Genomic DNA, 126,741 nt, shown 5'->3' on the forward strand with positions numbered 1-126,741 from the left:
CCGTCCGGCCGCCGCCGCTCGCCAGCCGCCGCTCCCCGTCCACCGCTCGCCAGCCGGCGCTCGCCAGCTGCCGCTCCCCGTCAACCTCCCGCCACCGCCCGACGACGCGCAGGTAATCACTTCTTCTTCTTCTTCTTCTTCTTCTTCTTCTTCTTCTTCACGCTGTACGCCCCGGCGATGGCCGATGAGGTTGAGCCCGGGCTATCGGCGGCGAACCTCGCCTGAGCTTGCCTTGCCTCAAGCTCATGGCCTGAGGTGAGGCTTCGCCTGAGCCGGGCTTGCCTCAGGCTTATAGCCTGAGGTGAGTCCTCGCTTGAGCCCATTTGAGGTGAGATGGGCCCCTGGGGTAGGAGAACCTGCATGCAAGTTGCTCCTGCAGAGATGAGGTGATGCAGGGGGTTCAGCGATGTGGGACGGCAAGGGACGAGGTGGGGCTCCAACAAGGTGGGATGGTAGGGGGGCAAGGTGGGGGTGGCAGGGTGCGAGGTAGGGCTGCTCCGACAAGGTGGGATAGCTCTGGCAGCAGAGAGAGAGAGAGAGAGAGAGATAGAGAGTCCTGTGAGCAAAGGGCTCCCGAGAGAGAGAGAAAGGGGTAGCTGATATATATATATATATATAGTGAATGACAGTGCAAAATGACATGAATTGATAAATTTGTTGTGTGAATCATTGAGAAGATTACACTTGAGCAGTGAATCAGAACAAGAAAATAAAATAGAATGGAGACAAGGAGTTTACAGGAATTAGTAGAACTAACATGCAAAACTGGGATTTCCAAAATAAGGAGCTAGAAGGTTTAACACTCTCGGTTTGGTATGCATTCCATGTTCAATGAATGTAACTTGTGGAAGAGGAGAGGATAGCACTCTGAGCAATATTTCCACAAAAGACAACATGAAAAGATCTACCAGTGAAGCTATTCCACAAAAGTGGATAGTTTATTTTTTCTTCAATAAAAAGCAAACCTTGGCATATTTTAAAAATTCCAGAAACCGTGGTTAGATATTATTGTTTCTTTTCTTTTCTCTATCTTGTTTTTTGGGTAGTCAAGCTGGTGATAGCCTTTGCAGGATTTGTACCTGAGTGCCCACCATTGCAGATAGTGCAACCTCGACATCTTCGGCCCTAATGAATACAGTTAACAATAAAATGACTATTAAAAAGAAAAAGCTAACAATGAAAAAGTATAGCAGGCTCCAGGCAACACTGGAAGACTGTGTATTGTCATCTAACAACCTGACTTCATCGCATTTCACCATTAGATATATCATCAACAGTTTAGTTGTTTTTTGCATTGCATAAGTGTTTGTGTTTCCCTAATTAGCTTCAATATTCATTTTAACACAGTGTTTTTTGCAGATTTTTCAACGGAACTCGCTTGTGCCCCGCCACCCGTGGTAAGTAAGTGACAAAAAAAATGCAAATCAGGTAAATACCCGTGGTGAGTAAGTGATGCAAGCGCATCACATGTTATTTAATTTATTGAATGTAACACTTTATTGTTCACACACTCACTTAGTTGTTGATATCTAGGACTGCTTTGTTGGAGTTCGGAGATCATGCTGAGCATGATTTTAATGTATGAGAATAGAAGTGTTCTTATTTTTGGAGTACGGAGTCCATGCTATGCATGGTAGTAGTTAGTGGGATATTGAAGTGTGTTTGCTGCAGGTACATGTTTGACATTTGTTTGATATGAATTATTTCGATGTATTGCAATGTTTGATGTGATTGTATCCATGCTTACATGTAGTTACTTTCAATTTGATTATGTCTTCCATGTGAAATTGTATACTGAAAGCATGCCTCAAATGAATGTATCGTGTCATGAATAGTTTGCACATGAAAATATTAAGTTATCAATGCATGCATCATAATTCTTGTGATTGTATGACATCATATATTGCATGATAAATTTGATATTTTCTTCATCATACCATACTGATGGTTATCTTTTAACTGGTTAGGATACTATTCGTAACATCATACGACAGAATGACTGCAAACCGTGAATGGATGTACCGTAGGATAGTGGACAATGAGTTATCACATGAATATATGGATGGTGTCGATAGTTTTATTGAATTTGCAACGGCAAGTGTCAGTACGGTAGATCCCACAGGTCGGATTAGGTGTCCCTGCAAGATTTGTAAAAATAATCGATTTGTAGAACCTCATGGCGTTAGACATCACCTATACAGGAAGGGTTTTATGAGTGATTATCAGAACTGGACGTTTCATGGAGAAGAATTTAGAAACGATTTTGATGCACGGGTGAATGTGGTGCACGATAATCCATATACGAATTTGATATTTGATGCTGCAGGAACAGAACTGGGTTCTGCTATGAGTTCTAGTGATGTAAGAACTGTCGTAGATGAAGAATCACCAAACGATGCAGCTAGTAGATTTTATGATTTACTTAAAGATGCTGATGAGCCACTTTACTGCCTTAGCACACATATGAGCATGATAGAACCATATATATATATATATATATATATATATATATATATATATATATATATATATATATATATATATATATATCACTTTTTGTCTGCCTTAGAGCACATATGAGCATGATAGAATCACATATAAAGTTTTTTTGACTGCATTATAACACATATGAGCATGCTATAATCACATATTCAGTTTTTTGACTGCCTAAGAACACATATGAGCATATTATAATCACATATTCAGTTTTTTGACTGCCTTAGCACACATATGAGCATGCTATAATAACATATAGAGTTTTTTTACTGCCTTAGAACATATATGAACATGTTATATATAATTTATGATAGAATCACATATAAAAATTTTGGCTTTGCCTGCTTTAGAGCACATTTGAGCATGCTATATTCACATATTCAATTTTTTTACTGCCTTAGCACACATACGAGCATGATCGAATCACATATATAGTTTTTTGCCTGCCTTAAAGCACATCTGAGCATGGTAGAATCACATATAGAGTTTTTTTAGATGCCTTAGAACACATATGAACATGCTATAATCACATATTCAATTTTTTGACTGCCTTAGAGCACATATGAGCATGATAGAATCACATATAGAGTTTTTTTATTGCCTTAGATCACACATGAGTACATGATAGAATCACATATAGTGTGTAATTTATTTCATTATATTTTGTTTATCAATACTGACTGTTCTTTTCTTATGTAGGCTGCTAGCGATAATCAGGGTAGTGGAGCTGAAGGGACAGATAAAGACAATGAACAAGAAGACGCACAAAATCTTGGCGATGATTAGAGGACTGTGTTGAAGAAGTTCTATTTTTTTTATTTTTCTTAATTGTAATTGTTGAATTGTAAATAATTAAACTTCTTAATTTTAAGGTGGAACGATTAATTGTTGTAGATTCTTGTTATATGAATTTTTTTGTGTGGTTTGTTTTTTATTTACAGGAAATATAAATTGTACAGGAAATAGAAATTGTACAGTTCCCGGTAATTAATTTTCAAAAAAAAAAAATTTAATTTTTTTTCGTGTTTGCGACGGATTAGCGACGGAACCATCCGTCGCTATTCATATTAATCTAGCGACGGCGTAGCGACGGAATTAAATCCGTCTCCAAGCGGTGGTCGACGTTGAGTACCGGCGGATTGGCGACGGAATATAGCGCTCGTTATTCCGTCGCAATTAGCGACGGACCTGGCGACGGAATAATTCCGTCGCCAGTTAGCGTCGAAATATTCGCGACGTAAGCATATTGTCGCCTCGTTGTCGCTAATCCGTCGCTAACCATGTTAGCGACGGATTAGCGACGGAATGTGGTCGTCGCTAATCTACTGCTTTGTTGTAGTGGTGTGTGTGTGTACTGTATAAGTGAAACTTGACCAAAGCATGTCTGTGTGGACTGCATAAGCTTAGATATTTGTCAGATTCGGTAGCAAAAAATCAAAACCATATCCACATCTATTACAATCTGATATGGTTTTGACTTACCAAATTCAACTAATCAAAATTGAATTCAATCAGATATTGAAAAAAATCCAATCTTTTGCAATCGATATGCCTAAGTTTGGACTCATAGTCTGCCTATCCCAAACTCCTTGTGTGCTCTTCAGTTTTCTTTGAGAACCTGGGCCAGCCCGACAATGGAAAATATCATGATAATTATTTTTTTTTAGAAATTTTAGAAAAGTGTTACTGTTAGCTTATAAAACATTTAACACACTTTAAATATTTGAAAACATAAAAAAATTAAGAAATATAGAAAAATAAAAATATTCATCAAAACATAATGAGCTTGTCATGGAAGGAACTCGGAGAAAAAGGAGGGCCAATGAAAACTTAGAAGGATTATAAAGACATAAACGGGTTGGACTCAGATGGAATCTAGGCATTACGGAATCTGACTTTAGCGAATTCGGATCTGAAGCTAGATGGGGAAAAGTTAACGCTGGATCTGAATCCAACTAGCTAATCGGACGTATTTTATGTCATAGAGTTGGATAATCTGGTAGATTCAGATTTGGTTCAGACTTAGTTTCAGATACATATATAAATCTGGATATGAGTCAAAATATGCTTGTTAATCAGTTAGGATTTCTTTTAGCAGATCTGATTTTGAATGTGTTCGGTCAGGTTTTAGTGCCAAAATGCCATCTTATTTGCTTTACCAAATCTGATTAATCGAGTTCAGATTTAATCAGTTATGAGATGAAAATCTAAAGATGTAATGTTTAGGATTCTTGTCAAGTACGTAACTGACCAAACCTGAATATGTCTAGTTAGATTTTGCAGCCAAACCGGGATCCGAGTAATAACCAGTTCCCGATAGAGTATCAAGTTTTGCATCCAAATCCGAAACCAAGAAAAATCCAAATCCAATCAAGGTAAATGTTGGACTTCAGGTAAGTTGAATTTGAATTCGGTTTTTGTTGATTCCAATTCTACTGTAAATCCAAATCAAAATCCGATTCAGACTCAGTAATGCCTAGATCTAACCTGAGTCCACCATATACATATACATCCCTATCTAAATCCGACTTGTTGACATCCTAAGAAGGAGAGAGCGAGGGTGATATGAAGTATTATAAGGTGACCGAGCTTGTAGTGATGCAGGAGTGTAGTAGAAGACCCAGGCTCCTAAGGATCGATTTGCATCAGATTCGTATTTTAGATATTTTTATCATTTGAATCTTTTATATATTTTGATCATTTTGGCATTTGGTTCATTTTATAATAGATATTGGATTTATGTATTAAATCCAAATCTATATTTTATTAGATTAGAATAAGTAGAATAAGGTTATTAGATTGGAAAGTTTCTCATTTATTTATAGATAAGGGATTTCTATAGATGGGTGTGAAAAAACCAAGTCGCTTTGAGATATTGAATTTAGTTATTTTCTTATTTCCAAGTTATTTTACTGTGTTGTTCTAGTTATTTCTTTATTTTCATAATTGATTATCGTAGTAGTTGGGTATCAAAATCCTTGAGAGCTCAGTAAAGACACTCGCATAAAATAGGGAAGAACATAGAAACATGACTTATAACTTGAGCCCACATGGTTGGGACAAGGCTTGATGATAATGATGACCATGACATAATGAGCTGGCTATAGGTGCACTGGATAACTCATCTGGTCGAGCTCGAGTCCAAGTCACTAACAACCTAACCCTTATCCCATATGAAAGTTGAAGCAGGGACGCAAGTTCTTATTTGCTCAACCATCTATATCCATACCATTATCATTTGGCATAACTGATCAATGTTAGTGATTCATGAGTGATGCCAAAATACGGATATGCATGATTTGTCATGTAATTTTTATACATACTGCTTAACCTCATGAACTCCCATATATCTTTTGAGGATGAGCAAGAAGTTGGGAAAAGATCAGTTTTGGATAACTCACATGTCAAGGAGAGTATGAAATTTGGGATTCCTCTAAGTTTTGATAAAAAAAAAACTATACAAGAATGTATGAAAATAATACCAATCCATCAACTCGCCATGAATAAAAAAACTATACAAGATTGTGATGTGGTGTAGCCCAACAAGAAATAACTAATCTAACTTATGCCTTCTTGAGCTTATTCAGCATCACTATCATAACGTCTGGTAGGCGCCTGCACACCCGACGAGAGTCGATCCCGTGACGAAGGGGTCAGCACCTTCTCCTCAAGCCCACTACCACTCAAGTGGCCCGGGCGAGACTTGAAGTTTGGCCAACTTAATATGACACATAAACATAGTCCCAATCCTATTTATTTTGGCTTCTCGCATTTCATGTGCTTATCATAATCCTCATCAACCGGCGCACAAGATACACAAGTATAAACTACAAAGAATGTTAAGCCAGGCTGAACAAAAAAAAAATTAAGAAAAAAAATCAACCGCGTGGTTGGTAGGGGTTATTAGTGCGCACCTCCTTGTGGTTGTGGTGGAACGTTGCAGGTTCAAAACCCAGTGGTACGTTAAATAGTAACTGGTGGGGTCTGCCAAATCCCAGCTTGTCTTTCAAAAATAAAAAATAAAAATAAAATTAAGAAACGAAGGAAAAAAGATAGATGATGATGTTGGTGATCATGACATGCATATGAATAAGTCCCCTGCATAAGCCGAAGCTTGGGGACTCCATGGGGTCGAAGGGTAAGCCCTCGGAGTTTTATGCTGACATGGACAGAGACAGTAAGTATGGCGGGCTGAGCCAGTCCGGCTAGGTCTCTGCAACTGGAACAGTTTCTCAGAGTAAAAAATAATAATAATATTAATAATAAATGGTTGACAATGAAATTTTACGCAACTTTTGCTGAATAAATAGCACGATGCACCATTTCTTTTCTCATCTAGTCTAATTAACCAAATCCAGGGTGACCTTCACCTAGGGGTGGCAAAACCTGACACGACCCGCCAACCCGCCTCTTAGGCGGGTTCGGGTTTGGAAAAAACAAACCCGTTTAATAAACAGGTCGACCCGCCTAACCCGTTTATTAAACGGGTCGGGTTCGTGTTAGGGGTATGCCAACCCGCCAACCCGGCTGACCCGTTTAATAAACAGGTTAGGCGGGTGGGTCAACCCGCCAACCCGACCCGACAACCTGTCTGCCAACCCGCCAACCCGACCCCGTCAACCCGACCCGCGAACCTGAGAACCCATTTACCCGACCCAACCCATTTATTAAATGGGTTGGTGGGTCGTGTGGGGTTACTCGTTTATTAAACGGGCCGGGTTCGTGTTTGCCACAGCCGACCCGTTTAATAAACGGGTCGGGTTCGGGTTGAGCTATACTGACCCGCCAACCCGACCCACCAACCTGAGAACCCGTTTACCCGACCCAACCCATTTATTAAATGGGTTGGCGGGTTGTGTCGGGTTACTCGTTTATTAAACGGGCCGGGTTCGTGTTTGCCACAGCCGACCCGTTTAATAAACGGGTCGGGTTCGGGTTGAGCTATGCTGACCCGCCAACCCATCGGGTGGACCCGCCAACCCGACACGATTGCCACCCCTACCTTCACCCAGTCACTCCCTATCATCACATGCAGCAGGATCCATATATAACAAAGTAGTAAGACAACGAAACACGTTGGCAAGGGCCCAGTTCGCTGTGATCCCTCTAAGCGGTGCAGGCCCAACCCAACCTTATTTGCCCTAATAAAGGGCCCTGCAGTAGGTTCCTTTTTTTCAAGGAAGCCTGCAATTAATACCGTTAATTAAGGACAGTCACAGCCACGCGTCATTTATGACCAAGTATTTATGGGCACGGCACGACATGACACGACACATAAAAAATTGCCACATGTCATGTTATTACACACGTGGTATTATTTTAATTTTTTTGTAGTTGTTTAATGGGTTTTAATTACATTTTCAATAACAAATATATCTTTGTCTATTAAAGCATCAAGAATATATTTTTTTCATCATTAATTCAAAACAAATGAATTTGTGTCATCAAGTTCTAGCTACATTTCAAAAGATTTGCAAATTCGTGTCCGTGCTTGTTTTGCATAGACCAAGGGCAAGGAGAAAGAACTTAATGGCATATTTCCTTTGGTCATAAATGGGATGAGCCATCGCACTTGATCGCAGGCAGGTTATATGTTCTTTCAGGGACACTCACTGTAGCTACAGTGCGTGTTTTTGGGCTCCGCGTGATTCTCAGTGGAGTGTATGAGAGAGCAGTACACCGTTGTAGATCCTGCAGGCTGATGTACAATGGTGTTCTCCTGTACACTCCACTGAGCGACACGCGATGCTCAGTGGGACAACGGAACATGCATTGTAGCTACAGTGCATATTCTGGAGGTGCACACGCAACGCTCTCTCCACTTGATCAGTCTTCTGACCAACTTTCATACGATTCAAGGTAGAAGCATCCCACTTGTGCATGGGTGTGTTTGTAGCTTTCAGTGGTGGGTTACGCAAGGCAGGGTTGTCGTGGGCCTCGTCGGGGGGATTTATCGTTTCGGCGAACATAGTCACAACTTATACTTTCTCTTTATTGTGATTTGCATTCATAGGATCTTGTGAAAAAAACTAATTTTCAAAGGAGTTGCAAACATGTCTTAAGATTATAAAATTGGCACATGTAAGACTCAGCTTCCATTAGCAAACCTGTGAAAAGAAAAAGAAAAAGTAAACCCCCACTTTTACATATCATTTATGAATTTCATGCACACTCTTGACTTTGAAGCAAAGCCACACTTATGTGGGGCTGGTAAACGAACCAAGCAGCTTGTGACTCGGCTTTGCTTGGCATAAACTTGTTCTAGATTGGTTCTTATAGCTGGCAAACCGAACCATGAGCAGCTCGTTTAGCTTAAACGAGTCGAGCATAAATGCAAGGTGTTTGGCTCGAAAGAGCGTGTATGGATAATATATATAATATATATTTTAAGTGTAATATATATATATATATATAATCTAAACTATTAAGTGTAATATATAACAAATATATATTTTAAGTGCAATATATGAAAATATATATGTTCCATGCATAAATAACATGCAATGTTTTTACACTAGCCAGCTCGTGTTTGCCTAATCTCATTTAAGGGAGAGCTGAGCTCAAACTCGACTCAGCTGAACACAAACTCGAGCCGAGTGGACTGGAAAACTAACCGAGCCCGAACATGCTAGTTTACCAGCTCTACATGTATATCAACATCATTTATTAAAAAAATTCATGGTTTAAGGGCATAAGATAACTAATTATAGCACTAAGAAAATACGTCACGCCATCTCTAACCTAGCCAATCTATATTGTTCCTTAAGCCCTATTACATACAAACCTTAAATGTGCAGATAAGCATAGACCCTATTACTTAGAGACATGGGACCCACACATGTAGAGTGGGATTGGCATCCTGTAGGACCCACACAATGTATATATATGTGTGCATGTCTGCATGTACGAGTGAGTCATTAAAAGACAAATGAGTCCTACTCATTAGCATGTGCCCGTTAAAGGTGGGGCACACCCACAAGATAAGCTAGGAGGGGTATGGGTGAGAGCGCTGAGTGCAGCCTGATCCATCCATCTAGCACCATCGAAGGTTAGTCTTGGACCCGGCCACTTTGTATATATGCCTGATAAGCTGTGATTAAGCTTCACAAATCAGGTTTTTTGATACCAAAATGAGATTAGAGCAGGTTGGGCTTGGATCACGTTTGGCTTGTCAAGGGCTCGTTCGAACAAGTGAAAAAGGCTCGACATCCTTTTATGGAATCATAAGCTGTTCTAAAAAAAAAAAGATAGCAAAAACGATTATCCCTAAAGTAGAGATCAGCAAACCCAAACACAAACAAGTGTTTGGTTTTGATGTTGGGGGTTGCAAAAACTTTTGTCAGATATTGTGTTTGGTCTTGCAAGCAATATAAGTTTAGAGTTCAAATCCTGCAACTTACTACTTTGAACCAGTTGCATTTAATTTGCAGATGAGCTAATTTCAACTTAGACTCATTATGTTGAGAGTCCAATTTTTATTTTTTTAAATTTAAAAATGTTTTTTTTTGTTAGTGAGCTAACTCGAGCTCATTTAACTCGAGCACTGAGCTTGACTTGGCTCACTATAAGAATGCTCACAGCTTGAGCACCCTCTGTTAGGTTTGTTTGGTTTGTCTACCAGCCCTAAGATCAGAGCCTTGTATGGGGTATTTGTGTAACTTAGACCTGGATCAGACTTTGAGATCTAACACATAAAACAGCCAAATTAACCTTAATTAACATAATTGGCTTCTGGTTGTGTTAAATGCATGGATTAAAAATTAAAAAAAAAAAATTGCAAAAACTTTTGTCAGATAGGAGAATTTTGGGAATAGCGTCTAATTTTTTTTACTTTAACAAAAAACTCACTAAATCTTTAAGAAATTACAAAAGTGACCTCATGTTTTGGAAAGTTAACCAACATTAGACTTATGCCAAAATAACACATAAAACAGCCAAATTAACCTTAATTAACATACAAAAGTACCCTTTTAACCTTAAAAAGTTGTGAAACCATCCAGCACTCTTCGTCTCCCCCCATTTGGATCCATCCACCTTCCATCTTAACTCAAATAACTGCATTTCACCATTAATGACACGTGGAGATGATGAGATGAGTAGGGTATCAATACCCCACCTATACCAAGCCCTATGGTGATAAATAAGAAGGCCTGATTAAGATCTGAGTCTGACTTGAAGGTCCGATTAATACATGGACCCCAGTATAGTTTGTAAAATTTTATATCAAACTTGGGCCCGAACCAAGTTCCGACTAAGACCCATAATTTTTTAATGTAAAAATGCTAAAAAATATTGTTTTACATAGTATGGCCCGAGTCCGGTTCATGTAGTTCTTATCGGGATTGGGTATGATTTCTCTTATGGTGGGTTCGGTTAGACTCGGGTTCGGACCCAATACCATACCCAAAAATTAAGGTCAGGTCTAGTTTCACCTAGCCTTGAACCAAACCCGACCCATTGACACAGCTAGAGATGAGGGATCTCTCTCTCTCTCTCTCTCTCTCTCTCTCTCTCTCTATATATATATATATATATATATATATAACCTTTAATTTAAAAAATGTTATTATTATAAATATATATTAGTCATTTTCATATGATTAAATCCATTTAATGTTATATTAATATTATATATATAGGATTAATTTAATATTAAATTAATTATATTTAACATTAGATGAATTTAACTTTATAAAAATGACTAAAACAAGGTTGTTAAATGCGATGAGGCGAAGCGAGGCGTTGAGCCTGCGCTTCGCCTCTGAGGCGTACGCCTCTCACAACTGGAATGGAAGTGAAGCGGTGGGAGGGTAGGCAGTAAGAGAAGGACCACCTGCCCAGCTGGTACGGAAGCGAGGGATATGCCGGTCGTCCGGTGGTCGGAGAATACTGAGCAGCAGCTGCAGCACAGCAACTCCGGTGGTCACAACTGGTCGGAGCTTGATGAGGGGCGCATCACAGCAACGCCTCAGTACCTTGAGCGTGCGCCTCGCCTCTGAGGTGTACGCTTCAGGTACTGAGGCGTACGCCTCTCACAACACTGGACTAAAACACTCTTAATATATATATATATATATATATATATATATATATATATATATATATATATATATATATATATATATAATGCTCCCAACCTCCCAATAACAAATGCTTCACTTTTGAGAATTCAATTAAACTCTGAAATAATTCCACTTTTTATTAACTCAAAACAAGTAAGGTGTGGGTCCCGTAAACATTTTCAATGCCCAGCATTCTCACCTGGGATGTCCAAACGCACACTGAGGGCCTGTTTGTTTCGATGCTATCAATGCTAAATCGGCCTATTTGTACCGATTTGTATAATTTTATTGTATCTGCAGAAAATCAATATGAAACTGACCTGAACCGGCTTATTTTCAAGTAAATTTAAAAAATAGTCAAAATAATATTTATTATTTTTATGACACGTGTTTTTTTTTTTTGTGGTTGAAAATTGCCAATTCAGGCCTGAATCTATATCGACCGATTCAGGGTCCGAGAAGATTCTTGAAACATTGGTTTGTTTAATTCATTTTTGGGTGAAACAAAAGTTCGTATTAATTCCCTACAAGATTTCTCGCTATGCTAGAAAAGTTAATCGCTCCCTCTAATGAGAAAGAATTTTGCCACCAAACTTAGGAAAAGGATCAGGTAACCTGACCCCCCAACGGGTCGGGTTTGGTTCAGACCCAGGTGAAACCAGACTTGGACCAGATTTTCGGGTATGACATCAGATCTAGTCTTGGGACTAATTGGGTCCATTATAAAAGAAACCATACCTAAACCCGATAAGAACTACATGAACCAAACCGGGACCATACCCGGTAAAACCATATTTTTATCATTTTTACATTAAAAAATTGTAGGTCTTAATTGAAACTCAGGTCGGGTCAAGGTCTGGCATAAAATTTCACAAACTATACCCAGGTCTATGTATTAGTTGAACCTTCGGGTCTAGACCCAGGTCTTCTTATTTATCACCGTACCCGGACCCTATAGGGTTTTGTTCGGGGGTAAACAAGGCCCGTTAACACCCCTAATCCTCACCATCTTTCCCATGCAGTCCGTCAGGTGTGGAGTCCAACAGCAGATGGAGGTGGAGGTGGAGGTAGCCAAAATAAGTACAGTAGGCGGAGCCAGTGTGACTGGATCTATGATCCTAAGGAAAAAAATACCTCATTTAACTCAAGCTCACCGTAAGCTCAAGCATGGCTCAACTCGCCACACTGTGCAATCGCATTGCACCTTAGGGGATCGGGCCAGAGACCCTCAGTTCTGTAAACCAACGCCCTCAAATGCAACTTACGAGCCTTTGGTCCATTCTGGTCAACACAATATTACTCAACTAAAGAACACCCAAACACGGATCACTTGGTTCGAGCCCATATGGAACTCACTAATAAGTTCCAATTACATGCCCATCGTCGTCGATCGGATCGGAAACGGGTTAGCTTGTCAATGAGAGTACCATATTCGTAATTTAACAATAATGTCTGAGCATTCTCGGTACTCCCCAATAGTATCGCGCTGACTGCCAATTGATTGTGGCCCACAATTTGTAGGGATGCAGAAATGGTTCACGTGAGGAAAGATTCGGAAAGGAATTGTCCGAACTATCCCCCATAATCTTGAAAATCACAAATATGTTCATTCACTTGCGAACTCGGGGGTTGAAAATCAGGCGTGTCAACGGGTCGGGTTTGGTTCGGACCCATGCGGAACCAAATTTTTGGGTATGGTACAGGGTCCGCACCCGGGTATAATAGAGTCTACTCTAAGAAAAACCATGCTCAGACCGGATTATACATAAACCATACCCAGAACATACCTGGTAAAATAATAATTTTTTTATCATTTTTACATTGAAAATTTGCGGGTCTTAATCAGAACTCGGGTTGGGCCCGAGTCTGGTATAAAATTTCACAAACTATACCCGGATCCATGTATTAATCAAACTTTTGGGTCTGGACCTGGGTCCTAATCGGGTCTTCTTATTTGTCACCATACCGGACCCTATAGGGTTTGGTCCAGGTAAACTGGACCCATTGACACCTCTACTGAAAATGGGTAATATGGGTTGGTTAGCCATCAAGACCATCTCCGTTTTCCAAAGTATGGGTCGTCAGAACATATCCATATCCACAATGCCATACCCAACTGGGTATAGATACATGTAAACAAATTGGATAAGAGTTGGAAAATATAAAAGGGTAGCATATAGACCGATCTAATCAGAAATGAAAGCAAATATCTGTCGAAGTATGCATATTTTGTATCCTCTCAAATAGATTTAAGAGGTACATGAACCCATGGTTACCGAAAAAAACAAAATGGATACAAGAAGTCATGTGTAAAGCAGGAGAGGGATGCAAGCCTTAACAAAGTTGTATGAAGCAGGAAGTAGGATACGGTTGTGAAACTATTATGCAAACACCTGACAAAAAAAACAACAAAAAATGCAATGACTAGAATGGAAAGCTAATAGAAAATGACTACCACACACACGTGCACGCTCGCCCACCGCACCGTGCCGGGCCGGTTTGGTTCGGGTAATTGACACTTTAGGGCCATATCTATTTTAAGTTCAATGTTCTTTTTGTCTCGCATTTATTGTTTTTATTTGGATTAAATATTAGAAAAATAGAAATGGATAAAGGATCGTTCCGTTAACGAGTCACATTACTTCGTAAATAGTAACGGGTTTGTTCCACGTTTTGGTATCTTTTCAGGGGTTATAAAATGTGGCTAGAGGGCTGTGGTTACACATATACACAGACTGAAGCAAGTAACTCTCGGTTTTCTCTCTCCCTACTCTCTCTATTTTGCTCCTTTGTAGGTGTTTACCGGAAATGGAAGTTCTGCATCAGTCGTTCGTTGAGGTTGTCTTCAAAGGGCGATCTATCATCGGAGTGCACTGACTCAGATCACCGAGGTTGTTGTATCCTGGGGAAAGGACGCCAGACCCTTTTTGTACAATATATGGGGGTGAATCTTCTTTAAGGGGAGTATTTGTATACGCTTTAGCCTTTCACAGAATAATAACATGTTTTATTTGTTGTTCTTATTCTATTTCGTGCATATATTTGATTTGTTGCCTTTGTCTGGATTTTGGTTTCAAACCAAACATGACATGCTTGAACCCTGTTACGATTTGAATCAAATGTTTTATTTGTATATCATGTTATATGAAAATCCGATTTATATCATGATTTTGTTTTCTATTCTAACAGTTTTAGAGAAGATTTTAAGCATATCGATTTCATCCGATTTTATATCGAAAGTAGACATGTCTGGTATGCCTGAAAAATTTGTCAGGCAAAATTTCAAGCGTTGGCAATAACACATGAAAATCTGGTTCACGACAATAGGCTTGTTATCTATTCTAGAGTTTGAATGCCCTTCGGTTTCTAAGACTGATCCTGATCTCACCGCTGTCAATGCGGCTATAGAGTGAAAAGAAAAGGATGGTATATGTCGTGGTTGCATTTTGTTGGCTCTATCCAACACCTTGTTCGATGTATACAATTCATCTTCTACCACTGCTAAAGCCTTATGAGATTAACTTGACAAAAAGTACAATACCGAAGACCAAGACCTTGAAAAGTATTCGGTTGCCAAGTTTCTGAAATATCAGATGGTTAAGGGCAAGTCGGTCACTGAACATGCACATGAGTTTCTGCTATTGTTTCATAGTTTGGTTGAGGTTGATATGAAACTTCTTGAGAAGTTTCAAGTAATGACCATCGTGAAAAAATTTCCTAAGTCTTGGGTAGACTTTGGCATGTCTCTCAAGTACCATAGAGGAAAGATCTCCCTGGATGATCTTATAGTAGCCATAGCCATTGAGAAAGAGCATAGGAGTCAGAAATAAGTTGTGATATCAACTAAACTACCTAAAGTCAATACGGTGACCGGATCTTTTAAAGGTAAGGGACAAAAAGCGAAACTTGCAATGAAAAACCAATTTAAACCTAACGCCAAAATCAAGAAGAAGCCAAAGAACAAACCTTGCTGGAACCGTGGACATGTTGGGCACTGGGCTAAGGAATATCCTTCCAAGAAGACCAAGGCTCATGGGACCATAGATGGTATGCCTCAAGTCAATATGGTGACTGAGGTCGTTGGGGCCAGTGCTGGTATGTTTCTATTAACTCTCAAATCTATCGTGTTTATGAGCCAACTGAGTGGTTGGTTGGCACTGGGGTTAATGTGCATGTTTGTGCTGATAAGTTTGTCTTTGTCTCATACCAGGTTGCTGTAGGCAGATCCGTGACTATGGGCAACTTCATGACTGCAAATGTGTTGGGAGATTGGATGCGTGGACCTAAAGTTTCCTTCAGGACGAGTTCTTTCTTTGCACAAAGTGCACCATGTGCCTGTAGTTAGAAAAAATATTTTAAGTGGTTCATGTCTAGTTAGAGAGGGTTATAAATTTAATTTTAAATGTAATAAAGTTATTATTTTACATTATGGAATATTTATTGGCAAGGGGTATTTAGATAATGGTTTGTTTAAACTTCGTGTTGAACATGTTTGTAGTAATAAATTAGAGAATGATATTTTTTCGATTCATTGTCTAATGTTGCTTACAATATAGAATCATCTAATTTGTGGGATAATAGATTGAGTCATGTGAATTTTAATTCTGTAAAATGCCTGATGAACTTGAAGCTGATTCCTGAACATTCCATAGATAAAACTAAAAAGTATGAAATTTGTGTGCAAGCAAAACAATGTAGAAAACCATTCCATACTATTGTTAGAGATTCTGAAATATTGAATCTGGTGTACACAGATATCTGTGAGTTTAATGAAGTGTTAACTAAAAATCATAAAAAATACTTTATCACTTTTATAGATAATGACACTAAATACTCTTATGTGTATCTGTTAAAATCAAAAAATAAAGCTTTTGATAAGTTTCTTATTTTTAAGAATGAAGACGAAACATAAACTGGTAGAAAACTTAAAAGATTGAGGTCTGATAGAAAGAAAGAATATACGTCTAACAAACTTAATGAATATTGCTGATCTGTTAGCATAGTTCATGAGTTTATCACTCCATATTCTTCTCAATCTAATGAGATTGCAGAAAGAAAGAATAAAACTCTAACTGATATGATAAATGCTCTATGTGGGAGTTCTTAATTACCTACCTATATGTGGGGGGATGCTCTGAATATGACTTGACATATTTTGAATAGAGTTCCCTAGAAGTATAAGGATAGTAGCTCATTTGAACTCTAGAGAAATAAAAAATTTAATTTAAAATACCTCAAAGTGTGGGGGTGCCTTGAAAAAGTGCATGTCACAGAGCACAACAGAAAGAAGTTGGGTCCTAAAACTGTAGATGTTGTCTTATTGGGTTATGTAGAGAACAATTATGCCTATAATTTCTTAGTAATTAAGTCTGAGATATCGGGCATAGATGTAAACTCTATTGTTGAGCTTCGAGAAGCTACATTGTTTGAGGATATATTTTCCATGAAAGTTGGTGTACCTCATAATCTGTCTTCTTCAGATGTACCTTCAACTTCTGGTTTCATTCTCGAACATGTGGAAATGATGACATATGTGGGGGTTAAGGCATCTTGTTCTCCACTCGGGACCAATTGTGTCCGAGGAAGTGGTTGAACCAAGAAAGAGCAAGAGACCACAAATTACTAAGGATTTGGGAAATGATTATATCACTTACCTTATCGAGAATGATCCTGCCACTTTTTGAGATGCAATGGCTTCACCTGAAGCAAGACATTGAAAATAAGCCATAAAGAGTGAAATGGACTTCATTATCTCTAATGGCACTTGGGAACTGGTTGATCTCCCTCGTGGTAGTTCCACTATTGAGTGCAAATAGATCTTTAAGAAGAAGTTAAAACTAGATGGATCCATTGATAAGTACAAGGCTAGACTAGTTGCCAAGGGGTTCAAACAAAATGGAGGAATATATTATTTTGACACCTATTCTCTGGTTACTCAGATGACCACAATTAGGCTGCTTATTGCACTGGCCTTCATTTATGATCTCTCGGTCTATCAAATGGACGTGAAGACGATCTTTTTGTATGACGATCTTGAATAAGAGATCTATATGGATCAACCTGAGGGTTTTGTGACTCTTGATAATGAAAATAAAGTTTGTAGACTTATTAAGTCATTATATAGACTAAAACAAGTCTCTAAACAATGGCATGAGAAGTTTGATAAAGTTATTCTATCATTTGGCTTTGTTGTCAGTGAATCTGATAAATGTGTTTGTTGCAAAGTTAAAAGTGATGCATGTATCATTTTATGCCTGTATGTAGATGATATTCTATTGTTTGGTTCTAATATGAGAATTATGAATGAGACAAAGTCGTTTCTTAGTAGTAAATTTGATATGAAGGATATGAGAATTGCAAATGTGATCTTAGGCTTAAAGCTGACTCGTTCAGCTGATGGAATAACAATTTCTCAATCTCACTTTGTTGAGAAAGTACTTGTGAAGTATGGCTATGACAAAAGAAGATCTGTAACAACTCCGTATGATCTTTCTACTCTTTTTTATAAGAATACGACTGATGTTCCTGTATCTCAATTAAGGTATTCTCAGATTATTGGAAGTTTGATGTATCTTGCAAATTGCACGAGACCGAATATTTCATTCTCTGTGACAAAATTAAGTAGATACACAACTTGTCCAAATTGCACTCATTAGAAGGCATTGGACATGGTACTTAGGTACCTGAAATGAACTATTTCCTTGAGTATGCATTATAAGAGATTCTCTATCATTCTTGAGAGATATAGTGATGCGAGCTGGATAACCATAAACTCTGGGAGTTATGATATAATAGAGTATATATTTACCTTGAGTGACGACGCAGTCGCCTGAAGATCAGTAAAGCAGACCATCTTGTCACGATCTACTTTTGAGGCTGAGCTCTGTGCTTTAGATATTACAGAAATAGAAGCTGAATGGTTAAAGGAACTTTTAGATGAACTTTCTTTAATGAGCAAATCAATTCCTACAATATCGGTGCATTGTGACAATATAGCCACAATTGCAAAGATCAAAAGCACAAAATATGATAAAAAATAGAGAAGACACATTCAAGTCAGAATAAAATTTGTAAGGGAACTGGTGTCTCAATTAGTAGTTGTTGTGGACTATGTTGGATCCAAAGATAACACAACTGATGCATTAATGAAAGAACTAGATAAATCATTAGTCCTGAAATCCAGAGAGAGGATGAGACTGAAACCTATCAATAGTTCATCTACAGTGGCAACGAAGATCTCACAAAGTAGGTTCAATGTGGTAATAACAAGTTGTAGGGTGAACTGAATCGCACCTTCTTAATGTGATACTCTGTATCTGTATCTTTTCTTCTGATTACTCTGGAAAGGTACTGTAGCTGCAAGTAAAAGAAGAGTTAAAACTCTGAATGGGTTCAAAGCCTTCTAGGCAAGATGTTAGCAATGCATCTCTGGAGAAGCCCACCTATGTGAGTGTGACTGTGTGACCGCAGTTTAAGGAATTAGGTTATTCTTGAAGTCACTCATGAAACATGATTCGAGCGCATGACCTTTAATGCGTTGCCCCTAAAGATTACAACCATAACCTTTAACATGTTGTTGCTAATGGACACTCCTACACCAAAAGTTCAAGTTCAAGACTTTAGTTTACTTCGTTCCTGTGGGGGTAAAGTTAGTCAACTAAGGTAGTGGTTCAAACCGGAAGGTACCATTACTGAAAGCATGATATGTCCTGCTGCATATTACTCCATCTTGCATCTTTGTTTCCTCCTATTTTTATTTTTTGAATTTATGGGGGAATGTTGGATGTAGGAAGAGATGAGGAGGTAATTCAAAGAAGAAAATAATTGGAAACCACTCCTTTATGGAGTGTTTTTGGACTTTGATGATGTAGAATAATCCCATATTGAAGAATCTCAAAAAGGTTGTGGGCTTTATAACCTACATGGAGATTCTATCACTTGTTCCAAAGAACAAGGGGATGGAATGGCTACCACACACACACGCGTGCGTGCACGCTCGTCGCACCATACTGAGCTGAGCGGGTGCGCATGCGGGTTCGGGTAATTGACCCTTTAGGGCCATATTCATTCTAAGTCCAATGTTCTTTTTATTCCGCATTTATTGTTTCTATTTGGATTAAATATTTGAAAAAGAGAAATGGATAACGGATCATTCTGTTAACGGGTCACATTACTTCATAAATAGTGACGGGTCTCTTTCATGTTTTGGTACCCGTTCAGGGATTATAAAACGTGGCTAGAGGGCTGCGGTTATGCATATACACAGACTGAAGCAAGCGACTCTCGGTTTTCTCTCTCCCTGCTCTTTATCTTTTGCTCTTCTGTGGGTATTTCTTGGAAAGGGAAGTTCTGCATCAGTCGTTCGCTGAGGTTGTCTTCGAAGGGTGATTTATCATCGGAGTGCACCAACTCAGATCGCCGACGCTGTTGTATCCTGGTGGAAGAATGCCCGATCCTTTTTGCACCGTATGTGAGAGTGAATCTTCTCTAAGGGAGTATTCTTATGCGCCTTAACCTTTCGCAGAATAATATGTTTTATTTGTTGTTCTTATTCTGTTTCGTGCATATGTTTGATTTGTTGCTTTTGTCTGGATTTTGGTTTCAAACCGAATATGACATGCTTGAACCATGTCACAATTTAAATCAAATATTTTATTTGTATATCATGTTATTTGAAAATCTAATTTATATTATGATTTTGTTTTTTATTTTAACATCTTGCTTCCAAATTGCACTTTCAGGGCACGTTTGAAAGAAAAAATCTTTCATAGAAAAAGAAAGTTTTGCCTACGATAGTTTTTGATATTTGAATGAACAAAAGAGAGAGAGGAGAAGGAGGATGGTGGTGAGATGGATGATGATGGTGATAGTGATAAGGTAGGTGTTGGTGATATGTTGCGAGATTGGTGGTGGTGGGGAGTGTAAAAATATATATATATTTTTTTAGGATTCCTCCACTCCTAATGAAAAAATGTTTCCTTTCAAAAAGTATACTTTTTACAAACACTCTTTTAGCAAAAAAGCTTTCTCATGTAAAGCTTTCAGTAACTATGATCTGACCAACGCAAACCCATCTACTAGGACTTGGCCAAACATTTCGGATCCAATTAGTTAAATAGGTTAGATTCGGTATCGAGCTTTGACTTCCGCATCTGACTTCACATCCAGATCCAAATTAACCAAGCACCGAAAACGCCCGATGTCATATTGTTAATCATGTGGGGATAAACCAGACTTTTAGCAACAAACACCCCCCCCATCATAACACCTCTGCATTCGTTCAGTAACTAGCCAGTCAAAAGTCGGAAAGTAAATCCACGTAGGACGCAACCAACCAATTATAAAGTATCATATTACCTAAACACCACAAAGAAGAAAAAAAAAAAAGAGGGAAAATCGGTTTTAGTTATAAAAGTTACTCCATCTCCTCCACCTCCACATTTAACACACCACGCTCTTCACGCCAATGGCGAGCGGAGAGCTCCCTTTCCTCCTCCTCCTCTTCCTCCTCGCTGGAAGCCTCATTCCGGCGACCGTAGAGTCCCGGCCGGCGTTCGCCTGCGACGCTCGGGACCAGCGGACGCGGTCGCTCCCCTTCTGTTCGGTGTCGCTGCCGGTGCCGGAGCGGGTGCGGGACCTGCTCGGCCGGCTGACGCTGGCGGAGAAGGTGCGGCTCCTGGTGAACAATGCCGCTCCGGTGCCGCGGCTGGGCATCGCCCGTTACGAGTGGTGGTCGGAGGCGCTTCACGGCGTGTCGAACGTCGGCCCGGGGACACGGTTCGGCGGGCCGGTCGCCGGCGCCACCATCTTCCCTCAGGTCATCCTCACGGCCGCCTCCTTCAACGCCTCCCTCTGGCAGGAGATCGGTAGGGTGCGGACCCCTCTCACCCTCTCTCTCTCTCTCTCTACCTCTCTCTGCGTCTAAAATGACGAAAATGCCCTTATTGGTAGCCAGTAGTGATTCTAGTGAATGCTGGATTGAAGCGGATATTCACGAGGGTAGTTTGGGGAAGAAGAGAAAATTTAAGAATCTGTTTCTTTCCGTTGCACCCGCTAGGTTGTTTTTTGAGCGTTCAAAGGCTGCTTCAGAGGAAACATTTTTACTCTCACTTTCCTTTTTTTGCCACTACTTTTCCAAAAAATGACTGTGCGGTTCTTCTCCTTAGCCTGTGGTGAAGGGGATGCAGATGGGGGTAGTTTGGGAAAGAAGCGACTTATTAAGCAATCTGTTTCTCTCTGGTACTGAGAGTCTGAGAGTTTCCCTTTAGTTTTGCCTTTCTATTTCCGGCTTCCGGTCGTTCTAGTCGGCGTAAATGACCATTTTGCCCTTCTTGCTATAATGCTTTTCATAAAAGACCAAAATATCCTTATCTTGCACGTTTCGGTCCTTGTCCAAGAGTACCCAATGGAGGGTACTTTTGGGAAGACGGGTGTTTCCGCGAACCATTTTTTCCCCTTATTGGGTAAAATACGGCCGCTTTTGATCATGAAAATTTTTTGTTTTCCTTTTTTTTTTATTATAAAGTTGCCGAATATCTTCGGCGCTTTGCTTTGCTTGCTAGTGAAGCGATTACATGACATTAGCAATATTTATAAGGGTAAAGTGGTCATTTGCTTGCATGGAAAATGAGCCTTTTTTTTCATCTGATCAGGCTATCTTTCTTTTTATCCTTTTGGTGTGCAGAATGGATTGATGGTTTGTCTGTTTCTCTTTTTTTTTTGTTTTTTGTTTTTCAGGTTGTGTCCACGGAGGCGAGGGCCATGTACAATGCTGGATCGGCGGGACTGACGTACTGGAGCCCGAACGTGAATGTGTTCCGGGACCCGAGGTGGGGCCGCGGGCAGGAGACCCCCGGCGAGGACCCGGTCATGGCAGGCAGGTATGCGGCCCTCTACGTACACGGGCTGCAGGAGGTGCCCTTCGGGAAGGACCCGACCCGGCTCAAGGTTGCGGCCTGCTGCAAGCACTACACCGCCTACGACCTCGACAACTGGCACGGCAATGACCGGTTCCATTTCAATGCCAAGGTCCGAACCATAACTAATAAGCCCGGCTTAAAACCATTATTTGGTTTCGAATTCGGACCCAGTCCAAATTGGCATATTCTTGCCTTCGGACTCAGATTGGCTGATATATTCCCAAATCCAGACCCGAACACTGATGTCTTCTGGTTTTGAATCGGGTTGTTCAAACCTGTCTGATTTAGAATCGGCTTGGAGGAGATCACCGCAGATCCGATTAAATGAGCTCTGGGGTTCGTAAGGTATCCGAAAACAAGTCCAGATCAGTAATAATTTCCTGAAGTTCCATGAGCAAATTAACTATGCCCATCATGATGGATTGTCATTGTGCCCGGAGTTTATTATTGGGTTGGTAGTAGCAGTAGCCGAACCGCTTTTGATCAAGAAATTTAGCAAGTTGAATATGTGGGCTAGGCTTAACTCGCAGTAGGAAATATATTTTACATGTATATTTTTATAATCCTATTTTTCCAAGCTCTAAGACGATCTATTTTTTTTTTTATAAACAAGCCAGCTCGAACTTCACTCGATTAACTCGGGCTCATTGTGAGATTGAATTTGACTTGGCTTGCCACAATGACGAGCTACGCTTGAACACACTTCAAGCTTGGTTCATTCAGCTCGTTTACCGGCACTAGCAGTAGTAATTGTAGTAGCACTTTGGTTTTGAAGAAGCCGTGCTTGCTGCCTTGTGGTAGGTTTGTTTGTTCTTTTTTGGGGACGGGGGGCTATGCTTGTTTGGTAGGACTGCCATGTGTTGGATGGTTGCAAGTTCAAAACCCAAAAGGTATGGCCCTTCTGTAACTGACCAATCCCAACCCCAGCTTGCCTAAAAATAAATAAATAAATAAAATAAAATTTGTTTGTTTGTTCTTCTTCTTGGGGGCTCGCTCTTCGAAGAAGCAAGTTTAGCTGCATTCATATATTCATTTCTCTCTTTCTCGTGTGGGGGCCACTTCCCGTGAATAGAGAGTTTGTCTTTCCCGTCGTTTTGGGTTTTTTGATTTTTAATTTTTTCTGGAGTCGGTGCTGGGCGAGGTGAAGATTTGCTGAAACTCGTATCGTACGTGGTGTGCAGGTGAGCACTCAGGATCTGGAGGACACGTATCAGGTGCCGTTCAGGGCTTGCGTGGTGGAGGGGCGGGCGGCCAGCGTCATGTGCTCCTACAACCAGGTCAACGGCGTTCCCACCTGCGCCGATCCATCACTCCTCAAGGGCACCGTCCGCGGCCTCTGGGGCCTCAATGGGTACGTGATCTATTCACATTTTTTCACCCTCGAAATCAGAGACCTAATCGCTGTGGCTATGTCTAATCGTCTGTATTTAAATTAACTGTGTTGGGGGGGTGTAGACACGTGGTGCATGCACCCCCTTCGGTTGATCAAGTTTGATGATACGAATTCTTGGTATGTATTTTTGCAGATACGTAGTGTCGGATTGTGACTCTGTGGGCGTGTTGTACAACTTCCAGCACTACACCAGCACTCCGGAGGACGCGGTTGCAGTGACGCTGAGAGCGGGCAAGTTTTTTCTACCTTCATTTTTTGTTTTCACGCGACGCGTTCTCTGACGCAATAGTTCAACTAGTTGGAGTGCGTCATGAGGGTGGCGTTCTTGTGGTAACTTTTCTTTTTTGACAGGTTTGGATCTGGATTGCGGACCCTTTTTGGCCCAGCACGGAGAGGATGCAGTCCGGAAAGGGAAGGTGAGCGAGCGGGAGATCGATGCCGCTCTGGAGCACACTGTGACGGTACAGATGCGGCTGGGTATGTTTGATGGAGACCCGTTCGATCAGCCCCTCGGGCAGCTGGGCCCCGCCGATGTCTGCACTCCGGCGAACCAGCAGCTGGCCCTGGATGGTGCCCGGCAGGGGATCGTCCTCCTGAAGAACCAGGGCGGTGTCCTGCCCTTACCCCGTGCCCGGCTCCGGACTGTCGCGGTCATCGGGCCGAATTCGGAGGCCACGGTCACCATGATCGGGAATTATGCAGGTATCTTCTTCTGGACCCAGAACTACTCCCGACATGACTTTGGGCTGTCAACAACCCGAATTTCTGGGTACGGGCAAGAAAAGCACCGACCCAACCGGGTTTGGGTTATGATTTTTGCCGGGTACCCGACCCGACCCGACCCGACCCGACCCGACCCGGCTATTTCGGCTATTTTGCTGGGTACCCGAGCTGACTCGAGTATTTTATATGTATTTGTAATAAAAATAGATTTCTAAAATTATGCGTGTTAGGCTATGGGACACTCCATTTTCCCCTACACGCGTGTCCCCGTGTCTACTGGCCATGTCATTTTACCTTTCATACATATAACTTTGTATTTAATTCATAATTTATAATTATATTTTCAGCATATAATTTATATTTTAAATATAACATATATATTTAAATTATATTCAGTTTATTTTGAATATATATATATATATATATATATATATATATATATATATATATATATATATATATATATATATATATATATATATATATATATATATTGTGGCCCAAATATACCGGTGTTTTCCTACCCATAATTTTTGGAATTGCCGTGTCATACCCTCTGTACCCGTATCCAGGTGACATAGGTGTTAGGGTTTGGTATTCCATTTTCGTGACCCAACAACCCAAACCTGCAATTTGTTATTTGGGCAGGTTCGGGTAGACACAGATGGTCGGGTATCAGACCCGTTAACTCGGTCCTTACCTCATGGGTCCTAACTGTGATATCTGTTCGGGTTTGAGCGATATGCAACAGATTCACTCGGGCCTTCTGAATCCGATTAATTAAACTTATATAATACCACAATTTTATGGTTTATCTTAGCTGATGCTCATAAAGGTTCTGGACTTGGATATTGAATAGAGGTTCTTGTTGCATGTTTTAGGTGTTCCATGTAGATACACAAGCCCTCTTCAAGGTATCGCCAGATATGTGAAAACAAGCCACAACATTGGCTGCAGAAACGTTGAATGCATTGGAACTGGGCTCTTTGAGCGAGCCGTTGTGGTAGCTCGCAATTCGGATGCTACCATCCTAGTCATGGGTCTGGACCAATCCATCGAGGCCGAGACCCGCGATCGAGACAGCTTGCTCCTTCCTGGTCACCAAATGGACCTTGTTTTACAAGTCGCCAGGGCTTCAAGGGGCCCAGTGATCTTGGTGCTAATGAGTGGGGGTCCGATTGATGTGTCGTTCGCCAAGAATGAACCGAAGGTCGCCGGAATCCTCTGGGCCGGTTACCCTGGTCAAGCCGGAGGCGCGGCCATCGCTGATGTCATCTTTGGAGAATTTAATCCTGGTAAGATCTTTGTTGCTTAGTATTACAATTTTCAAGTTACGGTGAGTTTAATTTTGACATATTTTACATCATCTCATTGCTGTAGATGTCACATAAAATATGACCAAGTTCATGATTTTTGTTACTTCCATGCCTGCATGGAACCTACCCCAAGTTTTTGCATCCAATCAACTTTGAAATCAATGTGGAAGCACTCAAAGGATTATAACATCTCAACTGAATTTGGGTTTACGAGTTATGGATAGTTTAGTCTTTTAACATATTTACGATCATGTCCACTGCTATATTAGATATAAGATATCACATCATGTGTATGGCCAAGTTCATGATTTTTGTTACCATATATATTTGATATTAGATATCACATGAAGTCTGAACCAAGTTCATGATTTTCTGTTACTATACTGACAAAGTTCATGATCATTGTTATTTCCATGCCTAGTTTGGACTTACCCCAAGTTTTTGCATCCTGATATCACATGAAGTATGAACAAGATCATGATTTTTGTTACCTTATTGGATATTAGATATCACATGAAGCATGCCAAAGCATAGTTGGCAAACTCGTGACTCGGATGGCAAACTTGAGAGTCAGCGGATCGACAACGCAACTTGAACAAGTTAGAACTATGCTGTTATGATATGAAAAAAATATAACTCCAAACTGTATAATGACTAAGTTTAGCACATGACATCAATGACTAAGCTATGTAAATATTCAACTAAATATAATTATTAATATTTATAATTTACAAATATATGATTCTTTATAACAAGTATCCTTTTATGAGCATTACACATTAAAATCATAAAATGCATGGCAAAAAACATATAAGAGGCATGTGGATTGGTGGTCCTCAACCCATGACCTACTTGGGGTTCGATCTGGCAACTCGGGCGATTCCCGAGTTGACTTGATGGAATTTGTCAACTATGTGGCAAAGTTCATGATTTTTTGTTATTTCCATGCCTAGCTTTAACTTATCCCAAGGTTTTGCATCCCATAAACTTTCAGTGTTGAAGCACTCAAAAGTCTGACATGCCAATCAAATAAGGCTCACAGCCTATTTCATACTGAACTCATTTACATAATGATGAGCGTAGGTGGAAGGCTGCCCATGACATGGTACCCTCAAGAGTATGTAACCAAGGTCCCCATGACAAGCATGAGCATGCGTGCCACAGGAGGCTTCCCGGGTCGAACCTACCGTTTCTATCAAGGCCAGAAGGTGTACCCCTTTGGTTATGGACTCAGCTACACAACCTTCGCACAGGCACTAGCCGAAGCTCCTACCATGGTCTCTGTGCCACTTAACGGCAAGTTCAACTGCGCACACAGTGGCACTGAGAATTGCCAGGCGGTCCGTGTTACGCACGCCCGGTGTGCTGGTCTTTTCTTGAACATTCATGTTGATGTGAAGAACACCGGCACCAGGGACGGCTCACATGTGCTGATGGTCTTCTCGACACCTCCGGCGGGGCACCAGGCACCAATCAAACAGTTGGTTGCATTTGAGAGGGTTCACTTGCAGGCGAATGCTCAGCAGCAGGTGAGGTTTGCCATAGATGTGTGTAAAGATCTTAGCATTGTTGATAGCATGGGAATTCAGAGGTTGCCCATGGGGGCTCATGTTCTCCAAATTGGGGATTTGAGACACCCTGTGTCCCTACAAGCTGGAGGAGATGTATAAACTCCACAGTGAATCCTTGATCTGGACTGCAAAACTTTTCTTGGTTCAAGATTGTGGGAAAAAAGGAGAAAGGGAGAAAAATGGAAATCACAAACTTGGTAAAAGGGTAGTACTTCCTATATGAAGTGCACATATGTCATTCAATATTTTTTCTTGTGAAAAATATTGTTTGAAAGGGGGACTACATGCAAAATAGTGTCCCCAAATAAAAAAGAAAGTTAGATCTAAGGTTGAATAAGTTTTACCCTCTACTTCTCTTGTACTGCATGTGGTGTTTGGAAATACTAGTTGTAGATTAGCATGTAGCCAAATGAAAGGGCATTCCACTTATTATTGGCATTTAATATGCTTGTGGCTGACTTGGGTGCATGTTTTAACCTGACTTTTTAATGGATGTTAATTACCTATGTAAAGAAATATGAAAAAAAGGTGTGTGGAGGATCTTGTCACATGCCGTATGATATGTCTACCTCTCTTTGTTGTGTTTGAACAAATTAAGAATGCTTAAGAATTAGCTTCTTGTCGTAAGTGTGATTTTTTTGCTGTTTTCTTCTTAATTATTTTTTCCCCATGAATCAATGTCACAAATCGGATCTGTTATTTTTTTGGCGAGAGAAATTGTCACTACAAATTGAAGTTTTCTTTTTTTTCTTCGGAGGGGTGGGGGAGAAACTTATCAGCATATTTCATATTCAAATACAAAGAAATATGGAGACTCCCTTGGGGCAAGGGCTAAGCATATGGAGTTTTATGCTGCAAGGACAGTGATGGGAAGTAAGTATGTCAGACAGTCAGCGTGGCTAGATCTCTGATTTTCGTGGTGGTTTCTTGGTGTATATATATATATATATATATATATACCTCCCCAATGGAAAACCTTCCAACACCTTTCTAATGGACGTTTTATTGGATATTTGGTGTTTTTTTCAAAATTCTGACTGTACAGATGCGATTTACATGCTTGTTTTCATAGGAATCAGTTCTTGAATCATTTGATTCCTATGCATAGATAGGTTTTTATAAGTTTCAAAATCAAGGGCAGATAATTTTCATAACTTTTTGAGGCTCCAAATGTCATTTTTTCTATCCAAAATTCATGATCCAAGTGTTGATTTATAGTAAATCAATCATGCTGAACACTTACCCGTAAGGTCAGAATTTAAAAAAACAACAGCATAAAAATTCCATTGGGGAGGTTTGGGAGCAAAACAGCAAAAAAGTTACTCAGTGACTGTTTTTAAGAATGTTTCGGTTGTTTGGAATATCCCTAGGACAATAATTCAAAATATCGTGATGTTTGTAAGTGTGCCATCCAGATAGATGGAAATGATCTTTTTCCTCAAAAGAAAAAGGAAAGATAGATGGAAATGAGAAGATGCTGCATGGGTTGACTCCATCATGAGAGAGAGAGAGAGAGTGAGAGATTGGAATAGCATGGTAAGATATAATTTTCACATTTTGGCAGAAATCTTCCATTTCTTCTTCAAACATGAAAAATTCTGTGCAAAAATATGAAAAAAAAGAGAAGACCTCTCATGCTATTCCAAGCAAGTGAAAACATTGTATACTCATGTAGGATTTTCCCAGTTGTACATGGAAAAAATAGTTTTGAGGTGGAGAAACTTTTCACATGGAAAAATTTTACATGAATATTCGATTTTTTCTAAGAAAAGTTACGCCACTTCCAAACGCATCCTTAACAATCTGATGCAACAAGACACATGCTTGGTGAGAAAAGGGTTCTCGAATGAACAACTACGGAACAATAGCCGACTATGATCCAAGTCAAAGATGAGTCCAGACCTTAAACCCAATATAATTCCTAAGCAAAGTAAGAATCAAACAGAACCTGAGCCGAGTAAGAATCAAACATAAAAGAATCTTTCTCAGAAACTTAACCGACTTAGCTGGTTTAAAGATACATGGGTCCAAGCCCACTTTGGTTAGCAATGACTGAATTTTACTACTTTAGAGTCCTTAAGATTTGACACAATTAGGCCTGTCAGTAAGTCGGGTACCAGACCCATCAGGATTCACCTGAATCCGTCCTAATAAACTGGTTGGGTTGAGGCACCCCTCCTGGGTTATGTCAGGTCAAGAAATGGCATTCCAAAACCAACTCTGAGTTATAAAGGCTAAACCACTGGTGGGCTCACCGTCACCCAAGCCCTTACGGAGTCCACCAGTTAAAGGCCTCCACATGAGAGTCAAACTTGGGACGAAGGGATCAGCACCTTATCCCCAGGTCCACTGCCACTTGGGCGACCCAAGCAGGTGCAGTTTTTGTTTTTTTGATAGGCAAGCTGGGGTTAGGCAGACCCCTACCAGTTATACAACCATACCATTGGGATTTGACCTTGCAACGTCCCAACACAAGGTGACGTGCACTCTATGCTCCTACCAGACAAGCGAAGCCCCAGTTGGTCCGAGTGGGTGTAGTTATAAAGGCTATTTCACACATATATTTTATGCCTAGGAGTCATTTGTTTCACTCAATTTACACAAGAAAATAAGGGTTTACATATGAAACCCTCCATTTTTTTATGCTGGTGAAATAAGCATGCCAAGTTCATTTTGCTCACAGTCATAATGGGTTTCTTCTCACATTGATCATGCATTTACTATTATGTAAATCATTAACTCCCCTCCTCCAACTACATATGAATATTTTCAGATATGGCATGCCCATGGAGTTTTTCCTTATCAGTGGCAATGAAACAAAAGAAGCCTTCAGAAAAACATACATAAAACTCAGCCCAACCAGGTCCGATAGGATATCCAGAAAAATTATATCCCAAACCAGCCTGTACGTTACTCAGATCTGCTTTGGGTCAACACGAATACTGGGTTAGCATTTTTCAGTCCCATGCCTGGATATTTGGGTTCAAGTCAGGTTGGATATCCAACACAAACCTGGATATTTAGGTCCACTAAAAGCACAACAGCAATATCTGGTCAAAGTTCGTCAAGTCAATGCTTCAGCACTTGCAATATGTTTGAGTAGATGCCTAGCCCCCCACCCCCCCAAAAAAAAGAAAAAGAAAAAGATGACCAACATCACGAAATGGATCAAATCCAGGTTATGTTTGAGTAGATGCAAATCTGGGTCCAATTAAATCGATCATGATATCGATACGTTAAAATTACACGGTTTCGGTATAACTATTTGGATCCAGCGAGTAGAACACCAATCTTTACATTTGGTGATTAAGATAAAAAGATGACTTGGAAATGGAGCTAACTACAACTGGATATAACTCCAAATTATTGTATACTATATTGGATCCATGTCACAATTTACAGGTCCATACACAAGATGAATTAACAGGAATAACTTTGACTTAAATTAAAAATTAATTAAAATCAGAAAATAAAAAGCAGGAAAGGCATTGATATTCCAGTTCATAAATTAAATTCATTACTCCCAAAAACCATTCCATAACTCACCCAACTCCTCCTCACATTAATAAAAGAATTTCTTAATTCTACTCTAATTCTTGTACGATTCTGTGTTAATTTCTGTACTGGATCCCAATCAAGATTGGGTCCACAATATCTAGTTAGAACTGGATCTCTATCCTGGGCCACATCTTTTTCCTCTTCAGCATCTACTGAATAGGTGGATTGCCACAAGGTCATTTTGCCTGATAGGTCAGGGTTAGCCCTAATAGGTCTGAACCCAAGTATCCAAATTCTTAGTTAATCCACTGTATTCTCGACCACTCATGCTTAGCACGACTCTCAAGGGGCCAAACCAGAGACTCAGCTATGATAAGGCGATAAATTCAGGGAATATCTTACCACTCCTACGTGGTTAGGCTCCAAATCCACTTTGGACTGTGCCTTCCAGTCTATTGACCGAGGCTTGGTTCGGGCTGACACTACAAGAAAAATGTTAATTAGCAACGGATTATTTTCGTTGCAAAGTTGTGATGGCTTAGCGAGAGAAAAGTAGTCGTCTTTAAAATTAAAATTTGTTGCGGATTTAGCGACAGAAACATTCTGTCTCATACTCCATCGCTAATTAGTGACAAAAAAGTTTTGTGTCAAACTCTGTTGCAACTTAGCAATGGATTAGTGGCATAAGTTTTTCGTCGCTACATAGTGACGGAAGTTGCGACGAAATGTTTCCGTCGTAAATTTTGTCGCTATTGTTTGATATAAGCCCGTCTAAGCCAAAACATTCTCTCTCCTCTCTCTGATTTCCCCCAAATCGAACCCTAACCCTCCCGTCTCTGTCGCCCGTCTCCGCCAATCCTCCTGTCCGACCACTGCCGCCCCTTTTTCGACAGCTCCACCGATGCCTCCTCGTCGAACGACCGACCCCGTCTGGTCACCTCACCCCCCCCCCCCCTCCTCCCTCTTGGTTTCTCTCCCCCTTGAACCTCCTCAGTCGCCGGAGCCCCACGTCCGTGCTCCCTCTCCTCCTCGGAGCCCCCCGTCCGCGCTCCCTCTCCTCGCTGGAGCCCCCCGTCCGCACTCCCTCTAATCGCCGCCTGCACTCCCTCTCCCTCAGGTGATCCCTCTCTCCCCTTGCGTTGTCTCCTTATTTTTTTTTGTCTTGGTCCGACAGGGGCCATCGGCCCTTGCCTCCTCCTTTTTAAGAGCCGTAGGGGCCTTTGGCCCCTGCGCCCCCCACCTCTTTTTTTTTTGTCTTAGTCCGATAAGGGCCTTTGCCCCCCCCTCCTTTTTTTTTCTTGATCGTATATATTTGTGCTTTGCAGGTGCGTAGCTGAGCTAATTGCGCGATGCTTAGTGCTAAACATGCAACTAAAAATAAAATACAAAAAGAAATAAAAAAATGCAAAGGCAATAGCATGCAAATCGGGTAAATACCCGTGGTTTGTAAGTGATGCAAGCGCATCAGAGGTTATTTAAGTTCTTAGATGCAACAATTTTTTGTTCACACACTCACTTAGTTGTGGATATCTAGGACTACTTTGATGGAGTTCGGAGATCATGATGAACATGATTTTAATGTATGAAAATAAAAGTGCTCTTATTTTTGGAGTTCGGATTCCATGCTAGTCGTGGTAGTAGTTAGCGGGATAGTGGAGTGTGTTTGCTGCAGGTACATGTTTGACATTGTTTTGATATGATTTATTTGAATGTATTGCAATGTTTGATGTAACTGTATCCATGCTTGCATGCAATTTTTTTCAATTTGATTATGCCTTTCATGTGAAATTGTATCATGAAAATACGCTTCAAATGAATTTATCATGTTATTAATGAGTTTGCACATGAAAATGAATGCTAAGTTATTAATGCTTCAAACATGCTTCAAATGAATAGTTTTGCACATGAAATTATTAAGTTATCAATGCATGCATCATTGTTCTTGTGATTGAATGACATCACACACACACATATATATATATATATGTGTGTGTGTGTGCGCGCGCGATATCAAATCATTATATCTACCACGAATGCATGATAAATTTGATATTTTCTTCATTATAGCAATCTTATGATTCTCTTTTATCTGGTTAGGATAATATCTGTAACATCATAGAACAAAATAACTACAAACCGTGAATGAATGTACCGTAGGATAGTTGACAATGAGGTATCACTTGAATATATGGATGGTGTTGACAGTTTTATTGAATTTGCAATCGCAAGTGTCAGTATAGTGTATCCCACAGGTCAGATCAGGTGCCCCTGCACGATGTGTAAGAACAATCGATTTGCAAAACCTCATGGCGTTAAACGTCACCTATACAAGAAGGGTTTTGTGAGTGATTATCAGAATTGGATGCTTCATGGTGAAGAATTTTAGAATAATTTTGACGCACGGGTAGATGTGTTGCACGATAATTCATATATGGTTTTGATATTTGATGCCGCAGGACCAGAACTGGGTTCTGCTATGGGTACTAATGATGTACCCATTAGAGTAGATGAAGAAGCATCAAACGATGCAGCTAGTAGATTTTATGATTTACTTAGAGATGTTGATGAGCCACTTTGGAATGGTTGCGAGAGTCACACTATCTTGTCTGCAGTTCTTCAACTAATGAATTTGAAGTCTGAGTATAATTTGAGTCAATCATGTTTTGACCGTTTGTGCTTTATTGTGAAGAGTATGTTGCCCAAAGATGAGAAATTACCATAAAATTTATATTGTGCGAAGGGTATGGTCAACGCTTTAGGTATGGGGTATCAAAAGATAAATGCTTATCTAAATCACTGCATGTTGTATTTCAAAGATCAAGAAAATAGCAGATCATGTCCATCATGTGGGCATCCTCGATTCAATCCAAAGACAAAAGGCAATGGTAGCACGAGGTCAAAAGAAGTGTCATACAAGTCACTCTGACAAATGGATGATTTCTAGACAGATTCAAGCTGGGGGGCAACGAGAGGCAGGTCGGGGAAATGCGGCGGAGATGAAAAAGAAAAGAGAAAGAAAGAAAAAAAATTAGGGATTTATAGGAAAATTAGCGATAGATTCACGACTGCCAAATTCCCTCGCTAAGTAGCCACTATTTGACGATGACTTAACGATGAAATAGTTCTATCGCTGATTCGTTGCTAAGTTGCAACAAATATGGAAACAGAATAAAATCCATCACTAATCTGTCGTAAAGTAGCGACGGATTATTGACAGAATATTTGCCATCGTTAAAATCATAAATAAATGATATTTTAGAGACGAATATCTTTCTCTCGCTAATCCGTCGCTAATTTGCGATAGATTTTGTTCGTCGCAAATGTCCGTCGCTAATTAGTGTTTTTCTTGTAGTGTCAATTCATGTGCAGCGCGAGGTTCGAGCCACAAGAAGTAATACGAGAAATTAGGAAGTCACTACTTCATCATCTTCCAGGACTGGTCGCTCAACGCATCACTTCGCGACTATGAACGAGAAAAGGGATGTGTGGGTAGTATGGCAGAAGGTGGTTGTCAATCGATTTGCCAATATGATGCACAATATAAAGACTGCAACAATAAAAGCAGCTGGTGAGTTAGATGATCCACTGCAGTGGAAGGGCCATTACTCTTTTACTATCAGGAGAGATTATTGTGAGGGAATGTGCGACAAGTGGGCGAGCAATGAATTTCGAAACCACTCAACAAAGGCTGCACAAAACCGAGTGAAGGTGCCTGATGCCCATCTACACACAGATGGATCTAAGACTTTTGGGAGTCACCAGAAGAAAATGGTAATTCAACAATATATATTATCAAATTTATAAGTATTTCGGCATACTTTTGAATTGATTTTTTTATCTTTTAACCTTGCAGGAAGCAAAAAAAAGAGGCATTGTGCCTTACAAGGATGTATTTGTTGAAACACATAAACGTAAGAGCACAAGAGAGTTTATATCAGAGAAGGCGAGGGTGACATTAGTATATATTTATTGTATTAATAAACATTGTAATGTACAAGTTACTATGAATTACATTATCATAAATATTGTAATTCTTAATTCTTAATTCATATTATAATCATTACTTTATAGGAGTCATACGACCAGCAGATGGTAGAGCGATATGGCGATGACTCCACTCAACATCCGCCTTTTGATCCTGCAGCATGGGTGGTTGCAACCGGTGAACCCAAAAAGGGTCGTGTGTTCGGGTTTGGGAGTAACATGAACACCACACCAGTCGTTGCCTCTTGCAGCGAGGGCTCTCAGAGTTCTCCCGCCAGCATCAACTTTCATCGCCCGATTGACCCTACTATGTCTTGGGATGGTGTTTGTCAGCGTCTTGAGGACAAAATACATGATTTTTTTACATGAAGCCATTCTTAACCTTATCCATAATGAGTTGTGCAACTTTTTTCAAGACGGGGGAACTTCGTTTGCATTCAACATGAGCTTCGATGCCCGTCAGGTATAAAGATTTAGGTAAATTATTTCATGTCGTTAGATTTCAAGCTAGTATACGCATGATTGAATACATATATGCATGATTGAATCACTATGAATTTTTTTGATACCTTTAGAACACATATATACATGATTGAATCACTACGAAAGTTTTTTGACTGCTTTATAAGACATATATGCATGATTGAATCACCATGAAAGTTTTTTGACAACCTTAGAACACATATAAGCATGATTTCATCACTATGAAATTGTTTTACTGCCTTAGAACACATATATGCATGATTGAATCATTATAAATTTTTTTTACTGCCTTAGAACACATATATGCATGATTGAATCACTATGAAAGTTTTTTGACAACCTTAAAACACATATATGCATGATTGAATAACTATGAAAGTTTTTCGACTGCCTTAGAACACATATGAGCATGATTGAATTACTATGAAAGTTTTTTTACAACCTTAGCATACATATGAGCATGATATTAGCATATATGAAAGTTTTTTGACTGCCTTATAACACATATATGCATGATTGAATCAATATGAAAGTTTTTTGACAACCTTAGAACATATATATGCATGATTGAATAACTATGAAAGTTTTTTTACTGCCTTAGAACACATATGAGCATGATTGAATCACTATGAAAGTTTTTTGACAACCTTAGAACACATATGAGCATGATATTAGCATATATGAAAGTTTTTTGACAACCTTAGAACACATATAAGCATGATTTCATCACTATGAAATTGTTTGACTGCCTTATAACACATATATGCATGATTGAATCACTATGAAAGTTTTTTGACAATCTTAGAACACATATGAGCATGATTTCATAACTATAAAAGTTTTTTGACTGTCTTATAACACATATATGCATGATTGAATCACTATAAAAGTTTTTTGACAACCTTAAAATACATGTAAGCAAGATTTTGTCACTATGAAACTGTTTTACTGCCTTAGAACACATATATGCATGATTAAATCATTACAATTTTTTTTTATTGCCTTAGAACACATATATGCATGATTGAATCACTATGAAAGTTTTTTAACAACCTTAAAACACATATATACATGATTGAATAACTGTGAAAGTTTTTTGACTGCCTTAGAACACATATGAGCATGATTAAATCACTATGAAAGTTTTTTGACAACCTTAGCACACATATGAGCATGATATTAGCATATATGAAAGTTTTTTGACTGCCTTATAACACATATATGCATGATTGAATCAATATGAAAGTTTTTTGACAACCTTAGAACATATATATGCATGATTGAATAACTATGATTTTTTTTACTGCCTTAGAACACATATGAGCATGATTGAATCACTATAAAAGTTTTTTGACAACCTTATAACACATATGAGCAGGATATTAGCATATATGAAAGTTTTTTGACTGCCTTGTAACACATATATGCATGATTAAATCAATATGAAAGTTTTTTGACAACCTTAGAGCATATATATGCATGATTGAATCACTATGAAAGTTTTTTGACAACCTTAGAACACATATAAGCATGATTTCATCACTATGAAATTGTTTTACTTCCTTAGAACACATATATGCATTATTGGATCACTATAAATTTTTTTTACTGCCTTAGAACACATATATGCATGATTAAATCACTATGAAAGTTTTTTGACAACCTTAGAACACATGTAAGCATGATTTCATCACTATGAAAGTTTTTTTACTGTCTTATAACACATATATGCATGATTGTGATGCATAACACATTCATTTGATAGCCTTATAAACATTGTATGCATGCGTGAATCATTGTGACATTTTTTCAACAACCTTAGAACATATATCTGCATGATTGAATCACTATGATTTTTTTTTGTCAGTCTTAGAACACATATCTGAATTCTGTTATTGTCCTTCACTTTATTGCTTGTCTATGTGTCATTCAACCATTTACTTTGATTGCATTAGATTAGGTGCATTACATATAATTTATTTTATTATATTTTGTTTATCAATACTAACATTTTAGTTCTCTTGTAGGATGCTGGAGATGATCAACGTAGAGGAGCTGATGGAGGCATGGATGAAGGGGAAGATCGAGATAATGAAGATGATGATGCTCCGAATCTTGACGAGGATTAGATTCATGTGTTTAATTTGTTTCACATACTTGTAACTAATTAGAACTTGGCAATGACTGTACTGGGTTGCTAAATTTATTTAACTTATAACTTATGTTAAATTTATTTCACTTGCTTTGTATATGTATTTTTTATGTGAACTTTGTTTTTTATACACAAGTTTTATAAATTGTATAACGAGAATTTTTTCTCGATATTCATATTTCAAATTTTTTTATTTTTTTTTTAAATTTGTGATGGATTAACGACATATATTATCCATCACTAATATGCATCGCTAATTTAAATCAATCGATGTTTTGCGATAAAATTTAATCTATCGCTAATCCCTCACTAAATTGGCGACAAACATTAACAACAGATAGGCATTCATCGTTAAATTTTAGCGACGGATTAGCGGCAAAATACATTTCTTCACAAAACCAAATCAGTCCTTATTTAGCGACAGATATGATCCGTCTCTAAATCATAGCTAATTAGCGACAGATAAATTCTGTCGCATTTTAGCGACCAGGATTATGTGACATATGCTTTCCGTCGCTCATTCATCGTTAAATACGTTAGCGACAGATGAGCGATAAAAACATCTGTCGCTAATACGCATTTTTCTTGTAGTGTGAGCTAGGCCTCCAAAACCAGCGCATAGTCGGCAAACTCACGATTCAGCTGAGTTGCTCATAGCCTCATAATGGCATTCACTTGAGTCAAGAAACCAGATTGACTCACTTAGGGACTAAGCTTGGCCAAGTCATCTTGTCCTATGTCCAATCAGACACTGAGTTTCAAGAATGCCAACCATGGGCCAACACAAGCTCCGTCCTTCCAAAGCATGTTTTCCAGCCCTAGTTGTGGGGTCCCAAGGTCAGACTTAAGGCTGATAAATGAGTTGAATGAACCGAACAGAGGATGTGCAAGCTTGGCTCAATTTTTGCGTTGGGCAGAGCTGATCTTCAGCTCACAAAGAGCCTGAGCTAGATGAGCTGAGGGCGAACAAGCTCATTTGCAGGAAAAATATATTTTTTAAAAATTGAAAACAATAGAATTTAGACCCTATACCTATTAAGCCAAGGTCAACTAGCTCATTTACAAAATAAATAATTGTTTCAAACTTGTAAGCAATAGGATTTGTAGTGTTAAACTTATTGCTTGCAGACCAAACTCTTCAACCATCTTCATTATAATATAAAATATATATATATATATAACATATTTATTATTAATAAACAAGCCTATATGAGCCAGCCAAGACTAACATTGGTTGTTCCTGCTCAAGCTTGTTGAGCCTATTTCACGAGTTAGAATGAGCTCTTTAGCAGCCGAACATGAGCCCATCTCTCCTATAGACACACGCTTGTGCTTGAAAATCATAGTAGCCAAGATCGGCGATGAATCGGGAAAATTGCTGATTCCTCGCAAGGAAAGAAAGAAGCCGAGGAACCAACTGTGATTAAATCTATAAATCGCTTGATCTGTTCCTCCCCAGGGTATTCCTTGTTGCAAATCATGATAATCACAAACATCAAGGGGATTGATTAAAGGGGTTTCCTAATTTTCATAAAAAAGCTCTAATACCCTTCCATTTTTCTATATAATTTTCTATGTTGAATAAAATTTTCCTTTTTTTTTCAACGTTGGAAAATGTCATTTAATGGTGTAAGAAACAGGATGCTCCTGTTGCAAGTGCATATCAATGTTTTTACCTTCATCTTTTGTATAAAAAACTGAAAGACCGAGATGGCGGTACCATCCATTCGTAATCTTCACATGAACAGTATGGGGCAACCTGTAATTTGGTTTTCTATGGTGGACGATGAAGTGCATGTAAGAACTTTTCGTTATTCTTTTATATATTAGCATCCTTTTAACGGTGCCCTTCATCGCTACTACCACCGGAAAATAGAACTACTGCATTAGCACCGATCATCTCTGCACACCTAGTTTACCCGGTGAGTTTTTGAACCCTTGTGGTGAAGACCAAGATGGTAGCTGTGACATTTTGCATGACACAAGTCCCACCATCGATCTATTAGATGGTTCTTAGATGGATTTACTCTTGCTCGTCTAGCGAGTTATCAATCTTGATGTGATGTAAGTGGGACCTTCCAACCAAAGGAAGGTCTAAAATCTACAAACGATGATAATCAATGGCGTGCCTTCCCTAACCATTGTTGTTTGCAGAAAAGAGTTCAACTGCAACATCTACAACAACAAAAAAGATCACTATGAGCACTGCTAACTAGTGTATAAGACTATTTTCTTTAAACTCAATCTCACTTTTGAAATTTCTCTATAATTGTTATCCGAAACTTATTTCAGAATCTCTTACACACTAGTCTGCTACTTTTTGAAATTTCCTGTCATAACCTTCCGATGCCCTGTAGCACTTTTTGAGGGTCCCTACTTTCATGTTTCCAACTGCTGGTTCTTTATCTTTAATTTTTTAAAAGAAGAGCAACAGAAAAAATGGAATTGCAACAGATTTTTACTTTTTAACTCTCTTTTCTCTACATCAGACGTAGGTAATGAAAATAACATAAAGATAGGAGCAACAACTACCCCACTGCTCACTCACAGAACCACTAGATTCAGTTTTTTTAACTTTACTAAAAACAAACCCCTACTTTTGAGGACTCTAACTTGAGGTGAACATAGGATGCTTTCATCCACTAAGTTCATCACTTGAACATTAACTAACATTGACTCTAACTTGACGTGAACATAGGATGCTCTCATCCACTACATCCATTACTTGAACATTAACTAACATTTCTCCCTCTTAATGCGAAAGTCCCTGCACACCTAAGGATTCTCTGAACACCATAAATTTTGGGGTTGACAAGGATTTTGTGAGACTATCAACAACTTGTTTATTTGTAGAGCATTACTTCAACACCACTTCACCTTTTTCAACTGCATCTCTTATGAAATAATATCTAAGCTCGATGTTCTTTGTTTTACCATGAAAGACATGATTTTTTGCAATGAAAATAGTAGACTTATTATCACAATAAAGCTTAGTTGGAAATTTTTGTTCCACATGCAAATCTTTCAAAACATGCCTCATCCAAAATCCTTGACAAGTAGCAGCTGTGGCAGTAATATATTTTGCTTCTAAAGATGATAGAGCTATTGAATTTTGCTTCTTTAAACACTATGACACAATGCCTGAACCAAATCTGAACATAAAATCACTTGTGCTTTTTTGATCGTTCACAGAACCTGCCCAATCACATATGAATTGTGCATAAATCTTTGGATCAAGCTTACTAAAAACACAATGTCTAGCTCAATATGCATTAAATACATCAATCCACCGACCAAGCTTCTAAAGTATTTTTCATTTGCTCTTGCCATTCCATCTTCCAAATTCAATTTTTCATTGGAATTCATAGAAGTTGCACAAACTTTGCAATTCAACATTTTAGATTTTTTGAGAAGATCCAATGCATACCTCTCTTGAGAGATAAAAATCCTTTCATCAGTTTCCACAACATGGATGCCAAGAAAAAAATACAACCCCAAATCCGATATTTCAAATTCATTCATCATACTATCTTTAAATTCTGTAATAAGTTTAGAGGAAGAATCAGTGTAGATAATATCATATACATAAACACTGACTACAAGCAACTCTTTTCTATTCACTTTGATATAGAGTGTAGGTTCACTGTCACTCCTTTGAAAATCATTTTGATAAAAGAATTTATCAAGGTGACTATACCAAGCACGAGGGGCTTGTTTTAGCCCATATAGGATATTTTTTAATTTATAAACTTTTTCTTCTTTTCCTTTAACAACAAACCCATGTGATCAACATACACATATTCATTCAGAAAACGATTTAAAAATGCAACTTTAATGTCAAATTGATAAACCTTCCATTTAAGTTGAGCTGCAATTGCAAGAACCATTATAATTGTTTCAAATCTTGTGACAAGTAAAAAAGTTTTAGTAAAATCAATTCCATATTTATGTACAAATCCTCTAGCAACTAACCTTGCTTTGTACTTTTTCATATTTCCATCAACATCATACTTTACCCTATAGACCCATTTTACTCCAAATTAATTCCTTTTCAGGTGGCAAATTGGAAATCTTCCATGTGTCATTCTTCTCAATGACCTCCATTTTTTCTCTCATTATATTTGTCTAATTTTTTTATGTGCATGCTTCATCATACGATGATGGTTCTACTGCAACAAAAGCGAAAGCACATTTATAGATATCTTCTAAAGAGTGTACCTTTTTGGGAGGAGTCTCATCATCAAGCGTGCACTCAATGTTTTCTATGTTTTGATCTTTTGAAAATTTATCTTCCATGCTTGATGCTTTTGAAGGTGATAATGCATTAGCATCAAAACGATTTGATTGTGCTACAACTTTAATTTTTCATTCTTATCTCATTCTCAACAAGCTTTCTCATTAAAAATGATATCACACCTTATAATCAACTTTTTAGTAGTGGGATTATAAAGACAATACCCTTTAATGTCACTACTATAGCCAACAAAAATGTATTTTTCACTCTTTTTATCTAACTTGGTTCTATCAGAAGAATCAATCAAAGCATATGCTACACATCGAAACCGTTTCAACATATTTACATTTGATTTCCGATTCCACCAAGCCTCATATAGAATTTTGTTTTGAACTGCCTTTGTTGGAGAAATATTGAGAATATGCGCTGCTGTGTTGATGGCTTCTACCCAAAATTCGTTAGGCAACTATTTTTCACTCAATATGTTGTGTGCCATTTCCACCACTGTACAATTTTTTCTTTCAGCCACTCTGTTTTGTTGTAAGGTCTTTCTTACTGTTAACTGCCTATGAATAGGGGTGGCAAAATCTGACACGACCCGCCAACCTGACCCACCAACCCGCTTCTTAGCCGGGTTTGGGTTTGGCTTAAACGGGTTTGTGTCGTAAACGGGTCGACCCGCCTAACCCGTTTATTAAACAGGTCAGGTTCATGTTAGGGGTATGCCAACCCGCCTGACCCGTTTAATAAACGGGTTAGGCGGGCGGGTCAACCCGTTTACTCGAACCCAATCCGCCAACCCGTCTGCCAACCCATTTACCCGACCCTGACCTGCCTACTAACCTGCCAACCCGCCCGCTAACACAAACCTGACCCGCCAACCCGTTTACCCGACCCGACTCGTTTATTAAACAGGTTAACCGTGTCATGTCAGGTTACCCGTTTAATAAATGGGTCGGGTTCGTGTTTGCCACAGCCGACCAGTTTAATAAATGAGTCAGGTTCGTGTTGAGGTATGTTGACCCGCCAACCCACCAACCCGACCCGATTGCCACCTCTACCTATGAATAGCATGGTTTTTGCAAAATAAACCAAACTCATCAGATAAAAATTCTCTCCCTCTATCTGTGCACATTATTTTTATAGTTTTCCCTCCTTCATTTTTCACAAGAGACTTGAATTCCTTAAATCTATCAATTGCATAAGATTTACAAGTAAGAAAATACGCCCAACTCATTATAGTGAGGTCGTCAGTAAAAAACAAAAAATATTTGCTATCATTTAATGAAGGAGTTCTGATGAAGCCACAAATGTGTGGCATGAACTAATTCAAGAGGTTGCTTAGCTCTTTATGCTTTCCTAACTAGGAATGATGATTGATGTTGTTTACCATAAATACACCCTTCACACACCTCATTTGTGCAATCAATGGCTGGTAAACCGAACACTATATTTTTCTGATGTAAAAGTTTCAAACCATTAAAATAAAGATGTCCATACCTCATATGCCATAGCTTAGATTGATCAAGAGTATTTGCCATAAATGTGCAATCATCTATTTTGATTGTTTCAAGTGAAAACATTTTATTTTGGATCATGTTAATTTTACAAGAACTACATCATTCTTATTTTGAATTTCACATACATCATTTTCAAATAAAAGAGTGTAGCCTTTTTTAACCAATTGCCCCACACTAAGTAAATTTTGGGCTAAACCAGGAGCATAGTAAACATCTTGAATGAGTCATTCTATACCTGATTTTTTTTATAGCAACTGCTCATTTGCCATTGATATCCACTTTATTATTGTCCCCGATCCACACATTCAGTTTCATGGTCTCATCAACATCTTTGAAATGACTCCTATCACCAGTCATATGGTTACTACAACCACTATCTATAAACAACATTTCAGTTTTGCAACAATTAACATTCATACTTGAAAGAAACAAATTTTTATTTTCATGTGCAAAATTTGCTTGTTGCTTTGCCATTTCAAAACATTTGGCTTCAATATCACCAAACTTCTTAAAAAAACAACACCGCTTTCTTCTAAAATTCTGATTTTGATTACCTTTTTCTATTGCATCACTCCTTTGAAAAGTATCATAAAATATTCCTTGGCCTCTACCCCATCCATGAATGGTTCCTCTAAAACCTCCTCGTCCTCGACCTATTCCTTCACTCCTTTGATCACCATTACTATTATTTTCTTTTAAACTTTTTACCTTAGTTTAAAAGGCCTGCTCCACCATTTTTTCTGATGACCTGTTTATACGTTGTTTACGTGTTAAAAGAGATCCCATTAGTTGATAAATAGAGTACATAGACAAGTCCTTGGACTCTTCAATTGCAATAACAACATGGTCAAATTTAGAAGAGAGACACCTCAAAACTTTTTCAACTACCTTTTGATCATTTAAGACTTCACCAAAAGTTTTCATTTGATTCACAACAATAGAGAACCTAGAAAAGAAATTTTGAATAGACTCACCGATTTTCATAGAAAATGTCTTAAATTGTCTTCGTAAAGTTTGAAGTTTAACCGTTGTGATCTTCTTATCCCCATGGATTTTTTGCTTCAAGAGTAACTAGGCTTCTTTTGACTTTGTGGCATCGACAATTGTTGAAAAGATGGTCTCAGATATAGCCTATTGTAATACTAACAATGCCTTCACATCATTCCTTCAAGCTTCTTTTGCATCAATTTTTTTCTGTTTATTTTCTACTGCCTTAGTTCCTTTAACATTTGCATACCTATTCTCAGCCAACTCCCAAAGGTCTTCTGAGATGAAAAAAATCTTAATTTTAGTATTTCAAAATTCATAGTTCTCATCACTAAAATTGGCACTAACGATTGGGATATGTTGAGGGTATGGGAGTTATTTGACATACTAGTTTGCAACTTTATTTCAGTTAGAGATTATCCTTCCAAACTCTAAGTCTAGAGGAACTCCTTGTTTCAGCAATGTTCACTCACTACGTTTTATAACGCCCAACTTTGATTGCAACCTAGCTTTGATACCACTATTTGAAAGGTATATATACAATAGAACAAAACACAAAAACAACAAATAGAAAATAGAAAACACAACAACACTGAAAATGAAATTGCAATATATTTTTACTTTTTAACTCTGTTTCCTCTACATTAATAGGTAAAGAAACCTATTTAAAAAAAAATAGCATAAAGATACGAGCAACAAGTACTCCACTGCCCACTCACATAACCACGTTCGGTTTTTTAACTTTACTAAAAACAAACCCTTACTTTCGAGGACTCTAACTTGACGTGAACATAGGATGCTCTCATCCACTACTTTCATTACTTGAACATTAACCAACATTGACTCTAACTTGGCGTGAACATAGGATGCTCTCATCCACTACATTCATTACTTGAACATTAACAACATCCCTACTTTATGTGGGTAATGTTCAATGAAACAAAGAATTTTTGCAATGTAAACCAAGAGAAGAAACAAGGTGCACACAGTTAGAAAGCTCTCTCTCTCTCTCTCTCAGTTTTTTATTGCTTTATCCTGCAAGCCTAACCACATAATGTTTCTAAGCTATGCCCTTTCCAAGTTGCTTCATAAAAGTACCAATATACCTTAAAAAAGGTGCAGCCACCCTGTATTGAAAGCTATACGAAGGTATAGCTAGTGCACGTCACCTTGCCTTGGGACGTTGCAGGATCAAAACCCAATGGTACAGTTATTTAACTGGTAGGTGTCTACCTAACCGCAGCTTGCCTATAAAAAAAGTTATATGAAGGTAGTTTGAATTCTGGTGCAAACCTTATATAGCTTTGGAAGCTTTTGCTACAAGAGGCATTTCTTCCATGTTATCTTTTATGAAAAATTTAATGAATATATGCCATCAAGTTTTAAGTTTTTAAAATTATTTTATATTTTATACTTTTAGGGTATGTTCGGCTGCTGCTTTAAAAAAGCATTATTCGCTTGAGATTTAAAATCACATGGGGTCTCACGTGATTTTGAATCTCAATCAAATTATAAAGTGACTCATTTGCAAAGGCAAATGAGTTTCACTTTCTCACAGCTTAACTTTTTTTGTTGGGCTGCTTACACAAATCAGATTCAAGTAAATCAGAATGATCCAACGTGCCCTTAGTCTTAGTTTTTTTATCACTAAAATGTGAATGACAATTTTTATGGGCATTAATTATATTTTTTTTCATCTTGCCGATTAATAACGATCGGTTGAGGAACCCAAGCAGTGAGGCTGACCAATTTTTTTATCTATTAATCGCGATTTGTCGATGAAAATAATTCCCGAGGAATTGCCCAGGATGAGTCTGGCTACTGTGTTACACATACATGCCTTATGGTGCATTTATTACTGGTTTCAAATCGAGGCGATGAATTAATGGAGAGAGAGAGAGAGAGACTGTCCCCACCCCCATGTGGTCAGTATCAGCCAGAATCTGCCTGTATCGGCTGATAAGTGTAGACAGAAAATCGATACTATACCAGTCTGAATTGGCTATTTTTTAATAAATATAAAAAAATACTTAAAAATAATTTTTAATATTATTTTAATGATGTTAACATGTGTCACCTTCTGATTGACACAAAATATTTTTTTATTATTTTTAGCTGATTCGGAAAGATTCACTTGAGAATCAGTATCAGTCGGATTCACCTGAATCGTTGGAGGGCCGATACCGATACTGACAACATTGGATCACTCATTCGCTTGTGTTACAATGAACTTGATAAATGAAAACAACCATCTATCATCATCATCATCATCATCATCGTCAGCTTTCTTTCCCCTATCCTTCTGGGGATTGGTGCATTCACCATCCTCATCAGCTTACTCCTTCCAACGTCATTACATTTAAAGGAAGATGGGGGGGGGGGTTGTAAGAATCGTCTCGGGCAAATTGATTCAGGGAATCGGGAGATTTCGATTCTGAATCAAACTGAATCGGCCAACTTTCAACGACAAAAAGACACATCACAAAAATATTGAAAATAATATAAAAAGATATTAAAAACTATTTTGACCATTTTTTAGATATATTTGAAAATAAACCGTTTCGGGTCAGTTTCGTATTGATTTTCTGCTGATACTAATCAAATCAGCCAATTGGCAGGAACCACATCAGCAGGGCCACTTTTGTCGTGCCACGTAACCACCCTCCCTCTCCCCTGCAAAACACCAAAATGGGGCCCCACAAGATTTTTGTCAAAAAGCCACAATTGCCTAACCACCCATTTTGGTTTGGAAGTCTTAAAGTTTGAAGCCTTCATAACTTGGCCAGCAAGAGAATAGTTTCTCAAGGTTCGATTCCCATGGGCGTCACCCTTCTATGCAAGCCTATTTTGAGACCTAGCCTCAAAGATTTACATTGCAGACATAGCCAGGGTGACCATATTTTCATGTCCACTGTGGTTTCTTCGGGTTATAAATAAAAAGAAAATTAATTAGCCCTCTTGCCCAACTAATAATCTAAGTTGAACAACTGGTTCATTGTCTGACAATTGACCCTAACCATTTGTCCCTTCAAACACCCCAACATCAGCTTGTTTATGCTGAATACTATAATGTGAACTTTTTTTTGAATTGGAAATTTTAAGGGTTTTTTTTTTTTTGGAGAATTTGTACTGTACGTAAGGATATGACCCACACGCTTGATTTTATAGGAAAGATAAAAAATCAAGGACCCAAAATTTTCAATAATATTCAAGTATCTAAAAGTCATGTTTTTTAAATTGCAAAAAAAAAAAAACTAAGACCCAAGAGTCGGTTTACTACAAATAAATCATGCCAAACTTATCTGTGGTGTGAGATCTGCAAAACAAAAAGTGAAAAATAAGCAACTTACACGAACTTCACATATTTTAGTTTCTTTTGTTATATATATATATATAATATATATAAAAGGGGGAAAATACTGGCTACTAATGAAGGTAAGAAACTAATGGGTAGAAATTATTTTTTTCTTCAAAAGATTTCAATTTTTTTCTAGATCAAATGTATAACAGATGTGATCTACGTGGTTTTTTAGTAGAAAACTTGTTTTGAATCATGTGATTATAAGTAATTAGGTTTCAAAGGGGTATAAAAATCAATGACCCACAATGTATCAAAATTTCATAACTCAAAAGACCACATTTTTATATCATAAAAGCATCAACCAAGACAATTTATCTTTAGCAAACAAAACCACGTTGAACACATCTATGTGATTAGATTGAGCTGATACAACTTGCACTTAATTATGATTTATTGCTCATTAGGTCGTTACATTCATTAGTAGCAAATATTTTTTAATATATATACATTATGACAATGAACCTTCACCCAAAACCGGACTGCTTATAAGCCACCCCTTACTAGGTAAACCCTGACTGGGGTAACCGACACCGAAGCCCTTACAGAGCCCACCGGTTAAAGGCATCCGCACACCCGGTGGGAGTCGAGCCTGGGATGAAGGGTGAGCACCTTCACCTCAGGCCCGCTGTCACAGGGTGTGCGGGTGCCTTTTACTGTGTGTGTGTTTTTATTATTGTCGTTTTTAATAACAAACTGCACCCATGCAACCTAGAAAGCACCCCCGCCCTACCTCATTGTTGCAACCGGCACATATTGCATGGGTGCAGTTTGTTATAAAATAACAGCAAGATTAAAATACTGCCTATTATGAAACATCTCCTTATCCTCTTAAAAACAGTATAAAACACAGTTTTCTATATTTTTATGTACTTATAATTGTTTTCAACTATATATATATATATATATATATATATATATATATATATATATATATATATATATATATATATATATATATATATATACTGATATTTTGTGGAGGTTTTATTGAAATTAACCGAAAAAATAATTTATGAATATTACGTGATTTTTCCTCGCCGAGATTCTTCTAGAATGGGATTTCGTGATACTGATTCTGTGTAGTAAAAAACCCAAAAAACTTGATTATTTTGTTTAGCTGGGATGGGCGTTATTGAGTTTATGCATTTGAGGAAGTGACAGCTGGTAGCTGCCAAATTGAATCCTTTTGTGTAAATACAAAGGAGAAAGGGCTTCACTTCCCATCCCAAATGCATAAACGCCCATCCCAGCGCCTAGCTTCCAAACGAGCCCTTGTGGTCAGGGGCCATTCCGTAGTTTTTTTGAAGGACGGGGGTGTGGTGTCGGCACGTCCACGATTAAGACGTGGGGCGCGTTTGGTCTTCAGTGCAGATCACGATATTCCAACGGCAACAACCAAATGCTATTATATTTTTCCCAAAAAACGCTTTAGATATTAAAATAAGACGAGGATACCCCAACCCAGATAACCTTCAACCTTTTCGGTATTTACCACGATACCCTTGCTGCGTCTAAACTACGAACACCAACCAAGTAAATTGGTCGGGTCAGGCTTCATCAGGCACGCTTTTAAATTGGATATGAGAAATAAATCCACCTAGAGTTGTGCCTATAGGGTCAGGGCTGGTGATAAATAAGAAGGTTCAATTAGAATCTGGGTTGAACCTGAAGGGTCTGATTAAAATATATGGAGTTGGGTATGGTTTGTGAAATTTCATAACAGATCCGGGCTCGACTCGAGTTTTGACTACAATCTATAATTTTCAAAGTAAAAAAAAAATGAAAAAAAAAATATTAATTTATTGGGTATAGTCTGGGTCTGGCTCATGGAATCCCTATATGGTGCGTCTGATTAGACCTGGGTTCAGACCCGATACCATCATCTCAAATCAGGTCTAGGTTTGGTTCCTGGCTCGTTGATGCCCCTTCCCTCAACACAACACCCTACTAGCTACTAGTTTCCAAACAGGGCCTAAGTGTGAATTTGGTTCACGTTCTTTGAAAAGCTCTAGTGGTCTTTGGGTCAGGAGAATGACTCGCACGTTAGTTCAGTCTAAAAGATTCCACATCTACTTCCTCCATGCCCTCTATCAAGCTGGTGACAGAAAGCTCAAAAAAAAAAAAAAGAGAGAAAAAAATTTAGATCTAGAAGGACCCAAGTGCAAATGCTCAATTGAATAAAAATTTATTAAAAAAATATCATGTTTTTTTTTTATAGTGATGCTATTGTTTGCGATATTTATATATTTACATATGTTTTTATATTTCCAACGTGTTCATTATATTTTTATATATTCCCTGGTATATATATGACCATTTTCCCAAGATCTTTTTGAGAAAAACAACTTTTTCAAAAATTTACCTCGAGATTGTCGTTTGATGAGATTTTTAACTATGTTTTGTGCACTAGCCATGTTTAACACTGGGGATGTCAACGGCTTGGATGTAACCTAATATTGGACCCTAATCAGAATCCGATTAATTGGACTCGGTAGCCAAAATCCGGACCCAATAAAAAATCAGATTCAGTATCAATTTTCCATTGAAATCTGAAATCTGAATCTGATTAAAACCCAAATCTGACTAAAATCTGAATCCAATTAAGTGTAAATATCAAGTTTTGGACTAGTCGAATCTGTATTTGGTTCTTTCTTTTTTCATGGGATTCTGAATCCAATTAGGTCATATCCCATTAAGTCGGTTTCGGTAATGCCTAGATCCGGCCTGAATCCGACCCGTTGACATCCCTAAAGTTGGCTAATAAATTTTATAAGATAACTATTGTTTAACAGAATTAATGAGAAAAAAATCATTGTACCATAAAATTGAAAACAAGCATATATTCACACAGGGTTTAAATTGGTTCAAATTAAAAAAATGATATCCAAATCAGTCGAGGCTACTATGGCATGATACAAATCAATTCGGGTAGATTATGTATAGATAGTGTTCGGGTTTGGCCGTTTGGGTGCATATTATAATGAACGAGTAGGGTCATGTATATAAACAGGTCAAACAAATGGGTCGTAAATTTTCATAACCCAACAACCGATCTGTCATTTAAACAGCTTTAAGTTTTGGATCCGACGTGACCCATGGGTCTACCATGATCGGTTCGGGTCAGGTCTAATCCGTCAATACCTTCAGGTTAGGTCGGTTTTGCCTGCGCAGCCTGGTTAGGAACTTTCACGCGGTTTTCCACACTAAAAGGGCATTTTGGTTATTTTAGGACTTAAGTCGGCTCCAACGGTTGAGGGGCTTCTTAGAAAAGCCATTAAAAAAGAAGGGTGATTTAGTAATTTGGAGAGATCACGTTCTTATTATTAAGTCCCAAACATTCGACCTCTCCCATCTCTCTCTCTCTCTCTCTCTCGGTGAGTTCATCTATTCATTCTTTTTTTTTGTTTTCTCTTTTATGTATTATTTGGAATTATTGCAATTTAAGACCAAATACCACAAAATCACAACTCAATATTTTTGAGTTTTTTTTTTTTCATTTGACATATTGAATTTTGGTATTCTTGTCCTGAATAGATGTTAGAATGATGGTGATTTCGGACCAAATATCACAAAATCGCCTTCAAAATTTAGTGTTTTTTAGTTCGAAATATTAAATTTTCATATTCTTATTGAGGATAGATCTATACCCACGAATCTTTTTCCCCATATTTTTGTTGTTTTAGAGTTGATTGCTAATTTTCTCTCTTATATTTTTTTGGGTGATGAATCGCAGGGGCGGAGATGGCAAGTTCCGGGAAGGTTTCTTCGTCGGAGGAGGTGAGGATGTTTCTTTCTTAACACCCCAATCTTTTTCATTTTTTCCTGAATACCACCCATATAGTGTTGTCGAATTCACCAATACACCAGCATTCTTTTTTCTTTTTCCCTGAATACCACCTTTATAGTTTTGTCGAATTCCCCGATATGCTGCTCATCATTTATCTAAATTTCCGTCTACCAGAATGTCAGCACCCTTGGATTTTTTCCTAAACTTCATCCGAAGCCGTTAGATTACATTGAATAACCATGGTGTCATTCTCACTTATTCCTTTTTTTTTTTCCGGGAACAAACGGTCACGGATGTGCTTTTCAGTTCAATCACAGCCGTCTATCAAGTTCGGTTTGTATTTGTGATTAAGCCTCGAGGCTTAAAATCATCATAGTATTCACTTGGTTGAAAATTGGACATAAATAGTGTTTGGGAACCCGTGGGGCGGGCTGGAATTCCGCCCGACCCGATGTCCTCTGTTTAGGAATTCTGCCCAAACAGGGTAGACAAAACGCTCGTCTATGCGGATATGGATTACGGTTTGGTTTCGGTATTTGATCCATCTATATACGTTCAGTAGGGTTCGGGAAGTTCGGATTTTGTTGGAGTCTGGAAATCCAAAATCTAAGTCAGTCTGCATACATGTGGAAATTAGAGAACGGCAAATGCTCAGATCTGACCCGATTTGGCCTTTTATTTTGGTGATTTATTGCATTTCCCGGATCCGCAGAAGTTCGGATCCGAGTCAAGCTTCCAAGACCCAGAAAAGCTGCTTGACTAATTCTATCTATGTTTGTGTGGACGCACAGGAAACCACGTTAGCAAATAAATATGGTGCAATTGTTCCAAAGAAGAAGCCCCTCATCTCAAAGGTGACCTTTCCAACTCAGTTGCATGAATTTTGTAGTTTTTGTTGAGTCATAAAGATCGAGCAATTAGCACCGTTCATCTGAGAGATGTGTGGTGCCAAACAGTGGACCACATCCTATCAGGTGTGCCCAACATGCAAGGAATCCCAATATGTTGATCACGATGGATTTGGTAGTCCCGTTCAATTCCCCATGTACGCAGCCTGGGATGGACATTGGATCCAATACCAGATGGGCTTTTCACCAGACCCGATATGAGCAGAAAACTGAGAAAACACTTACCCGATAAGGGTCGGGTCGGGTCGGGTCATGTCAGGTCAGTCAGGGTAGGGACCTGGGCTCTAATGGATATTGGGGTCAGGTCAGGTCGCGGGCCTTGCGGATAAGGTAGCAAACTTGTCAATCCCGGGGTAAAACCAAATACAGAACTGTCCAAACCAAACTGGCCTACTTTACCAAAAATTAGGCACGGTGAATTCTAAGTCTGGCCCATACATGGTGTGTGCTGGATCTGACCTACTTTTTGGTGCTAGATTTGGCTAGAGTTGGATTGAGGCACTCGCTCAGGCTTTTCTGGATTCAGTTTTTGTTATTCTTTTACGCGGATTGGATTGGGCTTATATTGGTTCCACGTAATTAGTTGAGTTCTTATGCCTTTGAAACATTGGCCCATTGGGTTGGATCATGGGCTGCTCTTCAAACCTGAACCCATAAAGAACCTGGTCAAAACATGGTCCATTAATAAATGGCCGGACCAACTTTGGGCTGGACCGCACTTAAAACCCGATAGGCCGAGCTCTAAATGAGCCTGGCCTGGGCTGGGCCGGGCCGGGCCGGGCCGGGCCAGCCCGATTCCCACCCCTATCTCCGGCCATCAAGCACTCTCTTTAGGGCAAGCATTTTCCCACCTGTCTTTCATAGGAAAGTGGGTTGGGTGGGGGTAAGAGACTTTCTTTGACCAGGATGCCAACATAAATGACCATTAAAGTATTTGATTTAAAAAATTCAAGTGCGTCCAAGGTTTGGCCATGTCTTACTATCATGGTTGTTAAATGCGATGAGGCGAAGCGAGGCGTTGAGCCTGCGCTTCGCCTCTGAGGCGTACCCCTCTCACAACGTGAGACTCTCAAGCAAGGTTGTAAATGCGATGAGGCGAAGCGAGGCGATGAGGCGAAGCGAGGCGTTGAGCCTGCGCTTCGGCGCCTCTGAGGCGTACACCTCTCACAACGTGAGACTCTCAAGCAAGGTTGTAAATGCGATGAGGCGAAGCGAGGCGTTGAGCCTGCGCTTCGCCTCTGAGGGGTACGCCTCTCACAACACTGCTTACTATGACCTTATTAAACATTTGTTTTTGAATTTGGCAGGATCATGAGAGGGCCTTTTTTGACTCTGCAGACTGGGTTCTATGCAAGGTTGGTCTCTTCTACAAATTTCATGGACAATTACTATATGTATATAAGAAATATGTTGTCAACCCTACAAAGAGCATTAATCACATCATCTAAATCATTTGTTAAAAGTCAAATACTTGCAAATGTGACCACATCAATGATGGTTTCGAGTTAATTATCATGCATTGGTAGCTTATAAATGAGCAGGTAATATCATTGATGGATAAATGTTTGGTACTAATAAAGGTACAAAACTATTGAGTTCTTCAAAAAAAGTAACTTTTTTGTAGATCAAATGTTACAAATGTGATCTACATCGTTTATTTAGTAAGAAATGTGTTTTAAATCACACATGACAAATAATCTGGTTTTTAAAGGATAAATTCGAAGATTGATTCTTGCTAAACAAACCATGTTGAAAGGTATATTGAGTCGATATAGCTTGCACCATGATTTCTAGCTGAATATTTCTTTACCTTCATTAGTGTCAATTACTTTACACACACACACACACACACACACACACACACACACATATATATATATATATATATATATATATATATATATATATATATATATATAGAGAGAGAGAGAGAGAGAGAGAGAGAGAGAGAGAGAGAGAGAGAGTACCAACTGGGGCTCCGCTTGGTTGGTAAGAGCTGCCAGTGCACGTCACCTTGTGGTGGGATGTTGCAGGTTCAAACCGGGTAAGTTTGAATAATAACCAGTGGGGTCTGCCTAACCCCAGCTTGCCTTTCAAAAAAATTGTTTCCAGTGCGTCAAATGCAACCCTTTTCCGATAGAGAGAGCACATCAGGTCAAGAACTTATCACAAACAGGTTACTTTGTGCTGTGGTCGTGTCCACTTCGAGACGGGTCCTCTCATAGTACTTCTGGATCAGGGTAGACCCAATAACCTCTTGGGGATTTTTGGGTCAGGGTGGGCACTTCCTAATGTGGCTCCACCAGTGTGTAAGACGACAGGCGATGTGGGTTTCACTTGCAAATTCAGTTTTTTTTTTTTAAATAATTAAGACAGGAAGACATGCATTTTTTATTTTATTTTTAATCAATAAAAAACTAGTTGTTGACATTTTAATATTTTAAAAAATATTTTTTATTGAAATATTATCACAAAATAATAAAAATTATAAAATACACACGAATCTGTGTCCCAAGCATGGCGTGTCTGCTCATGTCACTAGGGAGAGGCAAAATGGTGTACCCTGTGACATACCCGAGTGAGAGGGATATCCCAATTTACCCCCATATATATATATATATATATATATATATATATATCGTTAGCCAAACCCCACCAGTTATTAATCAACGTATCACTTGGGTTTTGAACCTGCAATGTCCCACACAACAGGAAGACATGCACCGACAGCTCCTACCAACCAATAACTACAAAACTGGGGTGCCTTGTGTTCTTTTAATTGAACGTATCCATGTGTCATAGTCTTTTTGATGACAAAGTTGTCCGTCGGAGCGGGTATCTGCCCTGAATCGTTGGGCCACCGATTCAGTTGTATCGGCCGAGACACGGATACTCAACTGAGTCATTCTGTATCGGCCCAAAAATAATAATAAAATGTTACGTGTCAATTATAACGTGACGTTAAAACCATTAAAATAATGTTAAAATAATATTTAAAATTATTATTTGTAGAATTTTATATTTATTAAAAAAATAACCTATTCAGGCCTGCAGCGTATCAAAATACTGCCGATACGATGAGTATCGACCTATATGCGCACCCATACTGATAACATTGCCCCAGACCCGCTACCACTCATGCCGGTGTTATCCATGTGACATAGTAAATAAGGAATCTAATGATTTAGTCCCGACTGTGCTTTACTTTTTTATTTTTTTTTCACCATCAATCTCATTTCTTTTTCCTTGTTTTCCCAATCATGTTCATTCAAAAAGCAAGGAGCAGCCCACAAATCAAAAATTGCGGTAGAGTCTTTGCGGCCAAAATTGCAGGTATGACCATGTATATATATATATATATATATATATATATATATATATAGAGAGAGAGAGAGAGAGAGAGAGAGAGAGAGAGAGAGAGAGGATCTTTATTCCCTTATGGATTTTTCAGAATAGCAAGTTGATCACCATGACCAAATGGCTCAGCTGAGTCAATACTCTGACTTGGTCAAAGCTCCAAATACAGTCAGGAAATAGAGGCCCCAAGGGGGGTTGGCGTAGTGGGGTGGGACCTTGGCTGCTTGACTCACAGTCAAGGTTCGATTCTCATAGGTGTCTCTTCTCTGTGCAAGCCAATATAGTCCCCGGGAGCTTTGGGAAAACCCTATGAGAATCGCTTGTAGGTGAGTGGCCATAGCTTCGAAGTTTTAAGTTGTCGGCACGACGACGACGACGATGACTGTAGGTATGGAAAGGCTGAGCCAGCACGACCATGGTGCCGGGTTGTGGTTTTTTTGGGTTATAAATTTAGAAAAAATAGCATGGTTGACTCAGTGGGGCCCTGAGAAAGAAGTGCTCTATGAGGGTCGCTTGTTGGGGTCTTTTCAGCAGCTGGTTGATTTGGTTGTCCTTTGCCTAAACGTGTTTGAAGTCAGCCGGCCGGCTCTTCCAAAATCTTGATTTGGATTGGGACGTAGATGGCAACAATCTGAGTAGAGGTTTACTATTCTAATCTAAGTTGTTTTGGACTGGACAACCCAAGTCTGAGACGTCTCTGAAAATACTTATTGTACTCAACTACTCCCTGGAAAGTAGGTTCAGTTTTTTGGGATATTCTGAAGGATGCATTTTCATTTTCTTGGGTATTAAGTTTCTCAGAAATTCAAACCCTTCATGGAATTTGACAAATCTTTGCCTTTAATTAATTTGCAGAGAACTCCACATCAACAGCTGCCCCCTCGAAGACCAACATGTACATCAGGGAACACTCCGGTCAGTTAACACCACCTTGCCCATGCATGGCACATGCACCCTCACACGCGTGCACACACATGCAAGCACGTGTGCGCTCTTTCTCTCTTTCTCTCTCACACACACACTTAGTTTAACATAGGACAGTGTAGATTTCTATCCCACTTTGGAGCTCTTCTGCTTCAATCATATGAGATCAAACTAAACCTGACCCAATTAAGTGTAAGTATGGGGTTTTAAGCTAGTTGGATTGAGATTAAGTTTTACCTAATTCCACCCAACTCTGAACCGATTAGGCCATACCCGATTAAGTCGGACTCGGTAATGCCTAGATCCTACCCGAGTCTGGCCCATTTATAGTCAGATATGGTCATTGTTGAATCCGATCTTATGAGATCTAGACTAATAAGATTCAGATTCGTATTCAGAGTCGCAACAAAATAAAGGTAATTGAATCCGAGTCCACTAACTTAATACGATATGTTTTAAATGTATTCATGCTGGATAATACTTCAGATTCGGATTCAGATTGGTCTCATGATAACATGTCTTTTTTTTGTCTAACTGAAAAAAAAAAAATTTCATGCACCGGGATAAAATTTCATGCTAACATGTCTTTCTTTTTTTTTGGCAGAGCGAGTAGACTTGATACATATAGATATTCAACAGAAGGGCCAGCTGTAAAAGTAGATGATACTTTTATTGTCTAACTGAAACTGTATGGGTCTATGGGCTGATTTCATGCAAGATCTTTATACTTTCTTTTTACCTTTGGAAAGACTATATTGTCTCTTTATATAAAATCAATTTAGAAAAAAAAAGAAAGAAAAATAAAATTAAAATAAAAGAAAGAAAATTAGCCTATATATAACAATAAGCAATGATATGCAAAGCATTGCCTGATATGGTTTGAGAAATATGGCGATTTTATCTAGTGGGCACATGAGCACATATCTTGCCAGATCTGAATCCCAATCTAAAATGTAAACAGTAAATCTGAATCCAGATCTTGGTTTGAATCAGATCTGAGGAGGCGAGGTTGAATCCGAAACTGAAATACATATGGTAATACTAGATCTGGGAAAAATAGAACAAAAGCAAGCTATTTACATGTAAAAGATGCAATCCTGTTGGATTTTGATTTGGATAAACTCCAAATCAACTTAAAATGCTGTTACGAATCTGACCCAAATCCAGAAGTAATCGGTTTGAACATATCCGAATCTGATCTTAATGCACATTCAGATTTTACTTAAAGGATCCATATCCACAAATAACATGTCAGATTTGGATCAGATATCCGACCATGTCCGATTCATTTGCAGCCCTAATCTGTTATATACAGTGTGATCTCTCAACACCAATGTTCATCACATTAAAGAAAATGAGGTCACATACTAAGGTCAGTTTAACTCTTTTTATTTTTTAACCAACAAAAAAAAACTGCTTTTAACAACAAACAATAGCTTCAATTTCTAGCTATGTCACAGGGATACTCTTGACTTACCCCTGTAGCGTGTCCCCTTGTATGCTATTCTCTATGAAAAAATCACACAAAAGCAGCGTGCCCGGTGTCCTTTTAATGGTGTCCTTGTGACATAGGTCCCTAGAATTAGGATTCGTACTTCATATGCCGGCATTAGCCGAATCTGTTATCTCCCTTGTGTGAGGCACATGGCCAAATTAATGGACCAGGTCTTGGACAACAACCCTTTTCTTGCCAGCCCAGTTCATTTTTTTCCTGAAAGGCAAGCTGGGGCTAGGCAGGCCCCCAACCAGTTATACAACGATTCCATTGGGATTTGAACTTGCAATGTCCTAGCACAAGGTGACATGCATTAGCTGCTCCAACCATATAAGCAGAGCCCCTCCCCCTCCCTCCCTCTCCCCCCCCCCCCCCGCCGTTGGTGAGCCCAGTTCATTTTATTGTGCTACTAATACGTTAAAATTGCATGTAAAAGATACCGATTGGGGCCCAGCTTGTCTGGTAGGAGCAGCTAGTGCACGTCACCGTGTGTTGAGACGTTGCAGGTTCAAAACCCAATGGTATAATTGTATAACTGGTAGGGGTCTGACTAACCCCATCTTGCCTCTCAAAAAAAAAAATCATGTAAAATAATGTGACGTTATGGGAAGCACCTCATAGGGGGGAAGTGTACTTCCGAAGCCAGAAGCGCGCTTCATCTAAGGTCTGTTTAGTAGGCTTTATACTACCTTTTAACACTGGCTTGCTCACTTCTGCTTCGCACACCTAGCTATTTCACTTCCTCGTAACTATGGTCTGTTCTCTTGCAAACGCAGAAGTCATGCAGAACTGCACTATGCTAAGGCGTGCGTCTGCCTACTAAACTTTCAAACAACTTTCGGAAAATTAGTAAGAGATATAAAAGTTGCATGTGAATCATGTATGGCTAGTTAGTGGAGACTCTATGTGTGTCCCCTTATATACTAATTATGTTGAAAAACTTCATAAAAGTGGTCATATGTGCTTACCCTTTATATGCTAGTCCAAAAACTTGAAAAAAATTGCTGTATCCCTATACCTATATACAGCTGTATCCATGTGATATAGCATCCGCACCAATGTTGTCATTTTCGGCCTGTATTATCTGATACGTTTCGTATCGGCAGGAAATTGACACGCGCGATACTAACCAGAAAATTGACACACGTGTTATATATATATATATATATCAAGCTTAACACATGATCTGATATGTATATAAATTAAATTCAAGACATGATCTGAAATATATGTATATCAGATTCATACATTGATCGGCTGAAAATAAATATATATATATATATCAGATTCATGAAATCGGCAAGCTATATGTAATCAGATTCAAGCTCATGAATCGACAAGCAAAATATGATCAGATTCATGCTTTATAGATCTAAATCCCAATCGACAAGCTATATGTACATATACGTTGAGGATAGTGAGAGTAAATTCATAATTATGGTTTTATATGTTGATGATATTCTTCTTGCAACTAATGATTTGAGCATTACTATATGAGACAAAAGATTTTCTTTCCTCTCATTTTGACATGAAGGACATGGGTGAGACCACATATGTTATTGGAATTGGGATTTATCTAAATGTGTCATTGGCCTCTCTAAAAAATCATATATCCTAAGGTTCTTAAAAGATATGGGATGAAGAATTATTCTCCGAGATCGACACCTATAGTGAAAGAAGATAAATTGAACCTAAAGGATTGTCCTCAAGATGATAATGAAAAGACTCAAATGATAATTATCCCATATACTTCAATGGTTGATAGTTTGCAGTATTCACATACCTGCACATGACCAGATATCATATTTGATGTGAAAACACTTGGTAGATATCAGTTTAATCTAAGCATTACGCACTGAAAGACATCGAAAAAGGTCATGCGTTGTTTGCAAAGAACGAAGGAGTATATATTGACTTATAGAAAGGTTGACCACCTAGAGGTCATTGGATACTCTGATGCAGACTTGAAAGAATGTCTCGATAGTAGAAAGTCCACTACTGGATATATCTTCTTACTAGCAGATGGTGTCGTCTCATGAAAAAGTGAAAAGCAATTTACAATTGTTGCTCATACCATGAAGGCAAAATTCATTTCTCGATACGAGACTTAATCTCAAGTAATTCAGATAAGAAACTTCATTATGGGTCTTAGGGTTGTAGACTCTATTAAGAGACCACTGAAGATCTTTTATGATAATGAAGTTGTCGTGTCCTTCTTGAATAACAACAAAAGTTTAACTTTGTGTCGACACATGAAGTTAAAGTATTTTGCTGTTAAGAAAGGACTAAAAATCATCTAGTATGTATTGATACAATCGGTATAAAGGAAATGACTACGAATTTTCTTACTAAAGGGCTAGCATCGGGATTATATTCTCAACATGTAAAGGGGCTGAGTTTATTTGATTCTTTTTGATGTATGACAATACATTATGGTTATATGTGATCACATTTATGAAGCTAAATTGGTTCTCTATGGTTTTGTGTATTATTTATTCTGCATAAAGGATCTTTCATTTGGGTAGAGAGAACAACAGAATAATAATATTAAAGGACCAATAGAATGGGCTAGAGAGCAACCTATTTATAAAGGTAATCTTAACATGATGAAGTATTGAAAATGAATTATATTATAGTGCATGAAAATATGACATTTCATAATGCGGTGTTCATATCGATGACTCATATGATTCATTTTGTACTTTTTTCTGTCAATAGGTCAAGTGGGAGAATGTTGGATATTTTGGATCAGGTCCAACCCTGACTGACCTGGTTTGACACAATGCACTAATAAAGGCATTAGTGGAGAGTTAGTGGGGAGAGGGTTATGTGAATGTGAAGAATTCACATTCTATATGGAAAATGAAGGGTTCACGTATATGAATGTTATGTATGTAACCCCCCACTCTCCTCCCAATATAAATTGAGACATGGTTGCTTGATGAGTGCAACCAAAGTGTCCTCATTCTTTTGTTTGGATTCAAGATCCTGCTCACCATCGACTTGATGGTCTGGACTCATTGTGGGTGTCGTTAGGCTGAGGAGAACGTTCAGCATTCACATCAACACTCCTTTCGTTCATAGCGGCTACTGGTATGTGTTTTTGCTTTTTACATTCTAGTTCTGTTTTAGAACGCCAAAATCATCATCTTGAGAGAGCGAGTTTCGTCTTGGATGTAGGTTGCCTCCAACTGAACCATGTAAACAGTTGTTCTGTGTGATTTTCAACTCTAAACCGATTTTCAAAATAATCACAAAATTGGCCTATTCCAATTCTGAACCGAATCAAGTTGAATTGACCATTTTTTAATCAGCAGATGACACATGTCAATAAAATATTTTTAATATTTTTTAAAAATATTAAAAAACCCAATATTGATTTCTAAATCGATTTTTGGCCCATATCGGAAAATTCAGGTCAAATTCGAACAGATACTGACAACAATGGCTCAGAGTTATCCATTAATCTGTTCCCATCTTAAAAGAACATAAAAAATCTCTCTGGCTTTCTCATATGCAGTGTATACTGCCAACGAAGTTCATATACCAAATATAGGCTCACATTTTTACCTCATAATTCATATCCCTTTGGACCACATCCTTTAGCTTTATTTAGAGCTTTAACCATGCACTTTTTTTTAAGCTTCCTGAACATTATGCGTTCATGGATCAATGAAACGTGGTTAAATTAAGTCCTCTCTCTCTCTCTCTCTATATATATATATATATATATATATATATATATATATATATATATATATATATATATATATATATATATATATATATATATATATATATATATATATGGCACAATGTCCTTCCTTTTGATTTTGTAACCATCAATCAAAAGGATGTCCCCACATAGACTAAAGTTGGACATCCACCTAGGGATGGCAGTGAAACGGGAGAAAATAGGGTCTTGCCCCACCTCACCCCGTTTGGACTGGGGAGGGAGGACATGAAACAAGGATGAAGGTTAAAATCAAAACCCGTGTGGGGATGGAGGCATGATGAACTTAGGCTTTTCCCCACCCCGCCTTGCCCTGTTTGGATCGGGGATGAAGGTTAAAATCAAAAGTCGTGCAAAAATGGAGGCGGGGATGAAGGGCAGAATTTTGAGACGGGGATCTCCGGTCCATTGCCATCCCTACATCCACCTGTAAAATTTGGTCAAAATTTGGTACGATTAAAGCAAATTTCTTCAAATTTGTTGCTTGCAAGAAAAATTCTCAACTAGTGGTTTCTATCACAAGACACTGTAGCTTTAGGTTCTCCTGCAAAGATTATAAAATGAGTAGCAAGTGAAGCATTAGGAGGCTAAGAAGAATGGTCCATGCACATACCACTTTATGTAAAAGTATAAAATAAGCACATATATGTCATGAAGATACCTATCTTATGGCATTGGTTCACAACTTTCTGGTTTTCCTTTCCTAACTCCATTGAGTGGAATAGTTCTTCATGATGGGGGTTCCTTATCCAACAAACTTGTTCCTTAAGATGGATATTGCTGCTCAAATCATACCAATTCTTGAGTTGCTTTTCCTTGACTTCAAAACCAGATTAGAGAACAGCAACTCAATCTTTTCCTTTTCTCTTTTCTCATTAAACACAACCATCAATTCACTTTTTGATGCTTGTGGGCCCACATCTCCCAATTTCTGCATCAGCCTTGCATGAAGCACATGGCCATAGTGGCCAATGTTTTTGGGTTAACAGCCAATTCTTGGAAGTTCAGTTCATCTTAATATGATTGGCCTACATACAAGTGAGCATTTACTATAAGAAAATTAAAGAGATGTTCTAATCCAACTATTCAAAGAAAGTAGACATTTTCAAAGAGACATTCCATGATACAGGAAAGTGCCTTAAAGATGTGGGTGTTGGAATAATAATTTATCACAAGGGACTTGTTCAACAATCTTCAGGCCTTTCCCATTCCCTTGTCCCAATTCTCATCCCTCACCATGGGTTTGTCTGTGGCAGTTGTAAAGACCAATGTTGTCAGTATCGGTATCGTCCCTGAATCATTTGGCCAACGATTCAGGTGAATCGGCCGATACCAATTCTCAAGTGAATCGTTCTGAATCAGCTAAAAAATAATTAAAAATTATTTCATGTCAATCAGAACGTGACTATTAAAACCATTAAAATAATATAAAATTTTAATTTTAAGCAATTATTTACATTTATTTAAAAATAGCCGATTCAGGTTAGTATTTTATTGATTTTCTGCCGATATGATACTTATCGGCCCATACTGACAACATTGGTAAGGACACTTAAAAAGCAAGGATTGTGGTATGTTTTGGCCTTTAGGTGTTTGTAGTTGAACCTCATAAGGGGTTATCCTCTGCTTGATCATTGAAAGTGAAAAGGAGAGAAAGGGATAGAGAATGTAAAAGCTAGTAACAATGTGATGAAAGCTGTAGGAAGGGTGCTCATGAAGCTTGTAATATGATACCAAAACCCAACTACAAAACGAGTATCTAGAAATAACCGAAACTTAAGAATCTATTATCTTTAAAGGCAGAGAAATAACAAGAAATAAAAAAAAAATCATCTCTGGAAAAGAACATTGTAGCCTCATCCAACTATGATCTATTTATAGGGAGGTCCTAATTCTTAAGATTGTATTAAATATGTAGATCCAATATTCAAATATAATCTAAAGAGCTAAATAAAAATTCAAACACCCGAAAAATGGATCTGAATGGATCTTTTTGACCTAGATTGTGCCGCCTTTGATCTTAATTGTGATGGCATGTGGATGTTATATGTGAAAGTTTGTCATTAATTTGTCATAATCTCTTACTGGGAACATCAATATTTGTTATACCATGTGAATGTACACAGTGTTGATTGAAGGAGATGGATTGTTGGTCAAGAAGATATATATGTATGAGCACCAAGCTTATGGGCTTGAGCGAGCAAATCATATCGACGGTCAATCTCATGAGAAAACCCGGTACACTAATTGTTGCTATTTAGTAAAACCTAACCCTGTGGTTTCCTTGATTCAATAGATTTGAATGTAGGCTCAGCTTCATTTTTGAAGTTCAATACTGATTTAAGCATTACAATGTAGATCCTGTACATCATTTCTATGAAAGAAGCAATATTTTGGATTGAATCAATCAGCATAACCGGTTCAGCAAAAATTTGTTAGCTCACAAAAGGATTAATGCATAACCAATAATCAAGGCTTACAAGGGTATGAAACCTGTTAAGGGAACAGTTGGGCTTCATGCAAAAGCTAACCAATTTCTCGATCTCAAACATGATTTTCATGATTTTCGGCCACATTGGTAATTACATGCTACACAATTCAGGAAAAAAAATCATAAAATCTAAGGGCTATCTGCATGGTAGCATTTTCACGAGTTTTCATCACATTGGTGATGTGCGGCACCTCATGTTTGTATTTGCAGCAATGTACTGTGCAGCTGGAGCAAGACATACAGCGATCTTAATCACAGATGAAATACACAAGAAGCCAATCGAGTGACCCATGTAAATCCATGATTCTAGGCCGACAGCCGCGATTTTCCGGTGACAGATCCTAGGGTCTCATAGCAAGGATGCTAGATTGGCCTGTGGCAGTTTTTGCACACATGAACATAGCCTTATGGTGTATGGTTTATTCCAAGGTCCTGCACAGACTACAGAGCATTAATCAAAAGATACGGGCAAATCTGCATTCTGGAGTGCATAACTAACAGGCCTGTTTTGAGATCAAATGCCCTGCAAGCAGTGTTCGCTGCAAAGCACTTGCAGCTAGAATAAGAGAGAACCTGAGCCCCTGAATTTGTACAAAATAAAGCAGAGTGAGTTTAATGGCTGACACTAGGCTCAGACCAAAGCATTGATGGCTAGTCCAAGTACATGGCACAACAAATGAATGGGCTCATCAGTGGTCTATGTACCAAATTCTGCTGCATATCATATTAGCCATAGTCACAAAACTCGTTCTTGGGAAAATCTCCGCCAGGGAAAACTCAGATGATACTTTCAAAATTTTGTTTTTTTTTTCCTCTAAATTATCGGCACATTTAAATAATACAAAAAAAGATTGAAGAAAATTTGTGTTCCATGCATTAATGACATGTTAAAGTCGTGTTAAAACATGTTATATATTTTCAAAGATAATGAGTTTTTGAAAGTATCACATTCTTTAGCATAATATCGGTCGTTGAAAATAATGCATTAAAATCATGATATTTTCAAAATACCAGTCATATTTGTTACTATGATACTAGCATTCTGCTCAATGTACCAACCTGAAATCAGAAAGTATACACAAGAAACTAAGTGATTGGAATACAATGCTATGGTTAACGATAACGTCACCCCAGTAACGGGACAGCCAAACCGTAACAGCTGTTTCTTGGTTATTAGAAAAAGGTTGCTAACAACAAATGTGTTATAGCAGAACAATCAGGTCTTCATGGTTTCTTCGGGTTATAAACAAATAAATAATGTGTCGCTAGAGAGAGAGAGAGAGAGAGACAAACTAGTGGACCCCGCGCTCAAGGATGGCCGGGGCATCTGGCAGAGTTTTGATGCCCAATCTGCATTGACCAGACTAAGGGCAAACCCATTTTGTTTTTCTGGTACATTTGCCCAATTGGTAGGTGGTGTCGATTTTGAAAACAATATTTTTAAACCAAGCACTGTGCACCAAATCAAAGGCGTAGCTAGGGGGGAGCAGAACTGGGTTGTAGCCCAGTCCTGCCGCCCGAAACAGTTAATTTTTTTTTTTAAAGCCCAGTCCTAGCCCAGCCTTGATTCAATATGAAATAGATTTTTATCCATTTTTTAGCCCAGCCCTGACTGCAGCAAATAGTTTGATTTGTTCATATGAAATAGATTTTTATTAATAATTGTAGCCATTTTTTATTTTATGTCAAAAAAATATTTTTCGGGGGCGTTGCCCCTGAACCCCCGACTATCACGCAAATATTTTTTTTCTACACCCCTATTTGCCCTCCCTCACATGAATCCTAGCTACGCCCATGCACCAAATAATAATTTAAAACCAACTCTTGCACTCGTTACAGAGTAGCAAGTCGGATCGTCTCCTCAAAGAACAAAACTTAGGCAAAACAATTCACAAAAGAGATTACTATATTAATAACTAGAAAAGAAAAGAATAATTACACTATTCTTAATTATAATGTTAACTAAAAATAAAAAGTGGCAGAAACAGTAAAAGAAAATAAATATTCTAACGAAGCCTCGGGCCCTCTAGCAAAATCCAAAGAGCTTTGAGAGAATATTCTGACCACCTCAGCCCACCCTCCTTATTCTGACGCAGATATAGAGAACCTGTAAAATAAAATTAAGAAAAACTACTATCCTATTCTATGGAGTTAAGCAAATCAATATCAAATAAATAAATTAATTAATTAATCTAACTAATCAAAATAAACAAATAAATAATGTGTCGCTAGAGAGAGAGAGAGAGACAAACTAGTGGACCCCGCGCTCAAGGATGGCCGGGGCATCTGGCAGAGTTCTGATGCCCAATCTGCATTGACCAGACTAAGGGCAAACCCATTTTGTTTTTCTGGTACATTTGCCCAATTGGTAGGTGGTGTCGATTTTGAAAACAATATTTTTAAACCAAGCACTGTGCACCAAATCAAAGGCGTAGCTAGGGGGGAGCAGAACTGGGTTGTAGCCCAGTCCTGCCGCCCGAAACAGTTAAATTTTTTTTTTTAAAAGCCCAGTCCTAGCCCAGCCTTGATTCAATATGAAATAGATTTTTATCCATTTTTTAGCCCAGCCCTGACTACAGCAAATAGTTTGATTTGTTCATATGAAATAGATTTTTATTAATAATTGTAGCCATTTTTTATTTTATGTCAAAAAAATATTTTTCGGGGGCGTTGCCCCTGAACCCCCGACTATCACGCAAATATTTTTTTTCTACACCCCTATTTGCCCTCCCTCACATGAATCCTAGCTACGCCCATGCACCAAATAATAATTTAAAACCAACTCTTGCACTCGTTACAGAGTAGCAAGTCGGATCGTCTCCTCAAGGAACAAAACTTAGGCAAAACAATTCACAAAAGAGATTACTATATTAATAACTGGAAAAGAAAAGAATAATTACACTATTCTTAATTATAATGTTAACTAAAAATAAAAAGTGGCAGAAACAGTAAAAGAAAATAAATATTCTAACGAAGCCTCGGACCCTCTAGCAAAATCCAAAGAGCTTTGAGAGAATATTCTGACCACCTCAGCCCACCCTCCTTATTCTGACGCAGATATAGAGAACCTGTAAAATAAAATTAAGAAAAACTACTATCCTATTCTATGGAGTTAAGCAAATCAATATCAAATAAATAAATAAATTCATTAATCTAACTAATCAAAATAAAGAACTAGAATTAACGACAATACAAGAATGTAATTATTTAATTAATCTAAACTACGAAACAAACTACAATAATCAACTAAAAGGAAATTAATTATCTAAACTACCTATCTATCGACTGAGAAAGAATATAACTAAACTATTAAAATTAACTCATGCAATTAATGATTAATAATTAAAATAACTAATCTAACGTGAATTCAATGAATAAAGAAAGGAACTAACTAACTAACTAACTTAAAAACTAATCAAGAAACTAAATAAAAAAAACATCTAATCGAACATGCAAGAATTCAAGAATTCAAGAATTGAATTATACTATGCTAACTAATTAAATAAAAAAATCAATTAAACTAACAACTAATGAACTAACAAATAAGAAAACATGTTGTACGGAAGTAAATCTAACTATAACAAACCTAAAACAATAACTAACTAAATAAAATATCTGATCTAAACTATTTATCGATGAATAAAAAGGAAGAATCAACTATACCTTATTTAACTAATCTATACGACTTTCAAGATTAAAATTAAAGCTAAACTAAACTAACGAATTAAAATAAATCTAAACTAACTAATGAATTCTGAAAACAATAAAGAACTGAATTAAAATATCTAAGCTAGCTAATTATTGATGCAAATAAAAGAATAAAGAATCAGCTAGCTTAATTAATAAAGTATTCTACCTTAATTGTAGGATTAAAACTAAGATTAACGTGACTAAATTAAATCTAAGTCTAATTAACTGAATTAAACTAAAAATAAATACATAAAATCACAATTCTTTTGAAGAAAGAAAAGTAATTATTAACTATTCTAAAAACTGATAAATCAAGCAAAAGAAGGAAATTCGGCTAAAATAATTTTAACCTAATCTAATTTAAACAAACTAATCTAATTGATCTAATGAAAGTAAACTAACTAAGACTGATCTAATTAACCTAAAAACAAGAATTGGCGTGAATAAAAACAAACTAATTAAAACAAAAATTGCAACTATCTAATTAAACTAAAAATAAAAATTTCTATTTAAAACGATAATTAACGAATAACACAATTATTTATTTAATCTAAATGCAAAAATTAAATTCTGGACTGAAATAACAAATTAACTAATTACTCATCAAAATAAATTCATCTATTCTAATCAGCTGAAATAGAGACTAATTGAATTATTTAACTATCGATTATCTAATCTAACTATTAATTGAATGAAAACTAATTAAAAAATAATCAAAATGTTAACTAACATGCTAAAAACAATAAAAGACGTGGATGACTCAATACATGAACTAACTATTAATGAGGATAAACAAGAAATAATCAGATCTAATTATCGAATATTAAAAAGAACTAAAAATACCCCAAAAAACCTTAATCGGCTAATATAAAAAAAATATAAAAAATTAAATCTACCTAATACCAAAAAGAAAAGTAACTAATCTAATTGACTCTAATCAGAACTAGGTTTAAACTGAATTGAAAACCATGCAAATAATAAAAGAAAATTGTACTACCTCTAACAATTTTTAATAAAAAACAATAATATGCCAAAAAATACAAAAATCGCTAAAGACTAATTTTTACCTAATTTTTATTTTATAAAAACATAAATCTAAAACAAAACAAAAAAAACTTTATCTAATCTTATGAAAATATAAAAATAAACTAATTTATGGGCTAATACAGACAAATTTTACAAATCCAAACTTGACTGACGGGCCTTTTCAGTTAAGTTCTTCGACCCGAATGACTCAAGACTTGACAAAAACTTTGACAAGAAAATGATCAAACATTAAAAACTGACTCTAGACGATAAATAACATGACATATCAAAAACCCAATACAAAACTCAAAGGAAAAATGGTTAAGATTTATTTTCTTTCTTTCTTTTTCTAAAATAAAAACTGAAAAGTAAAGAAGGGGAGGAAGGCGCACCTCAAGGGTTGTCCGACGAGTTTGGGAGTAGAAAAGAGCGAACTTATACCTCATATATTATGCCCTGAACATTTTTTTATTGCTGGAATCCACTTTTGGCTACAGCACGTCTGAAAATCGAGTTGTCGAAGGGGGAGATCGGTGGTGGAAGAAAGATATCGGTCGGTTGCAGGGGGAGATTTCTCGGTCACCGAACGGGGTGGTAGGCCACCGAACATGGTCGTAGATGGTGGTTCACACCAAATCCGAAGTTGAACCTTTCAATCGTAGGTACCTGCAACAAAAACGAAAAACAAACAACAAAAAAGAAAAGAAAGAACAATGAAAAATAGGATAGAAAGAAAAAGAAAAATAGCATAAAGAAGAGAGGCAAAAAAATAGGGAGAGACAAGGAGGAAGAAAGGGACAAAGGAGGTATGGAAAGGGGCATGAAACCCTAGGTAGAAGACACTGAGGTATGGTTGGACATCCCCTATTTGTAGACATATTTTTACAAAATTATAAAATAAGGCCTTATTAAAACTATTTCCAAAATACTACCTAACCTTCCTAAATTTACCAAAAAATACCTTGTGCCACTTTTAGGAGGACTTTTCTAATATTTTTCTAATTGGATCTATGGACTTTGGTTCAAATGAAATATGGATCAGATCTAAACTCTAGGGTTTGGATCAGATCTGGATCTAATTCGCATCGGTACAGATCCGATTTCTCAAAAAATCCTCTAATTTCCTCGTTTTAACTCAAATTCTGATGAAATTTGAACTGAAGCTCCTTCACACCTAAAACAACATAAACATAGGTACTTAAGCTATAAAAATACATATCAATGCATGATTTTATGATAATATGATATGCATTTCATGCATTATCAGTAGGCCCTACATTATAGTTTAATGGGTCTGGCTAAGCATCTGATTTTTTTAAACGAAAAATGATCATATTGTGTATGAAAAAAATGATGTGTTTTATGAAATGCTCTATAATTTTTGAAATTTGCCTGATGTCCAAAATCACTAATAGTCAATTGTAAGAGGACATTTTTAATCTTTGCATGTGTGAAACTTACAAAGTTTACGCGATATATCTGTCTGCAAGTTAGGTATCGCAAACTCGCACTTAAAAAAAGGTTCGCATATTTTTTTTGTGGACATCACGAAGTTCACATAATGATATTTGCAAACATCTTGTTAAACCCAAACCTCGAAACTTTATAAATTCTTGACTAAATTCTTATATATATATATCCTCTTAAATAATGAAGTTCCTTCTAAATATACGAAGTTCCTTCAAAATATGCTAACTTTCTCACAAATATGTGAAGTTCCTTCCAAATATATGAATTTCTTCCCAAATATGTGATTTTTCTCTCAAATATGTGAATTTTCAACTAGGAGATCCATAAATACATAGTGATTTGCATAAATTTTGCATGTGAATGTCTTTACTAGCATTAATTGTGACACTTTGATATTTAAAATGATGCTTCAATAGTAAAAAAGTGATAGTTCACATTTTAGGATTTGTTTTTGCCTTTAAAAAATGATGATGAAGAAGATTTTGGAAGAATAAGAGGTGAATGTCATGTCTGAGGTGAAGAAGATTTTGGTGAAGATATGAGGTATAGATGTTGAGGTGGTGAATGATGTTGATGGTTTTCAGCAAAATGAGAAGGTCTTGGTTGTTGGGAGTGCGCAGAAACAGTTTTGCCTCAATCATTTGCTTGAGAGAAGAGAGGGTCTACGAACAAAAATCGTAATTCGTCTGGCATGAAGAAGCCAAAGATTAAACTTAAAATACGATGTTGAGCTATGTTTTATTGTAAATGAGCTTTTGTTGGAACAAGTGCATGCTTCAGAGTTGGATTGCAGAATTTGAAGGTTCAAGAGTTGGATTGCAAAAGAAACAGTTTCACCTCAATCATTTGCTTGAGAGAAGAGACGGTATATAAATAAAAATAATAACCTGATTGACACTAAGAAGCCAAAGATCGAACCCTCTAATGTTGAACTATATACTGTGAATGTCTGGAACATGTTCATTTTTTTAATAAAAATAAATATATGTATGAGCAAGTTCATTTTTGAATAACTGAAATGAATATATATGTATGAGCAAGTTCATTTTTGAACGAATGGAATGAATATATGTATGTGAAGTTTTGTATGGTTTCAGTTTTAGGAAGTTCACAGATTTGGTTGTGTGAACTTCACACTATGTATGCGAAGTTAGTTTGTAAAGTTTTGACTACTAAGGAAATACATATATTGTTATGCAAACTTTGAACAATAAATGTGAATTTAGTGTAATACTTGCAAAGTTTCTATTGTTTCAGTTACTAAAAGTACCCATATTTGATCAGTTTAACTTCACATATATTTTTATGCAAACTTCGTGAAGTATATGCAGATTAAGTAAGATATTTGTGAGGTTATGGGGTTCAATTTAATAGGAATTTCATATTATATATGTGAACATAGTCAGGTATTTGCAAATTTTGAGGTTTGGGTTTAACATGATGTTCACAAATATCATTATGTGAACTTCGTGATGTCCACAAAAAAATGCGTAGACCTCCTTTTAAGTGAGAGTTTGCGATAATGAAGCGATATATCATGCAAACTTTGTAAGTGTCGCACATGCGAAGGTTAAAAAGGATCTTTTACAATTAGCTATTTGTGATTTTGGATATTGGGTGGATTTTAAAAATTATATGACATTTCGAGAAATACATTATTTTTTATACATTATGATCATTTTCCATTTTCAAAATGTTTTTTTATTAAATAAACAACGAAAACAATTTTAAACTTCAGTTTAAAACCTCGGGCAAGTTATATTCTAGGAACCATAGTATAAATCATGGCATAATTAAATTCAAGCATGCATTATATACAAAGTCCTTTACAAAAAGTTTATACAATTAAACATTTAGGATTGAAAAATAAAAAACCTAAAGTTTTCTCGAGATCTTAGAAATCTTGATTCTTTGATGCCGCTCTTATCCAGTATCCACTGTTGTGCAAGGTATCCTATACCTGAACATGTATTTTTTCATAGCACAGGGTCAGAGTTGTGACAGTTTGATAAGTAACTACCAATTTCAGTTAACTTTAAATATTAAAACATATTCAGGAATTATGATTTAACACTACTTGTGCAATTTAAATTCAGACTATATCAAGCTTATCATTTGATGCTAGGTATCATACTGCAAAAATAAGCACAAAGATCTACTGATATAATTTTAACAAATGACAATTCATATATTTAGTATGATGCAAATAACCACTCATGTATTTAATAAAAATAACATCTTATGTATTTAATAATAATAATATTGTTTACATCTTTTTAAGTAGTTATTCAAATATTAGAGCTTTTGTTTCGATATTTATTAATCCTACGGGTACTCGCAAGCTACTAGTTGTCATACAGTCGAGATCATTTGGTAGTTTATTATGTCATACATATTTTAATTACCCCAAATGACTAGTCTACGAATCCCAAGGAAAATAATTTATAACCATGAGAAATTTTTCAAGGGCTACTAACCACTGATTCAGATGCATTCTGAACTTCTTCAGAAGTTGAGGTGATCTCTCACCCCGGTCTCCAAAATCTACGAGTGACTGGAGACCCATAGGATGCCTTGCTCCCAAAAACATTTTCATATTTCACTCGAGGCTTGTACCACCTACCCTCTTAAAGGTAAGCCAACAATGAATGTGTATAAGGGTTATCTTTTTAACAAAATTAATTATTTCATGTGTCTCTGTGAGGTAACAATTACAGTCATGCATACTCAACCCATTAAATGTTGATCTGTATATATACAAGCACTTCGTCTATGAAGGCGGAAAAACACTTTAAGTTTGTATAGACATGATTCACTTAACAACTTGTATATAAGAAAATTTTCGGTACAATGATACTTTTTATCAATAATCGCATGTTACACATTCATCAACATACTTCATAGCAACAAAGGTTACTCGAACATTGGCCATAGCCTAACCATAATAATTTATTTATAAACAACAATTTTTGGCATTTTAATTGAAAGCCTGCAGGGTCTCATTAAACCCTAATCTCATTATTGAATAATAATCTTTATAATAAGCATTGAAGCATACTAACCTGAATCAATATATGCAAACAAAACTTAATGTATATAAACGTTATTCAAAATATGCGAACATGGATCAGGGTATGCAACTGTTCATGCTAACATAAATTCACATCTATAATTTTGATGCAAGTATTCAAAATATATTTAACATTTTAAATTACAAACTTTTGGTATAATAACTTACTTGATTTTTACGTAGTAACTGGTGTATCGAGGTGGGGCGAAACGACCATTGTTGGTAGTATTCTAGTAGAAAAAATTATTGTATTAGGTTATATTTTCCTACAAATTTTGGGGCAACACTTGTCCTAAAAAAATCATTTTAAGAACATTTATTTTATTTATACAAAAAAATCTAAAAGCTATTTTAAATTGACCTATTGTTATAATTTTTTTACAAAGTTTCCACTATAATGGCTCGAGTATTCGAAAAGGGTCCTAAATTTGATTTCGAGTTATAAAAATTTTGACATGACTTTTCATCATAAAAATTTTAATAAAGGTTTTTCTGAAAAATGGCTCGAATGTCTGAAAATGTTTTTGATTTTTTTTTACAGAATCCCCTTTATAGAAATTCAAAATTTTCTGAAATATTTGACATAACTACTACTAAAATAGTTCAAAATTTCTGGAATATTTGTAAATTTTTTGTCAGAACTTTGGTTATAATAATTCAAAATTTTAAAAATGTTTATAAAATTTTTGCTAGAACTACTACTATAATAGTTCTAAATTTAAAAAATGTTTACAAAAATCTTGCCAGAACTACTATTATAATAGTTTTGAATTTAAAAAATGTTTATAAAAATGTAACACCCCAATTTTTGAAACCGAAACTTTAGGATTTTTTTTTAAATCCCTTTACACAATTTTTAAGAAAATAGTGAAAACTCTTTTTAAGTACAATTCAAGCCTTGGATGGGTTACAATTTACAACACACACATATGTAAGACTAGAATAACTGAATCAAACCATCATTAGCATTAAAATGAATCAAACATTAGTCTCACAAATTATCAGAGTTTATAGGACTTAATAAAATATATCAAGTCCTTTCAACAGCCTAAAGAAGTGTGACCCTCTTTGTGCTTCCAAGAGCCTTCCGTCATCACCCTCCAGCTTACTCGTTACCTGAAATATTAAAAGTAGAGGTATAAGTTCACAACCTCAGTAGATTACACTAAAACATATGAATACAAATATATTTCAAATCACAGAAATGAGCATATTCAGATAAACATCTAAATCATGCAACACAACATATCAAAATAAGCATAATTTATAATTTCAGTATCAATCATGCTTGCATTTATATTTTTAGAACAAACATGCTATAATGCATCACAACTGAAATAATACAATAATTTTATTCATGATGTTTTGTTTCTTTTTTCTTGCCCTAAAGGTACACTCTCAGGTTTCTAACTCTGATTCAACCAATCCAATGAGGTGTCTATTATGCCATGTATTTTATTAGCCTCATCGATTTAAAGAATCTGTGAACTCCCACGGATTTTTCACTGGAGCGGTCTCTGACTGAGAATCTCTTAATGGTCTTGTACATAATTGATTTCTACTGTGCAGAGATTTGGGACATACCAATTAGGACACGAGGTAGCCTGACCCCTTACAACTGGAGACTGGGGACCAAAGGAGACATCTCTCTCTCCAAAAAGCAACAATGGTCAACCAGTCGTGTGTACCACCACTCTCTCAAAAGTAAACCTGAGTTTGAATGGGTCATGGTTATTATTTAATTATTAAGCTCATCAATTAATTCCATGTGCTCACAGCACAAACATCCAGACTCACAAGCCTAATATCTACACCAAAGATTTTATAACACAAGGTTATTCTAATTCATTCAAACAACTCGCAGTTCACACCTCATTACTAGGTGACCTTGAGCACGACCTTCACAAGGTAATTATGTGATTATGTGCATGGATAATCTTTTCTTTTCTTGGTGCATCACATGCACCCATAGGTTACACTAAACACAGGCTCACTTCTCAGCTACATACATACTCGTATCACACATCTTTATCATCATATCATATGCCCACATGCATACATAAAGGTTGCACACACATGCAATCATGATCATGTTTCAACAAGCAACGTGTAACCAATTATTTTATATTGATCATGCCTTATGATGCATAATGCTCATTAACATATTTGTCATATGAATGATTATCAATAAAAAATAATATAAAATGCATTCAGTTAACATGCATATCAGACCATATTCTAATTTAAGCATCAATAAACATGTTACACAAAATAGAATACAACTAGGCACCAATACATGTCATACTGTGTAGTTTGGAACCCTATTAACTTGATTTTGAAAAATCTATCAAAAATCACAGGAACTAAATATCACTTAAAATTTAAGTAAGATTTCCCATCCCATGAACACAGTATAAGAAACAGAATTACAAAAACATTTGTAATAAAATCATGAAAATTCTAGGACTGAACCCTGTTTAGGAAATATATAAGACAGATTCTATCAACAACGAAAATTCATCCCGAATTGGAGAATTTTTCATAATTTACAGAGACATCTTTTAACAAACACATTTTTACAAGATCTTTTTATACGTGTTTCACCCAGATTTTTCATAATTTATTTTGATCAGTTTTGATTAGGTTTTTAAAACTTTGAAAATCTCTGGTCGGAATAGTCCGGCTGAGAGGGTAGAAAACCCATGCTCTGTAGCAATAGATGTTTCGACCTCAATTAGAACAAAACAAGATTCTAAATTCAATATCCAGATTTGTAAAACATTTCAGTATTTTTATTTGTATTTATTATCATCATTTCCATAAAGATATCAGTTTTTTTTCTGAAACTAGGCGGAACAAAAAATAAAGATAAAATATCTAAGGTTTCAAACTCATGAAAGATCCATTAAGCAAGATTATGAATAATTTTATAATACATTCAATCACGATTTTCAATGCTCTAAACATATTTACAACACCATATAACACAGCTTTAATCATATTCATGCTAAACTTGCAAAAACATTAACATTAATTATCCAAGAATCACAATACCTTTATGAAATATCTCAAATAAAATTTTATTTATTAAATAATCATAAAAAACCTTAAATAACATAAAATCATGATTTATTTATGCAATAATATGCTGATTAATCATACTAATCATAAACTAAACTACCATATATGCTCAGATCAACCTTTCTTTATCATAAAACATCAAAACCTTAAAACATTTTTGCCAAACCCTTATTCAAAAATGATTTTGCATACGAGAACATTGATTCAAGCATATATCAAATTTTCAAAACTGTTAAAACTTATATTTCATCAATATAATCTAATATTAATATCAATTCATACTAGAATAAATAAAATCTAACAAATAACAAAAAAACAAGCCTTCACAAATTGTTTTTCATATTGAAAACTAAAAATAGTCTTGTTTTGAAAATTGTTTTTTTCTTTTATTCTGTAGTGACATGGATTCACCAGAAACATGTTTTCTAAATTAAAAACTAATATTAGAAATGTGTTTCTAGGTATGATCTTCATTGAATCAAATCTGAAAATTGTTCCTGCACATATCTCGTGTTTGGATAGATCTATGTCTACATGTTTGATGTATCTACCTTAATCAGGTTCTCAAATAAAATATGACATTTGTCTTCAGTCATCAAACCTTGGAGTAGCTTCAATGGCTACTAGAAAAGCTCTAAGAAGAAGATGAAATAAGAAAGAAGAAGTGTAAAAGAATTGGGAGAGAAGCTTAAAAAGCCACCATTGGAGGGGTGTCCCCTCCTATAGGTCTCTCTAAAGCCTATATGAGATAGAACTCTATCTCAACAAACCTCTAGGTGGGATGTCCCACCTAAAAGTCTCTCCTAAGAGACTCTTAACTCTAAACAAGGTCTTCATCTATAAGTCTTCAACTCCCTAAGGACTCTAAAAGTCCTTCTGAAAATAATACTCTTTCCTAACTAACATGGGGTCCACTAGGGGGGCCTCCCACGCTCTCTAGAACCCTCTATTATTAGGTTAATTAAATAAATTAATTAGTTAGAGGTCCTCTAGAAAAGCAATGTGGGTCTCACCTAGGTGGCGGCCCACTTGGGTCGAGATCCAAGTGATCCAGATCCATAAATCATGATCTGTATCCAAACCCAGTTGGGTTGGATCCAAAAACTAGATAAGAATTCAATTTGTAACTTAACTTAAAGATCTATATCCAAACATTAAATTCAAATTAACATTGGATCCAAAACTTAGGTTTGGATCTGAATATGACTCATCCTGGATCTATAAAAACTTGAGTCACCCCTGACCCATGTGGGCCACCATAATCACACAGGGCACCACACTCGGTTGGGCGTGACCCCATGTGCCACACATAGAACATGGTTTGAGTCCAAAACACAGCCTGGTCAATTTTGAACAAACAAATTCAGAACCTTATCCAAGTTAAAATACTCAAATTAGAGGTTGGTCAATTTTAAAACTTGCAATTTTTAAACCAACCAAAATCCAAAATCGTTGAATCGAATCTCCAACTAGATCTACGGCTTGTAATTGATCTAACTAGAGTCTTAGTTCAACTTAGACTCTTGAATTTTGCCTGAATTTAATCTGATTTTAACCTGAATTTAACCTTAATTAAAAAGTTAAACTACATCAAAATCGCAGGTGTAACAAAAAATTTTGCTAGAACTACTGTTGTAATAGTTTTGAATTTTAAAATATTTATAAAATTTTTGCCAAAAACTACTGCTATTATAGTTTTGAATGTTTAAAAATGCTTATAAAAATTTTAACAGAACCCTCCCTATCTAGAGGCAAAGTTGGTTTAAATTTTGGTAAAATTGCATCAATTTAAATCCAAAAAAAAATCCTAAGGTTTCATCAAAGGGATATAAGGTCCTACAAGCACACGCTAGGGTCTAGATAAGGAATATGAGTATTTACCTTATTTATAGAAATTCGGCCAATGCATCCACAGTAGGATTTCAGAACTTCTGCCTAATTGAGTAGAATCTCTACAAACTAAACTCAAAAAGTCGATTATGAACCGTCAACATTTTTTTGAGAAAACGAAGACCGTAGTTAGATAGAGGTAAGGGGCAAAAAGGGTTTTGGCAGAAGAAATCAGAAAATCGACGAAGGTTTGGGTTAGAAATTTTAAAGAGAAGGGGCTCGGGTTAGAGAGGAGGGGATTTAGGAGAGAGAAGGGAGCCAGAGAGAGAAAGACGGGGTGGGGGGCTATTTATAGCCCTTAGAGGAGGTTGCCCCACCTGTGGGGCCCACACCCCCATGTGTTGATTAAAGAGAAAGGGAGAGAATAATCTTATCCCTTTCCTCCTAAAATTGTAGGCTAAAAACCATTGAATTTGATGGTTTTGTTTGGCCCACTTTCAAAACCATTGGCCAAAACCATAGAATTTGATGGTTTTAAAATATTTTAATATTATTTATTTTTATTTTATTTATTAGATCCTTTTAGTCCTTTTTTTTACTAAATTAGCCCTAGTTTGATTCCATATAACTAGATTGCTACTTGGATTATAAAAATTACCTTTTTACCCTTTTATAGTTTAGGAATTTACCTAAACATAACATTGGGGTGGTAAATTATCATTTTACCCTTAAAATTTTTATTATTTCTTTGAAATTGTAAAAATTACCTTTTTACTCCTTTATGGTTGGAGAATTTACCTGAATATGCCATTAGAGTAGCAATTTATCATTTTGCCCTTGATAATTTAATTATTTACTAATATGTCCCTAAAATGTGGAGTTTGAAAATTCTCTATTTGGATAATATTTGGATCTGTCAAAAGTTCGGATATGAGTTCAGATTAGTATTTGGATCCAATAATTATTCAAATCAGGATTTTTAGACTTCGAATCATATCCAAACTGATTTAGGATTCATAAAGACTTAATTTTTAGAATTTATTAAACATTAAAATTTTTTAGATATTACATTCTACCTCCCTTAAAAAAAATTGCCCTTAAAATTTAACTATACGCTCAATCAAATAGATAGGGATACTTTTCCTGTATCTCTTGTATCGTAATGCTTCAAAATTTATCGCTATCTTTTATGTCTTAATTTCAATTCATTTTGAGAGAATACAAATATAGGGTTCTTGTTATTAGAAGAGACCTCGAATTTCTCACCATAAAGGAAATGCCGCCAAAAATTTTCAAAGCAATAATCATGCTTTCATTGCGCCACTCTGATTCTGCTAACTCTAAGATAGCCTCAACTAAATCAAGTCATAAAGGTGAGTACGATTCATCTTAATTTAAGAGAAGATAAACCTATAAAGGTTTATTTTATCTTATGATGTAAATCAATTAAAACAAGCTTATAACTATAGCATAACATGCATCATTGCATTATATTCTCATGATCAAGTTACCTTGAGCAAACGTTTCACGTATCGTACAATAATGGTATCAGTATCTTGGCCAAGACACAACTACTGCTATAAAACACATGGCATATAGCCATCACATATTGTACCCTCTCGGTACTGGCTCTCACAGTCAAAACTCCAATACCCCTCAGGTATGAGCCACAATCACATTTACATACTTACAAGTACAGACAACTAATTATCACATTGATACTTGAGTTTGGGCAAAAAATGTGATACATAGGACGATAGTCAACATAAAGGTCAACTCTAAGATACATGCCTGGTACCACACATTATATACTAATCTGTCATGTTTATCAATCTTAATAATCTATCATGTATCATAAATAATATTTTATTGTATAAATTGATTCTATCTTGTTCTGATATATCTCAAATAAATTTCATTGATTCATTCATTTATCAAACAAAAATATCACAATCTTTAGAAAAATTAACCTAAGACTAGCTAGGTATCTCGCACCCACTTGCTATCGTCTGTTGGTTCTGTTGTTGTGACATTAACACATATCATATACATACAGTTAAAATTTGACAACACGAGCTCATATTAATGATCTAGATAATTTATATTGAGTCCAAAAATTTAGTATTAATATAGTTTGTAACTTTCTTGAACCGCTATTTCTACTATTGAGATCTTTCAATATTATGTCTTTGCATGTCTGTTGTCTTCTTGTGATAATCCTTGATATAATGGCCAATTTTACTGCAATATAAACAACCTCCAATGTTATGGGGGCAAGGCTAACCGTTATAAAAATGGTTACATCCCAAACATCTTGCATTTAGTTGTTGGGGAGGGCTTCTTCTGGTTTCTTCTGCTTCTTGGCCTGTGGATTGAGCCTCTCTCCTTCAAACTTATTTTTAAACCAACCCTTTTGGCCTCCGAACTGTGGTACTTTGGTCAACTAGTACTTTTATAATTCTTTCTAGTCCTCCTAAAGAAGGTGGCCACTTCATTGACCTAATCTAATGTCTCTGGTCTACTGGTAAATACTTTGGTTCAGAGTGTTGGTATCAATCTTCTGGCAAATTTTATTGATCGTTCTTCTTCTGTGTCGTATATATGTGGGAAATATTTTTTCAAATTTCTAAATTTAGTAATGTACTCAAACAATATGAGTCCTCATTGCTGTAATTCGAGAAATTCTTGAATCTTTCGACTCTTTTCATGCTTTAAAAAATAAGCAGTATAGAAGACCTCCACAAATTGTTTCTATAACACTAGCTTATTAAATTTTATTTTCAAGGTGGTTGCCCACTAGCGTTTTGCATCTTCTCTGAGATGGTATGTTTCGAAGTCTACTTTCCTGTCTTTAGGGATGGCTAGCACATGAAAGATTTTCTCAATCTCATGCACCCTAGTTTATGCGGCATCAGGGTCTATTTTTCCCGTAAATATAGGGGGCTCTAACTTTAAAATTTTCTCATAAGAAATTATACTCAAGTTGTAGTGCTCTATTGGTATAACTGAGTCTTGTGTGTTTTGTGCTTGATTCCTTATAGCAGTGGCTAAGTTGTTAAGGATTTCAATAACAAAGTCTTGTTTTTGGTTCCATTCCTGGGGTGGATTCCTTGGTACTGGAGGGTCATCCTATATTCAATAAATTTATAATTAAAATAAATAAATAAAAAGACAATATGTAGATCAACATATAAATAGGTATTTATTCTTAAGATTTTTAAAACCAATAAAACCTTTATGTTCTTCTTATGGTCATTTAAATAACCCGCTTAGATATTCCTCGACCGACCACGAGTCTGAACACCCTCGGTTGAAACATTGGGCAACACTACCCTGTGCTACTATAGTTAGAGAATCACTACTCTAATGTCATCATCGAGTGAACAATTTTGGGTATGCAAACATCAATTATTTATTCCAAGTGGATAAAAAAGTTACCACCATTCATGCATCTTATACTACATGAATGTTATGACTTATCTTATACATAAAAAAGGAAAGTCATAAATATTCATGCATCTCATACTACATGAATATTCTGACTTACCTTAGGCATCAATGTTTTCTTTATATTTTAATTGCATTTTATATAACTAAAGACATAATATAATTTAAGCAAGTACTTACAGTGTAATGTCGAAAGCAGGATGAATCTTGAAACAGAATTTCCAAAACTTTGCTCTAATACCAACTGTAATGCTCTGAGATTTTTAACCTTTGAAAAATACGTAAAAATTAAAAAATTTCTTTGCTTTGCATGAGTAATTATTTGCATCATACAAAATATACAAATTGTCATTTTATGAAATTATATTTGTAGATCTTTATGCTTATTTTTGCAGTATGATACCTAACATTAAATGATAAGCTTGATATAGTCTGAATCTGAATTGCACAAGTAGACTTAAATCATGATTCTTAAATATATTGTAATATTTTAAGTTACCTAGAATTGGTATTTACTTACCAGGATAGCTGTCAAAAGTCTGACCCCGTGTTATAAGGAAATATAGGTTCAGGTACAGGATATCTTGCAAGACAGTGAGTACTGGACAAGAGCGATATCGAAGAATCAAGATTTTCAAGATCCCAAAAAAACTTTAAGATTTTTATTTTTTAATCCTAAATGTTTTTGTCTAAACTTTTTATAAATGACATTATATATAATACATGTTTGAATTTAATTATGTCTTGATTTATACTGTGGTTCCTAAAATGTAACTCGTCCGATGTTTTAAACTGAAGTTTAAAATTATTTTCATTGTTTATAGTTCGCATATTTTGGTTCTCATGTTATATATATATATATATATATATATAGACACACACACGGACATAAAAACCTCCCCAATCGAAAACCCTCCCAAACCTTTTCAATGGATGTTTTATTGAATTTTTTGTATTGTTTTTAAAATTCGGACCATATAGATGTGATCTATATGCTTGTTTTTATAGGAATCAGTTCTTGGAGCATTTGATTCAGATGCATAGATAGGTTTTTATAAGTTTCAAAATCAAAGACATACAATTTTTATAAGTTTTCCAGGCTTCAAATACCATTTTTTCTATCCAAAATTCATGATTAAGTGTTGATTTAACATACAGTCGAAAATATAAAAAAAAAATTATTGGGAAGGTTTCCATTTCCATATATACATATATATATATATATATATATATATATATATATATATATAAATAAAAGGAGAGAAACAAAGAGAAGGGGGATAGATTTTGCTCCTGCATTAAAATTATGATCGATTGTAACAGCAACCGAGCCATTAGCCATTAAAATAAACTTAACGGCCTTTCTTGCAATCTGTACTATATCTTATTACATAAATATTACAGAAACAATAATGCAATAATGGTATGCCTAACCTCAGTTTGCTTTAAAAAAAAAACCTATAATGCAATAATAGTATGGCATAATCGGCACCCTGTCTCTTTCTTCAACAATGACAAGTGAACTATTTTACTGATGGCAAGGAACTTTCATTTCTGGTTGATGCCAAGTTGCGGCCGAATAGACCACAAGCAATGTTGTCAGTATCCGTATCGGCCCTGGATCGTTTGGCCAATTATTCTGGTGAATTCACCGATATCGATACTCTCAAGTGAATCGTTCTGAATCGGCCAAAAATAGTTAAAACATATTAAGTGTCAATCAAACGTAACACGTGTTATAGTCATTAAAATAATATTTAACAAATTAAAAAATAATTTTATGTATTTCTTTTATATTTATTAAAAATAGCAGAGTGAGTATCGGATACGTATGACACCAATACTGACAACATTACCCACAAGGGCTCCCCTCATCTGGATGGGCAACTTGTGAATGTCACCAAGTTGACAGGCCGTCACAAGTTCAAAACTCACAGTTGCAAGCATCCACAGGGAGAGTTTGAAAGCTTGGGATATGAGGTGACATGGGACTTATGAAGTGGTTGAAGCCCTTCGCTAAAATTCGAAGCTATTCAAACGAGAGATCTCAGTTCAAGGTCAGATCTTTGGATCTGACAACGAACGGGGGGAAGGCTATGTTGGCAAATCCACTTACATGTTTAACATTAAGAGAGGATTAATATAAATAACACAGTGATTAGTGACAAATCTCAGGGTTGTGATTGGCAGTCATTGCAAGATGAGACAAGGTCATGGGCCCAAATCTCCACCAAGGCATGAGGCCCCACATTGATTAGGTTAGGTTTTAGTCAGATGGTTACTGGTCCCAGAATGCTATATTAGAAATAGTTAAAAGGTGCGGTTACAAATTTGACCAGGACACAATGCAGACTCCACAGGACACTGTTTGAAACCCACGTGAACATGAGGACATATCCTTCATGTTGCAATCCGGTATCGGGAGAGATTTTCTGGCACTGGTAGGCCACCAATGTCTTCTTTTGTTCATCTGTATTCGGGTTTTATGGAGTTTATGATCCGGACCCACGAACTTGGCTTTGAAGTCATCTTGGCTTTGGAGTTTAGGATCCTTGGACAGATTCTCGATGTTCCATCTTCAGGAACTCTTTTCAATTCTATTGAACTTTATGATGAAAATATTTTTGAACAAATTCTACTTTCAGGCACTCCTCATTGTCTTCTTTTCAAAAATACAAATCTTCAACCTCACGCTCAAATTGCAGAAAGAATTCTTGCACATAATGTCCTCCCAAAAACAGGATATTTTGATTATTTTTCAACTGATCTTTCTACTGCTCCATATATCTTATTTAGAAATACCTCTACAAATTGGGCACGTCTTTTTTATTATATTATGGAAACAAAAAAATTTCTTCCGTATGGGTGTATCTTTACCCGAATCTTCAAATATTTCAAAGTGCCTCTGAATAATGAAAAGTTTGTTTCTCAAAAAGAAATCTTTGATGAAATTGTTTTTAAATAATTCAAACTTTTCTATCTAGTACATTCATCCTCTGGATCTCCTATGTCTCATAAATCATCACCATCTCCTATATCGCCTCCATCTCAAGGCAAAAGGAAGAAATTCTCTACTGAAAAAGATGATGATGAAATTCTGAAATGTATTGAAGCTTTGGAAGTTCAATAACATACATTTCGTGAGGATGTTACTTAACAGTTTTTATCTATTCAGTCTGATGTAGTTGAAATCAAGGAGATGATCAAGCAACACTTCTCTTGAACTTTATTTACTGATATTGCTTTGATAACATTTTTTTTTGTTGTAATATTTTGAACTTGTATCTGCATTTTTTTTACACTATGACTCTACCTACTCCTTTTGATCATGACAAAGGGGGAGAAGAAAAATAATATGCATGAGAAGAAAAATAATATGCATGAGAAGAAAAACAATGTGTTAACAATGTTGATATTATGCTAATTTCTTATGTTTTGACAACATATTGATATGGAGAATAAGTTTTCTATCTGTTTATCAATGCTTTATCTGTGACTAGTTTATCATCATAAAAAAATGAGAGATTGTTAAAACATGGCAGCTGTACACGATAACTCAAGTACAAGATTTTGATGATGAACAACTAAAATAACTGAATTTCAGCTAAGGCAATGAAGAAAGATGACAAAAATTGAAGAATTCGTTGAAGAATCTGTGAAGACAAGTGTGAAAATATAAATCTCTTTAAAAGTCTTAGATTCTTGTAAGAACCTTACTTTGGTTGCATATCTTACTTGCATTTCACCTAAAAATACTTTAAAAAAAACTTTTCTAAAAGAACCCTTGGCAAAAATCATTTTAGAAAGCTCTTTACCCATATTTTCAGGTTTATCAGTCGACCAATAGACTCATCAGTTGATCAATTTTTTGCACCAGTTTTTCAAAGCAAAACATCAACTTTCTGATTAGTCGACTAATTGACTCTTAGTCGATCGAACAAAATGTTCGGCTTCTGAAAAAATTAGCAGAAATCGACTGAAAGTTTTTTCAGTCTACTAATGATTTTCATCAATCGACTAACTTTTCTTTAGTTGACTAACTTTCAAAAATCAGAATTTAAATATGTTCGGCTAGACACAATAGTCGACTAACTTTAACTGTCCGTCTGCTAATATTTGATTTTAGTCGGGTAATAACTATTTCAGTCGACTAATATAGTCATTTTTTAAAACTTTCAAAAGGTGTTGTCTTTTCATTTTTCAAATGATTTGAACGTTCAAAACTGACTATTTTGACACCTTTTCGTACTACCAACATATGGAATTCCTCAGCTATAAGTAAGAGTGTGATCTACACTCAAAATAATTGAATTAATTGAATTGAATTACATTGATTTAAAAGATTGAATTTTTTGTTTTTCACTCATATTCATTCAAATATTTATTTTCTCACTCACTGAGTATTTTCACTGTAGTTTTTTACTCTAATTTTTTCTGTGAGTTAGTGAAATTGTGAGTTGAGTATTTCAGCAGCCTTAGAAGCTTATTTCACTCTATTTGCATTCATAAGAAAGGCTCGTAAGTTAATTGTAAGTTGGTTATTTTAAATTTTCTGTAAAATGACAGAGTCTCTTGGTTTAAAGGAGAAGTTTGCTTTCAACATAGTTGTTGCTGAAAGTAGGACCGATTTTGGTTTGTTTGATCTTGTGGTGACACAAGTGTAATAATTGAAGTCTCAAGCGGATTTTGCTTGGGGACTGGATATAAGTCTGAAAGACTGAACCAGGATAAAATTCTTGTGTTTTTTGTGTGTGATTGCTTTGCAGTATTCAAATTCCTTCAAATTTCAAAGATGAAGATTAAAAGCACTATTCATCCCTCCCCCCCACACCTCTAGTGCTCATTACATCGATCCTACAACACTTTCACTAATCAACAAAAAGCCACAAATTTTTTGAAAAATTAAAGCTTTCTTTATGTGTGACTAGATGCTCCGTTGCATTACTAATATTGTGTTAACTCATTGCTGGATTTGATTTGTAAGACGAGGAAAAGTTGACCACTCACAATCAAAGATAAGAATGGTGTAGAAATGGTATAAAACATCATAGGTGACATTGTCTATGCAGTGGCGCAGCTCCGGTACTGTTGACCATTTCTCAAGATGGACATTGCAGCCATCTCGAGAAACACCTAGATGAATGGTTGTCGGGCAGGTTGCTGCATGCCCACCATGCAGCGATGCTTCATATAATGTGATGTCAACACAATATCAAGGTAAACTTTAAAACATTAAAATTATAGTTAAAACACGGTACACGCCATCCGAACGTTAGTTTTTGCTTTTAGAGCTTAGATACGTGTAAATGAAGTAGCCATTAGTGCTTCAATACCAACATGGATACACATTACTCTTGATTGTACCGTACTCTCTAGCAAAAAAACACATCTCAATCTAATACCGGCCCAAGTCTTTACATTGATTCATTTATTATTTAAAAATCACAGTTTAGATCCAGTGGCTTTCACATAAAAATATGACTTTCAATTTGGAAATTTTAGTGTACTGTCAACCGTGGATTTTCTACAGCTCTTGAAAGCAGTCAAAATCAGATCGTGCCCTTTGACCGGAGAGTAGCCATGCTCGAACCCACATAAACCGACGGGTTTCACACCTAGCCCACCACTAGGTCTCGACATTGACCACCTTGGACCCCTCTTAACCACCTCATATCAGACCAACCTGGGTCACTCGGTCCCCTGCACGGGGAGTCGAGGAAGCCGGGTGGATACCACAAGAACACCAAGTGCTCGAATTCCATTGGTCCACGTCATCCATCACGGTAGTTGACATCTAGGTGGGCCCCGCGTACTATTAACAGACATGGCGCGCTGGCGTGGGGGTGGCCATTAATGACGTGGCGATCCGTGCACGTGGAACTGTCCACGCAGAATATGGGCACGTGCCCACTAAAAAAAAGGGAATGGCCAAGAGGAGCGGGGTGGGGTCTGCTCTGAGTTGTTCTTCATTGTCTCAAAAATAGAATCTTGTGTGTATTGGACATGATAAAACCTTTCAAAATAATAAATAAATTATGCTAAAGTATTGTTAGATTTACCATTTAGCGGCTAGTGTAGAACCACCATATGTTTCTTCTTTTTTCTAGGTGCCGTTGCTGTGGACATGTTCGCATTTTGTGTATAATTTTGGTATTGCCAATCTCATAATCGATCACTACCAAGCATTAATCAAGCATTCCATTCAGTTTTCTCTCTCTCTCTCTCTCTCTCTCTCTCTCTATATATATATATATATATATATATATATATATATATATATTCGACGAAGGCCTAATGATGCTCCAGTTAAAAGGATGGAGAAATGAAAAAATATATTAGTTAAAAGAGGTTGGGGTAAGCCTAAGAAGACATGGATGGAGGTGATAGGAAAGGATATGAATGCTTTGAACCTCACCGAGGACATGACATTGGATAGAAATGATTGGGAGTGAATGATTCATTTGAAAGACCCAGAATGATTTTCTTTTTTGGTTCATATTGCCGACCCCAATTGTTTTGAGAGGAAGACGTAGTTGTTGTTGTATATATATAATTTCAACACTTGCAGTTATGGAAAAATTTTCTCCACCTAAAGAGGTGGGAATTTTGAGGTGAGATTAATTTCTGAGGGTCGTTTTATTGCATGCTTTTTGTTTGATATGTATATTCGTATTCTCTCATAAAAGTTTTACCGCTTTCAAAATGATTAATGAAAAGTGAACAATTTCTTCTTTTTTATTTTTTGATATTAGGGCAGGTAATCCAGCCGAGCCCAGCTCGGCTAACTCAGCTCAGGCACATAATTAGACGAGCAGATCTAGTAAAAAAATTGTTGTGTGAAATTTGAAGTTGTATAAAAGGGCAGGAAACAAAATAGTTCAAGGTCGAACCCCACTCATGTATGTCATAAAAATGCTGGTTGGTCACAACAAGCGGGTTAGATTCTTTTTTAAAAGCTATTCATTGAGATCCAACTGGGGCTCTGCTTGTCTGGTAGGAGCAGCTAGTGCACGTCACCTTGTGTTGGGACATTTCAGGTTCAAAACCCAATGGTATAGTTAGTAGGGGTCTGCCTAATCCCAGCTTGCCTTAAAAAAAAAACTATACGTTGATATCTTGATATATAAAATATTTTTTATTGAAATATTATCGAAAATACCATTAAAATAATATTTAAAATACTAAAATTTCAGTCGTGTCAGTGTATATAACTCGTGTCATGCATGCCACGCCCTTTAAATGGCATGTCATTATGACATAGTCACTCTTTGTTGGACATCGCATTTGCTATACACAGGCTGGCAAGGGAGCCCAAGCAGAGCTCAGGCTTTGGGTTCGGCTCCTAAAGGGTGCACCCAAGCCCAAAATCACGGCAAGCGGAGCGTTATGAGCCAATCAAGCTGGCTAATTCTGTAAAAAAAAATGTTTTAAGTGTTTTTTAGCTTGATAGTATTAGAAATTAGTCACTAGAATATGAGAATTAGAAATATGGGCATTTCCAATGTTCTTTTTGCAAATCCATGTATGTAGATGTGTTTGGCATGGTAAATTTGCTAGGAATCAATTGTTAGATCGTGTATTTTTTTATGAAAAATATGATTTTTGAATGATTGAATATTTATGAAGATTATAAGTTGTTGATTCTAAAACCTTAAAAAACTCATTTATTCCTCCTAATCATATGATTCAAGAGTCGGTCCTTATAAAACCAAGCATATAGATTACATCCATACAGTTAGATTAAAGAGAAAATAACAAAAAAAAATCATGAAAATTGCGGTTATGAGAACTGAAAATATGAAAACTAATGTGCCAACAGTTAGATTTTATGATTTTTTTATCCTTTTCTCTTGAATCTAACCGTTCGGGTGTGATCTACATGTTTGGTTTTATAAGAACCCACTCTTGGATCATCCTATTTTAATGCATAAATAAGATTTTTTCATTGCTTTAAAATCAATGGCTCATGATCATAAATATTCAAACATTCAAAAAACATATTTTTTCCATGGAAAATACACGATCCAACAATTGATTCCTAGCAAATTCATCATGCCAAGCACATCCACCTGATTGAATTTGCAAAAAAAACTGAAAATGCTCATATTTCTAGTTCTCATGAGAACTGAAATACGAGAACTGGAAATATGGGCATTTCTAATACTTTTTTTGCAAATCCAACTACGTGGATGTGCTTGGCATGGTGAATTTGCTATGAATCAAGTGTTGTCTATTTTTAATGAAAAAACATGATTTTCAATGCTTGAATATTTATGTAGAATATGAGCTATTGATTTTAAAGCCTTAAAGAAATCTCATTATGCATCAAATTCAGATGATTCAAGTGTATGTTCTTATATAATCAAGCATGTAGATCACATCTGTACCATTAGATTCAAGAGAAAAAAAAATATTAAAATTATGATTCACACATTAGTTCTCATATTCTAGTAACTAGTATATATAAATATGAACCTACACCAGCTATGCTGATCCAAGATTGCCATATTCATGCTTGGCTCATTCACTTAAATGAGGTGATTGGTAACTCGACTCACGAGCACAATTTCCTAACCGTGGCATAAACAAAAATGAGGGGGCATTTTAAAAAAAACCATAAATATGTGATTTCACTTAAATTCATCTTATAATCTTTTTGTGAAAAAAAAAATCAACATATATATATTGATGAAACGAGATTGATTAATGCATACTGGTACTACTTTGGGCTCTTGAGGATTGACATATGAGTTATTATCGATAGTTATATCTAATAAAACAGAACGATTTACCAATAGAAAGCTTCCATAGTAAGGGCAGGGCGGTCGTGGGGCTTCACCCTAGGTTTTCCTTGCTTAGGTGAAGGTATAAAATCCAAAACCCGAGTAAAAAACAAAAAAAAATTGAAAACATGATAAAAAAAAATCACAGTAAAAAAAAAAAAAACGCACACACAAAACCATGCACACATAGCGGTAACAAGGAAATTTCACTCTTGATTTGAGCGGGTGAAGTCTTGCCAGATCTAAATCCAAATCCGAAATAAAAACAGTAGATCTGATTCCAGATCCAAATCTAAATCTGATCTAATGACGTAAGTTTGAATTCCAATCGAAAATGCATGTGATAATACTGGATTAAGAAAACATGGAACAAAACAAGCTATTTACATATAGAAAATGCAAACTGGTTGGATTTTGATTCGGATCAATTTTAGACCCGGTTTAAAATACTTATCCAATCTGACTCAAATAGGAAAGCAATCCAATTGAACAGATCCGAACGGACATTTGAATTTCATTTAAAAGATTCATATTCAAAATTAACAAGTCGGACTCAGATAGGATATCCGATCTTTTCTGATCCGTTCGACGAAGACTGAGAGTTGTGGAGGGCGAAATTAAATATAAGCAGGCCGCTTTATTGGATAGGAAGTAAAATTTTAATTTACTTCTACACATTTTTTTAATCTATTTTTTGTTATCTTTTAAAATTTAAATTTGTTTAGATTTGCCATAAATTTCGTGATAAAAACCAAACCCCTTGAAAAAAAATTATTGAAGACGTGACGTTGCAATCTAAACACAGTGACACACAATATAGCAAAAACACAAAAAGGTTAAAAAAGAAAAAAGAAACGCACTCTGATTTGAGGGGGTAAAATAGGGGTGCAAACAGGTTAGATTCGGGCAGGATCTTATCAAATCTGAATCCGAATCTGAAATACAAACATTTGATCTGATCCCAGATCCAAATCTGAATCAGATATGATGAGGTAAGGTTGAATCTGGATCCAAAATATATGTGGTAATACTGGATCCCCAAAACCGGTCGGTTTTGGTTTGGACCCAAGTGGAACCAGACTTGGACCCAATTTTTTTGGTATGGTATTAGATATCCGAACCCATATTTAATTGGATCCACTATAAGGAAACCATACCTAGACCCGATGAGAACTACATGAACCAGACCCGGATCACATCCGATAAAATAAAAAAAAATTATCATTTTTTACATTGAAAAATTGCGGGTCTTAATCGGAACTTGGGTCGGGATCGTGTCTGGTATACGATTTCATAAACAATAGCTGGATCCATGTATTAATCGGACCTTCGAGTTCAGACCGGGTCTTAATCGGGTTTACCATACCCGGACCCTATAGGGTTTGGTCCGGGTAAATCAGACCCATTGACACCCCTAGAGGGGGAGTAGTTGAAGAATACTATGGAAACCTTGAAACGGGGAGGAACTGCCAAAGTACACCCAACCGGTGACCCCTCTGCACAGTGACAAAAGTTAAAAAATCGGCAGTCAAAAACTCGTGAATTTTAAATCTCTTTTTTTTTGGCAAAATCTTGGCAATAAAAAATAGTTTTATAAGAAAGTATAAATAAAATTATTTAAAAATGACAACCGCACTATTTCACGATAAATATACGTTAAAAACATAAATATCGCATTTAAATCACGATATTTAAGTTTTGCCAAAAACACAAACGATATTTTGAATATATGGAGAGAAATTGTCGTTTTTAACTATCAGGTAATTTATCTCGAGATTTTCATAAATCTCGCGATATTTTTCACTATGCCCGTGATCCCTCGGTTCTTGGGGTCGATAGTCCACCGGTCTTTTTGCCGGTTCCTCCGGTCTACTCTCTTTAGAGTTTTCAAATATTTTATATATAGGCTCTCTCTTTTCCCACTATTGTCGAGGAGAGGGTGAGAAAGAGAGAATCTCTGCCAGACTGCCAGCAAAGAAAAGGCAGGATTGGAGAAGGGTTTTCGTTGCCTTTTTCTTGTTGTATAAGCTGAACTCCCTACAGTCAAAACTTTTTTTTTCTCTCCTTACCTTTTCTCATTCTTATAAGGGTCGGAGCTGAAACAGTAGTTCTGCATTCCTTCGGTTTAGCTTGCTCTGTTTTGATCAACATTTTTCTTCTCCTTCTTCGTCGTGGAAAACGACATGGGGTGTTTGTTTCAGGGGATAGCGTAGGTGGGATTTATAAGTAGGGTTGGAGGAGGTGGAGTTGGTTTTGGTGGTGGTGATCAAGGTGGAGGAAATGAAGTGGTGGTGGTTGTTTTTGGTTGTTGGGTGGGGAAAAGAATGACAATGTCGCCTTCTTCGTCTCCTTCGCTGTCCCTTAGGCGCCACTGGTGGATGACCAACCGCAAGGTTCTCTTCCTCTCTTTCCTTTTCCCACCGTTTAGCTCTTCGAGTTTCACTTGTTTTTCCATTTCATTGTATCGAAATTTCTCCTCTGCAACTCTAATGGCGGAACTCGTTGTTTTCTGATCTTCAATCCTTATTTTTTTGTATTTTCAAAATTTTGAAGCGAAGCAAATCCAAGTTTTTTTTCCTGCATTCACTTTCATCCCATCTTCTCGAGTCGTTTTCCTTATTGGGATTCTCTTTTGGCATTACCTTCTAAAGAAGAAAAACCACTAAATCGTACAATTTTCCTGGTTTCTGTTCCACAAACGAAATTTTGTTGTTTTCTTTCACATTCAGCCTCTCTCGTTATCACGTCTTCTTCCTTCCATTTCGTACGTGTTTTTTCGTGAAACTCTTCTCTTTTTTTTTGTCCGAGTTTATTTACCTATGAATGCGATGGTTTTCATTATCTTCCATAGAGTGAAAAGACGAGAAAATTTCTTGGGAGTTGATCCTATGCGCTCGAGCGTACGTATAGGCAATTATATGCGCTCTACTGGTTTCCGGCTAATCCGTCACCGGAAAGTTGCATATCGGGGTCGTCATGTGCTCCATTGTGCAGAGGGTTTTTAAGAACTCGTCAATTTCTTTTGATTGTGTGCAGGTGGCGGAGAGACACGTGAAGGAAGCGCGAGTGCTCTTGGCGAGCCACGACCAAGCTCAGAAGCAGACCGCGCTGAGCCTTCTCGACACGGCCATCGAGCTCTGCCCACGATCGGAGGAGGCGATCCACCTCAAGGCCACCGCCCTCCTCCGTCTCCGCCGGTACCGAGATATCGCCGACCTCTTCCGGGACGATATCCCCTCCGCTGCCCGGTTCTCCGACGACTCGACCTCCTCCTCCTCCAATTCGCTCTCCCGCGAGAACCACAACCTCCTCCCTCCGGCCAATTCCGCCTCCTCCGCGGTACTCACCCGCTGCTTATCCGTCTCCGACCTCAAGCACCGCATCCTGGTCAGAAACACGCCTCGAAGCAGCCTTCGCCACCACCAGCATTGGCGCTACCTCATCCTCGGCCAGGCGCTTTCCCACCTCGGCCTCCTGGAGGACTCCCTCCTCCTCCTCCAGGCAGGGAAGCGCCTGGCCTCCGCGGCGTCCCGCCGCGACAGCGTCCTCTCCGCTGCCGACGTCTTTGCTGCCCCCGGCGACGCCGACGCGGCGGAGCTCGAGGGAGCCGCGCAGATCCTCGCGAGCGTGAAATTCCTCCTCCGGCGCCGCGCTGCCGCCCTCGCGGCGCTCGACGCCGGGATTCCGGCGGAGGCGGTCCGCCACCTCTCGAAGATCCTGGACGGCTCGCGCCGTCCCGTCCCGCAGGCCTTCCTCGCCGACTGCTACAGGCTCCGCGCCGCCGCCTACCGGGCGACTGGCCGGATTCCGGAGGCGCTCGCCGACTGCAACCGCACGCTCGCCCTCGACCACACGTGCGTCGGGGCGCTCTCCGCCCGAGCGTCGCTCCTCGAGCACGTGCGGTGCTTCACCGAGTGCCTGCAGGACCTCGAACACCTGAAGCTCCTCTACGACTCGATCCTCCGCGACAGGAAGCTCCCCGGCCCCACCTGGCGTCGTTCAGGCCGCGGCGGCCAATTCTCCGCCGGCGACATCGCGGCAAGCTTGAAGTCGGTTGTCGGAAAGATTTCTGAGATGAAGCGTACGGCGGTGGCGGGCTCGGTAGCTCCCGTGGACTACCACGCCCTGCTGGGACTCAGGCGCGGGTGCAGCCGCTCGGAGCTCGAGTGCACCTACCGGCTGCTGTGCCTCCGGCACCGGCTGGACCGTGCGACCGGATTCGTCGACCGCTGCGAATTCGCCGATGAGCGCGACGCCGACGCCGTGAGGGACCAGGCCAGGATGTCAGCCGTGCTGCTCTACAGGCTGCTGCAGAAAGCCTACGCCAAAGTCATGGCCACCATACTAGAGGAAGAGGCAGCCGAGAAGCAGAAAGCTGCCGTATCGTCTGCCGGTGCAAAAACCACAGCCTCTGCATCGGCGGGAGCGAAAACCACGGTCGCCGTGGCGAGGAATATGGATGTTAGGATGGTTGCCAGTGATCGGAAACTGGCAAAATGCTCGTCGAAATCCAGTAACAAGAGAGAATTGTCTGAGAAGGCGCCGGTCGCAGTGTTTCCGGGCGGGTTTTGCCGGGAAATTGCCGGTGCTGGAGGCATACTCTCGACGGGTTTTGTGCATCCGGCGCACCACCTTCACGAAACTCTGAGCTGCTGAAAACTCGCCGTTCCTCCGGCGTCCCTTCTTTTGTATAAAAATTCAGTTGAGCCGACGGATGGAAAATTTTGCTCTTTTTGGTTTCTGTTGCACTCTGTTTATTCTTCCTTGTTCTGTGTTAAGTTGGTAATACAATGTAGAGATAATTTCCCCATGAAGAGTTGGTGTATGTGTTCTGGTTTATTTTGCGGAGCAGATCCAGTGATAGGGCTAGAGTAGTTTACAAGGGCTACAAAAACACATAAACTTGCTGTGTCTAGCGATTTTCTGTGTTTTGTGCAGCCAGAGCACTTTGTAAAGTACTTGGGCCCAATCACCAAACCATGCCTCCTAACTTGCTGTGTAGCGATTTTCTGTGTTTTTTCATCATGAATTAACCACGCTTCCTAACTTCTGTGCGTAGCTGTTTTCTGTGTTTTGTGCAGCCCCAGCACTTAGTAAAGTATTTAGGCCCAATCATCTAACCACGGCTCCTAACTTAGCGTGAAGCGATTTTCTGTGTTTTTTTTGCAACCCGAGCACTTTGTAAAGTACTTGGGCCCAATCACCTAACTAAACTTTGTGGATTCTTCACTGTTTGCTGTTAATGACAACCTGTTTCACTCATCCCTTATGTCATTAGCTATCTATCGTGGCGTCCACTCCGGCAAATTCATGAATGAGATTTCATGGATGGGTATGGCAATAGGAATGACTCGAACCGAATCGGAGTTTCTTTGGCGTTGCGGGCACACATAAAACTCGTTGGATTAGAGATATAATAGTGAGTTAAACAGAACGACACTTTTCAATTCAATCACATTTCGATTAGTTAAGTGAATTTTGCTGCCTTAAGTTTGATCATGACATAGTTTTATTCACATAAAACTTATTAGATCAAAAGAAGAGTAAATAATCGATCATTAGCCTTTAAGAGACCAACTTTTATAAAAGTATGGATGCAAATGGTTTGGTTCCCGAACATCTAAATACATGGGGATTCGATGGGATCTGAAACAGTCAAAATTACAAAACTTCCATCCTGGATCCTACCCATTTGCATCCCTATCTGAAAGTGATCGTTTGGATTACTGGTTTCATGCATAGTGACAAAAGTTAAAAACAGCAAAATATCAGCGGCCAAAAACTCTCGAGAATTTGAATCTTTGTTTTTTAAATCTCACATTTTTTAGGCAAAATCTCGGCAATAAAAATAAATTAAAATTATAAAATTAATTTTGTATAAGGAAATATAAATAAAAATACTTAAAAATAAAAACTACACGGTTGTTTTCACGATAAATAACTGATAAAAACATAAAAATATTGCGTTTAAAACATGATATTTATGTTTTTTATGGAAAACTCACGATAAATTGAAAATATCATGAGAAATTACCATTTTTAACTTTAGGATAATTTCTCGCATGATTTGTCATTATGGTTCCATGGAGGGATGCATGTAGTGAGTATGGTGCATGGCATTTGTTTCTATCTGGGTGTACCTGAGAAAAATGATTTTACAATATTGATTGATTCATATATGTGTTTTTCTACCGGATCTTGAGAGCACTTCCTGATTTTGAGTGAGAAAACTTTTAATTGGGAGAGGGATGCTTTAATTGCTCCAACTGGCCATGTACTTAATTAGATGAGCAGACCCATTACACTCAGGCTCGATTACAATCTATTGATGGGCTGGACCTAGGCCCATGTATGTATTATTAGGCCTTTGGCTGATGGATTCTGTTAGGTGTGGCTCTGCAAACTTTGTCTGTTTGGGATTGCCTTTTTTTTTCCGGTGGAAAAATGAAAGGAATAGTTGCGATTGCTTGCCTGTGGGTGTTTTCAGAGTTTTACCTAATAAAACAAACAGTGCAGGGGTTTCCCGTAGGTGTTTAGGTAGATACTGTTCTGCACAAATCTGCAGTCATGATCTTGACTCTTCAATAAGAGGCAAGGCCAACTTCTGGTTTTGTTGCAGGAGCAGCTATGGTCAGTCATCCTAAATATCTACCTTTTTTTTTTAGGAAGTTCTCCGGGTGGGCTCACCGACTTATGGAACCTGTAGGTGAAAGGCACTCCCACACCCGGAGGGAGTTCAACCCTACAAGATAAGAGGCGCCCTTGTGGGTTGTTTGTTTTTACAGGGTGCCCCAGCTAAAGAAAACCCAAGCCCTGCATGCATATCAACTGGTACGAGCTCTTATAATGAGAAAGTGAAGCAAATATAGACTACAATTATGATTTTCTAAACTCTTCATACTTTTTGTACCCTTAACATCATTTTGGTTTGGTTCACCACCTTTTTCAAAAGCAAAAGAAAAAATATTTGTTACTAAATGCTTTGAATTCCTAAAAAATGTTTGTGGTTTTGCTTGTGTTCTAGCCAATTGACATTGGGCATCATGGGCTCCTCTTTGTTCCCTGGACCCAGAGGAACCAACCAACCCAAGTTGGTCCTGAACCTGAGCCTTCCCAACTTTGCCATTATGGCTTTTTACCTCGGTTACCTAAAAACTGAGACAAGAGGGAGCTAGTTTTTTGGAAAGAGTGCACCGAGTATGCCAAAAAAAGTCGTCGTCCCACTTAATCTTTGTGAGCCAGGAGTAGGTCAGATACCCTCTGACTTAAATTACCCTCTATGCTGCCTATTTGGCATGATTCCTACCACAGTGACCAAACGTTTTCTTTGGTAAATATCTTCTGTCAAATTTTCGAGATAGATTTAATTTTTTTCTTTTTTTTAGCATTTTGGAAAAATATCAATAAAAAGTTAAATAAAAAAAATATTTTTATTTTTAAATTGATCCCCTCCTTATCGGCCATTTGAAAATTGGTCCTCGCTTTTGCAAATTAATCCCTGCCTTTTGTGCCGTTATTACAAACTAGTCCTCCCGTAGGCATATGTTAAGTTAACCATGGTCAAACGCTGACCATGGTTAACCAATTACAAAAAGAGCCTCTCTCTCCGGATCAACTATGGTCATGGGTTCAACTCTCGTTGGGCTAGGGGTCTTCTATTTTGGCAATGTTATTGAAATTCTATCTCTATGGTCTCTCTCTCTCTCTCTCCTTCACCAATGAGTCACACCCAATGTTTTCAGTATGCAGTGTGTATCGGTCGATATGTTGTATTGGCAGGAAATCCATACGCTTCACCCCCTGAATTGGCCAAAAAATATTTCATGTTAATCAGAACGCTAAACATGTTAAAGCCATTAAAATAATATTAAAATTAATTTTAATTCAGAACGATTGACTTGAGTATCGGTAATCGGCCTATTCACCTAAATCCATGACCAAATGATACAGGGCCGATACCGATACAGACAACATTGGTCCCACCTCTGCAACCTCTCTCTCTCTCTCTCTCTCTCTCTCTCTTTCATTGGAGACTCCCTCTCCGGCAAATCAGTCTTTTTCTCACTTTTTGCAAGTTCTACCTCATGGGGGTTTTGCAAAATAATCCTCAATGAGGGCAGAAATGTTAATTTACTTGATCTTAACAAGTGAAAGATAGTTGCTAACCTGAGGGACTAATTTGAAAATATTAACCAAAAGACGGGGACTAATTTGCAAATAGTTGATAAGGTGAGGGCCGATTTGCAAAAAATTCAATAAAAACTATTTTTTTTTATAATCTAAAGAAAAAACCTTCCCCATCACCAACTTCAAATTGGCTAGCATGGTAAAACCCCTGAGGTTAGGGATGGCAGTGGACCGAGGGAAAACAAGGACTTGCCCAGCCTCGCCCCATTTGGACCGGGGATGAAGGACATGAAATGAGGATGGACTTACACTTTTCTCTATCCCGTCTCAATCTCCAATCTCCACTTTGCCCCGCCCTACCCCATCCCTGATCCTTCTTTAGGGATGGCAGTGGAAAGAGCAGAAACAGAGCCCCACCTCGCCACATTTGAACTGGGGATGGAAGACATAAAACAGAGATGGAGGTTAAAATCAAGACCCGTGCAGGAATGGAGGGCACGATTTTGATACAGAGCGGGGGTGGAGACCTTGTCCCCCACCCCGGTCTGCTACCATCCCTACATGAGGTTACCCTGCCCACTCATAAGTGCCCCCAGCTTTGACCTTGTGACAAGGGATGCTATCCATAGGTTTTGAACTTTTGATGGCTCGTCAACTTGGTGACATTCATAAGTTACCCCTATTAGATAAGCAAAGCCTTTGTGGGCCAAATCTTTTTTTACAAAGGACAATTTTATAAAATTATAACAACTAGTGATAATGTTCGCTGACCGATTTCTCGCATTTCAAAATATCAACAAAAGGTTAGATTAAAAAAGAAAAAATCTGAAATTTATAAAAATTTATAAAACTAAATTTCGGTCATGATATAGGCCATTTGCCGCCCAATTTCTCACATTTTTTTTAAATGCAGATATTGGTGTCAACGGGCCTGGTTTATTCAGAATCGACCTGAACCAAACTCTATAGGGTATGGGTATGGTGATAAATAAGAAGACCTGATTAAGACCCGATTCCGAACCCGAAGGTCCGATTAATACATGGACTCAGGTATAGTTTGTGAAATTTTATGCCAGACTCGGACTCAACCCAAGTTCTGATTAAGATCCACAAATTTTCAATGTAAAAATGATAAAAAATATGGTTTTACCGGGTATGGTCCGGGTTTGGTTCATGTAGTTCTTATAATCAAGAATGCGGGGATGGAGGGCAGGATTTTGAGACAGAGCAGGGGTGAAGACCTTGTCCCCCACCCCGGTCCACTACCATCCCTACCTAAGGTTACTCTGCTCACTCATAAGTGCACCCAGCTTTGACCTTGTGACAAGGGATGCTATCCATAGGTTTTGAACTTTTGATGGCTCGTCAACTTGGTGACATTCATAAGTTACCCCTATTAGATAAGCAAAGCCTTTGTGGGCCAAATCTTTTTTTACAAAGGACAATTTTATAAAATTATAAAAACTAGTGATAATGTCCGCTGCCCAATTTCTCGCATTTCAAAATATCAACAAAAAGTTAGATTAAAAAAGAAAAAAACTAAAATATATTAAAATTTATAAAACTAAATTTTGGCCATGATATAGACATCTGCCACCCAATTTCTCACATTTTTTTAAATGCAGGTATTGGTGTCAACATGCCTGGTTTATTCAAAACTGACCTTGTAAAACCTGTAAATTTTGAATATTAATAATAAATAAATAAATCATCTTTATCTTTGAGTTAAAAATATATTTCTATCATTTAAATCTCATTTATTGGTGTTTAAAAGCTCAATTACTTATTTCTGGATAATGAGGGTTAAATTTATTATTTTTAAAACTATTTTAGATATTTAACAATCAATTATATTACTTTTGATCAAAAACATATTTTTAAGGGTTTTATAAAATATTGGTGTGATGTCATTGACTTTTAAAATTTACTAGATGAATTTAGTAAGTTAAAAATCTTAATTTTTAACCAAGGGGTATTTTGGTTATTTTAATCAAAAGTACTATTTAAAATATTTAATTTATGTTTTTCAGTAACCAAATTTGGTGAGATGAAAATGTTGGTATATGCAACATTTTTTGCTTAGCAGTTAATATTTATTGGTGATTCACCCTATCTTTTTAAATTTTTGAGGATTTTATATTTTTAGAGCTTTTGGCATTTTTGGCCGCACACCAAGTGTTTGGTGCATCGTTGCTTGAGTAGTCTTTGCGGATTTCAAAACTCCTCGGTCTTTTGGGTTTTGATTTGTTGTTCTTCACATTATTAAAGTAAGTTTCCTTAACTAAACTTGTAGAGAGCATGTTTAGGCACTAATTATGTAAGCATGATGTTGTTATGCTAAATACTTCACTGAATTGCAAATACAAGTTATGCGCACATACCACACATAGTTATGAATATCTAAGGGTGTTATGGTTGCCTATATGTTTAAATGATTTTAGTGCATGATATACTAAAAATATGATACTTACGCTAAGTATCAAAACAACTATAAGTCAATATGTATTGAATGCAATGCGATGCGAAATGAAAAACGGGTAAATGCCTGTGGTAAGTACGTGGTGCAATTGCATCACTCAATAAATTTATTTTTATTGTATGCAACAATTTTCTATTCATATACATCACTTAGTTGTGGATACCTAAGAATGTTGTGATTATAGTTCAGAGATCATGTTGAACATGATTTGAATGTATGAAAATAAAAGTGATTTTCTTGTTATAGTTCAGAGATTATGCTCGTCATGATTTTAGATAGCAGAATATGGAGTGTATTTATTGAAGGTACATGTTTGAACATGCATTTGTGTGAATGAATGTTGCATAAATTGATGTATTTGACATAATCATATTAAATGCTAGTGTGAAATAATAATTATGTAATCATGCATTAAAGTGTGAGCGATAGAATCATGTTCATAATAGGATTATGCAAATATCGTTATGCATAGACTGATATGTCATATGCTCTCATGAACGAACCGTGATTTATGTAAATGCTATTAATATATGTATATATATATTATGTGTGAGACACATTATGCATGAAATGTTTGCTTTGCATATTGATTCATGTGGTGAAATAATGCATATATAACTTGAATCTTGTGTGCATAACTCAAATATGTAGGAGCTACGTATGTTGAGGTTTAATTGCTTTATATTATGAAATGTGCATGTTCACGTATGCATGCATAGAACTCATGTTTTGTTTACGCATGCTTCGAGGTTCAATTTATAAAATACAATGTTCATTTTGGCGATGATATGATGCGTAAGATAATATACTTTTGTGTGATATGATTTAAATGCTACGTGATATAAAATTATGACTGCATGCGATAAATGTTTAAGTTCAATAGTGAACTATGGTTTATGGAACCTTATTGGTTAAATGTTTAATTTTATGATTTAAGTGCTATATGAAGTGATATTTATTTTTATGATTTAAGTGCTATATGAAGTGATGTATGATGTGATGCATATTGATTGTATATATGCTTATGCCCGTGTTGGTGGCTATCAACTCTGAGGGTGGTCAATTGTATTGATGCATATATCATAATAGTTCTCACTAGATATGGTACAAGTTGAGGAACTGTTCCCAAATGATTCTCTGTGAGGGTGTGCATGACCAGATCAGGTAATCCTGCTAGAGCGATAAGTCTCTATGAGGAAATGCATTATCCAAGAGCAGGTAGCACATGAATACGGTATATTCTTATTATATAGTGCATTGTTCAAGACCATGTAGACCATCTGTTTAGGGCAGTAACTCCTTGTGAGGTTGTATATTTCTCAAACTAGGCAATCTGGCGTGGATCTTATAAATATTTATATGATTAAATAAAATATTATGATGAATTATGATGATCTTCTTAGTTGATCGAGATAGCCAGTTATGAATTTATAGATTTGGCTTTTCTGTTATAGCGTGATTATATATTGAACTCAGATATGAAAATCAAATCCTTATTGATTTTAGATCTTGATATGAGGTTATGATTGTGACGCTTATGTTAGCGTATAGGTGAATAACACATCATGCCTACAAATGACTAGTTTTGACTTATTAGGTGAATGATACATCACACCTACATAGTTTCATTGTAAATGATTGCATTATGATTATCTGAGTGAATATATCACACATATGTATCATGATTGACGTGTATCATAAATATCTAACTAAATTACTTAGAAGGTATTGTGTGTGTGTTTCATGCTAGAATGATCAAATGTAATTTGACTTATTGTTTATAAGAATTTTGAATGCATATGAAAATATTGCAATAATCTGAATGTCTTGGATATATATATATATGTGTGTGTGTGTGTGTGTGTGTGCGTGATGACTTGTATAACTTGAATGTATATAAATTATGCTTTATTATGTGAGTTAAGGTTGAATAAAATATTAAGTGATGAAATGCTTTTAAATACTTTATGTTCAAATGCTTGAAATAAATGATTCATAGGACATTATTCTATTGTCTATTACTTAACAATTGATGAATAATATATCATGTATTTACTATTAAATGCTTGATATATTCTCTTTAAGTTTGAGTTTGGGTTGCTTTACTAGACATGAGCGAGTCTGACCTCATTTTATGGGTGATAGGTAATGCAGGTAAAGTATGATGAGTAGTTGGAGTGAAGGATTAGTCGAGTTGCATCATCGATTGTCCACTCTTACCTTGTGATCTTGGTAGACATGATTTTTTCGTTTTAAGTACTTGATCACGTAGAGATTGAACTATTGTTTTTATACTTTGATTTGAAATAAAATTAAAACTCTTCATAATTCAGTCTTATATTGTATGTGGTTTGAAATGTGTACATTTTGATTTGATTGTTATCTTTAGTGTAATCCTACCCAAAGTCTTAACCATTTTTTAGAATCGTTTTCGCATATAAGATTTGATTTACTTATACTTATCAAAAAAAATTGTCTCAAAATTTTAATATTTGAACAATAATTAATGTTAAAATTTTGAAGGCGTTACAGACCCGAACCAAACCCTATAGGGTTCGGGTATGGTGATAAATAAGAAGACCCGATTAAGACTAAGTCCAAACTCGAAAGTCTGATTAATACATGGACTCAGGTATAATTTGTGAAATTTGTATGCCAGACCAGAATTGACCAGAGTTTTGATTAAGATCCACGAATTTTCAATGTAAAAATGACAAAAAATATAGTTTTACCGAGTATGGTCTGAGTTTGGTTCATGTAGTTTTTATTGAGTTCGGATATGGTTTTTCTTATAGTGGACCTGATTAGACCCAGGTCTAAACCCGATATGATACCCAAAAAATTGGTCAAAGTCTGATTTCACTTGGGTCCGATCCAAACCCGACCCATTGACACCCCTACTTACAAGACAATAGACCTTGCCTTCTACAGGTAAGTTCATAGGATTCTCTGAAAAATGCAGAAAAAAGGAAGCTTTAAAGACTGGAATTCTCTGGCTTTGGAGTGCAAAAGATAAGACATGCCTTGGATTGTCTCCTCAATTAATTTTTCTTGCTCCCTAGTGCTGCTCACCACATTTAATATTGCATTTATTGGACTTAAACTCCACCAATCTTATCTTATGGAGAAAGACAGGGAATTTGCACGTTTTCTCACGCGAGCACTAGGAGAGAAGCTTATTTTACTCTGTTCTAAGTGTCAACTCATCTTCTTTATATGCCCCTCTTTATGCTATTCATGTCATGTGCCATAACATTTCCCTTCAATGGGGTGACAAATGTGCCCTCCAAAGCCAACACATTTAGCTTATCATACTCCATATCAAAGTTATCAGAATCGTATAGTATCGAATCGGGCCGATTTGAATCAAATCAGTTCCAAATTGATTCGCTTCATGGTCCAATGCAGGTACTAATTAGAAAAAAGGCCATTAAGCCCCGGCAAAATCAGGATTTTCTTTTTTAATTTATAACTCGAAGAAACTGCACCCGGCACAAAGACCTGGTCACGCTGGCTCAACCTGCCATACCTACGGTCATGGTCATGGTGACGCAGCGGTCTGAATCAGGGTTGAATCAGCCTTTTTCTATTTTTTCTACTTTCTCATTTTTTATGATTCTTTGTATAAAACAGCCGATTCAGCCAGATTTGATTTGATCTTGAATTGGCTGATTCTCTGAATCTTTTTTAAAATTGTTTCTGTTCTAAAATCAATTTTGACAACATTGCTCCTTATCTTAGTCCTAATTCATTTTTTTTTGAAAGGGAATCTGGGGGGTTAGGCAGGCCCCTACAAATTTATACAACTACATCATTGGGTTTTGAACCTGCAACGTCCCAACACAAGGTGACGTGCACTAGCTGCTCCTACCAGACAGCTGAGCCCATCCTTCTTTGGTCCAGTATTATGTTATTTTGGTGGTGATAAAAAAGAAAAAGTGAAAATTATGTATTATTTTGGTGGTAGAGATAAACTAGCAATCTTGTGGGTGGTGCTGAATCTTATGCATGCTTGGTTCCCTCCGGTGAGTTTTTATAACAATGTCGTTAAAATCGGTTGGCTAAGTGAATTGGTTTTCCATAAAAAGTGATAGACTGTCTGATTAATTGGATAAAAACTGGTCATTTTCGTGCATTTCAAAGTTTGATTTTTATTTAATTTTGCATTTTATAAATATATTTTAAAACAATTTAAGTGAATCAACTCAGCATAGGATCAACGCGAATCGGCCAAAAAATCAGCTGATTTTGAAATTGTGGCACCTGTTTTGTTTGGTTAAGGGGCCGATTATCGACTCGATCTTAATAGACTGATTTTGATTGATTTTGATAACATTGGTTAACTTAAGGGCTGTTTTTTTTTTTTGAAAGGTAAGCTACGGTTAGGCAGACCCTACCAGATATCTCTTAAGCCCCATGTGGCAGAGGGATTCGAACCTGGGGCCTTCAGCTTGGCACAGGACCCCGCTTACCATATAGGATACCACCTCGGTGGGTGTTTTGGACATAGCACGTCTAAAGAGTTGGAGTTGGGAGCATATGCATTGAGTTGTGGTGTTGGAGAGACATGTGAGGGGATCATGTGCTGCTTGCGAGGAAAGGCTGCAAATTTTATGAACACAATCAGATTACTTTAATCCTCATTAAGAATTTAATGAATAAACTAATTAGACATTCATGGACTCGGGTTGGCTCCAATGTTGTCATCGTATGGGCAGAAAATCGATACAATACTAACCTGAATTGGTACGGGTTGGGTCGGGTTCGGGTTCGGGTAAACCCAACACTACTTCCTGCTACCCCATTTTCCAAAATTTGTTTACTTTAGTTTACACATTAGCTAGAAAGTAATGTCTCTCACACGTGCATGCAAGTCCCCTTAAATCATGTTTTTTAGACTGTTATTTTTTTTTTTGAAATTGCAATAGAATCTTAGCAGCCTGAACCTACCCATATGCAATTTTTTAGGCAGTTAATGTTTTAAAATATTGAGTCTCCTAATGATGTTTGAAAGCTTGAGGAACAACAACTTGCAAATTTTTTAGTTATGTATAAGCCAAAGAAATGAATGGCTTTTTGAATCAATTTGAAATGAAAGACAAGGGAGATAGAATGTCAGTAATGATTTGAAAAAAAAGATGCTCTCCAGCTAGATGGATTAATGAATTATATACATGATACAAAGAACATGGATGTCCAAGATATATGATGTTTATGTGATATGAAATTATTCCCAAAAGTTTGAATGGTTGTTGGTCCAAAAAAATGGGCTGTTTATATATGCAGCAACTTTGTTTTAATAGACATTGTATAGTTTTAGATTGTAATTAATGCATCTCGGATGACATAACTACTTATGAGGTGCAGTTCACCTACAACCAGGGATGTCAACAGGTTGGGTTTGGTTCAGACCCAGGTAGAACCAGACCCAGACCTGATTTGAGATGCTGGTACCGGGTCCAATAGGACTCACCATAAGAGAAACCATATCCAAATCCTATAAGGATTATATGAACCAAACCCAAATCCTTTTTACATTGAAAAATAGCATATCTATCTTTGTCAGAACTCGGGTGGGTTCCGAGTATGATATGAAATTTCACAAACCATACCCGGCTCCATATATTAATCAGACCTTTCAAGTCCAATCCGAATTCTAATCGGATCTTGTTATTTATCACCAAATCCTGACCCTATATGGTTTGGTAGGGGTCTGGTCCGGGTCAAACCCGACCCATTGACACCCCTACCTACAACTGGGAGGCTGGTAATTGAAGTAAAGTTAAAGTCATTTCCAACTCACTGTGTATGGTTCAATGACTGTTTAACATGTGATATTGTTTGGCTTATACAATAAATTTTAATGCAGGGAACCTTGAGGGCACTGTGGATTTGTAGTTGATTTGGTTTTGGGGTAAATTTTTAAAGGCAATTCACTGTGGTTAGTGTAAGACCAGCGATGCAAATGTGCTCGATACAGCTCATCACATCTTTAAACATTTTAAACAAAATCTCTTCCAGGGCACTGTGGTCTATCTTGTTTCAGGTCTCACGTAAACATGACCAAACGGGGCAATGTATCGGATCTGATCCAATCAAGGTATCACACCCTGATCCTGGCTTGGATTAGATATGGATCCAGCAACTTTTGCAAGTAGAAAATGCATCTTTGCTTCAAATTTAATGGATATCTAAATCCTTTCACATGTAAAAAAATAGATTAGGTGTAAGATTATCGCCATCCGAATCTAAATCCAAATTCAAATTCATTTAACCAACATCCAATTAGCCTAGCCGAATATGGTATTGGTCACATCCAATCCAAATCAGAACCATTTACATTCCTAGATGTAACCATTCATGTGTTTATTAGCACAATTTATTTACTATGTTAGTACACTTAATCATCTCTAATATGCCATAAGATTTAGTCATTAGAATAGTGAGAAAAACAATACCTCACAAGTCTAGAAGATGAGTACAACAACAACAACAACAACTACGCCTTCATCCCAAAACAATTGGGGTCAGCGATATGAACCAAAAAAGAAATTCATTTTGGGTCTTCCACATGAATCCTTTTCCTCCAATCATTTCTATCCAACGCCATGTCCTCGGTGAGGTTCAAAGCATTCATATCCTTTCCTATCATCTCCATCCAAGTCTTCCTAGGCCTACCCCGACCTCTTTTAACTAATATATTTTCCCATTTCTCCAACCTTCTAACTGGAGCATCATTAGGCCTTCGCCGAATATGTCCAAACCACCATAAACGATTCTCTCGCATCTTATTTTCAATGGGTGCAACACCTACCTTCTTACGTATCTCTTCGTTCCGAATCTTATCTTTTATTGTATTTCCACACATCCATCTAAGCATCCGCATCTCAGCTACACTCATTTTTTGAATATGATGTCTCTTGGCAGCCCAACATTCCGTACCATATAGTAAAGCGGGTCTAATAGTCGTTCTATAAAACTTTCCCTTCAACCGCAATGGCATTCTACGATCGCACAGCACTCCAGTAGCACTTTTCCATTTCATCCACCTAACCTTTATCCTATGATTTACATCTCCATCAATTTCTCCATACTTTTGAATGATGGATCCCAAATATTTGAAATAATCATTCACTGGTATATCTTGCTCACCAAGCTTCACTACACTCCCATCACTACTTCGTTGCTTACTAAACCGACATTCCATATATTCAGTCTTACTCTTACTCAACTTAAAACCTCTAGCTTCCAATGTCTGTCTCCATAATTCTAACTTAGCATTAACCCCAGCTCTAGACTCATCAATCAAAACAATATCATCAGCAAACAACATACACCACGGTACATTTTCTTGAATTGATCTTGTAATCTCATCCATCACTATCGCAAATAGGAAAGGGCTTAAAGCAGATCCTTGATGTAACCCAACCGTTATCGGAAAATTGGTTGTCACCCCTCCACAAGTGCGGACATTGGTTACTACTCCTTCATACATATCTTTAATTATACTAATGTACTTGAGAGAAACACCTTTCTTCATCATTGTCCACCAGAGAACGTCCCTAGGTACTCTATCGTATGCCTTATCTAAATCAATAAAAACCATATGCAAATCTTTGTTCCTCTCTCTATATCTTTCAATAAGTTGTCTAAGAAGATGTATAGCTTCCATAGTTGATCTTCCAGGCATAAAACCAAATTGATTCTCCGATATCATGACAACTTTCCTCAACCTAGACTCAATCACCCTCTCCCAAAGTTTCATAGTATGACTCATGAGTTTTATACCACGATAGTTTGTGCAATCTTGTATATCACCCTTATTCTTATATAAAGGCACCAAAGTACTCTTCCTCCACTCATTAGGCATCTTATTTGTTCGCCAAATCAAGTTAAAAAGATTTGTCAACCATTCTAAACCTTTCTCTCCCAAGCATTTCCAAGCCTCGATAGGTATACCATCTGGGCCAACTGCCCTTCTTGATTTCATTTTCTTCAAAGCCTCTGCAATTTCTTTCTTTTGAATCTTGCGCATGAAGTCACGATTTATCTCATGAAAAGGAATGGAGAAGTCTCCAAGATCTTGAGCATGACTATCATTAAATAGCTTATCAAAATAATCTTTCCATCTCTCCTTAATCTCCTCATCTTTGACTAAAACCCTTTGCGTTTCATCTTTGATACATCTAACCATACCCAAATCCTTCGATTTCCTATCTCTCATCTTTGCAAGTCTAGAAGATGAGTATGATTTAAAATTTGCCGTGTTGGATTAAAAAAGTAAATAATAAATAGAACATGCTAAACATGATTCAAAGGTTAGATTTTTCTTTTCGATACAAGCCAGGTCTATGTGCCACAATAGACGTGCAATGCATTCAATGCCAACACAGCAGTGCTAACTATATGGTTCTTTTTTGTTATTTATTAAGAACAATAATTTCATTGCTCATACCAATGGGGGCACCACTTTTCTGGTAGGAGCAGCTAGTGCACATCACCTTGTGTTGGGATGTTGCAAGTTCAAAACCCATTGGTATAGTTGTATAACTGGTTGGGGTCTGCCTAACACCAACTTGCCTTTAAAAAAAAAAGGCACTTCATTGCTCGTGGAATAGTTTCAAGCGCCATCATTGACCAATTTGGAGCTTTGGATACCATCAAATTTTTTATTTCTTTCATTTCCAATTCTCCTAACAATTAGCTGGGTAGCGACAAGGATGAATTTCAAAACTCTGGAATTTCTTTCTTTTCTTTTTTTTGAGGAGAAAACTCTGGAATTTCTTAATTTTTTTAATATTCTCACTATATGAGAAGATTCAAGAGTCGAGGAAAATATAAAATCGCAAAGACTCCTAGATAATATACGCACTCACCGTAGGTAATTTTGAAATCTCTCTCTCTCTCTCTCTCTCTCTCTCTCTCTCTCTCTCTCTCTCTCTCTCTCTCCTGTTAATTCTTGGAGCAAATTTTCTCGGGTAATTGACACTTATGAGAAAAATCAAACAACAATAACGATAGGCTAGTAGAGTTAACAACCAAAGAAAAATGAAAATGTTCATTTAGGGACCAACCTTTTTACCTAATTCCAAAAGTGTGGCCTCGCTTTTTTAAATTTCCTGATATGGGTCAGGTTTCCAAATACAGACATCACCTTGGGAAAAAAAAATTTAGCTTTCCATATTGTCTTTTGAAGTTGAAAAATACTTGTTTACCCCCATAGGAAAAAGGAGGATACTGTTGCCATTTTAATTCAATTTAACTGAGATTTAACTTGAATTAATAGGTCTCTGTTTGGCAGTTTTCAGAAATCTAGAGTCCTATATCAGAAAATTCAGAAACATAAGGTCCATTAGGTTACCCACTAAATGAAATTTTCCAAAAAAAAAAAAAATCCTCCAATGGGACAGTAGTGGTAAGTGTATCCCATGTGGTAAGCGGGGTCCTGTGTCAAGCTGAAGGCCCAGGATCGAATCCCTCTGCCACACAGGGCTGCTGTTGTTCTGGTAGGGATCCGCCTAACCCCAGCTTTTTTTTTTTTTTAAAAAGTGACCATCTGAGGTCACCGGAGAGGTAAGTGTGGAATCCCCACTTCCAAAACTGTTTTGAAGCCAAGAAAAAAGGGAAAAGTAGGAAATGACATGATATTTGCCAATTCCAATTCCTCGTTTTAGCTAGGTTACCAAATGTTACACCAGTGACACTTTTTATGGTCACACTAGTGGCCTTTTCAGTTCATTTATGAGAGTAATAACTGCATTCCAAACATCATGACCATAGAAGTGGAGAATCGTTAATGGATTTTAAAGAGTGCCGCAAACGGTCCAAAGGATTTGCTAAATTCATGTTATGGAATCCACTTTTCATAAGGCAGTTTGCAAACAGAGCCTAAAAAACATGTGGAAGGAGAACACAAAGTGAAGGGCCATAATTTTATTATTATTTTTTTCAAGAACTGGAATCCTCCTCGAGATAATGGCTGTCTTAATAATTTATGTTCTTACTTTGATTTGAGAGGAGAAAATCTATGGGCCGTACTGGTTTCTGAATTGGAAATGTAGTGGTTGGTTCTTGAAAATTGGAAATATCTTAAAAAATGCTGCAACTGATGCAAAAAACCACAAGTTTGGTAACAAAGTTTTTAAGGGTATTGAGAGAACTGCATTAATACAAACCAAAGAGATTGTGGTGGCTTGGTAGATGGATCGTTGAAGCAAATAAATTGAAAAGTTACCCTTTTCCAAAATTTTCTGCATATACATTTCTTCTTCACAATGTGAAAGGGGAGAGCAGATCAAGTGATCTGCCATTTCACTTTTAGAAAAGTGATTTGGCATCCTCACCGTCCACCATGCACACAAGGACCATGACGGTGAAGATGTCAAATCACTTTCCTAAAGTGTTTTGACAGATCACCTGATCAGCTCTCGGCCCTTAATAATTCATATTGCTTTGTTGATAATCCACTGGGCCACATGGATTGTTATGGAAATCCAAACATAATTGGTGACAATATTATTGAATGAGAAAGCCAACTCCTTATTATACTATAGTAGGGTGGGAAGAAAGAAAAAGAGCAACTGCAATGAAGTCTTAAACAAGGCATATGTATGTGGTCCAAAAGTCATTCAAGTTGGTGTTCTCAAAAATTAAAAAAAGGGGTTATTCAAGTTGGGTAAAATACTAAAATTATGAAATGTACTTGATTTATGAATAGAAAGTAGTTCTCATATATGGAAATGTACTTGTGTCTAGTTTGATTATGTTTTTTAGATTGTGACTAGAACAGTTGTTTCATACTCTAATTTATAAAATAAATAAAGTGGTTGAAAACATATGCAAACTGACAACTACTAAAAATTAGAAAACCCCCAACTGGTCTTTCAAAAGAATATCAATAAGATTGTGAGCTTAGGTTGATTGCCAGAGGATCAGGAATGTACTTGCCCTTGAATAAACATATGCAAATGAGAGGGTGCTTTGTGTCCCCACATTGGCCTTTTCTAGTTTATCCTTGTACCCAAGGGGTTTGGCGTAGTGGGATGGGGCCTAGACCATTTGACAGGCAGGTTAGGTTCAAATCGCATGGGCATCACCCTTCTGTGTAAACCTCAGCTTGGCGATTCCCTGGGGTCAAGGGATAAGCCCTCAAAGTTTTACGCCTACATAGACAGAGACCGTAAGTACGACAGGCTAGGGTCTCTGTGCTTGGGGTGGTTTCTCTGAGTAAAAAACAATCTATGTATTTGGGTTTGTTGGGTCTAGCCCTATCCCTCCATTAATGACGTGGGGAAGTGGAATAGCCACCCACTGCTCCCCATTAACTCAGGAGAAGTTAAAAGGCCAAAACCCCTTCGATTTCTGAAATGAGTCTTGAAGGCTCACGTCTAGAAGGCTTTATGCCATCTATAAAAATTTCGTCAAATTTAAGGAACTTGCGAGGGAGATTTTCCAGATTGTCATCCCCGTCTAGGCCATGGTAAAAATCTTCGCCAGAGTAGGTCTGCTTGCCATTGCTTTTGGCCTGGATATCTTTGATGGCCCGATTCATTTCTTTCATCTGCTCTTGCATCGGATCATTAGCCGGAACGGACTTGTTTATCGATTCGAGCTCTACAGCAATCTTTACAAACTGTGGCGGAGGATTCTGATGATAAACAAATTGTTCTTCCTCTTCTGATTCTTCTTCTACTGACTCTATTTCTTCAGAAGTGGTGTCAGGATGTGCTTTCTTTCTGATGATCCTGATTGGCTTCTTCACAGCCTTCTTCTTTGGCTTGCTTTTCAGAGCAACCTCCTTCTGACTGGCCTCTGCCTGTTCCGACATCATTCTGGTCATCATTCTTTTGAACAGGTTGTACATAGCGAGGTCTATATCATCGGTCTGATTCTGATTCTTCCCCCTAACTGACTTAGGAGAGCTGACTGCCTCGACTTCGTTGTCGCTGTGCTGAGGGGCGGTTTTGTTATCATCGCAAAGTTTTTCCACTCCCTTGCGAGAAAGAGATGAATTTTGAGGCCTTATTGATGGAGAAACAAAATACATGTCGACAGCTAGCCAGCATGAACTCCAGTTGATTAGATGTATTGGACTACCCCTTGGGCTGGAGGGGGAGATTGTTGGGTCCAACCCTATCCCTCCATTAATGACGTGGGGAAGTGGAATAGCCACCCACTGCTTCCCATTAACTCAGGAGAAGTTAAAGGGTCAAAACCCCTTCGGTTTCTGAAATGAGTCTAGAAGGCTCACGTCTAGAAGACTCTATGCCATCTATAAAAAGGGGGGGCAATATGCAGTGAGGTGTGTCGGTATGCTGGGTGCTGTGAGCAGAGGAAGTATGTTGCATGCAGAGTGCAAAGAGAAAAGAAGTAGAAGAGAGAGAGGGTGGAGTGAAGAAGAGAAGGAAAGAAGGTTTGTCACCACACATTAATCATTGGTAAGAGGTGTTGGTTACGGTGTGGGTTTTGACTCGGGTTGTGCACCCGGGAGGTAATCTTGTATCCCTCTCTTCCTGTGATTCTTTTGATATTGTTCTCTTTAGCTTTGGGCAAGCTATTGGACGTTGTACTCTCTACTCTTATTATAGCGAATTATTCTCTTTGTGCAACATGGATGTAGGTCGAGTTGACCGAACCACGTAAATCCTTGTGTTTTATTTTGTGGTTTGATTGTGTTGTTGTTTAGATCCTATATTGCTTATGCAATTTTTGTTATTTTCAATTCTCTACAGGGTTATCTAGAAGGAGAGTGGATCCTGGGAAATGCTGGGTGAGATTAGCCGGGTCAGTACAAGTGGTGGGGTTTGTGGTTGTAAATGCTGGGTGAGATTAGCAACCTCACCTAGCATTTTACAGGATCCGCTCTCCCCCTACAGTGTGTGTTTGGAATAGCTGAAATAGATTTATATCCTTGGGAACCCAAATGTTTGATATAACCTGTGTTTAAATTAGCTGAACTAGATTTCCCTTTCTGGAAAACCAAATATAGTTTAACACCACCGAAGAGGTACAATTTAAAGGCTGATCAATGAGCCGAATGAGACAAGCTTGAGGTGTTCAAGCTCAAGCTGGCTGGTTTGGACATGAAATACATGGTTTCAAATATGGAAGCAATAGGATTTGAACTTTAAGCCCATTTCTTGTAATCTAAACGCCTCAACAGTTTATTCTACATTACATTATGTAATATAAAACCTATCTAAGATATATTTCTTACTATTAAATGAGTTATGAGCTGAGCTGAGCCAAACACTTGTTGCTCATGTTTATCTCATGGAGCCTACTTTTACTAGTTTTCAAACAAGGTCTTTATGACCTGAGCATGAGCGAAACCACAAGTAGCTCATCTCATTTTCCAACATTATATAGGGGTTTCAATGGGTGGGGTCTGATTCAGACCTAGGCTTGATTTATGATTATCACTACAAGGACAAGGGTCAATAGTGGCGACTCTTTAACAGCGAGAAAAAAACTCATCCCTATTGATGAAGCAATAATAGTGAGAGTTTTGTCTCTACTAGTTGGGTAATAGTGGCCTCATAAATATCGCAGTGTTATTACTCTACTACGGCCATGAATCTCATCGTTATTGCTTTATCAATAACGACAAGCTAGATTGGGCTTCGAATGCCTTGCCTCTGCACAAATCTTATCGTTAAGACATATATATAATGACGACACCTGGATGTCATCGTTAAAGATATGTTTAAAATGGCGAGATTATCTGGACGTTGAATATTGCCATTAAAATACTTTAATGTCAATATTTAAGGGCCACATAATCTCGCTATTATAGATCAATAATGGCGAGATCTGGATCACGTTGTTATAGGTTTTAGTCTATAACAGTCACAGTTATGTCGTCATTATAGATATGCATTTAAAAAAGCCCAACTGGCCCTATATATATATATATATATATATATATATATATATATATATATATATATATATATATATATATATATATATATATATATATATATATATCATCTATAAGTTGCGTATAAGAGGTCATGTTGCCTGTTCAAACTTGTTTTAATACAATGTTGCATGTTTTAGAGGTTAAACCATGTTTGCCTTTGTGTTGTTTAAATATATATATATATATATATATATATATATATATATATATATATTATTTTTTAAGGTTTTAGAGTTTTGTGTTTTTATCCATGTAGTTGAATCATGGTTTGAATGTGCATTTTTGCTAAGTAGATGCCTCTTTTTTTAAGAGAGTCGGGTCTAATCAGCTAGATTTTGCTCTTGGTTGGGCTAGCTCTTATCGAGTAAATGTTGGTTAGTGAGCAATTTCAACAAAACATCGAAGCTTTAAACATCAATTTGGGTATAAGGGGACAAATATAGGATATTCTAGCAATAGTAAACCCAAGCATTAAGATGGCATGATAGCAATTTTGAAGTTAGTTGAAGGAGAAGTATGCGATCATGATGTCATAAAAAAGGTTAATGAAAATTTGAAACCATTCCAACAACTGACCTCACTTAGGAAGATGGACTCAAGTTAACCATGAGTTGCTAACAGCTTGTCCCAAGTTATATGGGCATTGTAGTTTGCAGGATTAAAAGTCAAGTTTCAATTTTTAGAAGAAAAACAAATAGTTTTGCATTATAATCCTGAAATACCAGCATCAACTTCCTAATGTTATTGCAACTCATGAGGTGAAACAACATGATTTTCCTTGTTGAAAATTTATTTCAAAGAACAATAAAAGATGAAAATCTTTGAGCCTGTCCAACAAGATGTTGGCTGTCTTAAAATCTCAATATATAACTTGTAATACCCGCAAAATTTTCAGAATGAGTAATATTTTGGCATAATTAATGAAATTAGTTATTATTATTGTCGAATTATTGATAAGTAATATTTTGGTATTTATTGGATTGTTGATTTTATAGAAATTGATTAATAATGTTATCTAAGAAATTTTAGAAAAATATGATTATCGAAGAAACTACTAAATTATTATTTAACTAAGGATCTAAATATCATACTTTTGATCAAATCCATTGAGTGGACCTGATCTAAATTAAAAAGTTAAATTGAGTTTGGATCAAACCCAATTTGAAGTAATAACAAAACCCTAATCTATAGACATTTCTAAAAAATCTAAATTTTGTTATTCATATCGAAAGATCGAAGAAAATAAAAGTGATTTCGTCAAAATCGATGTTCGTACAAACTTAAAACATGCTCAACAACACGAAGGGAAAAAATCATAATTTTTAAAGTCTATCTTAATTATTATTTTTGAACACGTGGTTTCATTCGTATCGACATTTCAAAAAGAACACAAGTGATTTCATAAAAATGAAGCTTGTATGCTCGTGTAACTCACCCGACAACAACAAGGACAAAATCGTAATTTTATTGATCTATTTTTGGAGTATTAAACATTGGGTTGCATTCAGATCAAAAATCCATGAAGAACGATTTTGATTTCATCAAAATCAGAGTTGAAATACATTCATAAAGGTTCAACGATTCCAAGAGCATAATGGTAAATTTCTACCAAAAAAGGGCATAACCAAAAGTTGTGAAATATATAAGGGGCATTTTTAGAAATAGAGATAAATGGAAATTATAATGAATGGATTTATTTCCTTGACTTAATTCAATAAACAAATAGTTTAAAAAGGTTGGTTTCCTAAACTAAGTTTTCATAAATAAAAACTAACTGAAGACTAACCCTAATAGAAAAATCTCCAACTGAAAGTGTGGATCTGATCTGCTCCAGATCTAGATCCAACACTCACACCACAATCGCACAAGAGTTTTGGCCCACAGTTTTGGTAATTCTAAAAAGTGTCAATATTACTTTAACACTTGATAGATGGGCCATAACATATGAAGGGCTTGGTGTTGCCATTTGGCAACACCACAACCTCTCACCTTATATAAAGGCTCTTTCCCCCTCTTGTTTCATCACTCATTGAGTTCTCTCTCACCCTCTATCTCCGACCTTGCACTCTCTCACGTTGACCGAAGCAGGTTATACATTCTCCCCGAAAACACGCAGGTGCATTTTCTCGGGTCTGAATGAGCGCCACGTATGTAAACACGTGGGGCTCATTTTCCCGTGTGTGTCAGCATCACTTAGCATTGGAGTCTGGTGCATTTGCAAAGACTTAAGTACCCTTTCCCGCATTAGCGCCATAAAATGATGTTTAGAGTAAAGGACAAAAATGTCCTCCCGCCAGAAAGGGTTAAAATCATCATCATTTTTGCACTAAGGAGTAAACTCCTCTGCTTTAACAGAAGCTCCTTGTAATATGTCACCCTAAACATTTTGGATCACCCTTTGGCGATGCACCATCTGCTATAATAGGAGCTCCGATTGACGACACACCCTTTGTCGTCGTCTGCTGTCGTTGGAGCACCCTTTGTTGTCGTCTACTGTCGTCGGAGCACCCTTTGCCATTGTTTGTTGTCGTTGGAGCACCCTTTGCCGTCGTCGTCTATTATCGCTGGAGCACCCTTTGTCGTCATCCGTTCGTGAGAAATAGTTGAACTACCAAAAAAATAGCATTCTATCTATTGTTCATCATGATACGAGGGTGCAAACATCGAACTGAGTAGACAGAGAATAGCGATTTACAGCAGAGATAATGATGGCAACGTCAAACTGAGTAGAGTAATAATTTATAATAGAAATCATATAAAAGAGTAATGACAAATCAGAGAGTAACGATTTATAGTAGAAATCAGATAAGAGAGTAGCGATTTAAAGTAGAAATCAAATCAGAGAGTAGCGATTTACAATAGAAATCAGATAAGAGAGTAGTGATTTACAACAAAAATTAGATAAGAGAGTAGCAATTTACAGTAGAAATCAAATCAGAGAGTAGAGATTTACAGCAAAAATCAGTTCAAAGAGTAGTGATTTATAGTAGAAATCAAATCAGAGAGTAGCAATTTACAGTAGAAATCAGATAAGAGAGTAGCGATTTATAGTAGAAATCAAATCAGAGAGTAGCGATTTACAGTAGAAATCAAATAAGAGAGTAGTGATTTATAGTAGAAATCAAATCAGAGAGTAGCGATTTATAATAAAAATCAGATAAGAGAGTAGTGATTTACAGTAGAAATCAGATCAGAGAGTAGCGATTTATAGTAGAAATCAAATCAAAGAGTAACGATTTACAGTAGAAATTAGAACAAAGAGTAGTGATTTACAATATAAATCAAATCAGAGAATAACAATTTACAGTGCAAATCAATTTTTTACTGTAAATCGCTATTCTTTGATTTGATTTCTACTGTAAATCGCTAGTCTCTTATCTGATTTTTATTGTAAATCGCTACTCTTATATTTGATTTTTACTGTAAATCGCTACTCTCTGATTTGATTTCTATTGTAAATTGCTACTCTCTTATTTGATTTCTACTGTAAATCATTTTTTTCAACAGAGAGAGAATAAAAAAAGCCACGACCGCTCAGAGAGAAATCTTATTGCTCTTTACAACAGTTACAAGAGAGAAAGAAAAGAAAGAATTTATACATGACAAGGGCGACAACCCTAAACCTAAACAAGTTGGGTCTGATCCATAAGAAACTGAGTCTCAAACATAAGCCCGCGCCAGGAGGAGCCCCCGGACCCCCCTTCTTGCAAGGGGAAAACTTTGAATCAGGCTCCACAACTCATCAGGCAGGAACGAGAAGGCGGCCATGTGTTGTAACACAAGTTAAAAACAAAGGCGAAATATGCAAATCTATTTACGGAAAGCGGCAGGACATTTTCATCCAACACATATCTATCTTATCAGAGGACATTTCCGTCAAAAGCATATCTACCTTTTTTATATGTTATTTTATTTTAAAATCATTGTGGGCAACATTGGCATATGAACTATCGTGGGTCCCAAGATATTCTTCTGTACACATAAGAACACGCGAATTTGTGTTTCAGGGAGAACACACACTACCCTCCTCACATTGACACCTCAGACCCTTTGTTGTTGTTCCCTCCCTTTGCCACTCTTCACCTTCTTCAACACCACCCACTTCACCACCAACACTCCCACCATTATTGTTATCCCTTCCACCACCCAGCTGCTCTGTCCTGCATCCTTCATGGCTGTTGCACAGCCCTCCTCCCATTCATCTCCACCCTGCATTGCCACCTGAACCGCCTCCCTATGTCACTCTGCGACACCCCCTACTCGATTTTAATTGACCTGCATGCTACACCTAGTCCACCTTTCGATTATGTTGCCCCATCCACTTGCGGTTTCACTTGAGCCCAGGCTGCCACCAAGCCCAGACCACTGCCAGCTCGGGTTGGCCGAGTTTCCATCCTGCCTGGCTCAGTTCTCACTAGTTTTGGCCTGAACTTCCACTCAGACCACCTACGCCTAGCCAACCCATTTTCACCTGGTCCGACCACACCACCTTGCGCCCAACTCAGTCCAACTACCGACTGAGTTGGGCCCAGTCCCCTCTTATGCCGGTTTCTTCCTAGGCCTTCACAAATTTGGGTCTGCCAGCACCTGACCCACCTGAGTTCAACTTAGCCTGGTCTGGTCTCGCTGAACCCTCTCCACCTGACCCAGTTTAGCCCTAGCAGTTCGGTTCCTTGCTCACCTGGTTCCTTAAGTACCAGGTTCTTCGTTGCCTCTTGCAAACTGGTTCCTTGAGCTATTCGGATCGGTTGGACTACGACCCTCACTGCCTCGATTCAGTTTAGTTTAAGCTGACACCTCCTCAACCTGGTTCATTGATCACCGGTTCGCGTGAGTTGACTCCCTCACTCAAGCTCCTCGATTTGTTCTCATTGCGCTCACACGTCGCACCACCTCGATTTGATTCGTTCTCTTGGAGAAAAATTCTCCTGGGATATTTTTGAAAATTTTTCATCTCTTTTTATCATGATCTACGAGGTAGTTACATATACCAAAGGCTTATAACTTTTAATATTGAAATATATTCTTTTGATTCATGTGTTAGTCTACGATTAATGTCGTATGTGTTCATTTACAAGTGAATTATGTTTTAATAGTTACACATGAGTTTTGCTATGATTAAATCATGTTGTATTTCACATCTCGTATTTTGAGTAATTTATATTTTAATATTATATGCAAATCATATTTTATTTGCATGCCTCATGTTACAAGAAATGTGTATTTTCATATGACATGTGTTTTAATATGCATAAAATAATATTTTATTCACATGCATTGCTTTTCGGCAATATTTTGATATTGCATGTGTTCATTATGCATAAAATAATATTTTATTCAAATGCATCATATTTTGATGATATTTTGATATCGCATGTGTTTGTTATGCATAAAATAATATTTTATTCACATGTATCACTTTTTGGCCATATTTTGAAATCACATGTGGTCGTTATGCATAAAATAATATTTTATCCACAAGTATCGATTTTCAATGACATTTTTATATCACGTGTTCAATATGCATAAAATAATATTTAGTTTACATGCATCATTTTCCAATGATATTTTGATGTCACATATATTCGTTATGCATAAAATAACATTTGATTCACATGCATAGCTTTTCGACGATATATCGATATCGCATGTGTTTTGCTACACATAAAGTAATTGTTTATTAATGTATCATGTCTTTCGCTATGCATAAAGAAATTGTTTATCGCATGCATTGAGTTACGATATTCGCATGTATCGCTTTATGTGCAAATTGATATTTGATTCACATGCATTGATTTATATTTATAAATGATATTTGCATGCATTGCTTTACGTGCAAACTAATGTTTTGTATAAAATAAACACTTGCAGCCTGGAAAAGGCCATGGAACCTTTTTGGTGCCCTAAGAGCATAGTAGTGTATGACTGTCATTGTACTGTAAGACGTTAAGATACGCTTGTATTCTGAGTATGGCTTATGACTGTCATTGTATTGTAAGACGTCAAGACACATTTGTACATTCTGAGCATGGCTTATGATTGCCATTATACTGTAAGACGTTAAGACACACATATACATTATGAGTATGGATTATGACTGCCATTGTACTTTAAGACGTCAAGACACGCTTGTATATTCTAAGTATGGGTCATAACTCATATTGTACTATAAGAGGTCAAGGCACACTTGTACATTCTGAAGGTCAATATGAACCCTTAAAGTACAAAATAAAGCCCTATCTGATAAATAAAATATGTCTGCACACAAACATAAGTTTTTGGATCCACCTCACTGGTGAAGTGCTCGTGTATATAAAGCAATTACTTATTGAGTTCAGATACACAAGACTTTGGTTATTACCCTAAAAATGACTACTAGAGTTATTCAGCCCCATTCTGACCTACCAAATATAAAACACATAAAATAATGATCCATGTAATAAAGAAAACTCTTTTGACCCATTCTGTTATGATCTCTACCTTGGATAAGGTAGATGATATAACCTCAAATGATTCTGTTTTGATTTTTGGGAGCGAGGCATCCCAGTGGTCTCCACTCACTCGTAGGACTTCGAGACAAGGGCTATCCATGTGTCCTAGGTGATAAATTCTCAACTACTGCAGCAGTTCAGGATACACCCTATTTTTGTTCTACCTTAGCGATGACTTCTCTCGGTCACAGACCGCCCACTTAGGTTTTGCTCAATCAGGCACCTAGAGTAAAATACCTGAGAATAATATACCTCTGGATGCTTTCGTTGTATGCAATGTTCAACTACCTCATGTACTAGGGTGGATAAATATTGAAACAAAGACCTCTGAATCACACAATTTGAGATAAAAACCTACCTTTATAATATGAAACAATAAAGTGTGTTCCTTTCAGTGTTTTGGTCTTACCTTTCTATGAATAGCTCTAGTCTTAGCTATAGATGAACTAGGACATCTAAGTTACATAGTAAACCTAAATTATGGCATTTAAATAGGCTTTAATATTATGAGTTAATTGAAATTGGTGTATGTACCTACTAGTGTGTTACAAGTTTGACCCTTTGACCATTTTTATTTACAGTGGTAAAAAATATAATGCAGAGCAGATACGGGATGTTGCAGCGTTGTCAACTGAGTCAATCATTTTCCTTTATTAGGCACTAAATTCAGACACATGACATTGTATTGGTTTTGTAATATTTTAAATGATACACTATTCTTTTGAGTAAAAGTATTTTATTTGTGTCATGTTATCCTCTTTCAAATTTAATATAAGCATTTTAAGTAAAACATAACTAGCTCGAGGTTTTGAACCCCTGTTTGAAAATGTTTCCGCTGACTACTAAAAAAAAGTTTTAAACTTGCATGGGTTTTCCAAGGGTTGAAAATCTTGAGGGCGTTACAGTTGGTATTAAAGCAGTTTGAAAATATTGACTCACAACCAACATAGCTCTGTAAGTGTTTATTTGCATAGATTATTATGGTTTAAATATTTGTGATTATATAGGATGTTGTAAAACTTAGTATAAACTTAAAAGATATTAAAATTTTCCTTGAGTAAATGTTGGGTATTGAATCCGATACTGGCAGGACATCTAGAGTAGCAATGGAAGATTACTTGTACTTTGAAAAATGTATGTATGACTTGAATTTTGTGTGCATAACTTGAATTATGTAAGAATTACGTATGCTTAATGTTTAGATTCTTCATATTATGGAATATGCATGTTCACCAAAGCATACATGAAATTACATATTTGGTATACACTTGTTTGGATTTACATTCATATGTTTTGAATTATGAAATATAATTGATTCGATGTATCGAGTACACATGTTTAAATTTATACATGCATGCTTCGAGGTTCAATTTCAAAACATATAAAGGACATGAAATATGTTATGATAACTGATGTGATTGAAGCATGGATGAAATGATTGAATCACATCATGATAGAAATGTATAAGAGTTCTTTTGGGCATATGATCCATTGAATGTTCAAACCCAGACAGATGGCTCATGACCTTATGTATAGAGTTCTAAATTGATTTGTATTAGTGCCTCAAAGTGATGGCCAATAATCTTATGCTTTGATAATTGAATTTACACATGTTTGTGCCCAAATTGGTAGCCATTGACCCTGTGAATGGTCAATTGTGTTTATACATATGTATAGAATGCACTTGATAACTTCAAAACCCATTAAGGAACGGTTCCCAATAGAAGGATCCTATGAGGTTTTACATATCTAAGATCGAATAGTCCAGCTAGAATGAGCTTGTATGAGTGTACATGTCCAATACCAGTATCTTAGCTAAGACGATTTCGTGAGAGTATACTGTTCTAATACCAAGTAAGTCTGACAAGGATAAGCCTGTACGGAGGTACATTTCCAAGACCAGGTAATCTGACAAGAAACATGTTTTAACATACGGTAAATATCTGAAAGATGAAATTATTATAATATATTAATTAGGAAGGATAGTGATGGAGATAACCAGTTATGAATCTAGCTGCACTCTAATTATTGTAGCAGGATTACATGCTGAACTCGGATTAATTATAGATCATTGTATACGAGTGAAATGAACATATTAATATATCAAGTGAATGTCATATCATGCCTACAAACCAATATACCTATAAACGAATATGTTGACTTATTAGGTGAATGACACTTTATGCCTACGTAGCCTTATTGTTAATGAATGCATTGTGTTCTCCTAATTGATATATATCATATATGCATACCATGATGAAATTAAAGAATGTACATGAATCTAGTATGTGAAGAAAAGTATATTGAATTATTTGAATTAGAATAAGGGTTAAATTTTTATAGATGAAATTTCTTTTAAGAGAGGTAGGATATAATACCCATAATTTTTTTAGGATGATAAATAAACTATTTTGGCATAATTAATAAAATTAGTTATTGTTATTTTTGAATTATTGATTGGTATTATTTCAGTATTTATTGACTTTTTTATTTTATAAAGATTGATTAATAATATTATCTAAAAAAATTTAGGAGAAATACAATTATCAAAGAAACTACTAAATTATTATTTAACTAAAGATCCAAATATCATACTTGCAATCGGATCCATTGAGTGAACCAGATCTAAATTAAAAAGTTAAATTAAGTTTGGATCAAACCCAATTTGAAGTAATAACAAAACCCTAATCTATAAACATTTCTAAAAGATCTAAATTATGTAATTCACATCGAAAGTTCGAAGAAAACAAAAGTGATTTCGTACGAACTCAAAACATGCCCAACAATACCAAAGGCAAAATTTATAATTTTTAAAGTCTATCTTATTATTTTTGAACACGTGGTTCCATTCGTATCAATATTTCAAAAAGAACACAAGTGATTTCATAAAAAATGAAGCTCGTATGCTCTCATAACTCACCCGACAACAACAAGGGCAAAATCATAATTTTATCGATCTATTTTTAAAGTATTAAACATTGGGTTGCATTAGTATAAAAAAAATCCAAGAATAACGATTTTGATGAGTTGAAATGCATTCAAACATGTTCAACTATTCAAAGGGCATAATAGTAAATTTCTACCCAAAAAAAGGGCATAACCAGACGTTGTGAAATATATAAGGGGTATTTCTAGAAACAAAGATAAATGAAAATTATAATGAATGGATTTATTTCCTTGACTTAATTCAATAAACAAATAGTTTAAAAAGGTTGGTTTCCTAAACTAAGTTTTGGTAAATAAAAACTAACTAAAGACTAACCCTAACAGAAAAATCTCCAACTGAACCAACCAGATGGTCAGCTGGAGTGGATCTGGATCTGATCCAGATCTAGATTTAACACTCAGACCACAATCGCACAAGAGTTTTTGGCCCACGGTTTTGGTAATTCTATCAAGTGTTCATGTTACTTTAACACTTGTTAGATGGGCCATAACATGTGAAGGGTTTGGTGTTGCCATTTGGCAATACCACAACCTCTCTCACCTTGCCTCTATAAAGGCTCTTTCCCCCCCTCGTTTCATCACTCGTTGAGTTCTCTCTCACCCTCTCTCTCTCTCTCGCACCTTGCACTGTTTCACGTTGACACCCCCAACCCCTTTGCTGTTGTGCCCTCCCCTTTCCCCTCTCCACCTTCCTCAACACCACCCACTTCACCGCCATCGCTCCCACCATCGTTGTCATCCCTTCCACCACCCAGCTACTCTGGCCTACATCCTTCACGGTTGCCGCACAACCCTCCCGTTCATCTCCACCCTGCATTGCCACCTGAACCACTTATTTATCTTAATTCAATGGGAGGAATTTCTTTCTAAATTCACTCTCTAAAAAAATGTGTGGGAGACATCCACCTTAATTTTCTTTTCATTTAATTTTTTATCTCTATTTTACTCTTTCCTAAAGTCCCTCTTATGCTAATTAAGATATATGAGAGGGGTCCTTTCGTTTTTGTGTGATCCTTTTTTTTTTTTTAAACCAAATCCCCTAATTAAACTCTTTGTCTCTTTCTTTTTTTTTTCATTAGTTATCATCTTAAAAAAAACCCATGTGAAATTAATCCACTTGCCAAAACCAGCCCATCTCTTTAATTTCCCACATGTCACCAAAAGAGAAAATTGATTTTGATAAGTGGGTCCCATGAGGGGGCGACCCACTAACCTTAGGTTTAAAATTAACTCTTGGGTTAATTTAGATTCTATCCTATTCATGATCAACCAAAGATCCATTAGAAATCCAAAATTCAACTTTGGATTTTTTCGAGATCCATTGTAATTGGATCGGATCTAATTTAATTGGGTTGAATCAATTACAATTTGACAGGGTTCAAAATTAAAATTATTTTATTTACTAGAATGCCACCGGTAAAACAACTTTAATTAAATTCACTTTCACTTTAAAATTCCAATTTAAACCATAACTCAATTTGAATTGCAATTGTGTAAAGTTTGGGTTATGAACTGAAATCCAGTCCCGTATGGATCTCGAATGTAAAGATACGATTCCACCTTCAAAAATATTAACCCACATATGAAATCAACAGGCTATTCATATTAAATCAGTGAAAAAAATTCTAAAATTTTCCAAATGTTATAGGTCCGGACCCAACACCATACTCAACAATCTGATCTAAGTCTGGTTCTACCTGGGTCCGAACCAAAACCAATCCGTTGACACCCCCAGCTTGCCTATAAAAAAAAAAAGGATGTGCAGTAGTGGGTTTCAAACTCGTGGCATTCACTAGTTGCACCTACCAGATCATCTTGTTATCAAATTAGAAAATAATGACAAATATGCCTAGATCATCTGGCTCAACTTGTTAATTTTTACAAGCTTGGGCTCGGTTTGGTTCATCACGAGCTCCATTTCAACTTCACCAGCTCTAATCGGATCCAATGTGACTCAATTTTGGACATAATGAATTAAGTTGC

The 126,741-nt window shown here is 37.0% G+C and overlaps 2 protein-coding genes and 1 long non-coding RNA gene across 4 annotated transcripts; all 3 read left to right on the forward strand.

The window, feature by feature from the left end:
- The first annotated feature begins 21,024 nt into the window (after positions 1 to 21,024).
- On the forward strand, positions 21,025 to 27,920 carry LOC149846279 (putative beta-D-xylosidase 2). The gene is made up of 7 exons (XM_089996283.1): positions 21,025 to 21,429; positions 22,296 to 22,586; positions 23,659 to 23,828; positions 24,004 to 24,101; positions 24,222 to 24,572; positions 25,475 to 25,888; positions 26,993 to 27,920. The coding sequence occupies exons 1-7, from the start codon at positions 21,025 to 21,027 to the stop codon at positions 27,577 to 27,579; spliced, it is 2,316 nt and encodes a 771-aa protein (XP_089852409.1). The 3' UTR covers positions 27,580 to 27,920.
- Positions 27,921 to 51,301: 23,381 nt separating this feature from the next.
- Positions 51,302 to 64,310, forward strand: LOC149846280 (uncharacterized). Of its 2 annotated transcripts, none has more exons than XR_016430513.1 (6): positions 51,302 to 51,476; positions 52,278 to 52,340; positions 53,702 to 53,749; positions 55,671 to 55,727; positions 56,607 to 56,666; positions 64,030 to 64,310. It is a non-coding gene; the product is annotated as an uncharacterized LOC149846280 (long non-coding RNA). The 2 variants fall into 2 exon arrangements; XR_016430512.1 differs by lacking the exon at positions 64,030 to 64,310 and adding an exon at positions 57,280 to 57,448 and having other exon boundaries at positions 51,392 to 51,476.
- Positions 64,311 to 92,721: 28,411 nt separating this feature from the next.
- LOC149846281 (uncharacterized) lies at positions 92,722 to 95,603 on the forward strand. Its single transcript, XM_089997921.1, has 2 exons — positions 92,722 to 93,184; positions 93,828 to 95,603. Exons 1-2 carry the CDS (start codon positions 93,116 to 93,118, stop codon positions 95,445 to 95,447), a joined length of 1,689 nt encoding a protein of 562 aa, XP_089854047.1. The 5' UTR covers positions 92,722 to 93,115; the 3' UTR covers positions 95,448 to 95,603.
- Positions 95,604 to 126,741: the final 31,138 nt, after the last annotated feature.

Source organism: Nuphar pumila, chromosome 2, assembly GCF_984573655.1.
Source record: "Nuphar pumila chromosome 2, dmNupPumi1.hap1.1, whole genome shotgun sequence".
In the NCBI taxonomy this organism is placed as follows: domain Eukaryota; kingdom Viridiplantae; phylum Streptophyta; class Magnoliopsida; order Nymphaeales; family Nymphaeaceae; genus Nuphar; species Nuphar pumila.

What these genes read in the sequence shown, in the direction of transcription:
- LOC149846281 (XM_089997921.1), top strand. Translation starts at nt 93,116, where the DNA reads ATGACAATGTCGCCTTCTTCGTCTCCTTCGCTGTCCCTTAGGCGCCAC. An exon ending in GGTGGATGACCAACCGCAAG is followed by an intron (nt 93,185 to 93,827) that starts GTTCTCTTCCTC and finishes GATTGTGTGCAG; the next exon opens with GTGGCGGAGAGACACGTGAA.
- LOC149846279 (XM_089996283.1), top strand. Translation starts at nt 21,025, where the DNA reads ATGGCGAGCGGAGAGCTCCCTTTCCTCCTCCTCCTCTTCCTCCTCGCT. An exon ending in GGCCTCTGGGGCCTCAATGG is followed by an intron (nt 23,829 to 24,003) that starts GTACGTGATCTA and finishes GTATTTTTGCAG; the next exon opens with ATACGTAGTGTCGGATTGTG. An exon ending in TGCAGTGACGCTGAGAGCGG is followed by an intron (nt 24,102 to 24,221) that starts GCAAGTTTTTTC and finishes CTTTTTTGACAG; the next exon opens with GTTTGGATCTGGATTGCGGA.